At 41.7% G+C, this 144,179-nt stretch overlaps 2 protein-coding genes across 2 annotated transcripts in view; both read left to right on the top strand.

Moving 5' to 3' along the window:
• Positions 1-67,038: 67,038 nt before the first annotated feature.
• On the top strand, positions 67,039-112,047 carry LOC126291488 (uncharacterized). The gene is made up of 7 exons (XM_049984996.1): positions 67,039-67,171; positions 73,151-73,213; positions 86,316-86,384; positions 87,080-87,136; positions 102,277-102,333; positions 111,839-111,895; positions 112,015-112,047. Exons 1-7 carry the CDS (start codon positions 67,130-67,132, stop codon positions 112,045-112,047), a joined length of 378 nt encoding a protein of 125 aa, XP_049840953.1. The 5' UTR covers positions 67,039-67,129.
• Positions 112,048-124,294: 12,247 nt separating this feature from the next.
• LOC126291744 (zinc finger protein 239-like) overlaps positions 124,295-144,179 on the top strand; it is a 25,721-nt gene continuing 5,836 nt past the window's right edge. The window contains exons 1-2 of the mRNA XM_049985421.1: positions 124,295-124,340; positions 143,207-143,884. Coding sequence (XP_049841378.1) covers positions 143,223-143,884 — 662 coding nt within the window. The 5' untranslated portion in view covers positions 124,295-124,340; positions 143,207-143,222. The remainder of the gene's footprint in view (positions 124,341-143,206; positions 143,885-144,179) is intronic.

The following is a 144,179-nucleotide window of genomic DNA, read 5'->3' as shown; positions in this document are numbered from 1 at the left end:
TAATATGCACTATTGGGCAATGGAAAATCCACGATGGCTACGACAAGTGGAACATCAGCGAACTTGGCGTATTAATGTATGGTGCGGCATTATGGGAGGAAGGATAATTGGCACCCATTTTATCGATGGAAATCTAAATGGTGCAATGTATGCTGATGTCTTACGTAATGTTCTACCGATGTTACTACAAGATGTTTCATTTCATGACAGAATGGCGATGTACTTACAACATGATGGATGTCCGGCACATAGCTAGCGTGCGGTTGAAGCGGTATTGAATAGCATATTTCATGACAGGTGGATTGGTCGTCGAAGCACTATACCGTGGCCCGCACGTTCACAGGATCTGACGTCCCCGAATTTCTCTCTGTGCGGAAAGTTGAAGGATATTTGCTATCGTGATCCACCGACAACGCCTGACAACATGCGTCAGCCCATTGTCAATGCATGTGCGAACATTACGGAAGGCGAACTATTCGCTGTAGAAACGAATGTCGTTACACTATTGCCAAATGTATTGAGGTTGACGAACATCATTTTGAGCATTTATTGCATTAATGTGGTATTTACAGGTAATCACGCTGTAACAACATGCATTCTCAGAAATGATAAGCTCACAAATGGTACATGTATCACATTGAGGCAACCGAAATAAAATGTTCAAACTTACCTGCGTTCTGTATTTTAATTTAAAAAAACCTACGTGTTACCAACTGGTCGTCTAAAATTGTGAGCCATATGTTTGTGACTATTACAGCGTCATCTACAACAAAGTGAAAAATGTGGTCCAACTAAAACATTAATATTTCTTTACGTACTACACGAATATGTAATAAAAATGGGAATTCCTATTTAAAAAACGCCGTTGATATCCGCTTGACCTACGGCAGCGTCATCTAGCGGGCCAACCATAGTGCTTTTGGTTTCCCCCTTCAATCGAGAAAAGTTTCGCTCTTTCTAGTTTTTTCGTTTGATGCTTATTTCGTGAGATATTTGGCCCGGTCAGGATCAATGCACCACCCTGTATACTTCCTGTCGATAGTTTTTAGACCACACCCAGCCGGCCGAATGGCCGAGCGGTTCTAGGCCCTACCTGGAACCAGGCGACCGCTACGGTAGCAGGTTCGAATCCTGCTCTGGGCATGGATGTGTGTGATGTCCTTAGGTTAGTTAGGTTTAAGTAGTTCTAAGTTCTAGGGGACTGATGACCTGAGAAGTTAAGTCCAATAGTGGTCAGAGCCATTTGAGCCATTTCACCCAACACAGAACAACACAAAACACAAACAATGACCACACACAAGACACAACAGAGCAACAACATACACAACAACATACTCACCTACAATAACAATATTGTTCACAGAATAGGCAACATTTTAAAGAAATAGGGACTCCATATAGAATACAGGACAGAGAACACAACACAGAAAAAGATCAGAACACAAGAAACACCCACAGATAAATTTAACAGATTAGGAATATATGAACTCACATGTAACACTTTCCAGTCAGTGTACATAGGACAAACATGTAGAAACTTCAAATCCAGATATTCTTTGAGCTTTAAAAACCAACAGCCACGATAGCACATTTGCTGACCACCTTATAGCTCACAATCACCACCCAACTACACTCCTGGAAATTGAAATAAGAACACCGTGAATTCATTGTCCCAGGAAGGAGAAACTTTATTGACACATTCCTGGGGTCAGATACATCACATGATCACACTGACAGAACCACAGGCACATAGACACAGGCAACAGAGCATGCACAATGTCGGCACTAGTACAGTGTATATCCACCTTTCGCAGCAATGCAGGCTGCTATTTTCCCATGGACACGATCGTAGAGATGCTGGATGTAGTCCTGTGGAACGGCTTGCCATGCCATTTCCACCTGGCGCCTCAGTTGGACCAGCGTTCGTGCTGGACGTGCAGACCGCGTGAGACGACGCTTCATCCAGTCCCAAATATGCTCAATGGGGGACAGATCCGGAGATCTTGCTGGCCAGGGTAGTTGACTTACACCTTCTAGAGCACGTTGGGTGTCACGGGATACATGCGGACGTGCATTGTCCTGTTGGAACAGCAAGTTCCCTTGCCGGTCTAGGAAATGTAGAACGATGGGTTCGATGACGGTTTGGATGTACCGTGCACTATTCAGTGTCCCCTCGACGATCACCAGAGGTGTACAGCCAGTGTAGGAGATCGCTCCCCACACCATGATGCCGGGTGTTGGCCCTGTGTGCCTCGGTCGTATGCAGTCCTGATTGTGGCGCTCACCTGCACGGCGCCAAACACGCATACGACCATCATTGGCACCAAGGCAGAAGTGACTCTCATCGCTGAAGACGACATGTCTCCATTCGTCCCTCCACTCACGCCTGTCGCGACACCACTGGAGGCGGGCTGCACGATGTTGGGGCGTGAGCGGAAGACCGCCTAACAGTGTACGGGACCGTAGCCCAGCTTCATGGAGACGGTTGCGAATGGTCCTCGCCGATACCCCAGGAGCAACAGAGTCCCTAATTTGCTGGGAAGTGGCGGTGCGGTCCCCTACGGCACTGCGTAGGATCCTACGGTCTTGGCGTGCATCCGTGCGTCGCTGCGGTCCGGTCCCAGGTCGATGGGCACGTGCACCTTCCGCCGACCACTGGCGACAACATCGATGTACTGTGGAGACCTCACGCCCCACGTGTTGAGCAATTCGGCGGTACGTCTACCCGGCCTCCCGCATGCCCACTATACGCCCTCGCTCAAAGTCCGTCAACTGCACATACGGTTCACGTCCACGCTGTCGCGGCATGCTACCAGTGTTAAAGACTGCGATGGAGCTCCGTATGCCATGGCAAACTGGCTGACACTGACGGCGGCGGTGCACAAATTCTGCGCAGCTAGCGCCATTCGACGGCCAACACCGCGGTTCTTGGTGTGTCCGCTGTGCCGTGCGTGTGATCATTGCTTGTACAGCCCTCTCGCAGTGTCCGGAGCAAGTATGGTGGGTCTGACACACCGGTGTCAATGTTTTCTTTTTTCCATTTCCAGGAGTGTACAATAGAAACAGAGTTAAGAATACTAAAAACCAGCCACGGCCTATTCAGCAAACTGACTATTGAGGTAAGCTTCCACATACAGAATGCAATAGCAGAAGGAAAACAGGTCATTAATAAATACACTACATTCTGCAAGGCCACACTATTTTACACATTAAAGGTGTAAGTAGGCTGTTTAGGTTTTTTTATTGGTAACGCCGCCGCCACGTAGCGCTCTTTATAAAAATCACTGGCTGTGCCGTGTGCAGTCTGTGGCTGGTTTGCATTGTTGTCTGCCATTGTAGTGTTGGGCAGCGGCAGCTGGATGCTAACAGCGCGTAGCGTTGCGCAGTTGGAGGTGAGCCGCCAGCAGTGGTGGACGTGGGGAGAGAGATGGCGGAGTTTTGAAATTTGTAACAATTGGTGTCATGAACTGATATATATATATTATGACTATTAAGGTAAATACCTTGTTTGTTCTCTATTAAAATCTTTCATTTGCTAACTGTGCCTATCAGTAGTTAGTGACTTCCGTAGTTTGAAGCTTTTAGTTAGCTGAAAGTAGTGGCTCTCGCTGTATTGCAGTAGCTTGAGTAACGAAGATTTTTGTGAGGTAAGTGATTTGTAAAACGTATAGGTTAATGTTAGTCAGGGCCATTCTTTCGTAGGGATTTTTGGAAGTTAATTTGCGTTGCGCTAAAAATATTGTGTTTCAGTTTAAGCACAGTCTTGTATAACTGTTCTAAGGGCACGTTTCATATGTCGACCCTTAGCTGAGGATACCTCACTGGAATCTTCTGATTTTTTCTTGTAGTTTGTGTAATTAGTGTAGCTTTTGTTTATTGCTAGCGTGTAACTGTAGAGAGAATCTCCTTTGTAGTTGTAGTCTTTCATTGTTGTACAGTAAAACAGTTGTGGCATGCATGTAGATTTTCACCAAGGATTCGCAGCTGCTCTTGCAATTAACTAGATATTATTTGCTATGTCAATGTGTTCTCTTATTTTTGCTCTTCAAATTGTGTTTTTCTGTGTTGTCGTGTGAAATATTGTGACAATAATGGCGTGTGAAAAACGTAATACTAGGCTACTAAGTAAACTGAGAAATGACAGTGAAGACGAAAGCAGTGTGTTAGCGCCACTGTGTAATGAATTAACTGATGTTCAAAGTAGTAATTTGGTAATTGTGCATAGGGAAATAGAGCGGGCTGCAAATAATGGTGTAGGCAGTGAAACAATTAGTGAACAGGGAAGCATTATCGATCGATCGGTCAGCAACAGCTCGCCTCAGGATTCCGAAATGACAGGACACAATCTTTCAAATACTGTACATTCAAGTTTTGCGTCTTCACCGTTTTCTCAAATAAGTCAAGACACATTTTCTGCTTGTCAAAATGTGAATGTTGCCGGTGCAAATGCACTGCCGAAAAGCATAGTGGACCAGATTCCAGACACTAATACATTATTATTGCAATTAATGCAACAAATGAAACAAAATCAGAGACAAACACAGCAACAGTTAGACACAATGGAACAAAATCTTCAAAAGTTAGACACAATGGAATTAAATCTTCAAAAGTTGGACACAATGGAGCAACACCAGAGACAACCACAGCAACAGTTAGACACAATGGAACAAAATCAGAGACAAACACAGCAAAATCTTCAAAAGTTAGACACAATGGAACAACACCAGAGACAAACACAGCAACAGTTGGACACAATGGAACATAATCTTCAAAGTTAGACACAATGGAACAAAATCTTCGGAAGTTAGACACCATACTTGAACAAACACGTGAATATTTAACTACTGAGTTACATAACATTGAATCGAAATGTCAAAAAATCTGTAATGACGTAAAAACACAAATTTGTGAGCATTTCCAACCTATTTTTTCGCGGCATGAAAATGCATTACAGAATCACGAAGCAGCCATAAAAGAATTGCAAACTATTGTTCGTGAAAATCACGACACCTTGCAAGCTAAAATGGACTCACTCGCATCCACCGATTCAGTTACGCAACTTGCAAGAACTCAGGAAAACTTAAAGGACACAGTAGATTCGATTTCAACACAAATGAACACTCTGAAATTTGGTTCAGATAAACACACTGAGGAAATAAGTACACTATCGGAGAAAGTAACCCAACTTTCGGATCAGTTCATTAACATATCTGCAAAGGTAGATGATGATCTGAATGATACAGAAGTGTATGAACAAATTAAGAAATTCAAACAAAATCAGAATCAAATTAATACGCAATACAAAAGAGAAATCCGGAAAGTACAAGATCAGTTGACGCAGGTAATACAACAATTACGTATTTCAAAGGACACTCGCGCTCCAACACGGGAAGAGGAACTTAGAAATACGGAAAAGCCACAAAATAATAATACAGGGCATTTCGAAAATCATGAAAGAAATTGGCAAGGTGCACCGAATTTTGAGATGGAACCGCCGACACGACGTAACAATGACCGATATGCTACTCGTCGACACGATGATTTTGACTATAAGCTGTTCATTACTGCACGTAAATTCAAAACATTTAAGAATTCTGGCAATGACATTCATCCACAAGTGTGGCTCCATCAATTCTCTCATTGTTTTCCTCCCAACTGGTCATTAGAGCACAGACTAGAATTTATGTGTGGCTACTTGGAGAATGAACCAGCTGTAAGAATGCGATCGGTCATTCACGATTGTCACAGTGAAGGAGAATTTTATCATGCCTTCCTCTCAGCATACTGGTCTCAAGCTACACAAGACCGAGTAAAACATAGCATATTAATGATGAAACACTTTGAACAATGTGAATTTTCCAGTCTTGTCAAATATTTTGAAGACATGTTGCATAAGAATCAATATCTTTCAAACCCATAGAGCCCTTCAGAACTCATCCGCATTTGCTTAATGAAATTGCCGGAACATTTAAGGAATATTATTTTAGCAGGACAATGCAAAGACGACATTGAAGATTTTCAGGGACTGTTACAAGAACTGGAAATTGACACTGACAATTGCGGAACGCGAAAACAGGAGCACAACAATTACAGGTGACACGTGTCACAATTCCGCTATGACAGAAATAATACACGACAAGGCTATTCGTACAACGTAAATCGTGACCAAAACAGACACCACCCATATGACAACCACTGGCAGAGTAATAGTTACAGAGAAAGATCGCATTTCCGTAGTAATGAATATTACACAGACAATCATAGAAACAGACAATATGGAAACCAAAATAATTATTATCAAGGGAGACAGAATAACTTAAGACGCAACGGTCCAACGCGCAGTTACGATTTAGGGAGAAATTCTCCACCACGTGACCGACAAGAAAGAAACTATGGAATCTACCGACATGACGACAGACGATATAATCGTAACGACAGACCTGAATTGCATCAGAACTGGCGAGCTTCAAACAGGGCAGGGCCTTCTCGTCAAGGTGAATTGGTAGAAGTTAGGTCTCCTAATCTCGATAATGACGCGCGTCAACAAAGAAACAGACAATGACTCGCACCGCAGGCAGCCGCGTGCGCCAGTTGGCTCAGCGAAAAATAACATAGACGCTAACCTTGAGAAAAATTTTAGCATTCTTTATCGACGTATACAACATGATAATTGCTTTGAAGTGGAAACTCTGCGCACTGGAAAGAGTAAAGGTTTACACCACATTTCACATGTAAAACCGTTTATTGGAAGATAATCTGCTTTTTAACTTTGTCTTTGCCATAAAACATTTCACTTCACATTTTTAGTATGCTTTGTCACACTGATAAACTGTTAACATGCAACAATGTTTTGAAGTTAACTATCCAGTCTAGAACCTAGGGAACATTTTTAAGCAGAAATTATGAATGCATTGTTATAATGAACACAACACAATGTTATTGTATGTGTATATTCTTGCTTGTTAGTTGCACGATTACGTAACGACCATAAGGCTTACATACTTATAACATATACTGGTACTGCTAATGAGATTTTAATGCAACATTTTGGTTTACTTGAAAATACATTCTGGATTTAAAGTACTTTCTGTGAGATACCAGATGACACAGTGGTTAGTTTATGTGACAACTACACGATTTTATCACGACGCTACTAATGAGTGACAATTTACAATGTTGCTTTTGCGGTGTTTCTGTTTTATATCTGCACAGTTTTTCTGTATTATTCTGGAAAGAAAAACATGTTTTAGTAGTAACTTTTGTGGTATAGCTACAATGAGATAGCCTTTTCTGTAGCACAATAATACGTTACAGCACAGTACTTACTTCATCACGGCAATAAGCGTAGTAACTACGATATCTATACGCAAAGCATTTCACTTTTGTTTATCATGAGGTAAGTACATTGACTTCTGCAGAACTCAGATTTCGGAGGATGATAACTACGACACTTCCACAGAGATTATCTTACAGCAAGACGCACATTTAGCGCTACAGGACACGCATTTGAGTGATTAATTTTGTACTTAAACCATTTATTTTTCAAGATTTTTGAATTACAAAGAAAGTTTTCCGTGATACATTTCTTTCCATTTCTGTAATCTGTAACACCTGAGGGTATAATTACATTATTCCTCAGGGGGGTACACGCTTACTTTGTGTACCATGTGTATGGCAAGCACAAGGAGCCCTACCTAATATGGTATTTGCTTATACAACTTTACACATCGGTACCATATTTATCTAACACATAAATTACACAGCTATCTGATCATTTAAGTGAGAGACAAACATTTTTTTTTTACTACATCAGTGACACATGTTTACGTAATTACACTGTTGGATAACTTCACACTTACGAAATTGTATTTTGTCTGTACTTTGTGAACTGTTCATATTTTTTCGGAACCATTGTGATACTATGAGAGCTTTGAATGATATATTTGGTGTGGGATCATGATTTTTAAAGTACGTTTGAGGCAGATGACACTTTTGACATGAGCAGAGAATTTCTTTTAGGTTTTGAAATTATTGGAGGAAGCTACAACGTTTTTGAGAATTGTCTGAGATGTTATGATATTATTACGACGACGATGTGTATTATGCTGTTGCGGTATGTTTATGATAAATAAACTGATGCTATTTGATTATGCTACGTATCTGTTATGATGAAAAATTGAAGAAGTGTCTACGAATGTGTGTATATGTAATAAGGTAAGGAATAATGAGTAGTGGTTAGGGACTCAGGTTTGTGAAAAAGGATGTTGGAAACCGAGAATCGTACTTTAAGAGTTATAAAATGTGTGTATATGCGTGAATGTATCACTATGCTGTCGAAAATTTTTGAACACTATTATTTTTAAATGATTTTATTTCTACAGATTTGTAACGCAAATTCTTGACCTGAGAATTTTTTTGTATGAGACTGCTACTGTAGCTGAAACTGGTGTCGTAAATATTTCGGTAAGAAACTTAAGTGACCACCTGTACGTAATGCGTCGTGGGCGCCCAGCTGGGCGACAGCCACCAGGAAACAAGCCATTAATGTGTGCCTTTCAGAGGCACAAGAAAAAAAAAGGGAGGCCATTATCCTCGCTATTGACATTCCTTTGCAGAAAGCGTCGCAAAAACGACACGCTCATTACTTGGAAAGATACTTTCTTACATCTGCACACCTGATAATGACAAGCGTCTTTCTACAAGAGTTGAGAGAATTTGTACTAACTTATGAAATGTCACATGACTATTGAATGATATTTTTATGCTTTGCCTTTCATAGTTGCTTATTTCATTTGATATCTGGTTTCCAGCTGTGTTGCAGCATTGGTTTTATAAAATAAAATTAAATGCATTTGCTAATGTGAACACTTTCTGTCAACAGATCTATTAAATAATTATTTCATGACCCACATTCTTCGAAAAAGGAGCTCTTGGAATGGAAAGAGCAATAAGCAGCGACTAATAACAGTAACTGTATATATAATTTTCTTTTCAAGTACTTGGTAATTTGTTATAGCATTAGTTTTTGTGGTGCACCACTTTAATTGCATAGACATTAAGATGTGGATAGACATTGTCCTTATCTGCATTCTTGTCTTTAGTGTACTATTTTTTCTGCTTGTGGGTTTGTCATGTTTAGGTATAAGTTATAGCATTTGCTGCGGCTGTTTGCCATTCATAGTGCTACTGAATGTCACTTTGTATTACTAGGTTAAGCCAATTTTATTACTGATTTATTTTTCTTGTTTGCTGCGCATTGCATTATATTAGTTGTAATATTACTGCCTTTTTTTGCCAATTTCCATTTTTTTATCATTGCTGTTTGTGTAAATTGTTTTGTGCTGCTGCATTGCCTCGTCCCGTAGTTAAGCATCTGAGCTCAGTAGATTTAAGTTAGCTTAAGAGGGGGTAGCCTATATAAGAGAACGAGTTGCGATGGATTTGAAGAAATGCACTGAGAGGTTATATGAGAAAAGTACAGAAAGCAGGTATAGATAGGACTTTTTGGAAATAATGAAGAACGAAGGGAGATCTCTGAGAAGTAAAGAAAGTTTTGTTTGCAAAATACTGCAGTAAAACAAACACAAAAAGATAAAGTCTAGCCACACACATAGACACACATAAACACACACACGAAAAATTGATACACTACACTCTGCAAAGACTCGCCATTTATATTCAAAAGAAACACCATGTAAAAGACAACACCAACAGCTAAGAAGCGTACCGAAAACACACACACACACACACACACACACACACACACACACACACACATACACACAAAGAGAGAAAGATAAAATGTAAACAAAATTCAAATTTGCCGCCAAACTCTCTGGTGAACAAATGAACACTCACTGGACTGGGACACACAACAACCACAATTACACTGTGTTTTGGTGAAGTGCAAAGTCGTTTTACTACCTTACTTGTGAAAACAACTGTTATATTTACGTCTGCATCACGACACCTCCTCATGACGCTGAGAATAAAAGGGTTTGACACAGGAAAACGTAAGTGAAAACGAATATAAGCACGAAATATCTCGACAAACTAAATTACGTTTAGATGATAGGTGAACTCCCAACAAAATTCCTCATCAACATCGTTTGGTTGCAGATGACAAGCTACCTGTAATAAATAATACACAAGTGGTCCTGAAAAATCATGTACACCAAGTGTAAATGTATTAATAAAAAGAAACGAACTATTTTTTAAACTAAATATCCACATAATTTTGAATTCATTTAGTAAAAATCTTCACATTACAAATTAAGTAAAACGGAAACCCACTGATGATGGCACAGTGGTGTTGAAACATGTTTGGGTACTTAAGAAAACGGTGTTTTGCATTACTGGCGGACCTCACATCCTTAAATTTTAACTGCAAACATGGTAAACACAAGGAGATGCAAATCTAAATGATAAATGTTTGTTTTCCCTTTCATTGCGTCAGTTGCTGCATTTTTATATTTTCTCCTTTAATCAACTAAATTCACTGTCTCCTGTGTCATCCAGTAACAGAGTGGACAGAGTCTATAAGAGATGTTATAAGATGAATATATATACAAAAACAAATAACGCCGGAACAGGCCTTGAAGATCCAACAGTACCAATCGGCTGCCATGTCACCCTCAGCCCTGAGCCGTCGCTGGATTCGGATATGGAGGGCCATGTGGTCAGCACACCTCTCTTCCGGCCGTTGTCAGTTTTCGTGACCAGTGTTGCTACTTCTCTATCAAGCAGCTCCTCAGTTGGCCTCGCAAGGGGTGAGTGCTCCCCACTTGCCAATAGCACTCTGCAGACCTGGACGGTCACCCATCCAATTTCTAGCTGAGTCAGACAGCGTTCATCTTCGGTGATTTGTGTCACCGCTGCGGCAAGGCCGTTGGCAATATGAATATCAACAAAAGCAAAACAGCGTAATATAATATAGTTGAGTTTTCAGTTTCTTCCTTCTCCCAGTTCCTCATCACAATTAAATATGCGATCCCCCCTAACGTACTGCATAATTTATTTTGTATTATCAAACTTCTTTTCTTCTTTCTTCAGTTTCTTCAACACCTATGGGGACTAGGTGTCAGATATTAGTCACACCAACATTCAAGAAAGGTAGTAGGAGTAATCCACTAAATTACAGGTCCATATCTTTAACGTCGATATACAGCAGGATTTTGGAACATATATTGTGTTCGAACATTATGAATTGCCTCGAAGATACTGTCTATTGACACACATTCAACATGGATTTAGAAAACATCGTTCTCTGGATTTTCGGAAGGCTTTTGACAGTGACTACACAAGCAGCTTGTAGTGAACTTGCATGCTTATGGAATATTGCCTCAGTCATGCGACTGGATTCGTGATTTCCTGTTAAAGATGTTACAGTCCATAGTAATTGATGGAAAGTCATCGAGTAAAACAGAAGTGATTTCTGGCGTTCCCTAAGGTACTGTAGGCCCTTTGCTGTATTTATTTATATAAACGATTTGGGAGAGAATCTGAGCAGCCGTCTTAGGTTTTTTGCAGAAGACACTGTTATTTATCGATTAGTAAAGTCATCAGAAGATCAAAGCACATTCCAAAACGATTTAGAAAAAAAACATGTATTGTGCAAAAATTCGCACTTGACCATACACATGAGTGCTAAAAGGAGTCTGTAGACGATAAATCAGTCAAATCTAGAGATCATAAATTCAACTAAATACCTGGGAATTACAACTACGAACAACTTAAACTGGAGGGAACAAACACAAAATATTATAGGGAAGGCTAACCAAAAACTGCGTTTTATTGGCAGCACACTTAGAATATGTAACAGATCTACTAAAGAGACTGCCTACACTACGCTTGTCCATCCTCTTTTAGAATACTGCTGAGCTTTGTGGGATCCTTAGCAGATAGTATTGACAAAGTACATCTAAAAAGTTCAAAGAAGGGCAGCACGTTTTGTATTACCGAGAAATAGGGAAGAGAGGGAGAGTGTCGCTGAAATGATACAGGATTTGGAAGGACATCATTAAAAGGAGGGCAGTTTTCGTTGCGGCAGAATCTTCTCATGACATTTAAATCAGGAACATTCTACTCCGAATGCGAAAATATTTTGTTGACGCCTACATACATAGGGAGAAACGATCGCCATAATAAAATAAGTGAAATCAGAGTTCACACAGAAAGATGTAGGTGTCGTTTTTTCTGCGCGTTATACGAGGTAGGAATAATAGAGAATTGTGAAGATGGTTCGATGAACCCTCTGCTAGGCACTTAAATGTGATTTGCAGAGTATCCATGTAGATGGAGATGTAGCTGTAAATCAGGTAAAGCTCGCGGAATTGGAGATACTAAAAGTGTCTTCACCTGAGAAGACGAAGTAAGTACGCCAAAATTCGAATTATGAACATCTGCCAACATGAGTAAGTTAGAAGTAGATATCCTCAGAGTAGTGAAGCAACTTAAATCAATTCATAAAAGCAAGTTGCTGATCCAGACTGTATAGCACTTAGGTTCCTTTCACAGTATTCTGATGTAGTGAGTCCATACTTAACAATCATGTACAAGCGCTCAGCGCTCACTCGACGAAAGACCTGTACACAAAGACTGGAAAGTTGCAGTATTCAAGGAAGTTAGTAGAAGTAATCCACTAAATTACTGGCCCATATAATTAACGTCGGTATGCAGCAGGATTTTAGAACATATATTGTTTTAGAACATTATGAGTTATCTCGAACACAACTCTCTATTGACACACAGTCAACACGGATTTAGAAAATCTTGTTCTTGTGAAACACAACTACATCTTTACACACACGAGGTGATGAACGCTATTAACAATGGGTTTCAAATTGATTCCCTATTCCTAGAATTCCAGAAGTCTTTTGACACTGTACCACACAAGTGGCTTGCAGTGAAATTGCGCGCTTATGGAATATCGTCTCAGTTATGCGACTTTATTCGTGATTTCCTGTCGCACATTGTCACAGTTCGTAGTAACTGACGGAAAGTCATCGAGTAAAATAGAAGTGATTTCACGCGTTCCCCAAATTAGTGTTACAGGCACTTTGTTCCTTACCTATATAAATGGTTTAGGAGACAATCTTAGCAACAGTCTTGTTTGTAGATGATGCTTCGTTTATCGCCTAGTAAAGTCATCAGAACATGAAAACAAATTGCAAAACGATTTAGAGAAGATAACTGTACGTTGCAAAAACTGGAAATTGACCCTAAATAACGAAAAGTGCGAGGCTATCCACATGCGTTCTAAAAGGGAATCGGTTAAACTTCGATTACACGAGAAATTAGTCCAATCTAAAGATCATAGATCCAACGAAATACCTAGGAACTACAATTGTTCAAATATACACTCCTGGAAATTGAAATAAGAACACCGTGAATTCATTGTCCAAGGAAGGGGAAACTTTATTGACACATTCCTGGGGTCAGATACATCACATGATCACACTGACAGAACCACAGGCACATAGACACAGGCAACAGATCATGCACAATGTCGGCACTAGTACAGTGTATATCTACCTTTCGCAGCAATGCAGGCTGCTATTCTCCCATGGAGACGATCGTAGAGATGCTGGATGTAGTCCTGTGGAACGGCTTGCCATGCCATTTCCACCTGGCGCCTCAGTTGGACCAGCGTTCGTGCTGGAAGTGCAGACCGCGTGAGACGACGCTTCATCCAGTCCCAAACATGCTCAATGGAGGACACATCCGGAGATCTTGCTGGCCAGGGTAGTTGACTTACACCTTCTAGAGCACGTTGGGTGTCACGGGATACATGCGGAGGTGCATTGTCCTGTTGGAACAACAAGTTCCCTTGCCGGTCTAGGAATGGTAGAACGGTGGGTTCGATGACGGTTTGGATGTACCGTGCACTATTCAGTGTCCCCTCGACGATCACCAGAGGTGTACGGCCAGTGTAGGAGATCGCTCCCCACACCATGATGCCGGGTGCTGGCCCTGTGTGCCTCGGTCGTATGCAGTCCTGATTGTGGCGCTCACCTGCACGGCGCCAAACACGCATACGACCATCATTGGCACCAAGGCAGAAGCGACTCTCAACGCTGAAGACGACACGTCTCCATTCGTCCCTCCATTCACGCCTGTCGCGACACCACTGGAGGCGGGCTGCACGATGTTGGGGCGTGAGCGGAAGACGGCCTAACGGTATGCGGGACCGTAGCCCAGCTTCATGGAGACGGTTGCGAATGGTCCTCGACGATAGCCCAGGAGCAACAGTGTCCCTAATTTGCTGGGAAGTGGCGGTGCGGTCCCCTACGGCACTGCGTAGGATCCTACGGTCTTGGCGTGCATTCGTGCGTCGCTGCTGTCTGGTCCCAGGTCGACGGGCACGTGCACCTTCCGCCGACCACTGGCGACAACATCGATGTACTGTGGAGACCTCACGCCCCACGTGTTGAGCAATTCGGTGGTACGTCCACCCGGCCTCCCGCATGCCCACTATACACCCTCGCTCAAAGTCCGTCAACTGCACATACGGTTCACGTCCACGCTGTCGCGGCATGCTACCAGTGTTAAAGACTGCGATGGAGCTCCGTATGCCACGGCAAACTGGCTGACACTGACGGCGGCGGTGCACAAATGCTGCGCAGCTAGCGCCATTCGACGGCCAACACCGCGGTTCCTGGTGTGTCCGCTGTGCCGTGCGTGTGATCATTGCTTGTACAGCCCTCTCGCAGTGTCCGGAGCAAGTATGGTGGGTGTGACACACCGGTGTCAATGTGTTCTTTTTTCCATTTCCAGGAGTATATGTGAAATCGTATGGAACTTAATTGCTAAGGTCATCAGCTCCTAAGCTTACGCACGACTTAACCTAAATTATCCTAAGGCCAAACACACACGCCCATGCCTGAGGGAGTACTCGAACCTCCGCCGGGACCAGCCACACAGTCCATGACTGCAGCGCCTAAGACAGCTCGGCTAATCCCGCACGACGAACTAAAATTACAAACAACTTAAATTAGAAAGAACAAATGGATAATGTTGTGGTAAACGTGAAGAAAAGGCTGCGGTTTATTGGCAGAAAACTTAAAAATGTAACAGATCTACTAAAGAGAGTGTCTACAGTACGCTTGTCCGATCTCTTTTTGGCGTACTGCTGCACGTTGTAGGATCCTTATCAGGTAGGATTAACAGAGTGCATCAAGAAAGTTCAAAGAAGAGCAGCACGTTTTGTACTATCGCGAATTAGGTGAAAGAGTGTCCGTGACATGATACAGGATTTGAGGTGGACGTCATTAAAACAACGGCGTTTTTCGTGGGCGGCGGCATCTTCTCACGAAAATTTCAGCCACCAACTTTCTCCTCCGAATCAGAAAATATATTTTTTTTTTTTTTGCGCTGACCCACATAGAGAGAAGCGATCACCGTAATAAAATAAGGGAAATCGGAGCTCGCACGGAAATATGTAGGTGTCGTTTTTTCCGGGCGCTGTTCGAGATTGGAATAATAGAGAAATATTGTGATGGTAGTTCGATGAACCCCCTGCCAGGCATTTAAGTGTGATTTACAGAGTATCCATGTTGATGTAGATGTGCTAGATGAATTAAGTTATTTGGGCAGTAAAATAACTGATGATGGGCAACAAGTAAGGCATTTCGGGAAAAAGAGATTCTGGTGGCACTGAATGTAAGTTTATGATTTACGAAATCTTTGATGAAGGTTGCTTTCTGGAGTGTAGCCTCATGCAGATGTGAAACATGGACGGTAAGCAGTTCATAAAAGAAGAGAATAGAAGTTTTGAAATGCGGTGCTACAAAAAGTGTTGAAGATTAAATGAAGAATTCGAGTAGGTAATAAGAAGGTGTTGGATAGGATTCGGAAGACACAAAATATATAACACAAATTAAGGTTAATAGGACATGAGGCATTAGGAATAACCAATATATTAGTGGAGGCCATGGGACGAACACGATAAACAGGTCAAAATGGACGTAATTGCAGTAATTACGTAAACATGAAGAGGGTTTCAGCTTTCACAGGCAAGACTAAAAGGGAGAGGTGCATCGAATACGTCTTCCTTTCCCAGAGAAACCACCACAAGAATTAAGTGATGCTGAATTTGTTATTCGAAATATCTGCATATAACGAAACTTTCAACGGCGTTTAAGAATTTATAACTCTCGTTTTGTGTATGATACTTAATTTTTTATGCCTGTGAATGAGTGCTGTTTCTCGTATTTTGCTCATAAATGTGCACCAGGTTCTTACTGGAGGGGACACTGTAAGCGCTGAGATTCCAATATTATAAAAGGGAAAGCTGTTTTGTTCTCATTGTTGACAAATGGAAATCTACGGGAAGCAAGCAGGAGTCGCATAGGCGACTGGAGCGAGAAGATCAGTGTGCAAAGATTGAGACAGTAAAGCAGTCACCAAAAGGTGCCAAAACGTTAGCACCACAAACATTAGGTCGTTTGGTCTCGTTGTAGAACATTTAGGGATACTAGGCATATCGTGCCAGCTTATTGCAGACATAAGTTCTGCTCCAATAAACGTGTTGCCTTTTGACTGACCGATATCTCAAATTTATAGTACCACATACAGAAACTGAATAAGGAAAAGAAGTAGATGACTAAAGTAAATCAGTGAATTTTAAATGGAAAGATTAAGAAGATAAGACACAAAGGAATTACAGACACTGGCTGAAACCGGGTATTGATTGAAATCAATGGGGAAAGTTGAAAATTTGTGCATATTAAGAAGATAATTACAGGCGAAGAAGACATAATAGTTATTTACTCCGTTCTATGAGCTCAAACAAGCAGAGATAGTTTTCCGTATGTTTTAGTAGGTGATATTGTAATGTGTTACATCTGCCACCGATATAAGAATAACGTTATTCGATCTCGGCTGTAACAATTTGAGTTCGACTGTTTCAACCGTTAACCAGTGGATCTTGTGTTGACTGATTGAAAACGACGAAATTTCCCAAGACTTACTGAACCTTATCTTCTGAGCGCTACGATATGATCGGAGTGATGACTATGTCATCATTACTGAATTTAATGAAAACGCAGTCCAGTAATCATTAGTTTCAAGGATTTCTGAAGACATTACAAGAAGCAAAGTACTGTCTCATCTTTTATCAACCATCTGAACGATTGGATATGTAATATTATTGGGCTTTCCGTCATATGAAAGCTGTGAGTACCCTTGGAAAGGCATTCACCTAGCTGTGTAATAAATGATCAACTTATGAGATGAGACCTAGTCTTTGAAAGACATTTGTTTTATATAATTTACGTAACCGTAAAGATGCGCATCTAGCGCGAATGCGATTACGCAGTCAAAGAAACATTGTAACAGAATCTGAACTGAGCGTTCCGCTTCGACCTAAATAAAAAATATTATGGTAAAAACCTTTGTAGATCTTCAGATTTTATCGTACTTCTTCTTGTGAAAGCGTAAAAAACGTCGTTTTTTAGCCATAAAAGTGAGCGATCTTGCCAGTGTACAGACAAAGTTATTAATTAATAAAATTCAAGTAATTTATGTTCGATACTGTAAATCGGTAAGTTATTGTTATGAAGATGTTGAACGGTGCAAGAATTGTCTCGAAGGAAGGAGAAAAGTAATGAGTGTAATTTGTGATAAAGACGTGAACCAAGAAGCGAGCACAGGACAGGCTGAAAACTGATCGCACCAAGACATTCAGAAAATTAAGTATCTAAGTTATACTGTTTATAAATAAGCCCTAATTGCTTATGAGAATTATTTGAATATATTTAGTGTTTACCAGATCTCTTATTCTATTCTTTTCTTTTTTTTATCTCCGTGTCATATTTTTATAAATGTCAAACAACCTTTACTACAGCAGAGAATACTGCGGCATCCTGGCCGTAGACAGAAGGCTGCTCCTTGTTTTCTATACAACTCAAAGCCTCCCCATTTATTAATGATTTCATCTGCAAATGAAATTTTTTTACTGTTCTTTGTTAAAAATCCCTTAGGTAATAATAAGTCATACTGATTACGTAAAGGAATCAGGGTTGTTCTTTTCCAAATAATAGAAGCATTTGTGTAACCAAAAACCAGCCTCCGTCTGACAGTGATCAGGAGCCGACCAGAAGACGGACGTCTTCGAGATCTTTCGTGTTTCCTGTGGCAAAGCTGTGCCAAACTGGGAACACGACATTCTAGTATGAAACACAACGCATATATAATTATCAGATTAAAATTGAAAAAATTGAAATACATTTAATTTATTTTTTTCTTTTATCACACTAGATATACTAGACTAAATGAGGACTTTTGAAGTAATTTGCCGGAACAGTTGAATGTGTTACTCAGGAACGGTGTGCTCAAGATGAGTGTTTTCATAGTTAACTCCAACAGCAAGTTTCGAGTTTCAAGTGGCTGAATGCTTTGATGTAATCTGTCGTTCAAGGGGCTAATATCAGCTGATAAGTTCTAGTGATATATACACACAGCAGTGGACTATATAACTACTTCATGGCGCGTGTGTGATTCCCAGCTTGCGTTGAACTGTGAGCAAGTGAGAAGAGACACTAAGAAAAACGTGAAAGATAAGAGCATTTGTATGTAAGAACTACAACAGAGTAATCGATACTGGGGACAACCGTACAGAGTTGTGTGAATATAAAGTTCGAATACTTCTTAAGGCAATCTGTTTAAATTATGGGTCCGGGAACACCGCCGGCTGGTGTTAGTAATCAGCATAATCGGTCCGCAAACGGATAAAGATGAATTAAAGATAACAAAAATAGAATTCTGTACACCATACAAGATTGTGTTCCTGGTGCTTCAATATACTAGAAGGACAACCCACCATAGTGGGTGAAAGAAGGGTCAAAATAAGGGGACACCTATTTTGGGTTAGTTGCCGACTCTCAAGTTTCCGAGAAATTGATGGTCGAAGTTTTCTCGTCCCTTGATCAAGTCATTCGCGCAACGTGAAACCTAGTCAACTGTACGCCCTGGGTCCAAATGCGAAATAAATGGCTCTGAGCACTATGGGACTTAACATCTTAGGTCATCAGTCCCCTAGAACGTAGAACTACTTAAACCTAACTAACCTAAGGACATCACACACACCCATTTTTTTTTCAGTCTTTGACCACAATATGAATTCTTTAGACCATGACCGGTTTCAGTCCATAATGACCATCCTCAGATCTATAATATACAAATATACACTCCTGGAAATTGAAATAAGAACACCGTGAATTCATTGTCCCAGGAAGGGGAAACTTTATTGACACATTCCTGGGGTCAGATACATCACATGACCACACTGACAGAAACACAGGCACATAGACACAGGCAACAGAGCATGCACAATGTCGGCACTAGTACAGTGTATATCCACCTTTCGCAGCAATGCAGGCTGCTATTCTCCCATGGAGAAGATCGTAGAGATGCTGGATGTAGTCCTGTGGCACGGCTTGCCATGCCATTTCCACCTGGCGCCTCAGTTGGACCAGCGTTCGTGCTGGACCTGCAGACCGCGTGAGACGACGCTTCATCCAGTCCCAAACATGCACAATGAGGGACACATCCGGAGATCTTGCTGGCCAGGGTAGTTGACTTACACCTTCTAGAGCACGTTGGGTGTCACGGGATACATACGGACGTGCATTGTCCTGTTGGAACAGCAAGTTACCTTGCCGGTCTAGGAATGGTAGAACGATGGGTTCTATGACGGTTTGGATGTACCGTGCACTATTCAGTGTTCCCTCGACGATCACCAGAGGTGTACGGCCAGTGTAGGAGATCGCTCCCCACACCATGATGCTGGGTGTTGGCCCTGTGTGCCTCGGTCGTATGCAGTCCTGACTGTGGCGCTCACCTGCACGGCGCCAAACACGCATACGACCATCATTGGCACCAAGGCAGAAACGACTCTCATCGCTGAAGACGACACGTCTCCCTCCATTCACGCTTGTCGCGACACCACTGGAGGCGGGCTGCACGATGTTTGGGCGTGGACGGAAGACGGCCTAACGGTGTGCGGGACCGTAGCCCAGCTTCATGGAGACGGTTGCGAATGGTCCTCGCCGATACCCCAGGAGCAACAGTGTCCCTAATTTGCTGGGAAGTGGCGGTGCGGTCCCCTACGGCACTGCGTAGGATCCTACGGTCTTGGCGTGCATTCGTGCGTCGCTGCTGTCCGGTCCCAGGTCGACGGGCACGTGCACCTTCCGCCGACCACTGGCGACAACATCGACAACATCGATGTACTGTGGAGACCTCACGCCCCACGTGTTGAGCAATTCGGTGGTACGTCCACCCGGCCTCCCGCATGCCCACTATACGCCCTCGCTCAAAGTCCATCAACTGCACATACGGTTCACGTCCACGCTGTCACGGCATGCTACCAGTGTTCAAGACTGCGATGGAGCTCCGTATGCCACGGCAAACTGGCTGATACTGACGGCGGCGGTGTACAAATGCTGCGCAGCTAGCGCCATTCGACGGCCAACACCGCGGTTCCTGGTGTGTCCACTGTGCCGTGCGTGTGATCATTGCTTGTACAGCCCTCTCGCAGTGTCCAGAGCAAGTATGGTGGGTCTGACACACCGGTGTCAATGTGTTCTTTTTTCCATTTCCACGAGTGTATACACCTAGTGAGCAGTGTGTCTTTCAACATGATACAGCAATACGTATCACAATATACTATCATACAACCAGGGAGATGCCATTATTGCCTTATCATTTTAGGACATGGTGTAAAAAGGTACGTTTTACCGTAATTTCTGTACATCACCTTGGTTATATGAAAGTATATTGTGATACATATTGCTGTATTGTGTTGAAAGAGACACTGCTCACTAGGTGTTTATACTTGTATATTACAGATCTGACGATGTTCATTATGGACTGAACCCGGTCATCGTCTAAAGAATTCATATTGTGATCAAAGACTGAAATGAAAACCATTTGACAGTATTGGATCACTTTTTGTATACGCGACCATGCTGCAGTTGGCGACACACATCCATGCCCGGGGCAGGATTCGAACCTGCGGCCGTTGCGGTCGCGCGGTTCCAGACTGAAGCGCATAGAACCGCTCTGCCACACCGGCCGGCTGGTCCAAATGCAATTTTATTTTTTTTCTTTATCATTTATTGTCACGGAAGAATGTGATGTAAGCATTTTTGTGAAGAAGAACTGGTTTAATCATCACAAATCTTGTATAATCTTATACAGGGTGATTCAAAAAGAATACCACAACTTTAGGAATTTAAAACTCTGCAACGACAAAAGGCAGAGCTAAGCCCTATCTGTCGGCGAATTAAGGGAGCTATAAAGTTTCATTTAGTTGTACATATGTTCACTTGAGGCGCTGTTGACTAGGCGTTAGCGTCAGTTGATGCTAAGATGGCGACCGCTCAACAGAAAGCTTTTTGTGTTATTGAGTACGGCAGAAGTGAATCGACGACAGTTGTTCAGCGTGCATTTCGATCGAAGTATGGTGTTAAACCTCCTGATAGGTGGTGTATTAAACGTTGGTATAAACAGTTTACAGAGAATGGGTGTTTGTGCAACGGGAAAAGTTCTGGACGGCCGAGAACGAGTGATGAAAATGTAGCACGCATCCGGCAAGCATTTGTTCGCAGCCCAGGAAAATCGACTCGCAGAGCTAGCAGAGACCTGCAAATTCCACAATCAACTGTATGGAGAGTCCTACAAAAAAGGTTAGTTATGAAACCTTATCGTCTGAAATTGGTTCAAGCACTGTCTGCAGCTGATAAGATTAAAAGAATGGATTTCTGTGATTTTATCCTTGCTCAAATGGAAACAGATGAATCTTTCGTTTCAAAGATTGTGTTTAGTGATGAAGCAACTTTCCACACTAACAGGAAAGTCAACCGTCACAATGTCTGTATATGGGGCACTGAGAATCCGCGGGAAACAACTCAGAATGAACGTGACTCGCCTAAAGTGAACGTTTTCTGTGGCATTTCAGCCAAGGTGCTACTGTAACTGGACTACAGTATCTGGAGATGTTAGAGAATTGGCTGTTCCCTGAGCTCGAACAAGAAGCACAACAATTCATATTTCAGCAGGATGGAGCGCCACCACATTGGCACTTATCTGTCCGTAACTACCTGAACGTCAACTACCCTAGGCGATGGATCGGGCGCCAGGCAGCCTGTGATAGAACACTTCATCACTGGCCTCCAAGAAGCCCTGATCTTACCCCCTGCGATTTTTTCTTATGGGGGTATGTTAAGGATATGGTGTTTCAGCCACCTCTCCCAGCCACCATTGATGATTTGAAACGAGAAATAACAGCAGCTATCCAAACTGTTATGCCTGATATGTTACAGAGAGTGTGGAACGAGTTGGAGTATCGGGTTGATATTGCTCGAGTGTCTGGAGGGGGCCATATTGAACATCTCTGAACTTGTTTTTGAGTGAAAAAAACCTTTTTAAATACTCTTTGTAATGATGTATAACAGAAGGTTATATTATGTTTCTTTCATTAAATACACATTTTTAAAGTTGTGGTATTCTTTTTGAATCACCCTGTATAATTACCAGTAAATGAATATGAGAAACATGTACATTCTAATACTTCACTTTTTGCTTTGAGTTTTTCTTTTGTACTTCAGGACACCCAGTGCATTCTCCACGGTGATACCTGTCACAAAATCATTCAATGCATACAAATTCTGAGCACCACGATCAACGTACCAAGACAAACATGCCACAGTGACATTTTTCACTGTGAATATCGTTAGGAAAAGGAAGCTCATCAACGAAGCAAAGTACCTCGAGATCTAGAGATAATTTAGCGGAAAACCACGCATATCGAAGCGTTTTGTCGAAAGCTGACGCCAGCAACTGATGATGGCTCAAGTGGCGTATTTTGAGTGCACAGCTTCCACTTGTGTTTTCCCTCTGTTGTGCAATGAGAGCACGGCGCTTCTGTAATTAGCGAATGTAATTCTTCACCTGTCGGTAAAAGTAAACGCGGGAGAGAAGACAGACTGGCGGAATCACTTACGTTGAACACGTAGGTATTCCGATTTCATCTACAAGGAGTCTACCGTGTAAGGAAGGATCGCTTTGCTCACCACACGAGTTAATAATGTACGCAAATGGATCTGTTTTTACGTAAGGTCGCAAAACGTTGTCCTGAAACTGATGATAGGTTTTGCTTTGTGAACCTTTCATATTTCGTTGCTGTTGCGTAGGTACACATTCAATGTCTAGCTGGTTTACGTCTTGTCGGGCACGAGAATTAAATTTACCCCTGACTACTTGTACACATTCACAAACAGTTGGTAAAAGTCTTCCGGAAAGTGACAGTCCGTAAGGGGCAGTGTGCGAGTGCGGCAGATGATTGATCTGGCGGAAAAATATTTCTGTTACTATCCACCCACCAAACGTTCTGTTACTAGAGATGTGGTACATTCGGTTTGAAGCGTATTTGTAACAAAATCAAGAGCTGGGTTCCACAATTATGATGCGGAGTTGAAACAGCCTTGTCGTTTCCAGTAATTTCTCAAACCTACGCTTGTCTTTGGTGCTGACGTATCCGGTGCCGTGATGCTGCACAGGTCAAGAGTTTCTCCCTGGAAGAATTCGTCCATTGTTTCTGGCCTCTTCAAAGCGATCGAGCTCCCACCAACTGACGAATAGGGTTTAACATACTGTCGACAGCTTAATCATCAGAGACGGAGCATTCGCCCGAACTACAAAAGGACGGGGAAGGAAATCTTCATTTACCAAAGAAAAATCGCCAAACACCCGTATGTTTTGGAAAGTTATTTTATTTAGACGGCCAATTTCGGCATCTCATTAATACCTTCTTCCTGCCCCTGCATGTTAAAAACGAGTATACGTGTAGTGTATGTCAAGGTATACAACAGTTAACATTACAGAAAATGAGTCATAACAATAAAAATCCTTGAAACCTAAAAAATTTAATCTGATACGTTAAGAAGACTCCTTGCGTGCATAAAGCACAACAAAGCAGAATACGTACACATACTGATTAGCATCGAAACTACGAGAGGTATTCGGAAAGTTAGTTCTGATGGGCCGCAAAATGGAAACCACTATGAAAATAAAATGTTTTATTTGTAGCAGTTAGCTACAACTTTCAGCTACCTATCTACATAGCTGCCACTTCGACTCAGATATTTGTCGTACATTGTACCAACTTTCAATGCCCTTGTCATAGAAGGCAGCCGCCAGTGCATACTGCCAATTCTCTACATTTGTCTGCAGCTCGTTGTCTGTGCCAAAATGTTGTCTTCATACCCATCAGTTCTTGTTAGCAGAGATGAAACTCAGAGGGAGCCAATTATGGGCTGTATTGTGAGTGATCTAACACTTCCCACTGAAAACACTGCAGGAGCATCTCCATTGCCCATGCAGAATGTGGCTGATAATTGTCTTGAAGAAGGAAATGCATGACACTTATGTTATGTGGGTTGCATAGCTCCAGGCGAAATTTCTCACCAGGCCCACGTACATGGCGAGAGACACTATTTTCTTGGCATTTTTATGAGTTCACTGTGTGTTGAGAACTGAAAAGAGCGACGTGACGAGGTCGCTGAGCGTACTACAGACACTGCCCAACACATCGGTGCAAACCATCAGATTTTCACAATGGTTTTCATTTCGTGACCCATCTAAACTTACTTTCTGAATAACACTTGTAATTATTTTGACATTACAGAGTTTTAACAGAACATGCCAAATATTATAAAAAACAAAAAATAGACAATACAGAAAATCAGAAGCACAAAAGAATAAAGTTTGTCTAGTTTTTTATATTTTAATTACTTTGGTGTATTTATTTATTTTATATAAAAAACCTACATAATTCTTATAGACGAGAAACATCCTATTTCTGAGGAAAATCTGTCGTCGCTTAAAGTACAATGTCATGACATAACCTGTGAAGTACACTGTAGTGTGCATATCTGTGGCCTAAATATTATTGCTAGCGATGATATATTAGAATTAGTTGTCACAATATCAAAAACACTACCGAAAATTTGACCGGCTGCTGTCTCGTATCCACAATGGATCAACAGAGAGAAACTTTGTGTTCTGCCTCGACACAGAGATCCAACGCTTCAGTGTCTAGGGAACTAATTCCAGAGGTGGTTTCCCATTGCCTTCCACTGATAGATGATGAAATGATAATGCAGACAACACAACACCTAGTCCCTGAGTGGAGAAAATCTCTGAGCCAGTCGGGAATCCAACCTGGGCCCCTTGGCATGACAGACCGCCGCTCTGACCACTCAGTTATCGGGGCAGACAACAGAGAGAGAGAGAGAGAGAGAGAGAGAGAGAGAGAGAGGGGGGGGGGGAGGAAACAGGCCATGCCTTTTCAGTGGTACCATCCCGGCATTCACCTGCAGCGAATGATGGTGGAAGGGGAAGAACAGTCCAATAAAGTATTGCGAGCACCTCTCAAGTGTGCTGCACAACCAACAGAGACGTCCAGTTGAGGAGCGAGGTGTTCGACTGGATCAGTCGGTCGCCTAGAAAGAGAATATCTGCACGTTCCAACACTGCAGGAGTCACAGCTGTGTGAGAGCGGCTGTTAAGCGGGAGATCGGACAGGTTTGAGCGATCTTGTTGCGATGATGACAGGTGCCTCGGCCAATGACTCATCATGCTTTTGTTTACTACCAGGTCTCAGTAGACATACTGCAAGTACCTAGCAATATCCGGGATGCTCTGGTTTTCTGCCAAAAGAAGCTCAATGATACCTCTCTGCTCGGAACGCACCTCTGTTGCAGACGCCAGTTTGAAAGCTTGGTGTAACACAGCCACCTACGGGAACTTCATGTCACTAAAGGGGCTGAAGCGGAAATATTCCACTATGACCCAAAAGAAATTCTGCTTCTTCCAGCCAAAATTGAGAGAGAAAAAAGTTTTCTTGGTAGCATTAGGCCACTCGGGGTTCACGCCTCTATGAGAGGTAGTGAATACCCCATGTTCACCCCTAACACCTAACGGTGAGGTGCGTTCAGTTCTGTTCTGATATCCACCATCCATCAGGAAATGTATGACTTTGTTAGCTGCTGTCTCATTGTTCCCCCTCATCCCCTGGTTGCTCCTCGCCTCTCCAACCACCACCCTCTACCACGCCTTCACCGTTGTGTTCCCCTTACCCTTCACCTTTACACCCTTCATCTCTTTCCCCAAGGTGGCTTTTGTCGACTCCCACTCTCGCGTGATGTCCTCTCTCCCTCCATTTATCCCTACTATCAACTCTGATCCTCACCTCCATCTCCCTTCCCCTGTCCTTCCCTGGGCTCCCTCTTTCCTACCTTCCATCCTGGTTTTCCCCCACCTACCCTCTCTCTGCCTCCCTTCTCTCCCCTGAGTCCTTTTTGCTCTCCCCTTCACTGCCTTTCCTCCTCCTTCTCGCATCCACCCACCCCCCTTTCCTATGTTCCCTCCCTCCATCGGCTCCCCTTTTTTTCTTTTCGTTTCCTCCCCCAATTTCCCCCCCCCCCCCCCCGAGGTCCAGGTCCTCCCCCTCCCCCCAATCTGCTGCCGTGTCACCTGTATAGTGCTGTTATCAGTGAGTGTTCAGTGTTGTGCATCCCCTGTCAGTGTTGCGAACAGCCACCATACTGTCGCTATTTGTGTTTTTATCTCGTGCGAACAGAAACCAGACTGTCGCCGTGTTTTTTTAATTGTGCATGTCTCCTTCCTGTGTGCCTTCATCCGCATCGTCCACGCCGTGTTTGCATTTTAAGTTCCGCAACTGTCTGCCATTCTACTGTTATTAACAAAGTCACCTTTTATCGCCTTTTTATATTGTTTGTTCTCTCACCATTGTTTAACTTTCTCTCGGCTGTAGAGCAGCGTATTAAGCTGCTGTCAGCCCGGCCCTCTCCAGGTGGGGGGAATCGAAAGTCAATAAAGAAAAAAAAATCTCGTTGTTCACAAGTACTGGGCTAATATAAATGATTCACTTATTTTCAAAGTTCTATATTTTCCAAAGTATTACACGAAACAGAATTGATTGATGCATGAATAGAACCGTTCACTCGCCGAGTTCGCATCATACCCATCAGTTAGTGCCTTGACAAAATTATGACAAAGCAAGAGATGAGTTTTTATGTGTTGGAAAATGTGAGACATTTGTCCGTTACAACAATACGGCGTGAATTCACAAGGAATTCTGGAAAAGAACCTCCATGTTAAAACAGCATTGTACGCTAGTACTTAGACAATTGAGGGACACTGGTTGCCTCCGTAAACAGAAAAGTAGCTGTCGACCAAGTGAACCAGATGCAATCGTGGCAAAGATAACGGAAGTATCTGTGAGTAGTCCAAAACAAATCAACGGCCCGCGCAAGGCACAAACTTGAAACACGTAACAAACAGTGTGGAAGATTTTGCGACGGCGGTTACATTTCAAACCTTATCGTCTGCAGCTCGTGCAACAATTATTTTATTTATTTAACCTGATCTGTTTACGGCCATGAAGGCCTCTCTTACATCGGACTAGGCTTTCACACATATAGTACCATTTTACATCATTGACACCTCAAAAATAACATTTTAATTAAAAAAGCATTAAAGTTATCTGTCTGAAGTGGCAATGTGAGTAAATAATATTAGCAATGAACTAGTGAATTTAATACTTGGCAATATTTTACTACTGTAGCAGCTGTCCTAATAGTAATAGATGTGATAATAATGTTGTTGTTGTTGTTGTTGTGGTCTTCAGTCCTGAGACAGGTTTGATGCAGCTCTCCATGCTAATCTATCCTGTGCAAGCCTCTTCATCTCCCAGTACCTACTGCAACCTACATCCTTCTGAATCTGCTTAGTGTATTGATCTCTTGGTCTCCCTCTACGATTTTTACCCTCCACTCTGCCCTCCAATACTAAATTGGTGATCCCTTGATGCCTCAGAACATGTCCTACCAACCGATCCCTTCTCCTGGTCACGTTGTGTCACAAACTTCTCTTTTCCGCAATCCTGTTCAATTCTTCCTCATTAGTAATGCGATCTACCCATCTAATCTTCAGCATTCTTCTGTAGCACCACATTTCGAAAGCTTCTATTCTCTTCTTGTCCAAACTATTTATCGTCCATGTTTCACTTCCATACATGGCTACACTCCATACAAATACTTTCATAAACGACTTCGTGACACTTAAATCTATACTCGATGTTAACAAATTTCTCTTCTTCAGAAATGCTTTCCTTCCCATTGCCAGTCTACATTTTATATCGTCTCTACTTCGACCATCATCAGTTATTTTGCTCCCCAAATAGCAAAACTCCTTTACTACTTTAAGTGTCTCATTTCCTAATGTAACGCCCTCAGTATCACCCGACTTAATTCGACTACATTCCATTATCCTAGTTTTGCTTTTGTTGATGTTCATCTTATATACTCCTCTCAAGACACTATCCATTCCGTTCAACTGCTCTTCCAAGTGCCTTGCTGTCTCTGACAGAATTACAATGTCATCGGCGAACCTCAAAGTTTTTTCTTCTCCATGGATTTTAATACCTACTCCGAATTCTTCTTTTGTTTCCTTTACTGCTTGCTCAATATACAGATTCAATAACATCGGGGAGAGGCTACAACCCTGTCTCACTCCCTTCCCAACCACTGCTTCCCTTTCATGTCTCTCGACTCTTATAACTGCCATCTGGTTTCTGTACAAATTGTAAATAGCCTTTCGCTCCCTGTATTTTACCCCTGCCACCTTCAGAATTTGAGAGAGAGTATTCCAGTCTACCTTGTCAAAAGCTTTCTCTAAATCTACAAATGCTAGAAACGTAGGTTTGCCTTTGCTTAATCTTTCTTCTAAGATAAGTCATAAGATCAGTATCGCCTCACGTGTTCCAGTATTTCTACGGAATCCAAACTGGTCTTCCCCGAGGTTGGCTTCTATTAGTTTTTCCATTCGTCTGTAAAGAATTTGTGTTAGTATTATGCAGCTATGGCTTATTAAACTGATAGTTCGATAATTTTCACATCTGTCAGCACCTTCTTTCTTTGGGATTGGAATTATTATACTCTGAGGGTATTTCCCCTGTCTCATACATCTTGCTCACCAGATGGTAGAGTTTTGTCAGGACTGGCTCCCCCAAGGCCGTCAGTAGTTCCAATGGAATGTTGCTTACTTCGGGGGCCTTGTTTCGACTCAGTTCTTTCAGTGCTCTGTCAAACTCTTCACGCAGTATCGTATCTCCCATTTCATCTTCATCTGCATCCTCTTCCATTTCCATAATATTGTCCTCAAGAACATCGCCCTTGTATAGACCCTCTATATACTCCTTCCACCTTTCTGCTTTCCCTTCTTTGCTTAGAACTGGGTTTCCATCTGAGCTCTTGATGTTCATACAAGTGGTTCTCTTATCTCCAAAGGTCTCTTTAATTTTCCTGTAGGCAGTATCTATCTTACCCCTAGTGAGATAAGCGTCTAAATCCTTACATTTGTCCTGTAGCCATCCCTGTTTAGCCATTTTGCACTTCCTGTCGATCTCATATTTGAGACGTTTGTATTCCTTTTTGCCTGCTTCATTTATTGCATTTTTATATTTTCTCCTTTCATCAATTAAATTCAGTATTTCTTCTGTTACCCAAGGATTTCTACTAGCCCTCGTCTTGTTACCTACTTGATCCTCTGCTGCCTTCACTACTTCATCCCTCAAAGCTACCCTTTCTTCTTCTACTGTATTTATTTCCCCCATTCCTGACAATTGTTCCCTTATGCTCTCACTGAAATCCTGTACCTCTGGTTCTTTCAGTTTATCCAGGTCCCATCTCCTTAAAGTCCCACCTTTTTGCAGTTTCTTCAGTTTTAATCTACAGGTCATAACCAATAGATTGTGGTCAGAGTCCACATCTGCCCCTGGAAATGTCTTACAATTTAAAACCTGGTTCCTGAATCTCTGTCTTACCATTATATAATCTATCTGATACCTTTTAGTATATGCAGGGTTCTTCCATGTATACAACCTTCTTTTATGATTCTTAAACCACGTGTTAGCTATGACTAAGTTGTGCTCTGTCCAAAATTCTACCAGGCGGCTTCCTCTTACATTTCTTAGCCCCAATCCATATGCACCTACTACGTTTCCTTCTCTCCCTTTTCCTACACTCGAATTCCAGTCACACATGACTATTAAATTTCCATCTCCCTTCACTATCTGAATAATTTCTTTTATTTCATCATACATTTCTTCAATGTCTTCGTCATCTGCAGAGCTAGTTGGCATAGAAACTTGTACTACTGTAGTAGGTCTGGGCTTCGTATCTATCATGCCCACAATAATGCGTTCACTATGCTGTTTGTAGTAGCTTACCCGCATTCCGTTTTTCCTATTCATTACTAAACCTACTCCTGCATTACCCCTATTTGATTTTGTGTTGATAACCCTGTAGTCACCTGACCAGAAGTCTTGTTCCTCCTGCCACCGAACTTCACTAATTCCCACTATATCTAACTTTTTAAATTTTCTAACCCACCTGCCCGATTAAGGGATCTGACATTCCACTCTCGGATCCGTAGAACGCCAGCTTTCTTTCTCCTGATAACAATGTCCTTTTGAGTAGTCCCCGCCCGGAGATCCGAATGGGGCACTATTTTACCTCCAAGAGGACGCCATCATCATTTAATTATACAGTAAAGCTGCATGCCCTCAGGAAAAATTACGGCCGTAGTTTCCCCTTGCTTTCAGCCGTTCGCAGTACCAACACAGCAAGGCCGTTTTGGTTATTGTTACAAGGCCAGATCAGTCAATCATCCAGACTGTTGCCCCTGCAACTACTGAAAAGGCTGCTGCCCCTCTTCAGGAACCACACGTTTGTCTGACCTCTCAACAGATACCCCTCCGTTGTGGTTGTACCTACGGTACGGCTATCTGTATCGTTGTGGCACGCAAGCCTCCCCACCAACGGCAAGGTCCATGGTTCATGGGGGGGGGGGGGGGTGATAATAATGGTAATAATAATAATGCCAATAATAATGATAATAGTAGTAGCAGATACAAAAAGAATTTATAGATGTACAAGATAGATGTTTTCTGGTATAGCGAGTTATGGAAAAGGAAATTTAAGCAGTCTACAGCAGCTAAGAATACTTGGAAATGCAGATATTATTGGAAAGCAGGATGTACAAGGATAGCCGAAAGATAATGGCCAGCGCCTTCAGTTTTACATCAAAATGCGAGAGGCACTTTCGGATGAACATTTCGTCTCCGAGCTGTTATTCAAGGACGAAGCAACTTCACATATATCTGGAAAGTTTAATCGACACACTGTGAGAGTGAGAGGCACTGAAAATCCTCACGAAATTCGGACCATGAACAACATTCGCCCGAATGTTAATCTCTTTTGTGCAGTAATACTTGTTTTGGAAACAAAACCGCCCTTTCTTGCTCCAACTTAATTTATTTTCCCCAGACGCCTTTCGCATGTTTATTACTCTAAAGCATGTTCAGGGGGTTCTAAAACGGTACCGTTTTGTTTTCTTTAGATTATCAAACAGTTCACATCACGTCTTTCCATGTAAATAAGTACTTACTTACAGTTTGTTGGCACCTGCGTTTCCTCTCATCTGGTCTCGAGGTCGCACTACCACTTCCTTTCCGAAACATAAGTACATTTATATATTCCGAACTTTTTCTTTCACCCTGTTCACCACGTTTCTCTTTCTTGTTTGTGGTGCAATATTATTCTTTTGCCTCAAGTTGTAGCTATTTGATCAAACACTGTGCTTTTAAAGAAGTAAATATTGTGAGTCCTTTATGTGTTTCCTCCTGTTGGGTTCTTTACCTACATGTCGCCAACATAATGAAGAATATGTTGAAAACTAAAGCCGATTCATGATTTTTACATTTGTGTTTATGTGTTTGTGTGTGTGTGTGTGTGTGTGGGTGGGTGGGTGTGAGAGAGAAAGCGAGTGAGCTGAAGAGTGTATGTATGTTTTCTTTTTTTTTTATTTTAATTGTTTGAATAGTGTGTGTGTGTGTGTGTGTGTGTGTGTGTGTGTGTGTTTGGGTGGGTGGGTGGGTGGGGAGGGAGTGCTGGTTTGAGTTGTAGAGTGCTGAATATGAATGTAATCGCTGTTTGAGAGTGGTTGAAGCTTTGGTGATCAACTGGTTTGACTTTTGGTTTAAATGTTCTGTGGAGGGTTTCATGAACAAGTATGTGAAAAGGTGTCAGGTGGTATTATTATTATTATACTCTTTTGGAGTGTTATTCTATTATTTCATCTATTAGTGTAAATAAATAATAGAATAAATAAACAGTGTAAATAAATAACAGAATAACACTCCAAAAGAATATAATAATATCAATAATACCACTCAACACTTTTTCACCCACATGTCCATGAACCTCTCCACAGAACATTTAAACCAAAACTCAAACCAGATGATCACCAAAGCTTTCAACCACTCTCCAACAGCTATCACATACACACACTCAGGCACACTCTCACACGCGCGCGCACGTGCCCACACACACACACACACACACACACACACACACACACACACACACACACTTCAACATCTACTTCCTTACATTGGCGACATGTAGGTAAACAAACCAGGCAGGAGGAAACACATAATGAACCCATAATATTTACGTCATCAAAAGCACAGTCTTCGAACAAATAGCTATATCAAGTGGCAAAAGAATAATAGTACACCACAAAGAAGAAGTAGAAACGTGATGAACAGCGTGAAAGATAAAGTTAGGAATATAAAACTGTTTATGTTTCGGAAATTAAGTGGTAGTGCGGCATCCGTTTAAGTTCGTTGATGATCGATTAACTCAGTTCTTTTTGTTACAGAGGGCAACTAACCCTCTGACCGAACACGCTGAGCTACCGTGCCGGCATCTAACTGAGCTAACCAAGCACGACTCACGCCCCGTCCTCACAGCTTACTTCTACCAGTACCTCGTCTCTTACCTTCCAAACTTTACAGAAGCTCTCCTGCGAATACTTAGCCGGCCGAAGTGGCCGTGCGGTTCTAGGCACTGCAGTCTGGAACTGCGAGACCACTACGGTCGCAGGTTCGAATCCTGGCTCGGGCATGGATGTGTGTGATGTCCTTAGGTTAGTTAGGTTTAAGTAGTTCTAAGTTCTAGGGGACTAATGACCTCAGAAGTTGAGTCCCATAGTGCTCAGAGCCATTTTTTTGCGAATACTTATTTACATAAAAAGACGCGACATCAACTGTTTGATAATCTAAAAATAACAAAACTGTATGGTTCTAGATTCCCCTAAAGATACCTTAGAGTAAGAAGAAGGCAAAAAGCGTCAGGGGAAAATAAATTCAGTTGCAGCAGGAAAAGGCAGTTTTATTTCCAAATTAAGTATTTCTGTTCTTGCTGCAAAGGGTGGCCACGCAAACAAATTTGTTCTTCTGTCCAGTGTCGCGGACGAAGCTTTATGGACCGGTTTCCTTCTGGGAGAAGACTGTGACGAGTGCGTCTTAACTCGGTATGTTACAGTTGTGATTGTTTCCAGAAGTGACTGGTGATTAGGAGAATTTCATGTTCGTCCCTACCTAAACGACGAACTTCTGCATCGCTGGATTGGACGTATTGGTGAGCATGATGTGCCCTGTTCCACTGGCCTTCAAGGCTGCCTGATCTAAAGCCTTGTGACTTTTTCCTTGGAGGGTGCGTTAAGTATCACGTTTATCTGTCCTCACAGCCAAGGACACTGGAACCACATCAATTGTGCTGTGACGACCATTGACAGTATGTTGTTACATAAGATATGAAACGAACTCGACTACCACTTGGAAGTGTGTTGTGTGACCGGAGGCGCACTCATACAACAATTTTAGAGTACAAAACGCTAAGTTGCTGAGTTTGCAGTTCTGTCCATGTATCAGTCATGTTGTTGTTGTTGTGGTCTTTAGTCCTGAGACTGGTTTGATGCAGCTCTCCATGCTACTCTATCCTGTGCAAGCTTCTTTATCTCCCCATACCTACTGCAACCTACATCCTTCTGAATCTGTTTAGTGTGTTCATCTCTTGGTCTCCCTCTACGATTTTTATCCTCCACGCTGCCCTCCAGTACTAAATTGGTGACCCCTTGATGCCTCAGAACATGTCATACCAACGATCCCTTCTTCTAGTCAAGTTGTGCCACAAACTCCTCTTCTCCCCAATTCTATTCAATACCTCCTCATTGTTGTGTGATCTACCCATCTAATCTTCAGCATTCTTCTGTAGCACCACATTTCGAAAGCTTCTATTCTCAACTTGTCTAAACTATTTATCGTCCATGTTTCACTTCCATACAGGGCTACACGCTACACAAATACTTTCAGAAACGACTTCCTGACACTTAAATCAATGTATCAGTCATATAATAAGGAAAATACTCTGAGAGCAAAAGCCATGTGATACCTCCTAATATCTTATCGAACCTCTTTTTGCCCGGCGTAGAGCAGCAACTGGACGTGGTATTAACTCAACAAGACTTTGGAAGTGTCCTGCAGAAATACTGAGCCATTACTCCTTTATAGACGTCAACAATTGCGAAACTTTCGCAGGTGCGTGATGTTGTGCACCAACTGACCTCCCGATTATCTCTCATAAATCTTCAATAGGGTTCATATCGGGCGACCTGGGTGGGCAAATCATTCGCTCAAATTGTCCAGAATGTTCTTCAAACAAATCGCGAACAATTGTGGCCCGATGACATGACATGTAGTTTTGGAACACGAAGGGCATGCATGAATGGCTGCAAATAGTCTCAAAGTAGCCCAACATAACCATTTCCAGTCAGTCATCAGTTCAGTTGGACCAGAGGGCCCAGTCCATCCCAAGTAATCACAGGTCTTACCATTATCACCCATCACCAGCTTGCACAGTGCCTTGGCGACAACTTGGGTCCATTGGCTTTGCGGGGTCTGCGCTACTTCCCCCTATCTGTACCTATCTCCTCCTTCCCTCGAGCTTTCTGTCCTTCTCCTCCTCCTTCCACTATTTACACTCCTGGAAATTGAAATAAGAACACCGTGAATTCATTGTCCCAGGAAGGGGAAACTTTATTGACACATTCCTGGGGTCAGATACATTAAATGATCACACTGACAGAACCACAGGCACATACACACAGGCAACAGAGCATGCACAATGTCGGCACTAGTACAGTGTATATCCACCTTTCGCAGCAATGCAGGCTATTCTCCCATGGAGACGATCGTAGAGATGCTGGATGTAGTCCTGTGGAACGGCTTGCCATGCCATTTCCACCTGGCGCCTCAGTTGGACCAGCGTTCGTGCTGGACGTGCAGACCGCGTGAGACGACGCTTCAACCAGTCCCAAACATGCTCAATGGGGGACAGATCCGGAGATCTTGCTGGCCAGGGTAGTTGACTTACACCTTCTAGAGCACGTTGGGTGGCACGGGATACATGCGGACGTGCATTGTCCTGTTGGAACAGCAAGTTCCCTTGCCGGTCTAGGAATGGTAGAACGATGGGTTCGATGACGGTTTGGATGTACCGTGCAGTATTCAGTGTCCCCTCGACGATCACCAGAGGTGTACGGCCAGTGTAGGAGATCGCTCCCCACACCATGATGCCGGGTGTTGTCCCTGTGTGCCTCGGTCGTATGCAGTCCTGACTGTGGCGCTCACCTGCACGGCGCCAAACACGCATACGACCATTATTGGCACCAAGGCAGAAGCGACTCTCATCGCTGAAGACGACACGTCTCCATTCGTCCCTCCATTCACGCCTGTCGCGACACCACTGGAGGCGGGCTGCACGATGTTGGGGCGTGAGCGGAAGACGGCCTAACGGTGTGTGCGACCGTAGCCCAGCTTCATGGAGATGGTTGCGAATGGTCCTCGCCGGTACCCCAAGAGCTACAGTGTCCCTAATTTGCTGGGAAGTGGCGGTGCGGTCCCCTACGGCACTGCGTAGGATCCTACGGTCTTGGCGTGCATCCGTGCGTCGCTGCGGTCCGGTCCCAGGTCGACGGGCACGTGCACCTTCCGCCGACCACTGGCGACAACATCGATGTACTGTGGAGACCTCACGCCCCACGTGTTGAGCAATTCTGCGGTACGTCCACCCGGCCTCCCGCATGCCCACTATACGCCCTCGCTCAAAGTCCGTCAACTGCACATACGGTTCACGTCCACACTGTCGCGGCATGCTACCAGTGTTAAAGACTACGATGGAGCTCCGTATGCCACGGCAAACTGGCTGACACTGACGGCGGCGGTGCACAAATGCTGCGCAGCTAGCGCCATTCGACGGCCAACACCGCGGTTCCTGGTGTGTCCGCTGTGCCGTGCGTGTGATCATTGCTTGTACAGCCCTCTCGCAGTGTCCGGAGCAAGTATGGTGGGTCTGACACACCGGTGTGAATGTGTTCTTTTTTCCATTTCCAGGAGTGTATGTCCATCTCCTCCTTTCCCCTTCACTGCCTGCCAATCGCCTCGTCTGCACCCTTTCCTCTCCACGTTATCACGCTCACCCCAACATGAGGCTAGTGATTCTTACACCAACAATATTTCCTGATATGTGATCCATATTTGGGTCAAATCGTTCCAGGATATAGGAATAGCATTTTACCCTTGGCTTCACCTACGTACGACATGTTAAATACAAGGTGGTCCGAAATTCCCGTTACAAACTTCTAGGACTTGTAGAGGTGTGTGAGTACAAGATACAGGGTGTCCCACTCAAACCTCCCTGATTTCAAGGACCCAGGAGAAAATAACCACAGTAGATACGACAGTGAAAAATGCACCACATTGTAGAGCATCTCAAAGAATTTATATTCCCGCATCAGAAGTGCCAAGTATCGTCGCCGGAGTGCAGCAAGGTCGCATGAAGTGAAAATGGCGACTCCACAGCAGCATGGGCAAGCAGTAGTGTGGTTTGCAGAAACAAACTCGCCGATCACTGTGCAAATAAATTATCGTCGTATGTACGAATGTGATCCACCTGACGTGAAAACAATTAAGGAATGCTATATTAAGTTTCTGGCAACAGGAAGTGTTCTGAAACATTCTGGCAGTGTATGTAACGCAGTTTCATAAGAGACAGTGGAAGACATTATACAAACGTTTCTCAGAAGCCCACGTATGTCAGTTCGTCAAGCATCTAGGCAACTTGATGTACCTCAATCAACATTGCATCGTGTAGTTCACCAGCGTCTTCATAAGTGTGCTTACAGAGTGCAAATTCTGCAACATCTGACGCTGAACGACAAACCATGCCGACAACAATTTGCTGCAGATATGCTGCAGCGTATTGATATGAATACCAGCTTCCTGGAAAGATATTTATTCTCAGATGAGGCAACCTTTCATCAATCAGGAAGGGATAATAGACATAATGTTCGCATTTGGGGTTCTCAAAATCCGCACGATGTCATTGAACATGTTCATGATAGCCCTAAAGTAAACGTCTGGTGCGGACTGTTCTTCTTTGCAGAACAAACAGTGAATGGGTTAGTGTATCTGGACATGTTGGAGCAATTTGTGTACCCTCAGATACAAAACTTGCAACTCAACATCATTTTTCAACAAGTTGGAGCTCCGTCGCATTGGTCAACGGCTGTTCGCAAGTTCCATGATAGGAAATTTCCCAATCGTTGGATCGGACTCGGACGACCGATTGCGTGGCCACCACATTCACCCGACATTACGCCGCTTGATTTCTTTAGGACCGCGTGTATGCGACCAAAGTGGACGATAATCCTACGTTGCGACATCGTAACATTAATGTGTTTGCAACAATAACAGAGAAAATGTTACAAAGAACTTGCTAAGAAATTGAATATACACTCCATATGCTTCTTGCTACAAATGGTTCACATGTAGAGGCGTATTGATGATAAATAAATAAATTCTTTGAGATGCTATACAATGTGGAGCATTTCTCATTATCGTATCTATTGTGGTTTCTTTCGCCTGGGTGTTTCAAATCAGGTGGGTTTGAGTGGGACACCCTGTATTTTGAATAGGAACCCATCTTTGGGAATGTACCATTTCCATTCTACAACGGTTTTAATTGAAATATTTAACTCATCCACTTCTGCTTCAAGAATTGAATTAGGCGTGATGCAATACTGTTAATAGGCAACAATTCGAAAGAAAACATAACGTAACTTCCATTTATCACTTAAGCACACTTATTTTAACACTTAAACATTACGTTGTATTCGTACAGCGTGCTAGCGTTCTTTCTTGTTCTGAAATAATGTAAGCATATAAGTTTAAATAGAAACAAATGTGCTTAAGTGATATTTGGATGTATCGTTGTTTTTCCTTTCGAACTATTAAGTAATAACTGTACTGCGTTACGCCTAATTCAATTCTTCAGACAGAAGTGCATGAGTTAAACATCTGAACTCAAACCGTTATAGAAAGGATACGGTATGTCTCCGGACATGGGTTCCCATTTAAAAGATTGTCGGAGCAGCAGCTAAGTAGCACCGTGGTGTAGAAGTTATGATACTAAACTGTTGCGTAGAGGGTCGTGAGTTCAAAGCGCACGTGGACTGTACAGTTTTAATTCTTCTATTCGGTTCGAGTACATTCTAGAAGTATCCACAAAGGTCAAGAATCATTGTACTGGAATGTTCTGTAGCCGTATACAGGGTGTTACAAAAAGGTACGGTCAAACTTTCAGGAAACATTCCTCACACACAAAGAAAGAAAATATGTTATGTGGATATGTGCCCGGAAATTTTACTTTCCATGTTACTCATTTTACTACTTCTCTTCAAATTACATTAATCATGGAATGGAAAAACACAGAAACACAGCGTACCTGCGTGACTTCAAATACTTTGTTACAGGAAATGTACAAAATGTTCTCCGTTAGCGAGGATACATGCATCCACCCTCCGTCGCATGGAATCCCTGATGCGCTTATGCAGCCCTAGAGAACGGCGTATTGCATCACAGCCGTCCACAATATTAGCACGAAGAGTCTCTACATTTGATACTGGGGTTGCGTAGACAAGAGCTTTCAAATGCCCCCATAAATGAAAGTCAAGAGGGTTGAGGTCAGGAGAGCGTGGAGGCCATGGAATTGGTCCGCCTCTACCAATCCTTCGGTCACCGAATCTGTTGTTGAGAAGCGTACGAACACTTCGACTGAAATGTGCAGAATCTCCATCGTGCATGAACCACATGTTGTGTCGAACTTGTAAAGGCACATGTTCTAGCAGCACAGGTAGAATATCCCATATGAAATCATGGCGGTGAATCGAGGAAGTACAGTACATACTGACGAAACTAAAATGAGCTCTAACATGGAAATTAAGCGTTTCCGGACACATGTCCACATAACATCTTTTCTTTATTTGTGTCTGAGGAATGTTTCCTGAAAGTTTGGCCGTACCTTTTTGTAACACCCTGTATATATTGTATGTGTTATGGTCAGAGGCAGTTCGCTCCGCGTTCTTGTATCTGGAGGGCTGAATAAACCTTCATTAAGTAAAGTTAGTGTTCGTCATTCATCTGATTACACCTTCTTCTATGTGACATTATCCTGGTGGAGACGCTGGGTATTGGAACTTTTGATAGCGCACTTTATCGACGACACAGTGGCTCCCATCAGGCCACGACAGAGTCGCCATTTACGTGGCGAGAAACCCTAGTTCGAGCTGTATTCAATAGATCGCAATCTATCGGAGACAGAAGAAGAGGAGACCGTTACGATGACAGCAACTGTGTGCCACCACATGAGACATCTTTCCGGTTTCTCTGGTGACGATAACCAAGATCCAAACATGTGTCTGAAGGTATATGAGCGTATAGCCCAGTTTAACAAATAGATTGACACCGTGTGTTTGGCTAACGTGTTTTTCTACTTGGAGGGCACTGCCAAGCAACGAGTAGAAGTTCACAAGCTGGGAAGTATTCTAGGTGGAACTGCGCAAGTACACTCCAGAAATTGAAATAAGAACACCGTGAATTCATTGTCCCAGGAAGGGGAAACTTTATTGACACATTCCTGGCGTCAGATACATCACATGATCACGCTGACAGAACCACAGGCACATACACACAGGCAACAGAGCATGCACAATGTCGGCACTAGTACAGTGTATATCCACCTTTCGCAGCAATGCAGGCTGCTATTCTCCCATGGAGAAGATCGTAGAGATGCTGGATGTAGTCCTGTGGAACGGCTTGCCATGCCATTTCCACCTGGCGCCTCAGTTGGACCAGCGTTCGTGCTGGACGTGCAGACCGCGTGAGACGACGCTTCATCCAGTCCCAAACATGCTCAATGGGGGACAGATCCGGAGATCTTGCTGGCCAGGGTAGTTGACTTACACCTTCTAGAGCACGTTGGGTGGCACGGGATACATGCGGACGTGCATTGTCCTGTTGGAACAGCAAGTTCCCTTGCCGGTCTAGGAATGGTAGAACGATGGGTTCGATGACGGTTTGCATGTACCGTGCAGTATTCAGTGTCCCCTCGACGATCATCAGAGGTGTACGGCCAGTGTAGGAGATCGCTCCCCACACCATGATGCCGGGTGTTGTCCCTGTGTGCCTCGGTCGTATGCAGTCCTGATTGTGGCGCTCACCTGCACGGCGCCAAACACGCATACGACCATTATTGGCACCAAGGCAGAAGCGACTCTCATCGCTGAAGACGACACGTCTCCATTCGTCCCTCCATTCACGCCTGTCGCGACACCACTGGAGGCGGGCTGCACGATGTTGGGGCGTGAGCGGAAGACGGCCTAACGGTGTGCGGGACCGTAGCCCAGCTTCATGGAGATGGTTGCGAATGGTCCTCGCCGGTACCCCAGGAGCAACAGTGTCCCTAATTTGCTGGGAAGTGGCGGTGCGGTCTCCTACGGCACTGCGTAGGATCCTACGGTCTTGGCGTGCATCCGTGCGTCGCTGCGGTCCGGTCCCAGGTCGACGGGCACGTGCACCTTCCGCCGACCACTGGCGACAACATCGATGTACTGTGGAGACCTCACGCCCCACGTGTTGAGCAATTCTGCGGTACGTCCACCCGGCCTCCCGCATGCCCACTATACGCCCTCGCTCAAAGTCCGTCAACTGCACATACGGTTCACGTCCACGCTGTCGCGGCATGCTACCAGTGTTAAAGACTGCGATGGAGCTCCTTATACCACGACAAACTGGCTGACACTGACGGCGGCGGTGCACAAATGCTGCGCAGCTAGCGCCATTCGACGACCAACACCGTGGTTCCTGGTGTGTCCGCTGTGCCGTGCGTGTGATCATTGCTTGTACAGCCCTCTCGCAGTGTCCGGAGCAAGTATGGTGGGTCTGACACACCGGTGTCAATGTGTTCTTTTTTCCATTTCCAGGAGTGTATTTCGGCGGCACACAACGACACAAGCGCAAGGCTGAAGATAAATTAAAGTGCAGGGCACAGCGTACAGGAGAAACTACAGCATACTACATTCAAGACGTCTTGGAGCTGTGTAAACTACTGGATCCTAGAATGAAGGAGGAAGATACGGTTGCGCATCTCATGAAGTGTGTTGCTGAGGACATGTATCAAGCACTACTCCTGAATGAGGTTTCGACAGCAGACGACTTCATAAAATGGTGCCAGTATATCGAGAAAATGCATCAAAAAAGAATTACAAGCAAGAAGTTTGAACGGCTTCCAAACGTCGTATCGATGTCTGTAATGGAGGAACTGATTTCATAAGTGTTCTTTTTCAGATAGTGAGAGAGGAAGCCAGCCACGGTGGTCTAGCGGTTCAGGCACTCAGTCCGGAACCGCGCGACTGCTACGGTCGCAGGTTCGAATCCTGCCTCGGGCATGGATGTGTGTGATATCCTTAGGTTAGTTAGGTTTAAGTAGTTCTAAGTTCTAGGGGACTGATGACCTCAGATGTTAAGTCCCATAGTGCTCAGAGCCATTTGAACCATTTTGAGAGAGGAAGTTCAGAAGGCACTTGGATTGCACAGCGAGCAAAAAACTGAGTCACTTCAAGACGTTATAAGGGAGGAACAGACATTGAACCCAATCTCTCGTCCTTCATTTCCCTTTAAAATGGTGTAAAAGTCGAGACCCAGGCGAAGTTACGTTCCTACAATGCCGCATGTGGAATCTGTTTGGCATCAAGGCAGACTGACGTCTGAAGGATCCCGGATAACCAACCAGTATGTTTCCACGTTGGACGACCGGGACGAGTCGTGCGCTATTGTCGAAAAAGGCGGCGGATATTTGATGACGCCCTTGCCGGAAGACAGCAGACCGATCTTAGCCAACGCCAACTCCGGGACGACGAAGATGAGCATGAAGATGTGGGTGCAGGACGACGTAGGTCACCATCGCCGCAAGCTAGCCGCTGGAGAGGACGCTCCCCAACGGGCCGATCAAGGTCTCCATCGCCGTTTAGAAGCTCCAGTCAATCACCTAGCCGCCGCAACCTGGAAAACTAAAGGATGCAACCTTCCTTGGAGATGAGGCTTCCGAAGAGAAAAATCCTCCGCCGTCGATCACTACAAAAATGATAGAAAACTACGTCGATACCCTCATGGATCGCCGATCAACCCAAGCTCTTGTAGACTCTAGAGCATAATATTCAGTCATTTCGGGGAACTACCGTCGCCAGTTGCAGCAAACCGTATTCGTCGACAGCAAAGCATCCCTGCTGAAGGTGGCTAATGGGAAATATGTAAAACCTACAGGAAGATGTACCATTCGTGTGGCCATACACAGCCCTTAGAATTCGTCGTCTTACAAGAGTGTAGTAATGACGCCATTGCCGGATGGGACTTTTTGAAAGCTTCTCAGGCAATTATAGATTGTGGTCACTCGCAGATTATGCTAGACGAGATGAGATTCTGTGGACAGGAAGATGTCCATCCGAGTGTGTGGTGTCTATGTGTGCTGGATGAAGTGATCATTCCTGCAGTCAGCGCTAGAAAGGTAACTGTCACGCGCCATGCCGTGCAGCAACCCATCGATCTTGTAGTGCAATATAAGAGAAGCATACCACAGAAAAATAACTTGGTCATCCCAGCCTCCGTCGTCTCATTTAAGAACGGATTCGGCGAATTGTGGATAGTTCACTGTCGCCGAGAACTGCAGATCCTTCCAAGACACATGTACCTAGCAAACGCTGAGCCATTAATTGAAGAACAGCTGAGCATCATCGAAACCTCCCATGCCAAGTCTGTGGGCGAAATTAGCGCTGCCACTACGAGACAAGATCTTCTAGCTCGACTATCACCAGGTCTCACTAAGGAACAACAGAAGAAGCTACTTGCCATTCTTCAAGAGTTCTCTGAATGCTTCAATCCACAGGTAAAGAGCAAATTAGACAAATCGACGATGAAGCACTGGATTAGCACTGAAAACCGTCAACCAATAAGCCAGAGAGTATACCTTGTGTCAGCAACGGAACATCGAATAATTCGCGACGAGGTAGAGAAAATGATGAAGAATGACATCATTCAGCGTTCGCAGAGCCCATGGTCGTCACCAGTGGTCCTCGTCAGGAAGAAGGATGGCAGTTGGCGCTTTTGTGTTGATTACAGGAAGCTTAATAAGATAACTAAACAGGATGTTTACCCTCTTCTACGAATTGACGATACACTAGATTGTCTGAAGTGGGCCAAGTTTTTCTCAGCCATGAACATGTACTAGGGATACTGACAATTCGAATTAGATGACACTGATCGTGAGAAAACTACATTCATCACCCCTGAGAGCCTGTATGAGTTTAAGGCAATGTAGTTTGGTTTCTGTAATGCACCGGCAACTTTTGAACAGATGATGGATAATCTTCTAAGGCACCTGAAGTGGACGATGTGTCTGTTATTTAGATAACATTATAGTGTTCTCAGAGACATTTGATGAACATATAAAAAGACTGAGGGCAATTCTTAAGTGTCTCCAACAAGACGCACTAAAACTTAATCCAAGAAAGTGTCTCTTTGGAGTAAAAGAAATCAAAATACTTGGACACCTTGTGTCAAACGAAAATGAGAGACCAAACCCAGAAAAGTGAGATCTACAATGGAATTTCCTATTCCTAAAAGTATTACAGATGTAAGAATGTTCCACAGATTATGTTCTTATTACCCTCGTTTAATCAAAGACTTTTGTATCAAAGACAGGCCACTGCAAGAGTTGTCTAAAGCTGATGGTAAATTTATCTGGGATTGTGCTCAACAAGATTCTTTCATTGTGCTGCGACAAGCTCTGACGACTGACCCTGTACTTAGTCTGTATGATGAGAGAGCAGCAGAACTACACACAGATGTCAGTGGGTATGAGATCGGTGCTGTTCTGGTGCAAATTTCGGATGGAAAAGAGAAGGTTATAGCCTATGCTTCTAGGACACAACAGTCGAGAGAAAATACTCAACTACAGAAGGAGAATGTCTTGCTGTGATCTGGGCCATGTGCATATTACTACAGTATCTCTATAGAAGGCCATTCACAGTTGTTACTGACCATCATTCACTTTGTTGGTTGACAGGTCATAAGGATCCAACAGGACGACTCACGCCAGGTGGGCACTGCGTCTTTAAGAGTATGACGTTAGCATAGTGTACAAAAGTGGAAGAAAACGCCAAGATGCCGACTGTATCTCAAGAAACCCTGTGCAAGACCATCAAGACTGTTATGAAGATAGTGACTGTCTCGCTGCACTCCAGGGTCTCCCTGCTCAGCAGAAGAAGGACGCCATCTCAAATTATGCTTGCCTTAAATCGGTCCGAGGAAGTGAAAGGACAATTTAAGGTAATTAATGGATTACTTTGCAAGTAAAACCTTGCTTCGTTTGGAGAGAGGTGGCTACCAGTGATTCCTGAACACATGCGCTTAGATGTTCTACAGAAATTCCATGACGCACCTGAGGCTGGACATTCAGGATTTACTAAGACATATGATAGAATCCGCAAGAGATTTTTCTGGCCAGGTTTATTTAGGAGTGTCCGGCACTGTGTTGCACTGTTGAGAGTGTCAGAGGAAAAAGACAGTTCCTCAGAAACCACCTGGCCAACTCATACTAATTCCACCAGCCAAAATGCATTTCCAACGTGTTGGGATTGACCTCCTTGGACGATTTCCAACGTCTGCTAGTGGCAGTAGATACGTTATTATTTGCACTGATTAACTGACACGCTATTACAAAAGCCGTGAAAACAGCTGAGGCATTTGAGGTAGTCAAATTCATCATTGAAGACTTTTTATAAAAAAAAAAACTTTGCCCAAAGGTCTTCAATTACGGATTGGAGAAAGTTTTTCAATCGAATCTTGTGTCAGAGATAAACCATCGCTGCATCATTACCCATCACATGACGACTGCCTACCATCCGCAAACTAACAGGCTTACTGAACGCCTTAATAAAACCTTGGCCGTCATGCTGTCAATATTGAACAGAGCAACTGGGTAAGGTGTTACCTTTAGTGACGTTTGCCTACAACACCATCAAACAAGACGCCATAGGATTTACGCCATTTTTCCTGGGGCATGGGCGTGAGGTGACTAAGACGAAGGACACTGCGTTTCCGTTATATCATGATGACGTGAACGACGACAACATCGGCCAGGCGTTAACCAGAGCTGAGGAAACTCGGCAGTTAGCACAACCCCGCACGCTGCAGGCTCAAGAAAACGATTGCCGAATGTATGAAGCGGGCCACCGCCCTGTTGTCAACCAGCCCGGTGACCTCGTCTGGATCTTCACTCCTGTTGGGAAGGTTGGTCTCTCTGAGAAGCTCCTCAGGCGCTACTTTGGGACCTTATAAGGTTGTAAGACAGTTGTCTGATGTTTCTTCTGAAGTTGAAGATTTAGATCCCGACACAAGACGGCGAAAGATCAGAGATACGGTCCACGTTCTTCTAATGAAGCCCTATAAGGATTCTGCAATCCAGGCTAAATTCGAAGCTCCAGAGACAGGCAACAAGCGGAAAGGTGACGAAGAGCGTAGCGGCAAAAGAAGTTCTAAGAAGATCACCGCCAGGGCGAGAATCCATCATCAGGAGTCGGAATATGCAGGACCGATGACTCGTTCCTGGACTAGGAGGATGTAACACCGAGATGCTGTTGTCTTAAGGAGGGAGCAATGTCAGCAGAAGAAGCTCAGTGGTGCTGTCACCGTGGTGTAGTGGTTATGATACTACACTGTTGCGTAGCGTATTATGAGTTCAAAACTAACCTGGACTGTACAATTTTAATTTCGATATTCGGTTCGAGGAAATTCTAGAAGTATCTACAAATGTCAAGAATCATTGTACAAGAATGTTCTGTAGCCATATATATACTGTATGTGTTATGGCCTGAGGCTCTGCGCTCTGGTATGTGCAAGTGCTGAATAAACCTGTGATAAGTGAAGTTAGCGTTCGTCATTCATCTAATTAGACCTTCTTCTACGTGACAATATAATCTACTAACTATCCTCTACAAGTCCTAGAAGTGTGTAATGGGAATTTCCAAACTGTCCCTCAGTATATTTCACACTTATGTCACCTATAGCTATAGGAAATTTCACACCTTAGTTTCATTTTGCCCAGCTCGGCGTTTATGACGTTGTATCTTCTGAATGATATGGTGTACAATGATCTAATTTTTCAGGTACATTCAGTGGTACACGTGGCTACTCTCTGTAAAATGTGTTCTGAGTAGAGTAATAAATTAAAACGTCGTGTTTCATGGGGCAAATTTACACCACGAACATCGAAAATTTGGTAAGTGATAAACTTTTTACATCGTTTTGTGGGGATATATGTATGGATACAGCTGCAAGAGCTTGTATGCTAATATATTATGCAAGTAATCTGAACTATTTTCTGTGTGTCTCAAGTTAACCACACGAGTGATGAGCGAGGGACTCCATGGATGAATTAAGGACATAGGACGTGAGAGAGACATGCTGTACAAGAAATTAAGTGGGTGGGTACAAGATATGTACTTTGCCAACGAGCAGATAGCGAACTACAGGATAGTAAAACTCAAGTGCGGCACTTTGAAGTATATACTTAGGTATGAGAGAATGAAAACTCAAACCTTTGTGGAACTCACTATGATTTGTGACTATTTATTTCGCTTTTGTCCGTTTGATGTGTTCTTTGTTGTTATACAGGGTGTTCAAAAAGTCTCTCTGCAGTGCCATATGATTGTTAGCAGCGCGTGCCGTATGCCGCAGTGAATAATGAAACTCGGTGAAATACAAGTTATTAATTTATTGAATATTCATTTTTACTTACAAATTTTCACATTAGATGTTGAAAGTGTCCCCTCTCGTGTTGAGTACACAATTCAGTTCGTCTAATCATGTTTCCAAACACAAGCTATAACATTTCTTCTGCAACAGAAGCAGTGAAAGTGGATATTGCAGTTTTCAGTTCATCGATGGATTTTGGACGGTTAACCACTTGCTTTCGCTGCACCCCAGAAGGAGAAGTCAGGTGGTGTAAGGCCAGGCGATCGTGGAGTCCAAAGCCCCTGTGAAATTATGCGATCACCAAAAACATCAGCAAGCAGTGACATTCAAACGCAAGCTGTATGCGAGGTCGCATCATCTTGTTGAAAATAACCGTTCAGTATTTCACTTAACACAAGTTGTCCTATCACTGCAGTATCGTTGTATCATGTACCCGGATAAATGAAACCATGCCTCATCAGTGAAAAAATCCCTTCCATTTTGTTGAGCGAAATTTTTGAACCATTGACAATAATGCAGTCTCTTGCCATGATAAGTATTTTTTCACTTCTTGCACGACTGTCACTTTGTATGGGAAAAGTTTTAATTTTTTCCTAACAGGTGTGTGGGCCCTTCCGACACTAACATCGATTTCCTGGGCGAGTTTTCTTACTGACTTGTTCGGACTCATGGACATTTTATCGGAAATATCGAGTAGTTTATCCTCAGACAAAACGCTAGGACGACCACTTCTCGGTGCATCTGTCACTGAGGCTCCGGGAAAACTGAACTAAATGTTAGACGAACTGAAACTATGTATTTACCGCCAGCTTTGAATACTTGTTCGACTGAAAACAAACGTTCTTCAATGGTTAGCAATTTAACAGTGACAAAAACGAAACAAAGGAACTAAAGTTAAACGTTCACGTCAACACGTAACGACACACACCAACGATACTACTGACGCTGGCTGAGATAAACGAAACAGCGGAATGTTGGGAGAGTCCACTTGAAGGGAAGTAACCCAGGCAGGCGAACAGCCATATGGCATGCGCGGCTAACAATCATACACCACTGCGGAGATACTTTTTGAACACTTTGTACAAATTACTGAGAACGTTTAATTCGGGATAAAGAAAAAAAAAGGAAAAAAAAGAAAAAAAAGACTGACTGATAATAGTGAAGGAGTTGCTTGCTGCAACTAGTCATTTACGAAGTTTTTGGATTCTGCTCAGTCTTCAACTTTTAGATCTGACTTCTATCTTAAACTGCGCCACATATTACACAACAGATGAGCAGATGAATAGTGGCATATAGATGTGCGAGCAAATAATGGAAACTGATCAATAATTGCTGCTTGAACAATTAAAAAATGTATAAATCTGAACACGTATCCTGGGTGAACTTTCACTGGTACTGATATCAGCAGACCATCAACGTCAATACATTTAAGATTATTATTCATATTTTGAGTTAGGTACTGCTTCACGTTAGTTCCACTGTGCATAGTGTTGATTACGACAACGCCGATACAGGATAGCCCCTTCGCTGCTCGCGCAAATTCTTCTTGTCTGCTTCGAAACTCCTGATGCAGGATTCTCAGTGCGAGCAAAATGATGAAAGGTTAGATGCGATTGATGTAAATATATGAATAAACTTGGCCTTCTTAATATCTTTTGTAACACTTTTTAATATACAGTTGGAATGCACATTTTTAAACAGAAGTGGTATGACGGTGCTAGTCATACGTCTGACCACTACCACTTACAGAAACAAGCAGGTGAAGATACTGAAATTCATCAACTGAAGAGCGTATCTCTTCTCTTTTTTCTATCAAAACACTATCTTTGCCACAAAACAACTCGTTACTTTACCTTTGGCTATATATGTGGTCCTGATGAAGCAACCGTTGGTTGCAAAAGCTTGAATTTTGTGTGTATGTTTGTGTGTCTATCAACCTGCCAGTGCTTTCGTTTGGTAAGTCACATCATCTTTGTGTGTGTCTATATAAAGCGATTGAACTTGAGTAGTCATGATTTCCTCTTCTTTCTTCCTTCTTCCCAAATTCAAAGGCAGGAGTTCTGACACCAGTTCACCACAGTCACTGGGCTACACCCATTGTCATTGTCGGAAAACCGAATGAGTCCCTCCAGGTGTGTGGTGATTTTAAGGCCACCGTCAATGCCCAGTCTGTCATTGACTCTTATCAAATCCTGAAGGTTAATGATATTCTAGCCAAGTTGGCGGTTGAAAAGATCTTTGCCAAGATTGATCTTCAGGAAGCATACCTGCAGCTGCCGGTTGATGCTCTCCCTCAAGAGATCCTTGTCATCTATACTCCCTTTGGGCTCTTCCAGCACAACCACCTGCCCTTTGGGATCGCCAGCAGTCCAGTCATCTTTTAATGCTTTCTGGAGTCTGTGACTAAGGAGGACCCCAGTACCGCCAATTACTTAGATGACATCTTAGTAACAGGGACCTCGGCCCAAGACTTAGTATGGAATCTCCGCCAACTTATTGAGGTTCTGCAGGCTGCGAGGCTGTGGTACAACAGGGTCAAATGTCAATAATTTGTGCCACTAGTGACCTATCTCGGCCATGTCTTGAGCATTGCATGTGTTTGTCCAACACTGCAACACCTCGAGGCCATTCAGCGGCTCTTGATGCCGACTAATGTCTCCCAATTCAAATCCATCTTGGGTCACCTCAACTATTATCGGTGTTTCTTACCACATGCTGAGGCTCTGGCGGAGCTTTTGCGTTGACTGCTTTGCAAGAATGTTCCCCAGGCCTGGTCGTCGGAATGTGATCGAGTTTTCCAGCATCTCAAACCTGTTCTTCTCGCTCCACCGTGCCTTGTCTCATACAACCTTACCAAACCTCTTATTTTGACTGCTGATCCGTCGGATTATGGGCTGGACACTGTGTTGTCTCTTATCATCAATGGTGTTGAGCGCCCAGTGGCTTTCACCTCAAAAACCCAATCACATGCACAACGCAACTATAGCCACATCAAGAAGGAGACCTTGGCCACTATCTTTGGATTCAAGAAGTTCTACGATTTCATCTACTGCCCCTGGTTTGTGCTCTACACGGACCACAAGCCCTTGGCCTCTGTGTTCGGTGCCACATCCGCCATTGCTACCCAGACCGCACGTCGCCTGCAGTGTTGGGCATTGTCATACACCTATGTCATCCATTACCAGGCCATGACCTTCCATGCCAATGACAGTCTTCTTTCTCGACTTTCTGTGGGGGCCGATACTGACTTCGATACTGATCAGGTTGCTTGTTTTCATCTGGATGCCGCAGCCTCCTCTGCTGTTGTCGCATTGCGCCTGGAAGCCCGGCTTGTTGCTCAGTACACGGCCTTGGATCTGGTTCTCTGTACGATTCTGCGCCATGTTCAACTCGAGTGACCCTCTGATAGTCGTCTAGTATTGGACCAGGAGGTTCGGGATTATTGGCCTCACCACAATGATTTCTCCATTCACAACAGTGTTCTCCTTATCTTAGGGGATGCTGATCGTTGGCGTGTCGTAATACTGTCCTCCCTCTGTTAGTGGGTCCTCATATTCGTGCATGTCAGGCACTGGCGGATCGTCCTGATGAAGCGCCTCGCCCACTAACATGTCTATTGGCACGGCATGGACAGCGACGTAACCCACATGGTGGGTTCTGGCTCCTCCTATCAGCTTCAGCAGTCGGCGCCGCCATGACGTCTGCTGCCATGGCCTGCGACCACTGCTCCATTGTGCCGGCTCCATCTGGAGTTTGCAAGTCGATTCCTAGGGTCCTACTGGCTCATTTTGGTGGATGCCGGCAATTTTTTTCCGTACGTTGCACACATGTCCTCAATGACTGTCACTCACACCATTCAAGCCCTCTCTCGTATTTTCGCCATTGAGGGTCTACCGGAGGGGATTGTGATAGATAATGAACCGCAGTTCACGTCAGCAGAGTTTACTTCCTTCTGTGAGACGGCGGGCATACAGCTGTTCCATACAGCACCATCCCATCCTGCATCCAATGGGTTGGCTGAAAGGTTTGTGTGTACGTTTAAGTCACAGATGGCCAAACTGTGTCAGCATAGCTCCTAGGCAGCTACCATCGACCTCTTCCTGTATACTTGTCCTTCTGATCCCGTGGGGTTCTGTCAGGTGGAGAAGCTGCACGGCCACCCTCATCGGACACCCTTGTTGCTCCTGTTTCCTGCTTCCCATCGTCCGGCTGCTCCTGTCTTGGTGCAGCTGCGATTTTCTCTGCAGGGTTCAGTCTGGAGTGTCAGTATTTCCCAAGGCTAGCCTCCCACTGCGTTCCCACCAAGATCTCCACCCTTCTCGGCTGCACCATGGCAACTGTTGTCCTCAACGATGGTTCCCTCTGTCGGAAGCACTTCAACCACCACTGTCGTGGGCTGGACCCAGCGCTGCCATTGTCTCCAGCACTGTGTCTTCAGTCTGATGTCTTCCAAGCTGCAGGCTCCTCGGACATCCCTTCACTGCCATTGCTGCAGTCACAGCTGCTGACCTTCCCACAGTCGCTGTCCACCAGCACCTCTGCTGCCACCCGTGGTCTCGTTCCACTGGCAGAAACTGGGACCAATGTCGAGATGTGCCTTCGCCTCACCCCTGGGAGGGGTGGAGGGAAGGACTGCTGCAGTCACCACAAACGCCTACTGCAGTGGCAACTCCACAGACAGACCAGTGATATGGGTTGCTAACTCTGCTGTGAAGTCTGGCCAATGCAAAAGTGTTTATCAGCAAGTTTCACAGTTGACAACAAACCCACAGGTTTGGCCAACGTCCATAAGAGGGCGTCAACCAACAGCAGAAGAAGGGGGTGCGATGATAGATGAACTATTTCCCAGCTATCACATGTGTGCAAATAGTCCCGGAAATTTCCGCCCAGTGGCCAGTTAAGCTAGCACCCAGCCATTCAGCGGGCAGTTCTTGAACTGCCGAGTGCGGAGAAGATTGGCCGTTACAGCGGTGTGCCCCCTTGACCATCCTCTCTTTCACAGCAATTATGACATGTCATTTACTTTACGTTACACTATCTGCCAGCTCCTAACAGCTGACTTTGATATGGAACAGTTGTACGGGTATAGAGTTGAAGGGAACTCTGATTGTAGGAATTATTAGTTATTTGATTTATCTGCAGAAGAGGACCATATTGTTTTGTTTGATTTGAAGAGTGTGTTACTGTTGGTGCTGTATTGTATTTTCCATAATAAAGAAGTTGGCAAAACTAGTTGGTTTTTGCTCTGTAGATTTAGCATAGAGAAACAGGATGTAATACTTAGGAACTGTGCTTAACAACAGACTAACCTGTAACAGTGATGATGAATACATAGCAGTTACATATTCAATGGTGATACAGCTTTGGAGGACACTGAGAGCCTGTATGACTTCAAAATATGCAAGAAAGGCATATTTTGACTTTATTTCAGTCTGTGTTAAGGTATGGATTTGTACTTGGGGAAACAGTGAAAATGGAAGCTATGTTATGGCAGAAACAACTTACAGCAGTACAGCTGGTGATGTCACTGAAATTTTATGCACCCTGAGAAACTCAGGTTTCACGTTACATTTAGAAGGCAATGGGTAGATAGCAGTTGATTGGAAGTCTTTATTCATTAAATATAAGTTCTTAACACTAATTAATTTATATGTTTCCACCATTTTAACGCACACACATGTAACTACTGTATATAATTGTAATCAAACAAAAACACAAGGGTAATATCAGAATCTGTACATCTCTTGTGTCACCACACAACACTGTAGCAAAAAATTGCAATAGCTATGTTTATATAACAGTTCAAGTTTTTAACAGATTTTAAAATTACACCAAGTGTAACCTTGTCAAATTGTTTAACGAAAAACTGGACAGTTTCTTATTACAAAATCATTTTTGCTCATGGGTAGATGAATTAGAAAATTTCCTTCATATTCCCAATTTTAGTTTCACTTTGCAGTAATATATTTATAACTAATATGGAAATTCTTGAATGGAATACTTATACATAAAATAAAGGAAACACATTCACTCACCTATAGCTGACTGATGTTTGGCGCATAGAAACAGATATCAGAAAACGGTATTACATGGACTTTTGAGCTCTTGCCCTTTCTCTAGTAAAAGTGCACACACACACACACACACACACACACACACACACACACACACACACACACACACAAGTGCACACACCCATGATTGTGGTGGGACCAACTGTTGATAATCAGTTATTGAGAGCAGTTATTGGGTAGATGGAGATGGAAAGGAGGATAGGAAAAGATCACAAGATGAGGAGGGGTAGTGGCATATATGTGAGGCAGGAATTTTGACAGATGACTCAGTGGCTGCAAAACAAGACAGAAGGAATAGAGAGTGTATAAGGAATAGAGAAAGGGAAGCACGGAGGGAGGAGAAGAAAGGAGAGGAAGATTGAGATGAAGGTAGAGACAGGGATGTGGGGGAGAGAGGTGGAAAAGTAAGGGAGGAAGGGGAGAGAGAGAGAGAGAGAGAGAGAGAGAGAGAGAGAGAGAGAGAGAGAGAGAGAGAGAGAGAGGGAGAGAGAGAGAGGGAGAGAGAGAGAAAATGGTTCCAATGGCTCTAAGCACTATGGGACTTAACATCTGAGGTCATCAGTCCCCCAGATTTAGAACTACTTAAACCTAACTAACCTAAGGACATCACACACATCATTGCCTGAGGCAGGATTCAAACCTGTGACCGTAGCAGCAGCCCAGTTCTGGATTGAAGTGCCTAGAACTGCTGGGCCACAGTGGCTGACAGAGAGAGAGAGAGAGAGAGAGAGAGAGAGAGAGAGAGAGAGAGAGAGAGAGAGAGAGAGAGAAACTTATGACTTCAACAGTTGCATCACTTTGTGAGTCATCTGGATGCTCCCTTCCAGCACAAATTTCTCAGAACAATGCAGATGGGAATTCTCTCTCCAGCATGTCCTGCAATCTCGCAATCACACAGTCACCTTCACTAAATTAATTCCCACTGCCTCACCTTACTTTTGCCCTTCTCTCTTTTGTCCACACCACTCCTTCCTCTCCAGAACATGAACTGTCTCCTCTTACGTCCTCCTACCACTCTCCAACTGTCCTCATGTTGAATTTTTCTCTCTTTCTCCTTTTCCACCCCTCTCCATTTCTCCCCTTCATCTCTACCTTCTATTCTTTCCCTCCTGCCCCCTTTCCCTCTCTCTAACTCCTATATCCTCTATTCTCTGAACTACTCTCATCTCATTGTGCAGTTGCTGAGTCATCTATCAATAGACCTGCCTCAAACTGCTTTCTCACCTTGCACTTCCCACCCTATCTCCTCCCCATCTTCTTCTACCTAGACAATTGGTCTCAAAATAAGCAATAAACAGTCAGTCTCACTGTGGCAATGTATGTGTGTGTCTTACTTTGATAGAGAAGGCTAGTTTAAATACTGTTTTCTGCTGCGTGTTGCTAAGGTGACACTCATCAGTCAGGTACTCGTGTAAGGTTGCCTTTCTTTTATCTTGTATATTAATGTATTTACATATAATAGAGGGAAACATTCCTTGTGGGAAAAATATATCTAAAAACAAAGATTCTGTAACTTACCAAACAGAAGCGTTGGTTCGCTGATAGACACAATAACAAACACAAACACACACACAAATTTCAAGCTTTCGCAACCCACGGTTGCTTTGTCAGGAAAGAGGGAAGGCGAGGATTTTGCCTTTATAGATGTCTGCTTGTGTCTGTATATGTGCGAATAGATATGTGTATGTGTGCGAGTGTATACCCTTCCCTTTTTACCCCCAAGGTAAGTCTTTCCGCTCCCAGGATTGGAATGACTCCTTACCCTCTCCCTTAAAACCCACATCATTTCATCTTTCCCTCTCCTTCCCTCTTTCCTGATGAAGCAACCGTGGGTTGCGAAAGCTTGAAATTTGTGTGTGTGTGTGTTTTTTTTATTGTATCTATCAACGTACCAACACTTTCATTTGATAATATTACATATTCATTCAGTCATTGTGTTTCGTAGATCTCATCAAGGAACCTTTAGGGACATGAAATGAGGGAAGGTATGCATTAGCAAAAGTCTAAGGAATCATAGAAACTTAAGTGTACTGTTGTTGTTGTTGTTGTGGTCTTCAGTCCTGAGACTGGTTTGATGCAGCTCACCAAGCTACCCAATCCTGTGCAAGTTTATTCATCTCCCAGAACGTACTGCAACCTACATCCTTCTGAATCTGCTTAGTGTATTCATCTCTTGGTCTCCATCTACGATTTATACCCTCCACACTACCCTCCAATGCTAAATTTGTGATCCCTTGATGCCTCTGAACATGTCCTACCAACCGGTCCCTCCTTCTCGTCAAGTTATGCCTCTTCTCCCCAATTCTATTCAATACTTCCTCATTAGTAATGTGATCTATCCATCTAATCTTCAGAAATCTTCTGTAGTACCACATTTCGAAAGCTTATATTCTCTTTCTGCCCAAACCATTTATCGTCCATGTTTCACTTCCATACATGGCTACACTCCACACAAATACTTTCAGAAACGACTTCCTGATACTTAAATCTATACTCGATGTTAACAAATTTCTCTTCTTCAGAAACGCTTTCCTTGCCATTACCAGTCTACATTTTATATCTTCTTTACTTCGACCATAATCAGTTATTTTGCTCCCCAAATAACAAAAATCCTTTACTACTTTAAGTGTCTCATTTCCTAATCTAATTCCCTCAGCATCACCTGACTTAATTTGACTACATTCCATAATCCTCGTTTTGCTTTTGTTGATGCTCATCTTATATCCTCCTTTCAAGACAATGTCCATTCTGTTCAACTGCTCTTCCAAGTCCTTTGCTGTCTGTGCCAGAGTTACAATGTCACTGGCGAACCTCAAAGTTTTTATTTCTTCTCCATGGATTTTAATACCTACACTGAATTTTTCCTTTGTTTCCTTTACTGCTTGATCAATATACAGATTGAATAACATCAGGGATAGGCTACAACCCTGTCTCACTCCCTTCCCAACCACTGCTTCCCTTTCATGTCTCTCAACTCTTATAACTGCCATCTGGTTTCTGTACAAATTGTAAATAGCCTTTTGCTCCCTGTGTTATACCCCTGCCACCTTTAGAATTTGGAAGAGAGTATTCCAGTCAACATTGTCAAAAACTTTCTCTAAGTCTACAAATGCTAGAAACGTAGGTTTGCCTTTCCTTAATCTTTCTTCTAAGATAAGTCACAAAGTCAGTATTGCCTCACGTGTTCCAATATTTCTACGAAATCCAAACTGATCTTCCCCAATGTTGGCTTATACCAGTTTTTCCATTCGTCTGTAAAGAATTTGTGTTAGTATTTCGCAGCTGTGACTTACTAAACTGATAGTTCGAGAATTTTCACATCTGTCAACACCTGCTTTCTTTGGGATTGGAATTATTACATTTTTCTTGAAGTCTGAGGGTACTTCACCTGTCTCATACATCTCCCCTACCAGATGGTAGAGTTTTGTCAGGACTGGCTCTCCTAAGGCCGTCAGTAGTTCTAATGGACTTCTTCACGCAGTATTGTATCTCCCATTTCATCTTCATCTACATTCTCTTCCATTTCTATAATATTGTCCTCAAGTACATCGTCCTTGTATAGACCCTCTATATACTCCTTCCATCTTTCTGCTTTCCCTTCTTTGGTTAGAACTTGGTTTCCATCTGAGCTCTTGATATTCATACAAGTGGTTCTCTTTTCTCCAAAGGTCTCTTTAATTTTCCTGTAGGCAGTATCTATCTTACCCCTAGTGAGATAAGCCTCTATATCCTTACATTTGTCCTCTAGCCATCCCTGCTTAGTCATTTTGCACTTCCTGTCGATCTCATTTTTGAGACGTTTTTATTCCTTTTGGCCTGCTTCATTTACTGCATTTTTATATTTTCTCCTTTCATCAATTAAATTAAATATGTCTTCTGTTACCCAAGGATTTCTACTAGCCCTCGTCTGTTTACCTACTTGATCCTCTGCTGCCTTCACTACTTCATCCCTCAGAGCTACCCATTCTTCTTCTACTGTACTTCTTTCCCCCACTGCTGTCCATTGTTCCCTGAAACTCTGACCAAAAGTCTTGTTCCTCCTGCCACCGAACTTCACTAATTCCCACTATATCTAACTTTAACCTACCCATTTCCCTTGTTAAATTTTCTAACCTACCTACTCGATTAAGGGATCTGACATTCCACGCTCGGATCTGTAGAACACCAGCTCTCTTTCTCCTGATAACAATGTCTTTTTGAGTAGTCCCCGCCCAGAGATCCAAATGGGGGACTATTTTACCTCCAGAATATTTTACCCAAGAGGACGCCATCATAATTTAATCATACAGTAAAGCTGCATGCCCTCGGGAAAAATTACGTCTGTAGTTTCCCCTTGCTTTCAGCCATTTGCAGTACCAGCACAGCAAGGCCGTTCTGGTATACTGTATACTGTATTGACAATAAACTATCACTATTTTGCTTAGTCCTAGTCTTGATTATGCCTTTTAAATTTAATCGAGTAGAAGGCTGTTTCTTTGGAAAAGTTGATGGCTCCTCAGTTTTACTGTACAGCTACTGTTTATTGCCTATTAGTAGCTTTATTTTTATTTGATTAAATTGGTATTTTTCAGAGAAAAGAGTTTTCCAAATGTGAGTTAGACTTATGATCCACATAAAATAAAGTACACAGAATTTAAGTGCCTAGTAACAATTTTTATTTTAAGTAACATAATCATAAATGACAACAGATAAATAGGGTACTGGGAATCACCTGCTGCTTTGGCTTATGAAGGGGGGTGGGAACTGAAGATGAAGTCTGCACCCGGAGTCTCTGGATGTGGTGAGGACTGTGACATTGGTGGGGTGCCTTATGAAGGAGGGACCCACACCAGTTGGCCTCACTTAATAGGTACCTTTGCAGCTTTTGACATTTTGCATGATCTTCACAGTGTGGTCTCCTTGTCACAACACCAGAAAGGGATTGTGTATGGTGGCTGGAGTGGTAACTTGGTGATATCTGTGCAGAGAATTATGTGAATACACTTTTTGACACCTTAGTGGAGAAAACTGGGGCAAAACTAGCCGGTGTCAGATCTCGGCTATGTAGTCTCATGGCTATTGTGCAGCTGTAAGATGCCTTGCTTCCCACAGAGCATTTGTGCTAGTGGTGCTCCCATTTATGACTGGTACATTGTGTGTAGGCCTGAAAGGGCAATTTATAGCAGTACCACATGAGAGCCATCTTTACAGTTTGATGCCATCTTGCTTTCATCCCACTGTTGGCAAGATGGTAGCTCATAGTACAACACTGAATAATGCATGGGTTATACAATTTTCATAAGAAAACAGATTTTAATTAGCGTTGGTAATCTATGCTATCCAGGTGGTGGCCCAGAATAGTTCACCAGAACCATTAACATTTTCAAATTGGGTTTACCACCACCTCCTGGTTTAGTAGGAAGATCAATTGCATGATAGTGTGTAGGTGGCAGTGTTGTTTGTGATTGTTGAACTGACACAGAAATGATCACTGTATTAGTGTTTGTTTCTTTTCATTGCTCTGTGTTCACTTTTTGGATTGCAGAAAGGGACCAAAATCCTAATTTCTTGAAATCTCAACACTAATGACAAGGAACTATTTGTGCCTGTCTTCCAATGTTATTGTGCCATATTTTACTCGTTTCTTCATTGTCAGTATCTCCGAATGTGTGGGTAGTGCTTAGACTCCAAATGATATCACATACTGATTACCCCACAGGTGTCACAGTTGGCAACAGAATTGCAAGTTTCTGTCAAATACCAACAGCAGTCATGCAGGATCCAGTAGAACCAATGGAGTGTTCCCTCTGGGCCATGTCTCCAGAGGCTCTAGACTACAATAGACCTCTGCCACCACAATATAGGATGGCAGGCAGCAGCCACAGTCCACTTGCACTCAGAGCCACATTAATACATGACATTATGCAGGCACCACCTAGTCACAGCTCCAAAACCATCATTTGTGATTAGTTCAGACATCCTGAACCTTGTTGCTGTTGTATGAGCTAGACTCTTATTTCTTGCCACATTATTTGTAATGAGTGTTTGTACACTTCAAGAAGTATAAATTAAGCAAATTGTCTGTTCATGGTGTTTGTTGTTCATTAATCATTTCTGCTCCTGTCCAGCTTTCCTATTGATGATGGTTGCTGCACCACTCTGTAGACCATCTCTCCTTACCACTGTGTAAGAACACTCCACATAAAATAAGGACATGGAACTTTTTTATTTTGAGTAACACTCATATATAAATACAGAGTCATATTTATAGCAAATTATTATTTGTCGTACAGCTTCATAACAAACACAGTGCATGCCACACAGCTCCCTGACTAGATATTCAGATAACTTGTAGAAAGAGTGGCTGTTGCGTAAGTTTTTAATTTTATTTTGAGATGGAAGTAAAAATTGTTTTTGTGTGTCCTTTGATGTGACTGTGTATATCATAGTTCACTTGAAACAGATTTTTAATATTGGCAGCAAAAACCATTAAGTAGTAAATTTATTGGGAAGTGAGAGTAAGAATTCCAAGATCTTTGAAAACTCTTCTGCAAGATGTACAGTTAACCACTTTACACTGTATGCTTACTGTTCACTTCTGTGCAATAAACACATTGTTTATTTTGTGTAGCCTGTTCCAGAAAATAATTTCAGAAGACAATAGGCATGTCCATCTATGGAAATGAAAATGTATAATTAATTAAAATGGAACCCGCTAATGCAGATAAATTTAGGCTCTCAGTTAGTTAGTTACATGTTCCATGGATCATTTTGCATTACAAATAGTAATGATGTGGAATGAGTCATTTTACACTCACACCACAAATTAATTTGTGTGTGTAGTTACATTCTGAACATTTATAAGGGCTATTTTCTTTTGATGAAGCTACATTAGTCACTGATACTGAAATGCTGTAACTTTGTGAATGAATTCACGCAGGATGAACTGGTTATTTGAGCTGGATACAAACTGTTGTGTCTAGGAATCCTGCCTACACGGTTCACTAGACAAACAATCAAACAACTCGCATTAATGAGTTTTATTACAACAAAACAATATAATACTTAACTTTGATGGATGTGTCACAAGCAAGGGGCAACATACAAAATAATTCCGTCTTCTTTAGAATAGTCCAATACAACTCTGTGCTACAAAGAGATTCAAAACGAAGTGGCTAAGGTTGATGCTGCTATCGAAGTGGCTATCGAAGTGGCTATCCAAGTGGACTACCACCAGTCAGGCCTGGAAGTGAGGTCGGTTAGCGTGCTATTGGCTGAATTCTTCTCATAGCCTTCTCGTTCCTTTCATTTCTGACTGGCATGCTGGCACTGACTTTATGCCATAACACAAACTGTTAAACATTCCACTAAATATACAGTGTGTTTCAAAGTTGTTGTGAAAAATGTCTGGGTATGATAGCTCATGTCATGGTGAATGACTTTTCTTAGAGACAAAATGTTCACTGAGTCGTCCAGACAGTCATCCAGTCACCTGCTCCACACGAAGGGCAGTATGCCCAGAAAAATAAAACCCCTGATTCATTTCTAAAATATCTTTCTTCACATTCATTCTCATGGTTTTGTTATTGAAAATCACTGTCAAATTACTGAGGTAGTACACTGCACACCTGGTTGGTAGACCTAGTTAGTTCTGGGAAATATCATAGTCCCAGGGGCAGCAGGTACCAGAGAATGCCCAGTGGGAAACGTCAGCGAACATTTTGCCTCTAACAAAAGCTATTCCCCACGACACGATCTACCAATTTGAAACACACTGCTTTGTCTTTGCGTCAACACAGTGCATGATGTTTTCTAAGGCTGTAAGACACTGAACTCATCTTATGAAAAATTTCCATATTAAGAAATATTGATTCCTTAGTTCAAGTGTACTGACAAAGCCTACTGCATATAGTTATGACACGTGACAAATAAGAAATCTGAATCGTGAGTAAAAAAATTAGATGTTTACCATGTGAAACAACATCCTTTATGGTACAAGTCAAGTAGTGAAAATGCTGTTTCTCTGATAATATACACAAATAAAATAAATAAATAAGTGTGTACTGTACTGATCTTAGAAAAATATGTAGGGCTATCAAGTGGAATATGACATAGGCTCAGTTGTAGTGAATGCAGGTGACAAACTTAAATTGGTTGGTAGGGTACTGGGAAAATACAATCAATAGCTATGCAAAAGTGATTGTTTACAAATCTTTCATGTGACACACTATAGAATACTGCTCAATTGTGTCACACCCAGGGGATATTGATCATGTATGAAGAAGTGTAGTAAAAGTGGTCACAGGTCTGTTTGACTCACAGGACAGCATGTTGAGAAATCAAGTTTTTTTCTGTATTGTGATTTCATTCCCCTGCCCCATATGGGCTCAATCCGCTGCTCTTCAGCCGAGTGATATGACAAACAATACAAGAATAAAATGTTACATATAAGGCGATAAAAAAAGGGGGGGCATAGAACAGAGTAAGGGGAGATAATGGAGGTAAAAATACACTGACATGGAGATGTTCATGGGGGGACAATTAAATAAGTCGACATAAAGTTAAAAAACACAGTTGGTGATTCGTAGAACACAAAAAAAGACACTGAAGTCACATGTACAGGTTAAAAGTTGGCCACAGTTTAAAAACATTCCAGAACAACACACTTTAAACCCACTTGGAGCACACATGATGGAGAATAAACCTGCCAGGTGGGACCTGCAGGGGGAGAGGCCTGAGAGGATGGAAAAGGAGGGGAGAGTAAGGTGCAGCAGAGGAGGGGGTGGGATGAAAAGAGTAGGTGGCGTCAGTGTGTGCACCAAGAGGCAGGAGACAGGTGGGGCCGGAGAGGAAGAGGGAAGATAAGGCAGGAAGGAGTGCAGAGACATTGAAGGGAAGCACAAGAGAGGGAGGGAGAGTAGGAGAGAAAAGCTGCTCAGGAGAAGGGAGGGAGAGGAGAGAGACCCCTGAGGAGGAGGCAGGAGGAAGATGGGGTTAGAGTTGGCAGGAAGGGTAGATGTCAGGGCGAAGCTCATCATCTGGGAGGGGTAGATGGAGGAAGTTGTGTTGGAAAAGGAGGCGGAGGATGTGGAGATGGAGAGAGTGGGATACAATGGTAAAGGTGCGGCATCGGGCTGGGGGTGGAGAGGAAGAGAGACACCAGAGTGTGAGAGGGATCAAGGTGATGGACAATATATAGTGTGCGGATGTGTTCTGTGTTCAAAGAAAAGGAGAAGGTGGGGGAAGGAGATGAGGTTGTAGAGGCTGCGCATGGAGGATGGAAGGCAGATGCGGAAGACGAGGCGGAGTGCATGGCATTTGAGAATTTCGAGTGATTTATAGAACCGAGAGGGATGGAAATCCAAGAAATGCTGGCATAACAGAGGATGGGACGGATCAAGGATTTGTAGGTGAGAAGGAAGATTGAATAATCAACGAAAGGATAACGTTCTACGAGTCGGGGCGTGGAATGTTAGAAGCTTGAATGTGGTAGGAAAACTAGAAAATCTGAAAAGGGACATTCAAAGGCTCAATCTAGATATAGTATGAGTCAGTGAAGTGAAGTGGAAGGAAGACAAGGATTTCTGGTCAGATGAGTATCGGGTAATATCAGCAGCAGCAGAAAATGGTATAACAGGTGTAGGATTCATCATGAATAGGAAGGTAGGGCAGAGGGTGTGTTACTGTGAACAGTTCAGTGACTGGGTTGTTCTAATCAGAATCGACAGCAGACCAACACCGACAATGATAGTTCAAGTGTACATGCCGCCGTCGCAAGCTGAAGATGAACAGATAGAGAAAGTGTATGAGGATATTGAAAGGGTAATGCAGTATTTAAAGGGGGACGAAAATCTAATAGTCATGGGCGACTGGAATGCAGTTGTAGGGGAAGGAGTAGAAGACAAGGCTACAAGAGAATATGGGCTTGAGACAAGGAATGAAAGAGGAGAAAGACTAACTGAGTTCTGTAACAAGTTTCAGCTAGTAATAGCGAATACCCTGTTCAAGAATCGCAAGAGGAGGAGGTATACTTGGAAAAGGCCGGGAGATACGGGAAGATTTCAATTAGATTACATCATGGTCAGACAGAGATTCCGAAATCAGATACTGGATTGTAAGGCGTACCCAGGAGCAGATATAGACTCAGATCACAATATAGTAGTGATGAAGAGTAGGCTGAAGTTCAAGACATTAGTCAGGAAGAATCAATACGCAAAGAAGTGGGATATGGAAATTCTAAGGAATGACGAGATACGTTTGAAGTTCTCTAACACTATAGATACAGCAATAAGGAATAGCGCAGTAGGCAGTACAGTTGAAGAGGAATGGACATCTCTAAAAAGGGCCATCACAGAAGTTAGGAAGGAAAACATAGGTACAAAGAAGGTAGCTGCGAAGAAACCATGGGTAACAGAAGAAATACTTCAGTTGATTGATGAAAGGAGGAAGTACAAACATGTTCCGGGAAAATCAGGAATACAGAAATACAAGTCACTGAGGAATGAAATAAATAGGAAGTGCAGGGAAGCTAAGACAAAATGGCTGCAGGAAAAATGTGAAGACATCAAAAAAGATATGATTGTCGGTAGGACAGACTCAGCATACAGGAAAGTCAAAACAACCTTTGGTGACATTAAAAGCAGCGGTGGTAACATTAAGAGTGCAACGGGAATTCCACTGTTAAATTCAGAGGAGAGAGCAGATAGGTGGAAAGAATGCATTGAAAGCCTCTATGCGGGTGAAGATTTGTCTAATGTGATAGAAGAAGAAACAGGAGTAGATTTAGAAGAGATAGGGGATCCAGTATTAGAATCGGAATTTAAAAGAGCTTTGGAGGACTTACGGTCAAATAAGGCAGAAGGGATAGATAACATTCCATCAGAATTTCTAAAATCATTAGGGGAAGTGGCAACAAAACGACAATTCATGTTGGTGTGTAGAATATATGAGTCTGGCGACATACCATCTGACTTTCGGAAAAGCATCATCCACACAATTCCGAAGACGGCAAGAGCTGACAAGTGCAAGAATTATCGCAGAATCAGCTTAACAGCTCATGCATCGAAGCTGCTTACAAGAACAATATACAGAAGAATGGAAAAGGAAATTGAGAATGCACTAGGTGACGATCAGTTTGGCTTTAGGAAAAGTAAAGGCACGAGAGGCAATTCTGACGTTACGGCTAATAATGGAAGCAAGGCTAAAGAAAAATCAAGACACATTCATAGGATTTGTCGACCTGGAAAAAGCGTTCGACAATATAAAACGCTGCAAGCTGTTGGAGATACTGAAAAAAGTAGGGGTAAGACGGGTCATAAACAATATGTACAACAACCAAGAGGGAATAATAAGAGTGGACGATCAAGAACGAAGTGCTCGTATTAAGAAGGGTGTAAGACAAGGCTGTAGCCTTTCGCCCCTACTCTTCAATCTGTACATCGAGGAAGCAATGATGGAAATAAAAGGAAGGTTCAGGAGTGGAATTAAAATACAAGGTGAAAGGATATCAATGATACGATTCGCTGATGACATTGCTATCCTGAGTGAAAGTGAAGAAGAATTAAATGATCTGCTGAACGGAATGAACAGTCTAATGAGTACACAGTATGGTTTGAGAGTAAATCGGAGAAAGACGAAGGTAATGAGAAGTAGTAGAAATGAAAATAGCGAGAAACTTAACATCAGGATTGATGGTGACGAAGTCAATGAAGTTAAGGGATTCTGCTTCCTAGGCAGTTAAATAACCAATGATGGACGGAGCAAGGAAGACTCGCTATGGCAAAAAAGGCATTTCTGGCCAAGAGAAGTCTACTAATATCAAATACCGGCCTTAATTTGAGGAAGAAATTTCTGAGGATGTACGTCTGGAGTACAGCATTGTATGGTAGTGAAACATGGACTGTGGAAAAACCGGAACAGAAGAGAATCGAAGCATTTGAGATGTGGTGCTATAGACGAATGTTGAAAATTAGGTGGACTGATAAGGTAAGGAATGAGGAGGTTCCACGCAGAATCGGAGAGGAAAGGAATCTGTGGAAAACACTGATAAGGAGAAAGGACAGGATGATAGGACATCTGCTAAGACATGAGGGAATGACTTCCATGGTACTAGAGAGAACTGTAGAGGGTAAAAACTGTAGAGGAAAACAGAGATTGGAATACGTCAAGCAAATAATTGAGGACGTAGGTTGCAAGTGCTACTCTGAGATGAAGAGGTTAGCACAGGAAAGGAATTCGTGGCGGGCCGCATCAAACCAGTCAGTAGACTGATGACCAAAGAAAAGGTGAGAAGGATGGTGGAATGATGCAGACCCCATATCCAGTCAGATAGGAGTTTCGGGAGGCAGAGTCTGTTGTGAGCTTTGTGTTGGATGGTAAGGAGATGGGAAGACCAGGTAAGGTGGCGGTCGAGAGAGAGGCCAAGGTATTTGAGGGTAGGAGTGAGGTGGATAGGACGGCCATAAATGGTGAAGTAGAAATCATGGAGACGGAAAGAGCGGGTGGTGCAGCCTATGACGGTCGCCTGGGTCTTGGACGGGTTGATACGGAGGAACCACTGGCTGCACCAATGAGGGTTTGGAGAGTACGTTGGGACCATTGGAGGGTAGGATATAAGGCTAGCAAGGCGGTGTCATCAGAAAATTGGACGAGATTAGCAAGCGGGGGAGATTTGGGCATATCAGCAGTATACAAGAGGTAGAGGAGAGGGGAAAGGACGGAGTCTTGGGGCACGCCAGCAGAGGAATATAAAGTACGGGATTTGGAATTGTGGATAGTCACATAGGAGGGACGACGGGAGAAATCAGGATTGGCCGACGCCATTTACAGCACGGAAGTCTACTTAAAAAGATTCAGGAACCTGTATTAATTGAAGAATCCAGAGATATATACAACAGCAAACGAAGTTGACACTCGGCGCAGCGGCTTAAGGGCACTCTCCGTTTGCAGTCGCTCCCATAAGCTACGTATTACGTCGAGTGTGAACTGAGTTTGCGCGAATATTACATTAGCTTCGTAAGTACCGATGCCGACGGGACCCCACAAAGGCAAGATTAGTCTAATAACAGTGCGCATCGAGTCATTTACGCAATCATTCTTTCCATGCCCCACATACGGAAAAGAAGCGAAAAAGCGTTTCACATTTCTTGTAACTCCCGTCAGCCATTGTGCCCAGTGTCAATTTACCTTGCACGTACAAGAAGGGCAGTGAGATGTATCCTCTGCCATGCACTTCACCATGGTTAGCAGAGTATCGGTGTGGATTTATGTCGTGTTATATCCTGAAGAGAAGCAACAATTTAGTCCCCTGACGTGATAAAACTACAGTACTCAAAGAGACGTAAAACATTCTCTGCCTTTTTGATAGATCTATAACAAACGTGTGAAAACCGCCCCAATAACAAAATTAGGCACACAGCGTCTCCAGTAAGTAGTATAATAAACACATCCCCCCGTCGGCTTCGTGTGAGTATGCTTGTTAACTTTCTTTCCTACTATTATATGACTTCGTTTTTCTTTCAAAATTGATTAGTTCAAACTTTGGCGCACATGGCCATCGATATGTGTCTGTTTTCCATCCTGCAGTTATACCATCTTGTCATCAAAGCGACCTTCAATTGTGGAAACTAATGCGAATTTTATTGTTTCAGTCTTGTGTAGTAACAGCATATAAACACATTACTCATTTCTTAACAAATTATTAGTGACACTGTAAAAGAACAGCATCACTGCACCAAATATTCCAATTTCACTGACTTTGACGGTTGGCACTACCCTCGTCTTAAACGCAAATAAAACATGAAGTCTGTCTGCTGTTGTTGATGTTTACACGGACAGGCTAAGAAAGTTAGAAAATAATAATACATTTTTTGGTTAAGTGCTCCAGATGTGCGCTTTAAAATAGTTACCAATGAATATTTTGACTCTACGATAGTAAATGTGGAATGAGTCGTTGGAAGTTGCGTTCTTCGATACGATGGTACGAAAATATCAAACTAGACTAACGGATGTCGGTTAGAGATAAATTAAATTTTTAGTGAACGAAGGAAACAGTATTTTCAGCTTTGACCCAATATAAATAAATACCGCAAAGTGATATCCGCTCGCGTAGACTTAAAAAAAAATCTGACAAATTTATGTTCACTTCCTATCATTCTGATGTAAGCTGGCAGTATGCTGGAAAGTTTAATATAAAACTGGCCATCATGCCTTTATAAGTGTACATACCAAGCAGTACTCTGATCATGTTAGTTACTATTTACCCGAAGGTTGGTCCAGATATTTGAAACAGTCGTTTTTGCGTATATTGTACATAATTTGCGTTATTTACATTGCCAACTTACTAACACAGAACGAAAAATGGACGTATTTGCTCACTTGATCAGTAGTTGCATATAAGAATACACAAGTGTCAACTGCATATATCTTTTTTGTTTGCATAATTTGAGGTATTTACATCATTTGTATAAAACAGTATGAGACCTTTCTTTGTATGTGATACTAAAGCGATTTTGGAATTGGAGTCTGCTGACATCAGTCTTCCAGTCTATGTTCCATTCCGTAGGTGTGACCCAAACCACTTGTTTGTGAATCACTTACGTATCAAATGCATTCAGCTCTAGCAATGGCATTCTTTTATGGGGATCAAAGGCACAAAACATGAACACAGTTTTCAAACTGCAGAAAAAGCCATAGGCATAATGACTAATCATAGTATTTGGGCTCATTTTAGAGAACTATTTAAAAAACAATTACTGCTCCAAGTGATTACATCTACCATTCCCTTGTGCATATCTGGGAAAACATTTGCAAGTATTTCGCTAATAGCATTGTACATAATCATGGCATAAGGTCCAGTTTGGTCTTGCATTTACTACGGAAAACCGAACAGAAACCAAAAACAGTAAAATTTGTCATAGATAAAGTTGTAGCCTATAATAAACTGTCCAAAGACAGAAAAAAATTAACAAAAAACATCTATTGAAAAAGGCAACTAAAACATACTTCATAAGTATTGCCTAGGCCCTACGACACAATCAGAGATCATTTCGAGGACTAAGAGTAGGAGTTTATAATGGGACAACAACAACCACCTGTTACATTACAATATATGTTCACAATGTAATGCTCTTATGAGAAAATCACTCATTAGAGGAGGGAGGGGATTGCAGTAGTGGTGGTGGATGCTGACTCAGTTTTCCAGAGGGACTGAAGGCAGGACATGAAGGTGTGCAAATTCATGGTCCTGGCATAACTAGTGGACGGCCATAGAATGTGCAGCAATGTATGGCAAAAGTGCATTTTATATTATAAGTTATGTAGAGTAACTGTTTACAATCAAAATAACATTGTGCAGTAGATAACAACTGAATGAGGTAGTACAGTTATTGAGACACAGATTTCCTAGTCTGGAGGGTAAGGTTTGCTCTGTCTGGCCATCCTGATTTATGTTTGCTGTGGATTCCTTAAATCATTTCAGGCAAATGGTGGAATGGATCCTTCAGCAAGACCATGGCTGACCACCAGCCCTATCCTCGTTCAAAGATACTTATATATTCTATGTGCATGTATAGTCAAGTTATTTATTTTCATTGCATTGTTATGACAAATCATTTTATCATTGTGAGATGGACTCTGAATGAATGAATAAATAAATAAAATGAGACCACAGTTAAGAGAGAAAGCTGTTGCATTAATATCTTGTCATTTTGTAGATTTCTAATTATACGTTCAGTGTAGCGCATTGTTGCTGTTTCTGTGCTTTTACCTGCTTCAGAGCCATGTTGACTACTGTTCAGTGGCTTGCAGTCCTTTAGATATCATTGATTGGGTGCTTTATTAGTTTCTTTAATACTTATTTATTTTTGTTTTATTTATTTATTCATCTTGAGTTTATCTCGCAATGATACAGAATTCATCATCATAATACAACAAAAATAAGTAGCTCAAATATACATACACATAAAATATACAGGCTAAGTATGTTTGATTATAACAGGACAGGTGGTCAGTCTGGCCTTGCTGAGAGGTATCATCCTGTAATTTGTCTGAAATGATTTAAGAAAACAACAGAAAACCTAAATCTTGATGGCTGGGCAGAGTGAAATCCATTCTCTCAAACATGAGGTCAGTGTCTTTAACAGCTATTTATTTTCATTGCTGCAATCCCTCGTTTCATTGGTCCCATGTTTACAATGTTTTTTCGGCTATACACGATTTACATGAAATAACTTGTAATGTGAAACATATTTTTGCACTGCACACTCCATGGACATCTGCTGCTGACTCGTGCACCATGAATCTTGGTGCTATGCTTCTTGCACACCCTTCAGTCTGTTTGGGAACTGACTTGAGGACCTTAACCATAATGCTATGCCCCATGCATGCTTCCATGTCTTTCCTTCAGTCCATATGGAAAACTGAGTCAACATCCTCCCATGATAAGTGAGAAATTGAGCTTGGGAGAATGACAAGACCAAACATTATTGGCACGCACTATAGATCTTGACACATGATTTTCTTGCAAAAGCGCCACATTATGATCATCAGGGTGGTCCATTGATCGTGACTGGGCCAAATATCTCACGAAATGAGCTTCAAATGAAAAAAACTACAAAGAAAGAAACTTGTCTGGCTTGAAGTGGGAAACATGATGGTGCTGTGGTTGGCCTGCTAGATGGTGCTGCCATAGGTCAAATGGATATCAAGTGTTTTTTTTTTTTTTTTTTTTTTTTTTTTTTAAATAGGAACCCTCATTTTTTGTCACATATTCATGTGGTACGTAAAGAAATATGAATTTTATAGTTGGACCACTTTTTTTTTTGCTTTGTGCTAGATGGCACTGTAATAGTCACAAACATATAAGTATGTGGTATTACGTAACATTCTTGTCTTCACGTAACATTCTTGTCTTGATATTTGCCTTGTGAGTGTTCTTTAGCACCACCCAGAGGACATGTGTGACTTATGGAACGTCATGAACATGAACAGCCAGTGCTCCCATTTTTTTCTTTTCCTTTTTAGTAAATTCATAATATTTACTGATGACATAATTTGTGGATAGAGGCCCCAAACACATCCATGCTGTATACAGCCATAGAATAGTGGAATGGGGTTGCAACAGATTCATGAGTAGCAGCTTAACATTTAATCTTACAAAAACTCTTTTTGTGCAGTATTTTAAAAAAAAAAAACTAGATGTGACAACCGGGTATACACTAGATGAGGTGCAATGTGTGTGAAGTTTCTAGGCATCCAGGTGGATAATACATTGAGGTGGCACCAGCACAATGATAAAGGCTCAGTTCTGCCTCAGAAATCCCCCCAATGTGCTGACTTGCAGGCATTCTTACTAGCATGCATTCACTCAGTACTGTCCCACAGTGTAATGTCTCCGGTGAAAGAGCGAAGTTCAAAGAAATACTTACTATGGGCAAATGAGCAGCAGGAATATCATGTAAAATTAATAATCAAACACAAAGCAGACCTATCTTCAGGGCCTAGTGATTATTATATTTGTTTGGTAATACATTACAAGATGTAAGATACATGCAAAATACCCTCAGACTTCAAGAAGAATATGATAATTCCAAATGCGAAGAAAGCAGATGTGAATATTGCTAAACTATCAGTTTAATAAGACCTGGTTTCAAACCACAAACAAAAATTCTTTACAGAAGAATGGAAAAACTGGTAGAAGCTGACCTTGGAGAAGATCAGTTTGGATTCTGTAGAAATGTAGAAACACGGGAGGCAATGCTCACTCTATGAATTCTTTTAGAAGATGGGATAAGGAAAGGATTATGTTTATAGCATTTGTAGACTTGGAAAATCTTTTGAAAGTGTTGATTGGAATACCCTCTTTGACATTCTGAAGGTAATAGGGGTAAAATCCAGGTAGCAAAAGGCTATTTACAACTTGTACAGACACCAGATGGCAGTTATGAGTCAAGGAGCATGAAAGGGAAGCAGTGGTTGAGAAGGGAGTGAGACACAGTTGTAGCCTATCGTCAATGTTATTCAGTCTGTACATTGAGCAAGTAGTAAAGGAAACTGGTAAAAAAAATGGAGTAGGAATTAAAGTCCAAGGAGAAGAAAAAAAATTGAGCTTTGCTGAGGACATGGTAATTCTGTCAGAGAAAATAAAGGACTTGAAAGAGCATTTGAACAGAATGGACAGGGTCTTGAAAGGTAGATATAGGATGAACATAAACAAAAGCAAAACAAGGATAATGGAATGTTGTTGAATTAAATCAGAAGATGCTAAGGAAATTATATTAGGAAACAAGACTCTGAAAGTAGTAGATGAGTTTTGCTATTTGAGCAGCAAAAATAACTGATGAGCGTTGAAGTAGGGAGGATATAAAATGTAGACTGGCAATGGCAAGAAAAGCGTTTCTGAAGAAGAGAGATTTTTTAACATTGAGTACAGATTTGAAGTCAGGAAGTCTTTTGTGAGAGTAATTGTACAGAGTGTAGCCCTATATGGAAGTAAGGGGGGGGGAGGAGTAAAAATTATAGACAGAGACCAAGTTTGAATGCAGTAAGCAGAATCAGTAGAATGTAGGTTATAGTAGTTATTCAGAGATGAAGAAGTTTGTATAGTGCAGAGTAGAAGAAGAAGAAGAAGAAGAACAACAACAACAACAACAATAAAACCACATTGGTATTTGTTGCTAATAATAATGCTTTTTTTAAGGATAAACTGTGATTCTCTACAATGATAGTGCAGGTAAAACAATTATTTACCAATACACTATGCATCCCTCTTCAGGGTGCAGAATGGAGTTTTATACTTTGGTGTAACAGTCTGTAGCAGTTTGCTGGTAGATAGGCCTGGTAATGGAAGTCCCAGAAGTTCAAAAACTGAGTACAAGAATACATTATTAGCCATCCCTCCTACAATTTAACAGAATGCTTGTACTCAGGAATGTAAATTGCATGCAACTGTAATATTTGTATTACATAGACCGTGACTGTGCCAGAATATAGACAATATAGACAACTGATTTTGATCTGTGTAAAGTAAATGCCTTGTTTGAAATATTACATGAAACCAGCAGCTGCATGGTGTAATTGGAGGAGCAGACATTGTTTTCAAAATAGCCATTTTTTTCTCCTAATATATAGTTAATTCTCACAGCTGTCACTGTGAGTAGATTAGAGCTAACCATAATTTGTTATTAGTATGTTTTATAGAAGTGAACTGCAGTTGTTGCTTGTACCTGTTGATGTGTAAATTGAGTCATTACACATCCTTGAAGCCCCTGTTTTTCTTCCTTCCTTTCTTTCTTTCTTTTTGTGAAAACAATGTGTGAAGTTTAGCAAGCTCAGCCATTGCCTGCAGGGGAAACAACTATTAAAAATACCTTTTTGAAAACAGCCACAAGTTGCATTTAGCTCTTTTCTTTTTTATTTTATTTATTTATTTATTTACTTATTTTTTACCAGTTTTGTTCTGCAAATGAACAAGAGCATCATCAGAACACATAGCTTAAAGTTGGCTGACAGGACTGAAGATTAAACTGGCTATACTGCAGTACTTAAACTTCTGTTATAGTAGAGTAGTGAATGATGTCATTGACAATGCCAAAGATTAAATTTATGATTAAATTAATTTAATGTTTGGTGCTGGGAATGTCATACATACATACATACGTACCAATGTACTTTAAATGCAAATTTAATTATTATACACATCCAATTTAATCTTTAGTGCTGTTATCCAAACTTTAATGTAATATTCAGTGCTGTCAGCAAACCATAAACTGTGCATTCTGATGATTCCCTTGTTCATTTGAAGAGTGAAACTGGTAAATACAAAATAGTAATTGAAACTAATGGCTGTTTTCAAAATCTTAATGTGTGAAGTGAATGAATAAGTAACACTTCTTGCTGCTGAGCTTCAGTCTTACCTCTCATGTTGTGCAATCGGGTCTGACATGTTGTCTCCCTACAGGAGTCAACAGTGGAGGAAGTGATGCACATGCTGTCTGGTGAAATAGACATCAAAGAGGAGGCAGTAAGTACTATTAATGGAAACACTTATTGTGACTTTTTATTTATGCATTCATTTTTGTGCATCTATCATGAAAACAAAGTTGTGTGTGTGTGTGTGTGTGTGTGTGTGGGGGGGGGGGGGGGGGGGAGAGAGAGAGAGAGAGAGAGAGAGAGAGAGAGAGAGAGAGAGAGAGAGAGAGAGAGAGAGAGAGAGGGAGAGAGGGAGGGGGGGGGGGGGAGCATCATGTCGTCAAAACTGACTCTGAACACCAGCCCTTTTAGGCACTACAGAGAAACGGAGCTCTGGCAAGAAAAATTGTATCTGATGTCCTGGTTGTGCAGTTAAGGTATAGGGCCCAGTGGTGAAAGCTAGGAGAAACAGTTAACCTAGCAGAAACAGTTAACCATTGTGGAGTACGTGCCTCTGCCAGCCGAGACAAAGACTGTTGCTTTTTTTTAATGTAAGATAAAACAGAATTCAACATTTTACTTTTTCCTTTGTGCCGTTCTTAAAAAAAACATGTTATGAGCCCTCACTAGTGAAGTTACACAGGACTTACACTAGCCTGTTGCCACTGCTTCGATTGCGGTACATATTATCCATTTACCTATTCAACTCCTAGATTTTCAATTTAACTTTTTTTAGTTATCAGATTAACTCATTTTGTTCCCTAATTTATCCACCTCTCTTCTGAAGATTTTTCCTGACAGTATGCCTTGTGATAATGTGTGACCAATAACACCTAAAAATTGCTGGTGTGTATCCAGGGTTAGATTCTGCAAAGGGCAGATCAGATTTTGTTACTTTCACTCACCACTCCCCCCCTCCCCAGCAATATAAATTTCTGCCACCCTGCTTTTAATGTACTTCACATATGTAGGATTTTAATAATAACAGCAATAAAATATGTTAAATGTTTTAATATAGTTATAATAGCCATGACTTTCTATATCACTGCCTGGTACATCATTTTATTTTAACTTGCAAGAAATTACAACACAGAAAAATATGTTTTAAAGGCACTTCCTTGAAAATTTGAGAAGTACATGTATCATGCAATTAATTTAACAAATATAATAGCAAGAAATCTCACAACTTTGACATCCTTGTAATTTATGCAGTATAAAGCTGAAGTGTGCCCTCACCAATATCACCATTCTATTGAACACTACAATTATGAATACAGATTTGTAGACTATGGCTTTACAGGCCTGTCTTCCAGTCATTTTTGCTTCTGTTCAGAAAATCCAGTCCTTGTGTAACTTTTTGTTAGAGCAGGGCATGGTGTTCTCCCTTCTGTCTTGTCTTTCTAAGCTGCCTGTTCATTGCTGCATCCACATCTGCATCTGTACTCTGCAAATAACCATGAGTGCTTGGTAGAGGGTGCATTCCATTGTATCAGTTATTAGGGATTCTTCCCATTCCAAATGTGTATGGAATATGGGAAGGATGATTGCTTAAATGCTTCTGTGCAAAATGCAACTAATCTTGTCTTTGGGGCTCCTGTGGGAGCGATTTGTAGAGGATTGTAGCTTATTCTTAAATTCCTCAGTTAAAACTGGTTCTTGAAACTTTTCCAGATAGTGCATTGTTATAAGTAATTGCAAAAGATCTGAGGTTGCTATTAATGTTTTCTGTCAGATGTTTAATATACGACACAAACAGCATGGGTTCCACAACCTTCATTTACTTCTACATCTGTCAGTGACTCTCCCCTACAAGTAACATACTGCGTTCTACATCTACATATGTTCTCTGCAAACCATCATATGGTGCATGGCGCAGGGTACTTCACACCACACTACTAACTAGTCATTTCCTCTTGTATTCCCACTCGCAAATAGAGCAAGGAAAAAACAACTGTCTAAAGGCCTCCGTATGAGCCCTAATTTCTCACGTGTTATCGTCATGGACCTGAATCAGCAGCTAATAGTAACTTTGATCTTAGAAATACACACAGATGCAAAAAGATTTATAAATCTGTCACTCATGAATAGGGTGTCTGTTCAGAAGATTTTGAGTCCTGACTTCTATGAAAGTCTGTAAATATTATGCAAGTGGCAAATGCAAAAATTGGTCTCAATGCATGAATGTTCGAACTTAGGCACCCCAACTGCTGGAGCTCTGGAGAGGAGATGCTTGCAACTCATTGGCGGCGATGTAATTGTTTGTGGCAGAGCCTTTGTTCTGCAGTGACAGATGCAGGAAATGCAGTGGCCTAATTGGTGGTGTGCATATTTGAAAGTGCAGCCAACCAGCTAGTGACTGATACTGCACCTATAACAAATGTAGCAGCCCACCTCTGAATTGCTTCAGTGTCTTTCTTTAATCTGACCTGGTAGGGATCCCAACCACTCAAACATTACTCAGAGTAGGTCATTCTAGTGTTGTATACACTTTCTTCTTTATGGATGAGCTACAGTTTCCCAAAATTTTCCCAATAAAATGAAGTTGAGCATTCACGTATCCTACTATCAACCTGATGTTCTCATTTCATTTCATATTGTTTTGCAAAATTATGCCTAGATGTTTAATTGGAATGATTGTGTCAAGCTACATCCTACTAATGCTATATTCCTACTCATCCGCATTAACATACATTTTACTATGTTCAGAGCAAGCTGCCATTCATCATACCAACTAGAAATTTTGTCCGAGTCATCTTGTATTTTGTCTAAGTCATCTTGTATATTCGTACAATCACTCAATGATGACGCCTTCCTCTACATGACAGCATCATCAGTGAGCAGCCATAAATTGTTCCTCACCCTGTGTGTCAGGTCATAAATAAAAGCAGTCCACTCACACTTCCTTGGGGCACTCCTGGCAATACCCCTGTCTACGATGAACACTCACGTCCAAGGACCACTTACCAGGTTCTATTACTTAGAAAGTCTTTGATCCACTCATATATCTGGGAACCTAAATCGTATGTTCTAACCTTCATCCACAATCTCCATTGGGGTACTGTGGCAAATGGTTTCTGGAAATCTAGGAGCATGGAATCTGCCTGTTGGCCTCCATTTGTGGTTTGTAGGATATCATTTCAGAAAAGAGCAAGCTAATTTTTGCATGAGTACATGAGCAGCCTAACAAGAAATCCTCTATCCCGTCACAAATTTCATTTGATACCCCATGTGTTCATACTTTTGTTTGTAATCATTGCTGTGGTACTGAGTCAAGTGCAACCTGAGGACTCACAAGCATGTCTTATTTGTTTTTGGCAGCGGGCATGAAATGCCTGAGAATATCGACATCCTACCTGGCCGGAAGCATTTCTAAAGCTGGGCAGGCCTTAAGTAATCTTTGGCCAAGGGGTGTACCGAGGTAGTAATTGATATGCTGCATTGAAATAACAACTGCTTGTTTTTTGACCACGAATTAAGCTCAGTGCAGCTTTTAAGAATGAAGGTCCACCCACCAAACATGACAAATGTCCTTCTGAGGTGATACTTGGCACGAGCCCACTGTGATTATGTTTACGTTGTCATAGTGGTGATGTGCAGGGAGTTGCTATCGATGCAAAGCAACACAGTCCCACGAGGCCGCTAGCTTGTGAGCAGTTGAGGTGCGAGGTCAATGACTGGAACCATCTGGACCAGATGGCTGGTGATTAGTGGCTGTGATCCAGATGAAGGTGGAGCGGGGCTTCCAGAACAGCTGATGGGCATCTAGTGGCTGTGATCCTGGTGATGGCATGAGATGGCATTCTCTGATAGTTTGCAGTGCTGGTAAGTGTTGTGGTGCGAAGTGTAGGTTCAAGGATGGCCCGTCATCAGTCTGTAGTCTGTAGCTGAACTGGTCACTGAGAGGCTGAACGGCAACTGAAGTACCCATCAGCAGAGAAGTGCAGGCACAGCAGCGTGTGAATACGTGACCACATGGATGCAAATAGGTGCCTGTGACTGCAGTACTGTTTACCGTGACCTGCACCACAGTTACTGCACAGCTCGTGCCTCCAGAATGTGTGGTGGTAGCTGGAGGCTCAGCAGTAAATAGCTCGGAGACTCTTCTGTTGACAAGTGATCTCCTTAGGAAAGGCACGACTCATATCTGGCCTGCAACACATGTCCATGAGTGTGGTGGGCAGGTGTGCAGGTGCCCAGCCCTACATACACTACACATCTGCCCCCCGAAGGAGGATGCTGCAACCATCTCAGAGACGTGCAGCATGCTGGGGAGGAGGCAACAAGATGCCATCAGGACATTTAGTCAGTGAACATGGAACATGCCAGAATAAAGAAGCATGCTGCATTCATGAAGGTGATGGCAACTGGCCACCGTAGATTGCATAGGCAGTGTAGGCAGCAGAGATTCCAAAAAGGTGCAACCCAGGACCAGAGAACCCACGACAAGATTGGTGATTTCAGAGTGGCAGATAGATGTGGGGATGGATAGCTGGACATGGAGGAGGCAGCACTGGCAGCAGTTGTGGTGACTTGACTGCCAGGAATGGTAGACCAGTTGCAATGGGTGTTGGTGACAGTTGTGGAGCAGGCCGCACAGTCAGCCAAGGTGGTAGCCGTGACAATGGCGGCAGTGGTGGCGACAGCCAAAGGCGGAACTGTAAGGTCCGACCACGACTAAAGCTGGTGATGACAGCAGCTGGTCGCGGTGACAGTGACAGTCGTTCATGGTATCGTAGGGGTCAGATGTGTAACAATCGGAGAGCCAATCTTGACAGCTGGTAGCAACCTGATCAGTGCCGAAATGCACCAACGATGTATGGTTCAGAGTCTGTTGGTGTCATGTGCAGCGACTGCACCAACACAAGAGGGACGTCTCACATAAAATTCTTTGAACAAGAATGGATTGCCATGTGGCATAATGTGGAAAACGAATTTGATGATAGGAGACCCAGCTTGCCACATGTACAACTCTTGGATACCCAGTCCAAATGCTGGGGAGGGGAGTGAACTGGAGAACCTGAGCAGGCCAAATTATGCTCTCCGGCAGGTCCTAAATTGCCTGACGTTGAATGAAAGAGCTGGAGGCAACAGAGAATTGCCCATCCCCAGAAATGCTGGACTACAGGTAACAATAGCTTCATCAATCGAGAATGCACTGCAAGTGAATTAGAACCCAAACAAACACAAGAAATTTGCAGACCAACAGTAGTGAGTTAGCCAATGTACATAGGGACACAAATGAACAGACCACCCGAAGCACGCAGAAGAGAGAACATTGCCAAATAAAGATTACCACAACACAATAACACTAAAAGCTTCCCCATCAAGCCCAACTAGCATGCAAGTAAAAATGCATTGTGATGGCAAACATATGAACAATTGAGAAAGAATGAAATGCCATTACTGGAAATAAATGAAGACACATCGAGAAGCCTCAAAATACATGAAAAAGTGGCCTCGTTGTCCTCGTCCTCTCCAGGCACCACCACCCACAAGGGGGGAAGCGGGGGGTGGGGGGTCAACTGTGGCTGCACTGTCTGGGCGAAATGTGATACAGCGTGGTAGCATCAGACTGGGTGTGACAAAGGGGAGGCAGCCAGGTGACAGGCAAGAGCAGGAACTGCCACTGCAGTTGGTAAACCTTGACCAGGTGCTAAAGTGTGTGTGTCGTAAGCTGACACTGCAGTATTGGCACTGCTGTCCTCATTGCCAACTGAAGTATGGCAGATGAGGGAAGTTTACTGTAAATCCACATGAACCATAAGCGTCCCATGTATCAGGAAACCATTACTCTTGTTGCCACTTGAAGTAGTGTTTAATCAAATGGTGTCAAAAGTTGCTGATCGCTAAATTCTTCTAACATGAGTTGTAAATAATGTGAGACTTTGTACGGTTTCTTGTATACAGGTGGCTCCTTCCCAGTCGGAATTCTGTGCCACACCAAAAGTGTACCTGGCAATTGTCCAGGCAGATTAAATAATCCTGCATATTCCTCCTATAACTTCTCCAAATCTACTCTATCATTGCCTTTGATATGTGACACCTTTTCCCTTAGTGCAGTTAAATCAACAGGCTGTCCTGGCTGCTGGCACTCTACATTGAAACCCTTTCTAGTTCATCTTCTAACATTTCTGAGTTAGCTATCAGTGTACCTTTTGACTGCCTCACCTCCTCTGAACCAAAATTATCAATACTGATGGGCACTACCCAGTCACCGTCAATCTGTTGCACACAGAATGAACTATGTCATACAAAATGTTGCACCTGGTCCAGTTCTTTGTTTTCTGGCAAGGGCTCTACCACACAAACAGTATTAATTGGCAGATCACCTCATATGTTCATTCAGATCAGCTTTCCTGCACCTTTCGATATTGGATGCTATGAGTTGAGTCTAAGAGACTGTGTACACAGTTTAATTGGTTTACCTGACATCCGAGGTGTTCCTTGCGAGTTTGGTTCTTCCAGCAGTAAAACTGAGTTGGAACAATATCCCAACAGTGCTGTTTGTGATGTTTGATCAGGGAACCCACACTCAGAATGACAGCTTAGCTAATGCCCACAGAAGACAGAAATTCCACACAAATTTGGAAGTTTCTCTCTTCCACTCAGTAGCCCAGCAATGTGGAACAGAGGGATTGCATGCTATTCACACACACACACACACACACACACACACACACACACACACCACTTAACCTACTGTGTGCTGACTCAAATTCACTGTATCCAATATACTCTGGCTAGCTACAGATAGTATCCAACAACAACTAATGTGACCTCCCCTTTATATAGCCAAATAGATAGATGTCTGCCACTGATTTTGCATGATGGTGTCTCGTAGTTGAACTTACTGGAAGCATTGCACAGTGGTCTCACAGGCCGCTGTTCTGTTTAACCTGTGCATCTGACATTGTGGCTTCCCATAAAACTACTGAACATGGCATAGAGAGCCACACCTAATATACAATCTCTCAATTTAACACTAATCAATCCTTCCTAGTCACTGAATCAATCTCAGTCAAAGCTACTGCAGTTGCCACTGCTTCATCCAACGTCTTCTGGACTTCATGCACACTTTTCGGACATTTCAGATGACATACCCTGCAAAAACGCATCAGTGTGCCTCCAGCAAAATGCTATTATTGACATGATGATCCTTAGTTAACTCATAGTATTAATATTGATTCCTCTGAAATGATCCACAGAAGCGTCTATTGATTATTGAGCTTTTAGACTATACCTTTAAGTTGTTCACAATGATACCTTGAGGTATTCTTCCTCCTGAACAACACACAAAACCTTCCTGAAAATCTAAGGAGGACAGAACATTTTGAAATTTCTCGTTGGACATTACACATGTTTTATCATCCATTACCAATTTTAATGAAGTGCTCTTAACAACTATTCTTCACTCCAGTTATCTAATTTTGTGGCCATTTGTGAACCATCAATAAAGAAAATAACATTTGCCCCCAGATGTATTTGAAAATGGTGTCACCAGGGAGGCAGTACTAGCATCAAGGGTGGGGAGATACATACCCGAAGCTGGCCCTTACCTTCTGTCACACTTCAAACATTTTACTTCTCTACTCAAAGCTCCATTATCAACTCTGATCTTTGCTACTTCATCCAGCAAATCTTGAATTACTCTTCAGGTTGTTAGTTTCTCACCAACAGACATTTTGTTCATCACTACCACCACGAGTGTATCATATACTCACATATAAAAGAAAGGAAAGGAAAAAACACAATCTGACAGGACCAAATGAAATTTGAAGTTGGCACTCACTTGGAAACTTGCACTGCTTGCCACTGTTGCTGCATTTTCTTCCCTTCTGTACAGGTTTGTGTGTGGCACAGACTCCATGAAGCCATGGACCCAGGTTGTCATTGGTGTGGACTGTGTTTAGATGGAATGGACTGAGTCATTGACTGGCATCAGTTATATCCAGCTAGTTGGAGACCATTTGCAGCCATTCATAGATTTCATGTTCCCAAATGACATGGAATTTTTATGGATGACAATGTGCCATGTCATCAGGCCACTGCAATTTGTATGAAGAACATTTTGGACAATTTGAGCAAATGATTTGACCACCCAGATCACTAGATGAGGATCCCATTGAACATTAATGGAACATAATTGAGAGGTCAGTTCATGCACAAAATCCCAATTAATGATAGCTATAGAAACACGGCTCAATATTTCTACAGGGGACTTCCAACGACTTGTTGAGTCCATGCCATGCTGAGTTGCTACACTGCCCCAGGCAAAAGGAGGTCCAATGCAATATTGAGAGGTACCCCATGAGTTTTGTTCCCACAGTGTAATCTCCATTTACTGACCATTTCTAGCTCTGCAGGTGCTCTGACACCAATATTGTAACAAGTGTTGTTGTAAGGTGTGGGTGAGTGGCTCTCTGCAGTAGGTGGGTGGAGAAACGGGTGACACAGCCATTCAGTTAATAGAACTCTTAATTGACAACCTCAGTTACTCAAAGTTCAGCATGTCTAAAACACACAGACTGTGGATGACAGGACATGGTCCTTGACCTGAGCGAACTGGAACCCTCTTGAGGGGGAGGGGGGGGCACTGCCTTCTCATAGGCACATTTAGTGTCAGTCATGAGGTTTTGCATGCCTTTGTAATACCAAGGGCTATGCAGGTGGTAACATAGCCACTGGCAGGCTCACCAGAGCTGGACAGGCCCCAGTAGAGAGGTCTGACGAGTGTCCCACAGCTTAGGAAAGGCAAGGCTGTGTTTTTCCCAGGGACTTATACCAGCAGTGGCCGGGTATGGGTATGGCAACCCCAGGTTTCCTGAGCTGGAGCTGGCCAGTGCCGCCAGACCTCTTCTACTGTAAACTCTGGGAATACCTCAGGTACCATCATTAGGTATGACAGTGTCTCAGAGAATGAGGGCCTCAGTGCCACCGCCTGGACCAAGAGGAAGGTACGCACCTCAATAAAAAGCCTGTCAGCCTCGAGCTGTCCTACTTGCTGATGAGGTGAATGGCTGTTGACATAAAACAGTGTCGAATGGACAAACTCGGGCACCCTCACTGCCGCAACCCCCTCCCCCCCCCCCCCCCTCCCCTCCATGCCCCACCTCTCCCCAGTTGCATAAGGTTTTTCTGGCATTCAGGGCTTTGTCTCGTTGACATTTGTTTCCCTAGCAGCTCGTGGGATCCCTATGGGGCAATGTAAATTAACATCAGCTCCTAATGGGGCAGTTGTAGCATCAGGTAATACATACGCCTGTTCAACAAAGAGAGGTCAGTTGGTCAGTCCATCTGCTGTCTCAGGATTGTAGGATCAAGGCACTAGTGTGCAATAAAACTTTCATCATAATCAAGAGAGCTCAGGAAACCTTTGAGAAGGTCACCCCTTTCCATATTTACAATGCATTGTAGGATATTACTGGGTCTTTAAAAAGTGTTAAAGAGCTACATAATCGAACACTTCTAGTTGATATTGCCACATCAAACGAAGTATCTAAACTTCTGGAATGCAAGGCCTTAGGTGAATATCGTGTTGTGTCTGACTTGCGTAATACTCTTAATTTCTATATAGCCACATGCTCAAGCAAAGTGAGATGGACCCTGAGTAGTTATATGAAGAATTTAAAAATATGTACGTCACGGAAAAAACTACAACATTTATTCTAATGTTGAACACTCCAGAATTACCTGAACACATTCTTGCAGGTTATAGCCATCTTAAAATTTGACCATTGCTCCCAACCAAATGTTATGCTTCAGATGTCACAGATTTGGTTATACCACAGTGGCAAGTAACAGGAGAGCTACGTGTGGAAATTATGGGGGGCTCAGCTAAGTGTATAAAGTGCTCCAGGGATCACTCTGTATGGCCAGGAAGTATGGGGTTTATAATGAGGAAAGAAAGATTCAGGAGTTGAAAATTATGAGATATGTACCCTATAGTGAAGCTAAAAAAGCTTTCAAAGCTATGCAACCTCCAGTCTTTGCCATTTCTTTTGCACAGGACCTCAAGAAGTCACCCAACAAGTGACACTGGAGATGAGGAAGCTCTGCTTTTTCTTGTCTAATGAAAAGGTCTACAATTTTTCATCCTCCATGTGGCAATTGTGATCAGCTCTTTCTATGGCCAGAGACACTGCTCCAGGACATAATCAGATTCATCATACCATACTCCATCATCTTTGTCCTGAAGCTGAAGGCAGACTCCTATCTTGTTTCAGTCAGACCTTGTTTGATGAGTAGTCCCCCACAACTTGGAAGGAGGCAGTATTAATTCCATTATGGAAACCAGGCAAGAATCATACAAATCCTTACAGGTATTGTAGTTTAGCCCTTATCAGTTGCGCGAGTAAGACTCTAGACCACATTGTCAGCTGCCACCACGTCTGGCTTCTCAAATGCTCATGCCATCTGTGCTGTTACCAGAGTAGTTTTCAGCTGTTCCGTTCTGCCCATGACAACTTAATCCTGCTGAAGATTGCAGTACTGGATTCCTTTTTACACATAAACCATTTGGTTGGTGTGTTTTCTGGCCTTGAGAAAGCATACAACAGCATTTGGAAGTACAACATTCTACATCAACTTCCCGAATGGGGACTGCATGCACATCTGCTGCTTCTTGTCCAACCCTTCCATGAGAACTAATGCTTTCGATACTGCATTGGTGATGCCTTGTCTGATTGCTGTGTTCAGGAGAACATGATTCCACAAGAGAGTGTGCGCAGTGTCATATTGTTGAAGTCACTGTCAGTGACATCTCCTACACAGTCATGAGTCCTGTTAAATGCTCTTTCACTATTTGTTTGTGGATGACTTCACAATCTTCAACTCTTCATTTATTGTTACGATGACAACAAGGCAACTGCAGCTGACCATCTTGAGGCTGGGAGCTTGGGCCAATGGAACTGGTTTTAAGTTCTCTCCAGAGGAAACTACATCTGTCAGTTTTACTTGTATCTGTACTTGTTGAAGTTTTAACCAACCAGAGCCCACAATGGGAGACAATATTTTACGTTTTAAGGATGTTGTGCACTTTAGTTGTACTATTTGCCTAAAAATTAACCTGGCTTCTGCTGTTGAAAGACCTTTGAACAGAGGGCTTCAAATCATTAAATATTTTCAAATGTCTCAATGCAAAGGCATGGATAGCCATCACATCTCGCCTCTGGCAGTTTTATAGGGCATTTGTTGGATCACAGTTTAACACTTCTACTCAATTATTATCTACTCATTGTTAAGGTAATCCTCAAAACTTTGAAGACAGATGAACTGACTTATCAAAAGTGCATCTCATCTGATGTTGTCTAGAGTCATACGTAGAAGGTTAAAATGAAATTTTTCTGCACATAACTGAAATATTCGTAGATTGCCTGGATTTTCATGAAGTGTATGGTTTACAGTGAAAGTGATCGGTTCCAGTTTTTAGACATGTATTCTTCCATTCGTATCAGCTGATCAAATCCATCGTGACACATTGCCAAGAGACTGAGTTGTACAGTATGTCCTCACAAAACAACTGACTGGTTCACAAATCAAGAAACATACTTTTTCACAACTTTAAATCTTAGTGAAATAATATTCAAGTAACTAACACAGGTTACACTTCGAGATATCAGCTCAAATTGCCCGTCCAAGCAGCCTTGCTGCTTCTCTATTTATATATTCTAAATAATGGATGGTCACTTGGATCATTATTGCTTAATAATGAGAACATATTTTTAGTCGTATTTACAATTAAAAGTTCCAAAGCTAAGATGTTCTGATTACACAGACTAATATGTATAAAATTACAGAATTGAATAATATGTTAAATTTATAATGTAAAAATGTTTTTAAATGTGAAAATTCCATCTAAATATGAGTACAATAATGAACTTCACAAAATTAATTAATACGCTCTAATTACACGATGACGCACATTCGTAAAAATAATTGAAGCGAAGAGGGTAAAACGAAACAGGTTTTGATTGACAGAATTTGTAACAAACACCTAGAATTTTATAATCAAGCATGTATCTGGTTACAACAATAAGAGTTTAATTAATAAAATCATTAAGATGGAATGTTCTTTACAGCTTTCATCCTAAATTTACATTTTTACAATATATGCCTACATTTACAAGCAACGGAATAACTTCTTGAATGAGTAAACTACATTCGAAAAATTTCAATTATTTGAATAATTACAGTTGGTGGTATTTTATTCCTACCATTTTCACTAATTCAAGTCTTTTCCCATTACTACAATGAATGCCACAGTTTGTTAAAATACATCGTCGTTTGTTTTATTTTGTAATAGTGTCTGCTAATTAGTCTCCAATTTAGTATCATTTTTATGAAATTCACGAATCACCACAATACCAATCATTTTAAAATGAGGTGTTGTACTACATGATGTCAGGGAATCGAAGTTTTCATTAAGTCTTTGTATATTAGGTATATTACAACAGTTAGATTATGCAGTGTGGCTCATGGATGAACCAATATTTCCTACCTCTGGATGTTAGATGCTGACTACCATGACGGATATCAAGTGAAGCATGTCAAACCAGCCTAGTTCAGTCTTTATGTGCAGAGGCAGGTGCACCAACACTCTGGATTTGGCAGTGCCTCCTCCTGGCTCCACAGGCCATGAAAATCTGAGCATTTTTTCAGTATTTGGCGTTTAGTGGAGCAATCCTCCCCAATTTTGAGTGGCTGTTCAGGAATCAGCCCCATGTGACTGAGCCATCTGTGATACCTGCTACTGACTACCTCAAGAATCTGGATATGTGAGGTCTCTGAATACACAGCTATGGGTGGTACAAATTGCCATTTTGGCATCTTCAGAGACAAACTTGGCACAGTACAGGAATGGCTTGATCACCATTTGGTGAGATACATTGCCAGATCTGTGAGACATTCCTGGCTGCTGGTATCCAGGAGGATCAATGTCAGAACCACCACCTCTGCTGACATTGTTGTGATAGGAGGAGTGATGGCTGGTGGTGTGGTTCCAACCCTTGTGACACGAGAGCTGATTGTGCAGTTCAGTGACCAGTGCCTGCTGTTTGGCAGTGGTCTCATTAATGTTCTGGGCCCTGTCTTCTATTCCAAGTTCTCTTATAACTTTGTCCCATTGTATTATGTACTGAATGGTATAATTAACTACTTTCATGTATGTATTTTACATGGCACGCCTGTATGATCTCCTATTGTTTTCTTACTTGTAGATATTGACTGACACCTACTGGCGACCACTTGAAGAATTTGAACATAATGACATTAAAGAAGACCATGTTGTAAGTATATGTGTATGCACAGACTTAATGTGTTATTGATTATGCTAAATTAAGTTATTAATGAAAGACTGCTCCATTTGATGATGTATTCCTTATTTAGGTCTTTGACTTTTTTCAGACTTCATATCCGAACCATTTTCAAGTGGATCTGAAATGCGTGCACTCTCTTTGTGGCAGTACTGCAAGATACAAGTCGCTCAAAGTTTCTCCATTGGTGTGTATTCTCTCTGGTGTTCTCTGATGTAATTTCATTGATTTACCTCTAGAACAATGCAACAAGTTGACAGGAAAACTTTGAGTGACTTAAATGTTGCAGTACTGCCACACAGAGAGTGCTTGCATTTCAGATGCACTGATATCCTGCACATGTAGGGAGAAAAACTGGTTGAAGGCCTAAATGAAGAATCCATCAGCTGCTGGAATTATTTTTCATTAATCGAATCTACAACAAATGTCCTTTACCTTATGTCTATGGCAAAAGAAGAAGAAGAAGAAGAAGAAGAAGAAGAAGAAGAAGAAGAAGAAGAATTGTGACCACAGACGTAAAGTAAAGGAAATGTATTGCATATATGTGTCACTGTTTTATTCGCGACAGTGTCGCAGCTTGTGGAATTGAATCTTAAAGTTGCGAAACAACAGAAATTTCTAAACATGGAAAACTGGTAAATTAATGAAATACATGTTATCTTTTAAAGGAATGGCAAACTCCTGATGGTTTTGATGTGTGTGACCCACTACGTGTTCAGAAAGAGGTAAGTAAAGTCTTATTTAAATTATTCCCTTCTGTGTAATGTCAATATAATTCTCATTATTAATAACGTAAACAGTTAACACTAGTCATAATTGGCTGTTTGTATATGCTTTACAGAAATAGCCTGCAGTGGTTGCTTTTGCCTGTTAATGTATAAATTGTCTTGGTTCACATCTCTGAAGGCCCTCTTTAGTTGATGAAAGGACTAACAGAACATGATGTTTGAATAGCTGGATGAGTATGTTGCTGTACTCCATTTTGTAATGCCTCGTGATCCGACAACAACCTTTTCACTTTGTGCAGGAGCAACACCTTGAATGATTGACTGATTTGGCCTCGTAACTGTAACCAGTATGGCCTTTCTCTGGTGGTACTGTGCTGAAAGCAAGGTGAAACAATGGCCATTATTTTTCCAAACTGTGTACAGTTCTTCTATAGTGTTAACCCTCAAGCGAACACATCTATGTATAAAGTGCGCCAACCACAAATGACATTGTCTTGTAACATTCCATTATTGTTTTATGGTTTTAAGCCACTACATATTCCTTCATTATTTCTTCAGCTAACATAGTGATAAGTTGTATTGTCATATTTCCAAATGTGCAGCAGTATTACAAAAAAAGAAGCAGCGAGCTAGATGACAAAAAATTTACGATCCATGCAAGAAAATGCCCCAGATTCTGACCTAACAGCACAATCCCACTCAGATAATTAATAATCAAACAAGTGTTTGGCAGGGGTCTGATGCAACTCCACTGTTTAACACTCTGAGTGAGTAATTTCTATGGTGTAACACTTGTGTGCAGCAACACAATAGTACAATGGAAGTTTATTTTATTTTTGTGTAATTAAACAGATTTAGTTTATGTAAGTTTATTTTATCATTGTTTAGTTAAGCTAAGATTAAGCTGTGCATATGCTCATACACTATGTGATCAAAAGTATCCGAACACCCCCCAAAACATACATTTTTCAAATTAGGTGCATTGTGCTGCCACCTACTGCCTGGTTCTCTATATCAATGACCTCAGTAGTCATTAGACATCATGAGAGAGCAGAATGGGGCACTCTGCAGAACTCATGGACTTCGAACGTGGTCAGGTGATTGGGTGTCACTTGCGTCACACATCCGTATGTGAGATTTCCACACTCCTAAATATACCTAGATCGCCTGTTTCCGATGTGGTAGTGAAGTGGAAATGTGAAGGGACATACGCAGTACAAAAGCGTACAGGCCGACCTTGTCTGTTGACTGACAGAGACCACCGACAGCTGAAGAGGGTCGTAATGTGTTATAGGCAGATATCTATCCAGACCATCACAAAGAAATTCCAAACTGCATCAGGATCCACTGCAGGTACTATGACATTTAGGTGGGAGATGACAAAACTTGTATTTCATGGCCGGGCTGCTGCTCATAAGCCACACATCATACCAGTAAATGACAAACAACGCCTTGCTTGGTGTAAGGAGAATAAACATTGGATGAGTGAACAGTAGAAAAACATTGTGTCGAATGATAAATCACAGTACACAGTGTGGCGACCTGAAGGCAGTGTGTGGGTATGGCAAATGCCCAATGAACATCATCTGCCAGTGTGTGTAGTGCCAACAGTAAAATTAGAGGGCGCTGGTATTATGTTGTGGTCGTGTTTTTCATGGAGGGGGTTTGCGCCTCTTGTTGTTTTGCATGGCACTATCACATCACAGGCCTACATTGATGTTTTAAACACCTTCGTGCTTCCCACTGTTGAAGAGCAATTCAGGGATGGCAATTGCATCTTTCAACACGATTGAGCACATGTTCATAATGTACAGCCTGTGGCGGAGTGCTTGCATGACAATAAAATCCCTGTAATGGTCTGACCTGCGCAGAGTTCTGACCTGAATCATGTAGAACACTTTTGGGATATTTTGGAACGCCGACTTTGTGCCAGGCCTCACTGACTGATATTGATACCTCTCCTCAGTGCAGCAGTCTGTGAAGAATGGGTTGCCATTCCCCAAGTAACCTTCCAGCACCTGATTGAACGTATGCCTGCGAGAGTGGAGGCTGTCATCAAGACTAAGGGTGGACCAACACCATATTGAACTCCAGCATTGCCAATGGAGGGCACCACAAACTTGTAAGTCATTTTCAGCCAGATGTCTGGATACTTTTGATCACATAGTGTACATGTTTTCCTTGGTAACATAAAAACAGTTATCCTTTTCATGTGTACAAAGTATGTTGCATGCCAGTTGATGTTATGAAAATCGGTGCACCTACTTGAGGGTTAAACGATGATGTCATCCTCTTGGGTAATATAGTCCAGAGATGTGGGAACCGTGCAGAGGTGTAATGTTACTAGTGAAAAGCAAATATGGTATCCTGTGGGATGGAATGTGGAGTGTTAACCCTTAACTGGGTAGATAGGTTATACAAATTAAAAAGGGAAATGGATAGGGTGACTATAAATATATTGGGTTTCATAAAATTTGGTGGCAGGAGGAACATGACTCCTGGTCGGATGCATACAGATTCATAAATAAAAAATAAAATATGGGTAATGCAGGATTAGAGCTAATAATGAATAAGAAAATAGGAATGAGTAAGCTTCTGATAGTAAGAAAAAGAAGAGAAGGAAAATTGTTAGAGAGTGTGGACTGCAGTAAAGGAATGAAAGAGGATCTTGCTTGGTAGCATTTATGCACAGAACATAATTTAATAATTGCTAACACTTGGTTTAAGCATCATGTAAGAAGGTTTTATATATGGAAGAGACCTGAATACTGGGAAGTTTTGGACTGATTATATAACTGTAAGACAGAGATTCCAGGACTAGATTTTAAACTGTAAGGCATGTCTAGTGCCATATGTGGTCTATGAAATTACAGAGGTGGGACTTGGGTAATGCAGTATCTGTGGCTGTCAGGTTGGGTGCACTTTAAAACACACATGACACCATTCATGCTGCCGCATTTGCCACAGCCACCAACACGGCATGAGGGCAGTGCCACAAATGCTTATGCTGCTGCCAATGATACGCAAGTATCTCCCTTCTAGAGCTCCAGTGGCAGGTTAACTGAAGTTCAAACATCGATGCACAGAACCTATTTTGTGTGTTTGCCATTTCATAACATTTACAGACTTTCATAGCGATTAGATTTCGTCATCTATGGACATTAACAGATTGTAAATCTTTGTATCTGTACATATGTCAACATTCAAATCTACTGTTAGCAACAGACACTGCAACTACAGCAAACAAAAATATGTATTTCTTTTATTTTTTGATGTTAGATGTAAAATAAATTAATGTCTGAATTCTAAGTCCACTAACAGCATCTGATCCTTGTTCCTGTATCCACTAAAGAACTATAAAGCAAGTGAAGAGAGTTACAACAGGTAAATTGAAAGCACTAGAAATTATTGAATGTTTCATGGGAGAATTCGACAAAGTTTGGCTGAAACAGAAGAAGACAGTGCAATAGAAGATAAATGGGTATCTTCAAGAGATGAAGTAATGAAGGGTGCTGAGAATCAAATCAAAAAGGAAAGGGTCCATTATAAATCCTTGGATAAGAAGGAGACACTGAATTTATTTGTTGAAATGAGAAAATATAAAAATGCAGCACATGAAGTAGAGATCTCTAAAACATGAGCTTGCCCAAAGTGCAAAGAGGCTAAACAGAACTTGCTAGAAGATAAATGCAAGTCAGTAGAAGCATGCAAAACTAGAGAAAAGTTAGGTAACTGGCAATAGGAAAATTAGTGAGACCTTTGAAGGAAAGGGCAGCAACTATGTGATGATGTTGATGATGATGAGCTCAGGTGGGAAGTCATTGTTAAGTAAAGAAAGGAGAGGTGTAAGGTGGATGGAATATATAGAGGGCTGTAAAAAGAAATTTGCAGGCAATATTATAGAAAAAAAGAAGTAGATGACAATAAGATGAGAGAAGAAGTTGATAAAGCACTGAAAGATCTAAGCCCAAACAAAGTGCTGAGAGTAGATGATGTTCTCTCAGAATTATTGAGAGCCTTGCTAGAGCCAGCTATAACGAAAGTATTCCACATGGCGTGCAAGATACATGAGACTTGCAAAACACCCTCACACTTCAGGAAGTATATAATAATTTGAATTCCAGAGAAGGCATATACTGACAGATATATTACTAAAACAATGAGTTTAATAACTTGCAGTGGCAGAATATTGACATGAATTATTTAGAGAAGAATGGAGAAACTTGTAGAGGCAAGCTCGGGAAAGATCAGTTTGGAATTCTGGAGAACTGTTGGAATACAGAAATCAGTGCTGACCCTACTTTAGCAAAGGATCTTGCCTGGAACATGAGTAAATTCTAATCACATGTAAAAAACTTTTCACCTGTAACTGGTCTATTTCTTGAGGTACTTATCGGAAAAGACCTAAATTGGGCTTCACACTCCCATCTCATGGTATTTAGTTCCTTGATGGCAAGAACCCACAAAGCTGAAAGCCTGTAGTCATCGTCTGTTGAAAATACGTTTGTTCTTAGAGATCTCAACTGCTTTGTAGTCTTTCCATTTATAAATAACTAGACATTTATCTACAGCTACACCATGTATGTGTTTGACACATATATTGAACACACCTCCTACTCATCATCTCTTCTTCCCACCTCAATCTTTCTGTCTCCTCCTCCCCGCTATGTCTCTTCATGTCCTTCTTCCGATCTCTTTGTCAATTTCCTCCACACCCTCTCTCTGACCATAACTTCCTTCTCCTTCCCTCTGACCATATTCTCCTCTCCTCTCTCTTTCTCTCTTTGCCGCCCCCTCTTTATTTTCCACTTATCCACTATGGCTTCCACCTGCCTCATGTGCCTCCCATCACTCTGTCCATCCCCTCCTCCATCCTACTTAACCTGTCTGCAGCCTTGTGTATTGACACATGTAGCCTCTGCAGCACCATTCAATAAAGCAGACTGTTACTACTACTGCAACACACTTGTCATGCAGAACAGCCTTTGTGTGGGGGCTGAAAGTCATTTCTTGCCCCCGATATGCTGTCTGACAAAACAGGCTTATTTGCCAGGATGATACTGTTCCCATACAAGATGCCCATTGTACAGGGTGGCCTATACATCAAGGGCTTGCTAGGAGGCTATTAACCCCACAGTGATGATACTCCTGGGGGTTGCTGCTCCTGTACTAAATTCCATTGAAATCAATCCAGGAGTTGGGGAAGAGATCCTGTGCATACATGCAAGTCATATACTCTGCTTTATATAACTAGCTTTTTTCTCACAGCTTCTTCCATGTATACGTTCCACACAATACTGCCCACATCTCCCTTCTCTGCTTCCGCCTCTTCCTCTGTCACTTGTTCCACCCCATCCTTCTACCTCTATCTATCTCCTCCCCCCCTCTCTCTCTGTCTCTCTCTCTGTCTCTCTCTCTGTTCATCTGCTCCTCCTCCTCCTCTGCCCCCCTCATCCCCCTCTCTCTTACCATCCTGTCCTCCTCCCCCTCTCTGTGTACACTGCCTCCTCCCCCTCTCTGTCCATACCCTCCTCACCCCTCATACTATCTCCTCCTCTGTCTCACTCTGAGCATCACCTCCCACTCTCTCTGTACATATCCCCCTCTCTCTTTGAGTGCCCACCAGACTCCTCTCTCTGTTTATCTCCAGCCCCTCTCCATGGTATCCATCTTCTCCTCCCCACACTCTGTTTTTATCCTCCTCTCTCACTGTATTCTTCTCCTCATCCCCCTGTCTCTGTCCCTACACTTCCTCCCTCTTCTCTTGACTCTCTATTCGCCTGTCAGTCCCTCCATCCAGGCTGATGCTATTGCAACATAACATGCCTGTCATACAGGGTACCCTATATGTTGGGGGCTGGTTAATTGCTTATTGCCCCTGACATATAGGCTGCCATGCAGATCACGTCAATAAGGCAGGCCCGTACAACTTCAACACAGCATGTCTGTTGTGTGGGGCTGCATACATATTGGGGGCTATAACACAGTTTCTTTCCCCTGGAATGTAGGCTGTCCTACAAAACAGATTGATCAGGCAGCTGATAGACTTCCTAAACAACATGTCACTCATGAAGAGACAGCCTACACACCAGGGACTGGAGAAACACGTTTCATGTTTATGTCTGATCTGTGCTCCTGTTGGAGCTAAGAGGTTGTAAACCCCACAGCACTGATACTAGTGAAGTTTGCTGTTCTGGTGTCACATTTGGTTGAATTTATCCAGGAATATCGGAAGAGATTTTGGGCGCGTGTGCGCACACACACACACACACACACACACACACACACACACACACACACACACACACTTGCACTTTCTCTCTCTGCTTTATGAGAATGTAATAACAACTAGCCTTTCCCCAGCAGCTTTGCATGCATACATGTATATTACATATAATGCACACATCACTTCCTCCGCCACACTCTTGGTTGATTTTCTCCTGTCCCCTATCTGCTAACTCCTCGTAACTTTACTTACTGCCCATCGGTTCCCCCTCCTATGCTCATTTTGTTGTCCGCCGTCCACCTCTTCTCTTCTCCTTCTCCTTCTCCTTCTCCTTCTCCTTCTCCTTCTCCTTCTCCTTCTCCTTCTCCTTCTCCTTCTCCTTCTCCTCTCGTCGTCCATTTACTCCTCACTCCGCCCCCCCCCCCCCTCCAGTTCGTTCCCCTCTCTTCCCAGCCTATATGGTAGGGGCTGGGAAACTCTTGTGTCCTTCTGATGTGTAGACTGCATTGCAAAGCAAGTTAGTAAGGGGAGCCGATACTATTCCCACACCATCTGCCAGTCATGAAAAGCAGCCAATATTCCTGGGGCTGGAAAAAAACACTTTTTGCTTTGCTCCTATTGGATCTAGGAGGCTATAAACCACACAGAGCTGATACTCATAAGGCCTGCTGTTTCTTTGACATACTTCATTGAAGTTGATCTAGGGATTTGGGAGGAGATCCTAGACATGCACACCTCTGCCGACTTTACCCGTGTGTGTGTTCGCCAAGTGCCAGCCTGCTGTCCCTTTCTGTCCATCTCTTGTTTGTACGGTGTATATGCATAGGCCACCTTCAGAGCTTACTTATTCCAACATGTATTTGGTCAGAAAATCATTTTACCTGTGCTCTCTGCATTGCAACCACTGGACTGTAGACTGCAGTGCAGACAGTAGGAATTAATGAAAGATTTAATTGCCACAGAGATAGCATATGTGGAGGTACAACATCAGTAATGCAGGCATTAAAATGCAGTACAAGTAATTGTAAGGGTTCATTTACTTACAGTAAGATTTCCTTGTGTACAGTATTTTTCATTATCCCTCTTGGTGCAAAGATGAATACATTGCACAGTGAGCTCACTCTACATCATGTGGCATATAGTGTACATGTGAGAAACACTGTGGTGATAGCTCATCTCCACAGTAATGAATCATCTGTCCTTGAGCCTTGTGTATCATTATTGCAAATGTTAGTCATACTATAAATTGAAGTTTGTGATATGTGAAGTTGGCGTTAGGGTATTGTTGGTATGAAAACAGTTTTTTCCTCCCCCTTTCCATTGAGAAGATAGCAGCCTCAATCACACCAGCCAGCATTTGCCACACACACATAGCTGTGTTCCATTGCAAAGGTGTGGGGCATCAAGGTTTCTAAGTAATGTTATTGATGCACTGACTTTCAGTGCAAGGTAGTATGGCAGCACACCAGCAGGATCAAGGAAACTCGGAAACTCTGTGGGAAACTTTACAGCATCCTTGGCTTCAGCCACTGTATCAGTAGACATACATTCAGTAACCTCTCCCACTAATAGAAGTAGTACTGTTCTGGTGATATCATACATAGTGTCATTTCCAGGCTCAAGAATGGCCTGTTTTTTTAACCTCGCCATACTGTAACAGTTATTTGCTTTATCTGGACAGACAAATGCAGTTTATGAGCTCCACAATGAAAGATATCACAGTGCGAAATTCATATGTCAGGTGTACATTGTCAGTTATGTCGACAGGAACTTGTCCTTCACCAATAGCTAATAATTGTTCTGAGAACACTTGTGCGCAATAATACATTACATATAATCCCATGTTTAGTTTCATCAATAATTTCTGCACCTGGCTCTATAAATATGAAAGTCTTACACATGCATCATTTATAGGAGTAGAGTTTTCGATGATGAGCAACATCTGATGAAAGTCTCCACACAGGAACACCACACATCATTTTGTGGTTACACCTAACATCTCTCAAAGTCCAGCACTCATTAGCACTCTTGTGTGTCATTGAGTGCTCATCCCACTATTACTTTGTATATCTGCAATAATGCCACATGACAGCTGGTGTTACTTACATTGCACGATGGACATTCTTGTAGTGCTGTGTCAGGCGGTAAATTGGGTGTGGAGTGGATTGTCTTTCCTCCTCCTCTTAAGGTTGATGTTGGCAGTGGCAATGGCAAGTGAAACCTCTCTGTAGCCCATACTTCAGCCAGAATTAAAATTAGTAGGAATGTTTTTGGTGTGCCTCCTGGTGCATTGACGAAATAATGCCACGCAATCCGTAATAATGCCATAGACCTGCTTCTGGCCATTATTAAATTGTGGTCTCTTGGCTACAACAAAAGCCTGCAAATTGTTGATGTCATAATGTGTAATGTGTATGCATTCTGCCTTCATCAAATGTTGGTGGCATTATGGAGCTGGCAGGCCAAGTTAATGTTTCATTGCATGTGGCCAGATATTCGTCCTCTATGATAATAGCATTTTTTTTTTTTCAAAAAAGTATGGTGCAAGCATAACAGTGTCTGCATGACTGTCTCTGAGAAAAGCTGCAAGTATGTCCTCACTCATCACCTCTTTATATTTCTGCCATAGTACAATTGGACTGCTTGGTGCTGGTCATTAGTATTATAGCAGATAGAGTCCTTATGTGATGTGGCATGGAGACCAACTTGGACAGTGCATTGTCTCCTTCAGTTAATCCCAACTTATGACATGCCTCTCGATATGTTGAACACATTCTGTCATTGACTGTTCGCAAGTCCATGAAACTATTTGGTCTGCAAAGAATGTGAAGAAACAGTCTGAGGAACTAACATTTGACATTATTTAGGTGCACCGTGTACACTCTTGCTATTGCATCTCTTGACATCATTATTTTCTGGCACATGTGTACCAAATTTTTCCTGTGGAAAAATTTCTCTGATGTGTGACACTTGTAATACTGACATTGTGTCAAGAACAATGTTAATGTTTCGTGTGGAGGGTTATTGGCATTGTGGAAACAGTTTCTTTCTTGTCCATTTTCCAAATGTATGGGGAGATGTACGGCCAAAGGATGACGTTCATCAGTGGGAATCCTAAGATGCGCAAAAGTGCCTCGTTGCTTCTGATGTCATACCCGACTAGTACTGCATCATTTCATCAGTGTTACACTCATCGCAAACATCAAATACAGCCATGTTATTCTCATTATTAATATATTTACTTACGTATTTTATTGACTTAACCCTGCTGCAGTGCTCGACATTGATGTGTGCACTGCACATTTTAGAGAATGTGGCACAATGCTGATTGTTAATTTCCACTTGTATGTGGCCGCATGTGTACATAGTCGTTGTGAACCTTCTGTCGTCTCGTAATTGGCATATGTATGGTGGATACCCATCACATCCATTTATCGCTTCCTTTATCAATGGTTGCAGATATGTTTTGGTGCACTGTTCATCCATCAACTCAGATGAATAAGGTTTGATGTGTCATGTGAACTGTGGATCCTATACTTTGTTAACAAATCAAATAGGTCATGATCCTGTGTGGGTTCCAGTAGCTCGGAGCATATGACGTTATAGGTTTATGTTGAATTTTGCTCATCAACCACAGGGTATCATGTGAGCAAGGTAGTCCTCACTTGTGCCACTTGACTTTGTGCATCCAAAATCAGACCAATCCAAAGATATGGCCCTTTTGCTAAAACTCCAAAAAGTCTCACCTGTTTCTGCCTAAATACTCTCACAAGTATATCTTAATGCTCACTTGGAATTTGCCCATTGGCGAGTACGTTCCTGACCTCTAGCCATTGTTCCTGACCTCTAGCCATTGCGGACTGCAAGCGAATGTTGTGAATAAATCCAGTCTCCTGTATTTCCTCATTTAACTCATCACATCCTGCATGTATTTATGTATTTGTCTAAGGTTGACTGTGAATGTCGAAGGAAGTATCAGTAAGGCACCACTGTTTTTTACATTTCTGTCATTTGTGACAGCATCTTTAAAGTGTACATATTCCTCAACATCTAATTGCTGTTGATTGAGATGGATGTATAGAAGGTGCCCATTCTCGCTTTTTCTATATATGTCAACCAGGAATGTATGGAACAGTTGCCAACAATTTAGTGTGCAGTTGTGCCTGTTCTTTCATACCATTATACAGTATGTGTAAAACTGTGTAGCTGACACTGTTTTATTTGTTGATTGACCAGTTGATATAACCTGCATAATATTGAAGTGGTACCTGCCCATGAGGGAAAATCATGGATATTGCTGGCTGTCATACAATCTATGAGTTTCCCATATGTGACATAGAACAGTCCTGTGGTGCTATAGAATGATGTTACTGTGCTCAACACTGTTATTTGCGATTATCTTTGTTGTCTCAACTTCTTGAGGTGCATGTTCGCCGGAATTCATGTTCACCTTGTGGCTGTTGATCTGCATGTATCACAACTTTGTAACCATCCAATGGTATTTGAGAGTGATCATAAACTGTTTGGTGTGATTGTTGTGCTGATGGATTGTGTTTTGCAACACTGGCACTTCTTGTTCATGGAACGTATGCAAGGGTGACCAGACGTCCTGATTAATCTGGACATGTCCTCCTGTTTAGCTCTTTGTCCGGGGTCCAGGCGGATTTTTACAGTGTCCGGCTTTTTCACAAAGTTGAGCGTAATACAGTTAAATTTACAATTTGTCCTGTTCTATTGCTCTTTTCTTAAATACTTTAACTATTGGCACAGCCTTCATGATAAACTCACACGATGATGGTGTTAGTAGGTGGCACCAGGATCGTCGCTGTTATCGTTGATCTACCTGTAAGCGAATGAAAATATAGATTATTTAAAATTTTCATTTCGAATCTTCACTTTGTAGTGGCTTGGCTTCCTGTAGTGCACGTGTGTTTTGTGAGTGTAATTTTTAACTGAGTGAGTTACGTAAAATATTTGGCTATGCCTAAACAAAAGTGTACATTTTCTGATGTCCTTTCCTGCAGATATCCAGCTTTAAGAAAGGGAGAAATGAATTTGTAATGGAATGTAAGATATGTGAAGCTGGAATGTACATGTCAGTGGTCAATAAAGGTAAGAAATAACTCGACAGCTTAAGTGTCAGGGTTTTATTTCATCATTTCATAGTCATTCAATTTATTTGTATTCAGAAGGTTAAAGTGCAGTTCACATGTCGTCAGCTGCTGCTTGAATTGTAGATGTAGCGGTGCGTCGAATGAAAGGAGGTGAATGGTCTTACGTTTTGCGCTTTGTAAACAATTCTGTGTTGTTGACATAAAAAAGCAATTGATGCCACACTGTCACCACAATCAATGTTTTTAATTTTTTTTATATTGTTCAGTTAACCACCACCTGACCATCAGTAGCAATTAACTTCTAGTTTTACCGGTAATTCCCGGCAGTCACATGACTTGCCCAAAGCTGATGGGTGGTATCCTCATCTGCAGTTGACCTGATTGATGTGTCCTCTTTTTTCTTCTTTTGTCCTCCTTTATGAGGCTATTTGTCCTCCATTTTAAACAGTTGCATTTGGTCACCCTATGTATGCACACCTTGTGTTTGTTTCCAGTTCATCGTTGCCTGTGAAGTATAATTGCAGGTAGTTTGGTTGATGGTTGTGTGATGGCAGTGGAGAACCAGCCTTAGTAGTAGATCTGCCCCTGTACAGGAATTGTTGTTGGAAAATTAGATTGGTTACAACCTGATATGCCAAAAGACTTCATCTGAAAGTAAGTGCTGTACTTTCTAATGCTGTGCAGCAAATCTTTCAATTTTCATGTAGTTCCTAATGTGTAATTACAAAGCTCTGTCGGTAATTGTATCATCCTGTCTAGTTTTATTTTCCTATTCTTGCAACATAGGCCAGGAATTTCTGCCGGAAACTTCTTTCTCTGGCAATCTATACACAGTGCATTTAGTTTTCCAATTTTAATGGACTAATACTTCGAGTAATTTTTATGGGAATTGTAGTCGAAGCCTTCCATTGATAAGGTGTGATGTGAATTGCACACTTGTGTATGTGGAAGGGGTTGGGAAACTGTTGTGTGCCACGAATGTGTAGGCTGCACTGCAAAACAGGGTGCTAAAGTAGGCTGATGCTGTTCACCTACAGTCGACCTGTCGTGAAGGGCAGCCTATCGCCAAGGGCTGGATAATATACTTTTTTGCCCATATCTCTGCTGTTATTGAAGCTAGGAGGTTATGAACTCCGTAGTGCTGATACTGGTGATGCCAGCTGTTTCTGTGCCATATTTGAGGGAAATCGACCCAGAAGTTTGGGAGAAGATCACAGACCTACTCACATACTCTCTGCTTTATATATATAAAAGGCAGATGTATTCTTTGGCTTGAACTTGTAAGTTCTGGAGATCTATTCCCAATGCTGTAGTCATTCTGATGTTCCTCTAATGTGGATGCCACACATTGTTTTAAACATTGTGCAACTTCAGCTATTTAATAAGTTTTTCACTGTCCTTATAGTTTTGCAGATATGAAGTGCTATCCAAAATTTGTGGTGCTACCGTCTGTTGAAAACCTTATCTTTAGACTAACAGTCACCATCACCCTCAAAGTAGTTCCCATCTGGTACACACCTGTCCCAATGCTTCTGCCACTGGTCAAACGTTTTCTGGAAGTCCTGTTCTTTGAGGGTGTTCATCACCACCAGAAATGCTTCTTGAATCCTCTCTAAAGTGTTGAACTGATGGCCTTTCAACTTGAGTTTCAGTTTTGGGAATAGCGTGAAGCCTCACAGTGCCAAATCTGGCGAGTACAGTGGGTGGGGTACGACCACCATGTTGTTTTTTACCAAAAAGGTCCTGGTGAGGAAGGACATGTGACAGGGTGCATTTTCATGATGCAGCAGCCAGTTCTCTTGACGCCAAAGTTCGGACCGTTGTCGCTGCACATTTTCACGTAGCTGTCGCAAAACGACACAGTCGGTCGTGGAATTCACTGTTTGATTGGGTGGAACGAAATCTTTGTGCACAATTCCCTTGGTATCAAAGAAAATTATGATCATGTTCTTCACTTTGCTCTTCACCCGTCTCGCTGGGATGATTTTTGCTTTGTGTCTGGGTCATAACTGTAAATCTGGCTCTCGTCCCTGGGTATAACCCATGACAAGAAGGTTAGATCATCAGATGCAGTCTGATGAATGTCCGTGCACACTTCAACTTGCTGTGTCTTCTGATCGGCAGTCAAGATCCTAGGCACAAATTTGGTGGCAACACGATGCAGACCCAATTCATCAGTCAGCATTCGTTGACTTGTCCCATAACCAATATCCACTTCATCCACAAGGTCTCAAATGGTTCGACATCGTTCCACATGAACCAATTGTTGAAGTTTGGCAACAATGTCTGCCATTGTGCGGCTAATGGGTATTCCAGTGTGAGCATCACCTACGACGTCTGTACGGCCGGCTCTGAAGCGAGCGTGCCACTCAAGCACACGTGTACAGCTCATGCTCTGTCCCCCAAGCACTTGCTGAATCATTGCAAGGGTCTCCGTAGCACTTTTCCCGAGATTCTCATGGAATTTGATACACACGTGGTGTTCTGTTCGTGGATCCATCGTAAAATTGCCACACGCCAAACACAGAGTATAATGGAAATCACTGTGGACACGCAACACATCCTCCCAGCTGAATGCCACTCCATACACTGACTCACCTGATATGCAGCTGTCGCCACCTAGTGGTGCAAAGATCTACTACTCCTATTTTCCAGATGGCAGCACCAGTTCTGAAAATTTTGGATCCCCCCTCATACATACTTAGCTGCAGCCTAATGTCAATGATTAACACACCCGCACATGCTCAGAGAAAATGTTTCTGGCTCATTGGTGTAGTAAAAACTTATATGGGTGGCAATCACAACAATCTGCCTTGTATCTGCAAAGTTTCAAGAAGCATAGTCTTTCTGCTGTCATCTCTTGGTGTGTCAGAGCCTGTACTCTCACACAGGCATTGGCGGCAGCAGGCACCACTGGTATAAAAAGAGTTAATGGCTGCACCACTTTCTTGCTCACCAGCCATCACTGATCAGTGAGGTAGAGGAAACAGGAGAGAATACACTAGCATCTTGCAACAGTTCAGGTATTAAACCCAATGTATGTCCCCTAGACAGTGGATAGTCGGTAAACACAATAATATGGAGGACACATATTCTTCTGCTCTTAGGACAACACTTCATGTGTGTAGTGTTGGTGAGCTTGAGACCAAACTAGCAACAGATGTTATAATGAGAGCTGTCAGTCTCTCCTATGACCTTGGAACTAATAGAATATACATTCATAGTGATTGAATTGTCTCAGCCTTGTATTGACTATAAATAAGAAATTTGTTTTGCCAAGAACTTAAATTTCATTCTGTATGTACAAATTTAATGTGTTATTGATGAATTTATATTTACTTATTAATAAAAGGCTGCTCCAGTTGCTGATGTCTATCTTATTTAGGTCCTTGACCTGAGTCAGAATCCACATCGAGGCCATTTACAAGTGCATCTGCAATGCATTGGCTCTGCATGTGACAGTAGTGCAATATTTAAGTTGTTCAGAGTGCCTCCATCAGCATTTACCTTCTCTGGTGTAGCTTCGTTGATTTGCCTCTAGAAGAGGATAACGCACTAACATAGAAACCTCGATTGGCTTAAATCTTGCAGTGCTGCCGCACAGAGAATGCATGTATCTCCGATCCTCTTTGATAATGTCATGGATGTGAAGGCCAAAACTGGTTGAAGACCTAAATGAAGACTACAACAGTGTCTGGAGTGGCTTTTCATTAAATGACTGTACAGTTGTGGAATAACAACATTCTCCAAACATGGAGAAATTGATGAAGTAATTAAATACACATTATTTTTTATAGGAATGGGGAATTTTTGAAGATCTTGATGCATGTGACTCATTACAGCTTAAGGAGGAGGTAAGGAAAGTCTTATTTAAATCATTACCTTCTGTGTAATCTAAATGTAATTCTCATTACAGGAGAGTGTCGATTATCCAAATGTTGGTCAACCGAACGACTGCTTAACCGAACTGTGTACTCTCTCTCATCTGTTACTCTCCCACCCTACCATCCATCGTCCCCCTCACTCTCAAACCAAGTTTCCCACAGTAGTCGCCACACTGGGCCACCGCTGGCGGAACATTGCTTCTAATGGGGCCTTCAGAAGGCGCTGCTGACCGGCCAAGCTGCCAGTCGCTGTGTTTCAACAATCAGCACACTTCTGTCAGCTTGGCACTGGCAGTAGAAGTAGCAGCAGTATCAAAGAAGTAGCAGCAGTATCAAAGCTGTCCACAGCAACAGCTGCGCCAGCTTAGAGTTGAGGCGTGCCATTCTGTGCAGTTTAAAGGATTGCCCACCCCCAAGAAGAGCTTCTCACGGTGCAAACAGTCACCTTCTGTTCTCTGTTACGATCACTTGTGTGCTTCTGCATGAAGAAGTGAACTTGACGATACAAAATGCTTAGACGTAAACGTCTTGTCCTTTCTATGAGGAACAAGTACGAGATTATTAAAAGGTTAGAAGAAGTTGAATCTGCAACTCCTTTATCCAATGAGTACAAGGTGGGGAGGCTGACAATTAAAACAAAAGATGAGCATAGCAAATTTTATAGCTAGGCTCGATTCTACTGATGGATCAATAAGCCATAAAACTATGAAGCTTGCCACTAACACAGATCTAGATGATGCTGTTCACAAGTGGTTTACACAAAAGAGATCAGAAGGAGAACCTATCTCAGGTCCCATTCTGTGTGAGAAGGCAATGCAGTTCAATGAAAAACTTGGAGGGCTTTCAAACTTTAAGGCGAGCACGGGCTGGTTAAAATGCTTCTAGTCAAGACACGGCATTCGTGAGCTTACAATACAGGAAGAAAAACTGTCGGCTGGTTCTTCAGCAGCTGATTCTTTCAAAGTCAGACTAAGGGACGTATTAAGGGAGGAAGATTATGCTCTCGAAAACATTTACAATGCTGAAAAAACTGGACTTAACTGAAAAGCTTTACCGAGAAAAACTCTTGTTTCACGTCATGAATTAGCAGCACCTGGTCCTTAAACAAGCAAGGACCGTATTACAGCTTTCGCTTGTGCTAATGCTACTGGAAGTCACCGACTGCCTATGTTCGTCGTTGGTAAAAGTAAAAAACCTCGTTGTTTCAAGCACGTTAATATGTCAGCCTTGCCTGTTGTGTACACCTCACAAAAGAGTGCCTGGATGGATAGTACGATTTTTATGAAGTGGTTTCTGGACGTTTTCATACCCTCTGTAAAAGCTCATCAGCTAAAGAATGGGAAGAGGGAGAAAACACTACTTCTCCTTGACAATGCACCAACTCATCCGTCATGTGATATTTTAAATGAAAAAGACGAGTTCATAAAGGTAGTATTTCTTCCACCTAATGTAACCTCTTTATTACAGCCCATGGATCAAGGCGTTATTGAGACTTTCAAACGATATTACAAGAAAAAATTGTTGCGTAGGTTATTGTTAGAAAGAGAAGAGGATGGAGAAGAAAGTCTCTTAAGAAATCATAAGAATATTGACTTGAAAGACACATCCTACATGATCAGCGCAGCATGGAATAGTGTAAAGGAAGAGAATTTGAAGAAAGCCTGGAATAAAATTTTGGACACAGAAGAAAATTCACAAGATATGATTGAAAATGATGAATAGAATAATATGTCTGAAATTCTCGGTAAGCTAAAAGAAATAGGTTGCCACAAATGTGATGAATAAGATGTTCATGAATGGATGAATATCGATGATGCAGATCCAGGACACCATATCATGCAGGACAGTGAGATTGTAAATGTCGTCACTGATAAAGATGACGCCTCCAGCATCTCATCAATCAGTGTTCCAGAAAGTGAAGATGAAAGTATACCAACAGCTTCTGAGCCGTTCATTTGTTTAGATACTGCCTTGCGATGGTTTGAAGCCCAAGATGAAAGTGACACAGTTTCCGATATCTGCAATGAAAAAAGTACGTGGCTTAGTTGCTCGTAAGTGTGTAGGCTTACTTAGCCAGACCAAAATAATGCTTAGACAGACCAAAATAAAGGATTTATTTAAACGTTAATTTTTTATACTGTGTATTGTTCATGCAAAATGCGTATGTAATATGTATATATTTTTGTTTAATAAATTGTACCACATACTATATATTCCTATTGAAGTTGCCTTTGTATGTTACTTTGTAATACTAAAAGAGATGCCTGTTTTTATGAATAAATTTACTGTACAGTACTTGTTTTTGGCAAATAAACATGAACAGTTCGATTATCCGAACAAACCAGTTTTCCCAACACCCATGTCCCCCAATTACTTCGGATAATCGATGCTCTACTGTATTAGTATTGTAACCAGATTAAGGGGAGACATATATGAAGTTGCAATGCTTTGGGGGGAAAAAAGAACCAAAGTTTTCAAGGCAATATAACTAAATTTGGCATAGTTGTTAAGGAATATTATGTGGAAAGACACATGCGTTTCCATGCTTATTGAAGTTATACATTTTTAATTACAAACAGTTGAAACTTATTCAACAAGGAGAGTGCAAATGTTTCTTTTTAAAACAATGTGTCAGAAAGAAATTAATATACTTTTGTACAATATTTTATATACCATTATTACAAATACCTGTGGAACAAAATATTGATATCTTCTTTTGCTAGATTTTGAAAGCTCTCCAAATTTCAGTGAGGAAAAAAATGTACCAAATCTTAGGGCTTCTCTCTTACATAAATGTCTTACTACTGTAGTAAATGAAAATTCCTTTGAGAGTATGTTTTACTATAGTATGGACCAATTGCACGCCAAATTTAAGTACTATAATTACAGTAGTTTGTGAGGAGAAGGTACATACAATTGCCAAAATGTGAGCTAGAGGAAACCTGAATCAAAGATTTTACGGTGTTTGTAGTAGGCCTTACCTTGTCTAGGTGAATCTGTGCTAACCATACACATCCTCCTCTTCATCCTGAAGCAGTCTTTCCTTTGCTTGTCCTCTTATGTTGTCTTGATTTTCAGATTAAGTAACAATAATGTCAGTTGCATCAATTCTTCTGTAATCGATTTCCTTCAGTATTGACACTTTGAAAGTTCCGGGATGAAATCCTAGCCTCTGTAAAGTCCATAGCTTAATACAGTGAAAAACTAAACAAGCATCATATGCTGCAATTTCAAAAGCAGTTGGGGAAACAAATGTTGTCTTTGGGCATGGTTTTCATGTCAGAGAGTTGTAAGTTTCATTAGAATTTTGAATTTTTCCATGTACACACTTTAGTAGAAGTTCTGGATATGCTAAACACCAAAATATTCCCTACTTTGTGACTGTGTAAAACCAGAAGAAAACACGGCAGGAATAAATAATACGAGAAAATACAGAACAAAAAAGGGATGTGGCCTTGTGCAAGCTTTTGTTAATTTCATTTTGATCACACTTATTAGTGGAATTGGAACATAATATTCAGGAACTGAAATTTCAGTACCATGTTGTGATGCAGATCCAATAAATTTTTTTTTCGCTTTCAGTTGCTTTCACATATTTACCCCCTTAACACTAGTGATAATTGGCTGTTTGTGTATGCTTTAAGAAAGTAGCCTGCAGTGGTAGCTTTGGTCTGTTAATGTGTTCACATCACTGAAGTCTCTCCTCCATTATAATACAAGCAGGACCTGATGTGTGAGTGGATGAATATCTTGCTGTACTCTGTTTTACAGTCCCTCATGAACCATATACCTAACCAAGGTGAGGTGGCACTGCTGTACTATATGTGCAACATCAACAGAGGGGTCTCTGTGGAGTGGTTCCTGTAGAGGGCAGCAGCATTTTCAGTGGTTGCGAGGTCAGTAGTCTGGATTATTGATCTGTGTTGTGACTTGCCGATCATTCAAAGTGCTGCTGCCCAATCACGCGTGTCCTCTACATGCGGCGCTGTCTGCCAGCCATGCAGTAGCCGCGCCACCTAAGTGGGCAGCCAGCGAGCGGCTGCTAGACTTGGACTCAGTGCTGATATAAATGTTACGGTGTTCACATGTCTTGCTTTGTCAACTTTCTCTGTTACTTACATGTGTTGTGTCGTCTGTGAAATATATGACGTAAAAACACTTGGCGACGAGGTAGTGGATTTTTCTTTTTCATCGTTGACCCACAGGTTTCCATGGCTACTTTAGAGCAACTATTGCAAGGTCTCATTGAACAACAAATGCTGAGACAGAAAAGCAACTGTCCACAAATCAGTGTGGATTTAGAAAGTATTGCTTGTGTGAAACTCGAGATGTCATGCAAACATGGATGAAGGGCAATAACTGGACTCCATATCCCTAGATTTCTGGAAAGCATTTCGTACGATGCCCCATTGCAAACTGTTAATGAAGGTCCAAGCATACAGGATAGGTTTGCAGATATGTGTGAGGCTTGTTGGTAGAGCCACATGGAAGTGTGATAAAACCTCTCTTGTTCTCCTGATACAAAAATGATCTGACAGATGGGGTGAGCAGAATTTCGATTTGGTGTGAGGGATTGTAGCTTCCGCTAAATGTAGAAAAATGTAAATTAATGCAGGGGAATAGAAAAAACAATCCTGTAATATTTGAATACAGTATAGCGATGTGCTGCTTGTGACAGCAATGTCAATTAAATTTCTAGGCATAACCTCGCATAGCGATACGAAATGGAACTAGCATGTAAGGATGGTAGCACAGAAGGTGTGTGGTCAACTTTGATTTATTGGGAGAGTTTTAGGAAAGTGTAGCTCATATATAAAAGACAACAATGGTTCAAACCCACATCCAGCTACCCTGGTTTAGGTTTTCATGATTTCCCTAAATTGCTTCTGGCAAATGCTAGGATGATTCCGTTTAGAGGGCACAGTTGATTTCCTTCCCTAATCTGATGGGACTGATGACCTTGCTGTTTGGTCCCCTTCCCCAAATCAACCAATAAACCAATCTATAAAGAAGGCTGCATACAGACCACTTGCGCTAACTGTTCCTATGTATTGCTTGAGCATTTCAGATCATCACCGGGTCAAATTAAATGAAGACTTTGAAGCAATTCAGATGTGTTACACTAGATTTGTTACTGGTAGGTTCAGCCAACATATGTCTTATGGACTTGAAATTAAATAGGAATGGCTGGAGGGAAGACAACATTTTTTTGCTGAAACATTATTTGGAAAATTTAGAGAATAGGCAGTTGCAGCTGACTGCTGAACAATTGTACTGCGGCAAGTGTACTTTTTGCATAAGGACGAAGATGATAGGATAAGAGAAATTAGGGCTTGTTTGGATGCATGTAGTGGTTTTTCCCTTTCCTCCATTTGTGAGTGGAATGGGAAGGGCAAAGTGTAATGGTGGTACATGTTCCTACATTGCTTCAGAATCCACAAGTTTTTCCATTCTTCTGTAAAGAATTCATGTTAGTGTTTTACAACCATGACTTATTAAACTGACAGTTCAGTAATTTTCACACCTGTACGCAGCTGCTTTCTTTGGAATTGGAATTACCACATTCTTCTTTAAGTCTGAGGTTATTTAATCTGTCTCATACATCTTGAACACCAGATGGAAGAGTTTTGCCATGGCTGGCTCTCCCAAGGCTATCAGGAGTTCTGATAGAATATCATCTACCTCGGGGTCATGTTTTGACTTAGATCTTGCAGAGCTCTGTCAAATTCTTCTTCCAATATCATCTCCTCTTCATCTCAGCCCACTTCCTTTTCCATATTATTATCTTCAAGTTAATCCCCCTTGTATAGACCCCACTATATACTCCTTCCAGCTTTCAGCTTTCCTTCTTTGCTTAGCACTGGTTTTCCTTCTGAGTCTTAGATATTCATTCAGCTGCTTCTCTTTACCCCCACGGGCTTTTATATTTTCCTGTAGGCAGTATCTATCTTTCCCTCTAGTGAAATTTGTTTCTAAATCCTTACATGAGTCCTCTAGCCATTTCTGCTTAGCCATTTTCACTTCCTGTCAATCTCATTTTTTAAATGTTTGCATTCCATTTCATCTGCTCCATTTGCTGCATTTTTAAATATTCTCCTTTCATCTATTTAATTCAATATCTCTTGTGTTATCCAAGGATTTGTACTAGACATTGTCTTTTTACCTATTTGATCCTTTGCTGCCTTCACTATTTTATCTCACAAAGCTACCCATTCGTCTTTTATGGTATTCCTTTCCTCTGTTCTAGTCAGCTATTGACCAATGCTCATTCTGAAAGTCTTAGCAATCTCTGGTTCTTTCAATGTCTTCAGAGTCTATCTCCTTAATTTTATGCCTTTTTCCAATTTCTTCAGTTTTAATCTACATTTCATAATCTACATTTTCCCCTGGAAATGCTTTACAATTTAAAATGTGCATTCTAAATCTCTGTCTAACCATTATATAATCAATCTGAAACCTTTGAGTGTCCCCAAGTCTCTTCCATGTGCACAACCTTCTTTCATGGTTCTTAAAGCAAGTATTAGCAATGATTAAATTATGCTCTGAGCAAAATTCTACTAGGCAGCTTCCAGCTTCCTGTTTCATTCATTTTTTGTATTCACCCACTATTTTTCCTTCTCTTCCTTTCCTACTACCGAATTCCAGCCCCCCATCACAATTAAATACTTGTCTCCTTTAACTGTCTGAATAATGTCTTTTATCTCATCATACATTTCTCCAATCTTATCATCATCTACATATCTAGTTGGCACATAAACTTGTACTTCGGTGGCAGGCATGGGCTTTGTGCCTATCTTCACTATGAAAATGCATTCATTTTGCTGTTCGTAGTAGCTTACCCACATTCCTATTTTCTTATTCATTATGAAGCCCACTCCTTCATTACCCTGTTTGACTCCATATTTATAACTCTGTATTCACCTGACCAGAAGTCCTGTTCCTCTTGCCACTGAGATTCACTGATTACAAGGCCAGATCAGTAAGTAATCCAGGCAACAGTCTGCAACTATTGAAAAGGCTGCTGCCCCTCTTCAGGAACTACACATTTGTCTGGCCTCACAATAGAACTTCCTTTGTGGTTGCACCTACAGTATAGCTATCTGTATCACTGAGGCACACACCACACCACCCCACTGACGGCAAGGTCCATGGTTCATGGCTCCTGCAGAGTCTTTATATAATTGTAAGACAGATTTTGAAACTAGATGTTAAACTGTAAGACATTTCCAGGGGCAGATGTGGGCTCTGACAATATTTTTTTGGTTATGAACTTCTATGTTTTAGGTAAGTTTAAAGAACCATATTGAGGTTTCAGGGGTTGCTATAGGCAATGTTTGACTGAAACTGGAAAGATTTGAAAGATGAAATAGTGAAAACAATGGATCATCAAATAGTCAAAAAGACATGGAGCAGCAGAAATCTTTGGATAACACAGGAGATATTGTATTTATTTGAAAAAAAGAGAAAATATAAAATTGCTGCAAACAAAGTATGTGGAAGTGGATACAGACATCAAAAAAGTAAGAATGCAGGACAAATGTAAGTCTGTAGTAGCATGTGTATGTAGGGGAAAGATAGAGAACTGCCTGTAGGGAGATTAAAGACAGCTTTGGAGAAAAGAGATGCAACAATATGAATATCAGTAGCTCAGATGACAAACCTGTATTAACTGAATAAAGGAGAGCTGAAAGGTGAAGGGAACATATAGAGGACTCTACAAGCGAAATCAACTTGAAGAAAATTTTGTGAAAGAGGAGAGGAAGTAGATGAAAACTAGATGACAAATATGTTACTGAAGAAGAATTGAATGACCAAAGTCAAAAGAAGGCCTGTGCGGTAGATGATATTCCGTCAAAATTATTGAGATTCGTGATAGAGCCAGCCCGAGGAAACTTACCCATGTGATGTGCAAAATATATTAGACAGGTGAAATACCCACCCATTTCAAGAAGAATGTAATTATTCAAATTGCAAAGAATGCAAGAGTACTGTCAGTTTAATAACACACAGTTGCAGAATACTGACATGAATTATTTATTGAAGAATAGTTGTAGAGGTCAACCTTAGGGAAGTTCTTTTTGGAATCCCAGGGAATTATAGGAACACAGAACACAATACTGGCTCTACATTACAAGAAGATCTTGCCAAGAACACAAAAAAATTCAGTCCATACATATAACAAGTTTTTTTCCGTAGTGGTATATAGTTTGATAAACTTATCTTTGAAAGTTAAATTGACAGTTTCCACTTCCATGTCCTGGCAGTTACTTCCCTGTGGCAGGAATCCACGAAGGTGGAAGAATACAAACATCACCTGTATTGAAACTACTCTCATTCTTAGATATTTCAACTGCTTCTCGAACTTTACATTTATATATAATGTGTTCTTTGGACAGCGCTTGTAAGTTATTAAAATCTATACTCTGGTTACAGTCATGCTGGTATTCCTATACCACAGATTTCACATTTGCTTTTAAACACATGTAACGTTCATGCTGTTTAACCTGTTCTTTCACTGATATCCAATTTTTGCTTATCTGCACCATGCTACAGGCATATGTCACTTCATACACTCCTGAGAGGTGGAGGAAATGAAGCATGCCTATTCAAACTCAAAAAAATATTTTCTGTTTGTTGGTACAACAAAATCTTCTCAGCTTACTGACCACAGCAATATGCACTGTGGCCATTAAGTCTTGGGAGACATGTTCTCTGTGTTCCCATCTCCTGATGAAGAGCGTGTGTCATAGTCTGTGCCCTTTTATGGGAGTCAGTGGTTGCAGGCACCTGCTTCAGAATGGTTTAAAGGCTCTATCACTTCCTTGATCACTGGCCATCTTGGATTCATGATGTTGCTCCTAACTTATTGTTTCTGACGTGAGCCGCCAAAAAGCTAACACGAGAATATACATGCTTGCGTCTTGCAGAGGACTGGGTATTAAAAAAGCATTTTGCTTGTAACACAGCACTTCATACATCCATTGTCATTGAGCTTGAGATACACCTTGTGGTTGATATTATAATGAGAGCTGTCAGTTTGTCCTGTCATCGAAAAACTAATAGGATATTCATTCATTGTGGTTGCATCTTCTCTGCCATTTATTGAGTTGGAATAATAATTCTGTTTTACAAAAGGCCTTAAATTTCTTTGTGTTTATACATTTCATTTGGTTCTCCATCAGCATGTTATTTTCTTCTGGGGGCAAATCAACAAAGTTATATTGGAGAACACTGAAAGCTGATGGAGAAACTTTGAATGACTTAATTCTTGCAGAGTCGCCACGTTGAGAGAGCACGCATTTCAGATCTGCTTGAAAATTACCTGGATGCTAAAGATGAAACTGCTTGTGAACCTAAATGAAGAATACTTCAGCAGCTGGAGTGATCTTTTATTAAGTATACAGTTCCAAAACACCAGCACTCTGTAAACATGGATAAACTAATAAACTAATCAAATGCATATCATCTTTTACAGCAGTTGGAGATTCCAGAAGATATCGATGCCTGTGACTTACTAAAGGTGACGAAAGAGGCAAGTGAAGTCTCATTTATAGTATTCCCTTCTATTTCATCTAGATTTAAGTCCTGTTAGTAATAATGTAAGTAAGCAGATTAGCACTAGCCCTAATTGGCTGTTTGTATTGTGTACAGAAGGTGCTTGCAGTGTTAGTTTCCACCTGTTAATGCAGGACTTAATTTGTTTCACATTTGTGAATGCTATGCTTAATGACTGGACAAACAGAACGTGATGTGTGAGTGACTGGATGAATATCTTAATCTTCCTGTACTTGTAAGTTGTGTAGGGTAATGCAAAAGTTGTCATGGAAGATAAATAATAGCCTTACAGGCCATTGTTTATGACAAAGAGGAAGAAAGGTGATAGGCCCATATGAAAACTTTGTTAGAAGGATAATGAAAACAAGTTTCAGCCCAATGTTAGTTAGTATTTTTCATTGAATTGTAAATATGCTAAAAAGTGTGGGTCCCCATTTTAAGAAAACTCCACTTTACAATGCCAGTGTCAGGATAAAACTAACACAGAACCCAAATAGCCTTCAGGGCCACAACTGCAAAGTGCAGATTATAAGCTGCTGTTGCCTGCGGACACTTGATTATGTCAACATACCTTAATTGCACAGACATTTGCTTTTCAGAAAAATTCTGACGAGATTTATACCCTATAATAGTATCTCCAGTACTGAGACCAATCATTCCAGGCAAGTTCCTTGCCATATCTGCAGCAATAAGGGTCAGGCTTATGAATCTAAGGCTTTGAAGTCCAATTTGTATGAATCTGTGGCCATGAAAGTTGATTACTTCATCCAAAGATGTAACGCAGTGCACTTTAGCGCCTCCTCAACTTCTGCGTGAAGCTGTTGTCTCATCAACTTAAAAGAAAGTCTTATATGCATCACCTAAAAAAAAAAAAAAAAAAAAAAAAAATTGGGGGGGGGGGGGGGGGGGGCAGAAGAGAAAGAACTTTTGCAACTGTGGTCTTTTCCTTCAGAAATTGCAAATATAAATGTTTCCTCTTCCTGGTATACTTATGGTAGTCTTAAATTTAGTAAGTTCCTTTGCAAAAACATTCTCAGTTGGATTCGGTTTATGTGCCCAGCACTGAACATGATGTATGCGATCACGAAAGACTATATTCAAAGAGTTCAACTCATTTGTTCATGCATCTGTACAGTGTCACTCAGTATTGGATTTGCATTATTATCCAGCGTAGTGTATTTCTGAATAGTTCTCAAAATTGCACAAGCACATTGCATTGAGTATGCTGTCTTGAAAACCTGTCTACCTGCAACAAAAAATTTCTGCTTGTTCCATACTTCTCAACAACACAGCAAAAATATAACTGCCTCTTTTGTCAGTGGTCTTGTTGGCTACTTTGGAAACATTTTTTCCTGCTAGTGGTTCCATTAAATAACTTTTCCCTCATTGTATTAAAGGCACGATAGTCTCCCCATTGTTTCTACAAGTGGACCATCACCCGCACCTAAAAAGGGACAGTTCTTCTACTATTTATCCAATTTTTTTAAATAATGGGAATGTGTATTAGATCAAACTATGTTAATTTATTAATTATTATTAATTATAATTAATTAGTTAATTTATTGAATAGACAGGCAGACTTAAAGACACTTACATATGGCTTTTAGCCACAGCCTTTGTCAGTAAACACACACACACACACACACACACACACACACACACACACACACACACACACAAGCAAGCAGATGTTACGCATACATGACTGCCAACTCTAGCATCCGTCCCAAGATGCTGGAGTTGATGGTCGTGTGTGTGTGTGTGTGTGTGTGTGTGTGTGTGTGTGTGTGTGTGTGTGTGTGTGTGTGACCTGCTTGCTTGTGTGTGTGTTTTTTTTTAATTTGTGGAGTGGGTTGTTGGCCTTAAAAAAAAAAAAAGTGTTTCGACAGTCCCTTGGCACAGATATTTCCAGTCACATCGTCATATTTCTTCATTTTTACAGCTTCAAATCTGCTGCTAGTTGAAGACTGCCAGTTTATTGGAAAACTGGACTGCTTCACTTTGAATAAAATATTCTCAGATTTCAAGCTGCATCAATGTGAATAAAATTCTTGAGCTTTCAGTGGCCATTTTCACCATCATCGTCAGGAGTAAAACTACTGACTGCTGAGGCCAAAACAGTTTTCTGCTTATATAGCCATGATTCACCCTCTGGCACCAATCAGAGAGGTCCCGAAAACAGCTCCAGCCTGCCATGGGATTGAGTGACATCAGGTGGTGCAAGAGGACTTCATGCTTTGCACTCTGCACATGTTTCAAAACATTGTCTTCATGCTCCCATGTAATTCTGGATTCATTGGAACCATAAAACCTTTCAGTTTCAAAATTCTATGTTATCTCTTGTACAGTCACTTCAGGCCTCGGCATATTCACAGTCACGAGTTACTTTACCATGCTGCTACTCCCCCCCCACCCGTCTAGTAGGCTCACATATCGTTTGTGAGTATGCGCTTGGTTAGCACGGGGCCCCAGCCTTTGCATTGCTGCTTCCCCCTCCGTGCTTCAAGTCTGTTCTTCTAGTATACTTTTTTCCTCTCTGCCTTTCTGTTGGAGGGCCTCCTTGGTGAGAGTTGCACTTGGATCTGGTTTGTTATTTTGGACACTCAGTTTCTTTTTTCCCAGCATTTAAAACTTCTCATTCTTTACTAGATGGTCTCTTTGTTGGGGATTTGAGTTGCTACTACTTTGTCAAATTTTACAGACGTCAGGATTGTGAAGCTCCCTGACAGTGCAGGGATCATACTGTTGGTGCCTGAGATGGAAATTCCCTACACAAGCCGAGTGGGATGTGCTTTTCATGGCTGGGGCATGGGAACTCCAGGCACTAGTGTACTTGCGAATAACCTATGCTGTGGCTAGGTGACACCATTCGGGAGAGCCATCATTCAGAGTGGGTGGTACCATGGTGGAAGAGTTGCAGATGAATAGAATTTAATGCTCTTCTGCTTGTGACCACAAGGCCCAATCAGTCTCTTTGGCAGGGAAAGATTATTTCAATGCAGAGAGATACGGCTCCCTGCTATACCATGGGAAGAGGGATAACCCAGACATTTGGGAGCGAAACACTTCACCTAATACACAGCATGTATTGGGACTGATGAGGATACTTTTACTACAATGAAACCCTTATTTTTTGCCAAAAACATTGAAAATAAATTTAGATAAGTTGAGTCTCTGGGGAAAATGTGAAATGGTTTGTTACTAATCAAAACTTCCTCTGCTACCCAATCTGCACGTCTTCAGGCATATAATCATCTAGGTGGCATTCCTGTGACCATTTCCCGACATAGAATTTTGAACCTGGTCCAAGGAATCATATTCCACAAGGATCTTATGCTCCAAACAGATGAAGAGCTCTGGACTGATCTCCAGCAGTGAGGTGTACATTTTACCAGAAGTGTACAAAAAGGGCCGAAGGGTAATTATACAGATAACAGCACTTTTATCTTAGCCTTTGAAGGGAATGTCCTCCTGGATAAAGTTAAGATTATGATGTACAGGTGTGATGTGAAACCATATGGCTCACTGTCTGCAGCTCGTGGTCTAGTGGCTAGTGTTGCTGCCTCTGAATCATAGGGTCCCAGCTTCATTTCCCAGGGGAATTTACCTACCTGGGGACTGGGTGTTTGTGTTGTCTTCATCATTTCATTCTCATCATCATCATTCATGCCAGTATCTCAATTGGACTGTGGAAAAAAGATAGGACTGTGGAAAAATTGGGACTGTGTATGGGTCCTGATGACCAGGCAGTTGAGCACTCCACAAACTAATCATCATCATCATCATCATCATCATCATCATCATCATCATCATCATCATATGCCCCACTGCCTTTGAGGTGCTTCAGATCTTTATGCTTTGGGCATATGTAACCTTGCTGCATGATGGACTCAAAATGTGCCTACTGTGGACGATCACTCCACAAAGGTAGCCCTTGTGAACACCACCTTTGTGTGTCATCAACACTGAAATTGATCCTCCACATTCACCAGATTGTCCAGTTTTCAAGAAAGAACAGAAGAATACAAATCTATTGATCACTTGTCATATACTGAGGCAGTGAAGAAATATGAATGCTGACATTGTGTATATATGATGATCAATTACGCTAACATCACAACCATGCCTCCCCCCTCCTCCCCCTCCCCACTCCAGCCTTCCCCAGACTAGATCTCCTACCACCCTCCTCTTGCGTAGTTCCCATAGTACTGTCTTCAGGAAGCAAAGCTGGAGAAACATTCCCCTTCTTTGGTGTCTACCAGTGACAGGCTCCCTCTCAGAACCCCTGTCCCCAGCAACCTCTGGACTGGAGGCCTGATGCCAAACAATGGCTGAAGGAGCCATGGCCTGTGAGCCCCATGGCTGTCCACTCTTCATCTGTCTCCACACTCAATGCGGATAGCCCCATGGACGAACCTCGCCTACCACACTTTATGCAGAGATGCCAAATCATCCCATGCAACTGGATTCAGTGCCGATGTTTGTGGATGTGCTTCCGTCTCCACTGGTGACAGGTAGTGATCCTACAGTGTAATCAGCCCTCTTGGCCACTTCTTGCCTATTGTGGTCACAGGTCAAGTGATCATTCAGTGTAATTAAAATGAGCACTATTTTCACCTACCAAAACTACAACACCTCATTTCCTTTTCTTCTACAGTTTGCATTGCTCTCCAAGAAAAGCGCTTCACTCATGTCCATTCTCCAATTCTCCAAGGGTATTGTGCATTCTGTCAGAACCATGCTGGTGCCAAGATGGCATCGGGAGAGGTCTGTATGCTGGTTCATCAGTGAATGGATTTCCTTTCATACCCTGTTGGAGGCAGTGGTGGTACGGGTGCAAATGACCTCAGCAATTACCATTTGCAATATTTATGTACCTTCAGGCAGGCCACTTACTTATGTTGAATTGACCACATTAATCCAACAACTCCCCCCCCCCCCCTTTTTTTTCTGGCTTGGGAACTTTAACACGCACCACCTTGTCTGGTAGGGTACTTCTAATTGCCCAGCTTCTCACAGACCATGATCTGTGCTTCCTCAATGATGGTTCTTCCACCCACGTCGTGCTGCCCAGCTATCAGTCCAGTGATCTCTTCCCCTCATCTTGTGGCTTCACTATATTGGTCACCACATTATGATCTTTGTGACAGTGACCATTTTCCAGTAATCCTGTTTCCCTGCCAGTGCCAAATGGTCCGACAACCACGTTGGTCACTTCAGAGCCAACTGACCTTTATAAGCACCTGCTGCTACATTCAGTGCCTCTCTGTCAGATTGTATTCATGAGATTATGCAAGTCATCTCAGATGCAATCATCCACATCGCTGTAACTACTATTCTGCTTTCTGTACGTGCCTACCCACAGTTGGCTGGTGCCCTGGTGGAGCAAAGACATTGCAATAGCTATTCAGCATTGCCGACGAGCCTGGCAATGATTCAAATGACATCTTTTACTGATCAATCTAATCACTTTCAAGTGACTTCATACTAAGACTCACTATCTCATCAAACCAAGTAAGAAGGAATGCTGGGAGCACTATGCCTCCTCCATGGGGACGTAGCCTCTTCATCTCAGGTGTGGGCCAAGCTCCGTGATCTTATGGGCTGCCAGTGACCAGCAGCTGTTCCACATCTTGTCCTACAGGGTGGTCTTTGTACTGATTCATTATTCATTGGTTCTTGCAGAACAGCTTGTAACCCACTTTGTGACAGCATTGATGTCCTCTTTCTATCCGGCTACCTTTCTGCTGCAGAAGCAACAACTTGGGGATATCACTTTATGTTTCATTCCCCACCAAGCTGAATCCTACAAGAACCTTTCACTGATTGGATCCACTTCAAGCTCTTGTCTTGTCCCACAAAATAGCTCCAGGCCATGATAAATTCCACAATCAGATGATCCAACACCTCAATGTTTCCCGGAGGCAATATTTCCTCAGGGTCTTTAACTGCCTTTTTGCTCCAAGGTACCTTTCTCTTGCAGTGGTGAGATATCATAGTTGTTCCTAAGCCAGGCAAGAACCCACTGTCTCTTGACAATTAACAGCCAATTAATCTGATCGATGTTCTCTGTAAGCAGCTTGAAAGGATGGTTACCCTTACACTATGCAGGGTTCTCTAGTCTTAGGGATCTTTTGTCACCCTATCATTGTTGTTTCTGGAAGGGATGAGACATAACTGACTATTTATTTGGATTGGAAACAGCTATCTGACAGGCTTTTTCTACTCACCACCACCTTGTTGCAATCTTTTTTGATCTGCATAAGGCACACGACACCGCTTGGTGTCATCATCTTTTAGTCATCCACCGTTACTGGAGCCTTTGATATCCCCCACTGATTTTTATTCATCAGATTTTACCCCACCAGTTGTTCTGGGTTAGAGTCAGCAATCCCTCAGCTGCACACAGATTGCCTCTTCAGTTCTCTTTGTTAGTCTACTAGGAAAGAGATAGAGGGGCTGGCCAGTACTTACCTCAGCTCAGTACAGCCGATAGAAACACAAAAAACAACCGAAAATTTAAGTTCCTAGCTTTCGGAATAAATGTTCCTTCATCAGGGAGGGGAGAGGGGAAAGAAAGGGAAGAAGGGAAAGTGGATTTAGTTACTCACAACCCAGGTTATGAAGCAACAGGGAAAGGAAAACAGGGAGGGTAGCAAGCATGGAGGCATGGTTGTCAGAGGGAAGCCAAAGATATTCTACTGTAGGTACTGTGCCAGCTTCAAACCAAAGAGGATGCATACAGAAGTAAAGAGGTGTATAGTATAAAGATGTAGGATGAAAAGATGCATGAATGGCTAAAGAGGAAAGGGAAAGAGGAGAAGACTGAAAAGTAAATGGGAGTGAGGTTGTTTAACGTAGGTTCAGTCCAGGGGGATGGCGGGATGAAAGGATGTGCTGGAGTGCAAGTTCCCATCTCCGCAGTTCAGAGGGACTGGTGTTGGGTGGGAGAAGCCAAATGGCACATACAGTGTAGCAGGTTCCTAGGTCCCTAGAATTATGCTGGAGGGCATGCTCCGCTACTGGGTATTGGACATCTCCTAGGTGGACAGCTTGTCTGTGTCCGTCCATGCGCTCAGCCAGTTTAGTTGTTGTCATACCAATGTAAAAGGCTGTGCAGTGCAGGCATGTCAGCTGATAAATGACATGTGTAGTTTCACACGTGGCCCTGCCTTGAATTGTGTATGTTTTACCAGTAGCCGGGCTGGAGTAGGTGGTTGTGGGGGGATGCATGGGGCAGGTTTTGCAGCGGGGTCAGTTACAGGGGTAGGAACTGCTGGGTAGAGAAGGTAGTCTGGGAATATTGTAGGGTTTAACAAGGATGTTACGGAGGTTAGGGGGACGACGAAGGGCAACTCTGGGTGGTGTGGGGAGAATTTTGTCAAGGGATGATCTCATTTCAGGGGTTGACTTGAGAAAGTCATATCCCTGGCGGAGTAATTTATTGATGTATTCGAGGCCAGGATAATATTGGGTGACAAGGGGGATGCTTCTGTGTGGTCTGAGAGTAGGAATATTGTTGTTGGACGGGGAGGAATGTATTGCTCGGGAGATCTGTTTGTGGACAAGGTCTGCAGGATAGTTGCGGGAGAGGAAAGCACTGGTCAGGTTATTGGTGTAATTGTTGAGGGATTCATCACTGGAGCAGATACGTTTGCCACGAATACCTAGGCTGTAGGGAAGGGAGCGTTTGATGTGGAATGGATGGCAGCTATCAAAGTGAAGGTACTGTTGTTTGTTGGTGGGTTTGATATGGACAGGGGTGTGGATGTGAGCTTCAACAAGATGAAGGTCAACATCCAGGAAGGTGGCTTGGGTTTTGGAGAAGGACCAAGTGAAATTCAGATTCGAAAAGGAGTTGAGGTTATGGAGGAAATTAAGGAGTGTTTCTTCACCATGAGTCCAGACCACAAAGATGTCATCTATAAACCTATACCAGGCCAGGGGAAGCAGCTGTTGGGTCTTCAGGAAAGCCTCCTCCATGCGGCCCATGAAGAGGTTGGCATAGGACGGAGCCATCCTGGTTCCCATGGCAGTTCCCCTGATTTGTTTGTAGGTCTGGCCTTCAAAAGTGAAGTAATTATGGGTGAGGATGAAGTTGGTAAGTGTGATAAGGAACAAGGTTTTTGGAAGATCTTTGGGTGGGCGTTGGGAGAGGTAGTGCTCAATGGCAGAGAGACCATGGGTGTGTGGGATGTTTGTGTAAAGGGATGTAGCATCTATGGTGACAAGAAAGGTTTCAAGTGGGAGAGGAGTGGGAATGGATTTGAGGCGCTCTAGGAAGTGGTTTGTGTCCTTGATGTAGGATGGGAGTCTGCGGGTGATAGGTTGGAGGTGTTGGTCTACCAGAGCTGAGATACGTTCTGTTGGGGCTTTGAAGCATGCTACAATGGTCTCTCTGCCATTGAGCACTACCTCTCCCAACGCCCACCCAAAGATCTTCCAAAAACCTTGTTCCTTATCACACTTACCAACTTCATCCTCACCCATAATTACTTCACTTTTGAAGGCCAGACCTACAAACAAATCAGGGGAACTGCCATGGGAACCAGGATGGCTCCGTCCTATGCCAACCTCTTCATGGGCCGCATGGAGGAGGCTTTCCTGAAGACCCAACAGCTGCTTCCCCTGGCCTGGTATAGGTTTATAGATGACATCTTTGTGGTCTGGACTCATGGTGAAGAAACACTCCTTAATTTCCTCCATAACCTCAACTCCTTTTCGAATCTGAATTTCACTTGGTCCTTCTCCAAAACCCAAGCCACCTTCCTGGATGTTGACCTTCATCTTGTTGAAGCTCACATCCACACCCCTGTCCATATCAAACCCACCAACAAACAACAGTACCTTCACTTTGATAGCTGCCATCCATTCCACATCAAACGCTCCCTTCCCTACAGCCTAGGTATTCGTGGCAAACGTATCTGCTCCAGTGATGAATCCCTCAACAATTACACCAATAACCTGACCAGTGCTTTCCTCTCCCGCAACTATCCTGCAGACCTTGTCCACAAACAGATCTCCCGAGCAATACATTCCTCCCCGTCCAACAACAATATTCCTACTCTCAGACCACACAGAAGCATCCCCCTTGTCACCCAATATTATCCTGGCCTCGAATACATCAATAAATTACTCCGCCAGGGATATGACTTTCTCAAGTCAACCCCTGAAATGAGATCATCCCTTGACAAAATTCTCCCCACACCACCCAGAGTTGCCCTTCGTCGTCCCCCTAACCTCCGTAACATCCTTGTTAAACCCTACAATATTCCCAGACTACCTTCTCTACCCAGCAGTTCCTACCCCTGTAACTGACCCCGCTGCAAAACCTGCCCCATGCATCCCCCCACAACCACCTACTCCAGCCCGGCTACTGGTAAAACATACACAATTCAAGGCAGGGCCACGTGTGAAACTACACATGTCATTTATCAGCTGACATGCCTGCACTGCACAGCCTTTTACATTGGTATGACAACAACTAAACTGGCTGAGCGCATGGACGGACACAGACAAGCTGTCCACCTAGGAGATGTCCAATACCCAGTAGCGGAGCATGCCCTCCAGCATAATTCTAGGGACCTAGGAACCTGCTACACCGTATGTGCCATTTGGCTTCTCCCACCCAACACCAGTCCCTCTGAACTGCGGAGATGGGAACTTGCACTCCAGCACATCCTTTCATCCCGCCATCCCCCTGGACTGAACCTACGTTAAACAACCTCACTCCCATTTACTTTTCAGTCTTCTCCTCTTTCCCTTTCCTCTTTAGCCATTCATGCATCTTTTCATCCTACATCTTTATACTATACACCTCTTTACTTCTGTATGCATCCTCTTTGGTTTGAAGCTGGCACAGTACCTACAGTAGAATATCTTTGGCTTCCCTCTGACAACCATGCCTCCATGCTTGCTACCCTCCCTGTTTTCCTTTCCCTGTTGCTTCATAACCTGGGTTGTGAGTAACTAAATCCACTTTCCCTTCTTCCCTTTCTTTCCCCTCTCCCCTCCCTGATGAAGGAACATTTATTCCGAAAGCTAGGAACTTAAATTTTCGGTTGTTTTTTGTGTTTCTATCGGCTGTACTGAGCTGAGGTAAGTACTGGCCAGCCCCTCTATCTCTTTGTTAGTAATTGTTTCACATCTTTATATGAGATTTTCCATTAATTAGTTAGTCTACTGGGACTCATTCTTTGGATGTGGTTGGAGAGCATTTGTCTTCTGTTTCTAATCTCACCTGTAATGTTTTTCTAAATGATTGTGTACTTTTTTGTTACTACTTAAATTAAATGTTTCACCTGCTGTTCTGGTTCGTAATATCTTCCTCATAATCTTTCTTTCCATATTCCTGTGTTTCTCATTTTAATTTATTGGTCCTAAAATTAGTGTTTGTCATGCTTATGTCTATTCTGGCTGAATTAATGCTGTCTGATGATAATTGTTTTGCTCTCTAAACAATGTTTTTTATGTTATAAAAACCTTGATTGTTTCATTTTGTTCGCTATTAGGCTGAGTGACTTTGAGATATTTCAGTTTGCTAGTTTGGGTTTAATATTTGCTCGTATGTGTTAATTTACAATGGATGTCTTGAAATTTCAAACAGTGGTATGCAGATTTCAAGTACATTATACTGGTTTGGTGTGTGTTTTCTTCTGTTTAGTTAGTGACAGTTCTTATGAATTACTACTGCTTCCACAATGGAAAGTCCAGGAAGGAATAACATAATATGAAAATGATAGATTATTACTCACCACACAGAGAAGGCACTGAGTTGCACATGGAGACAATGGAAAAAATGGAAAGATTGCAAAACTTTTAGCATCTGGAATCCACTACCAGATGACATCGCTTCCCCTGCCCCCTAGTGGCTGCAGTGAGTGCAGTCCTCTGTTGGGAGGGTTTCGTGGTCTTGCTCCTCAGAGTTTGTAACAGCAAAAGTCAGCTATCAGTTTGAGATGTAGCCCTCTGCTGGATTTTGTGCTGTGTGAACCTATAGTTACGGATGATTCATGTTATTTCCCATGCTTGTTTTGGTGAATTCAAGTGAGGTGTCGACATCTTCATCTTAGTCAACATGGTATACAAACAGCTAATAAGCGATATCACATAGATCAGAGCTTCTGTAGTTTGCAGATAGATGGTGCAAACAGCTTTGCTCCCGTAGGTAAGCTATGTCACTGATGGTATGAAAGGTATGAGACCCAAAAAATTTTAGAAATTGTTTAATCCTGAAATAGCACATCCTAACAGAGATAGAATAAATACCGTAGACATAAACAATCCACTGTCTGCTGGACAGTCACTAGAATGAAGAAGAAAATAAGGTGTGGCCACATTTATGATAGCAGGCAAATCTCTCGGTATGAACCCATGTTTTATGAGGAGAAAAAGGTGTCCCTTTATAGGAGGTGAAAACCTGAATCCTGGTTACTGCTAACCCCCCCCCCCTCCCCTCCAGACTGTATTTCTGCTGTCATATCTTATTTATGCCCTGAAAAGGAACATGTGATTCCAAAATCTGTAGTCTATTAATAAGTATTTTATGAGCAGTATGGGAGTTTGGCAGCAAGTACTGGCCAGCCCATATTTTTGAGTATGTTTTAACATATGGCTGATATGTTCAAATGATGCAAGTGGATAGTAGTGGTATTGGTTTCTGGGGCAACTGATGCAGCCCTACTGGGATACATACGCTCTCAATTGCTAGGGTCATTTGTAGAGTTTCTGGAGTTACAATAATATTTTTTTAGAATCTATTGATCTTTTGGAAGTTGAGGCTTATTTAGTGGCTTTCATTGTGTAGCCACAAAAAAATTCTTAAATTATTATTTGAACATCCTATATGCGCTGTTAGAATTAACTCCCTTCTTCCTCTTAAACAAATTCCTCATGCATCTGGATTTCACGGGTTGGAATGAAAGCTGTTCAATATTTATTCCTTGTCCCAGACCCCGATTTCATAGCGTCTTTGTGGAAGGCAGACATTTCCATATATCATAGTGTACAACAAGCAGAAATTTATTAAGCCTGCTCGTACTGTCACCTCTGAACTGATTTTCCCAAGGAGATGCCTGGCTTCTTTCTTCTGTACTTGTTAAAATCAACATACACATAATCTTCTGAGACTGGGTCAACCAGCAGTTTCACTTCTAATTTTACCCATATGTAGTTCTTTGGAACATGAAGAAAGAAATGACATAATTCAACATTTCTTTTAAATGTCATTTCAACTATTTGAACATTGTTTTCATCTTTTTTGCAAATGGTCCATGTTTGATCACCTTACAGCGACAATGAAAGTATTATTATTATTATTATTATTAGTAGTAGTAGTAGTAGTAGTAGCAGTAATGATGTTGATTGTTTCAGGAGCTCAGAAATGCAGCAGGGTTGGAAAGTTGCAGCAATGACCTAGAAAGGTATTGTACATTTTTTGTAGTTTCTTGTTTTTTAAGTTTGAGCTTTCACAGCCATTTTCTTGTCCAGGCATATGTGTAGATAATCTTTGCAACATTTTACATCACTGACCTCTTGGGATGTGTCTCTTGTGACTTATATTGTCATTGCTACTAGAATTCCACCCTCTTCTTGCTTGCTTGTCTTCACTCATTCTTCTTTAACTTGGCCCATATTTATCTGAATGTACACTACTGTTTCAGTGGATAACAATGTATTACTTGCAGATTTTTTGTAAAATTGAGTCCAAAACTATCTTTACAGACGGGATGTAATTTTTGTAAATATCTTATGGAAGTGAGGGAAATCCAAAAAGCTATCACTTTTTGGCTACAAATAAAGTAATGAGATAGTTCATGGAAATTGTAAAAACCTTAAAACTACCCATCCTTATTATTTCTCTGCATTGACAAGACTCTGATTTAAGCATTTAAGATAATATTTTTGTAAGTTGACAAATTCATGCCGGATACAGTTCTGCTGATTAAGACTTCAGCTTACGCATGACAGTATCTTTAGGTTCTACACCTGAATCTATATTATGCAAATCATGGAAAATTCAGGGCAGAAGGTATTCCCCATTATATACCACTATTAGGATTTCTCCTAGTTCTGTTTGTGTGCAGCCAGCCGGTGTGGCCAAGCGGTTCTAGGCTCTATAGTCTGGAACTGCTCGACCACTACAGTCGCAGGTTCGAATCCTGCCTTGGGCATGGATGTGTGTGATGACCTTAGGTTAATTAGATTTAAGTTCTAGGGGACTGATGACCTCAGAAGTTAAGTCTCATAGTGCTCAGAGCCATTTGTTTGTGTGCAGAGTTGGTATCGTGACCTGGTGATTCATCCTGCGGACATAAATTCATGCTAAACACACTAGCATGCTGATAAGGCAGATGCCGAACATCAAGTAATAAATGACATCATTAATGAGTGCAGTGTTTTTGTTGGCAATAAGGCAGGGCAAGCTCCGATTTACTGTGGAAATGCCAGATATGTCAGTAATGTAGATATTTCATTAGCAAAAAGAACATCTGTAACACATATCGTGGATTGTCAAGTACATGACACAGCAACACAAAGTGATCACAATTGAAAAGAAACATAAGGTTTTGTGAGAGTTTACGTGCATTTTATATTTATATCCTTTCATCACGTAAGGGTGTCTTCCAAAGACATGTGTATCTGACTATCAGCTCCTGAAGCCACTCTTTTTGGTCTTCAATCAGACACACAAATTCACTTATGTGGTTGTGTATGGTGTTAGTTAGGCTCCACATCTTCTTCTGTTCAACCCATTGTATACTTAAAAATATGACAGGTGGATAAAATAATTGTATGTGGGTATTTGAGATTTACTCTTGTTTATTTTATTGGTGTTTGTTTTAACCAAATGTGCTGAGAATTGTTGGCTGTTTATAGTAAAATGACATTTCCCTTTTCCTATATCAATTTGTGCATGATATGTTCTAAAATTGCCCATACCAATATGGAAATTTACTATTAATTTCTCAATCTTAGTAAAATACATTGTAAAGAAAAATTATCAGTTTTAACAGTTTGACTTCCTTAGACTTGCTTCCTACTGTTATCTGTATTTTGCTGTTCTGACCTGGAAGTGTTGGTATGTAGCCTGGTTTTTGCAATTTATCAAATAGTCCCTGAGATATCACATTAGCTGTGGCACTTGTATGTAATACCATAGGTACATTTAAGTTGAATGTTTGGGTGTTATCTATCACTTTCAGTGTTTCTTCACCTTCTGTTTAATGGTTAGTGGTATCTTCCTGGCATAATATCTCTGCCCCAATGATATCTAATAAAACAGTTTTTAATCAATTTTATGGCCCTGCCCTCTTCTTTGGTTATCGAATGTGGTCTATCAAGACCTGTGTAAGGTTTCTTGGCTGGCCAGGGTATTGACCTCATTTGAGGTGATATCAACCAAGTGTACGCTGTGGGTTTGGTTTCTCCAGTTGGTGTCTTGAGCAGCTCTTGATTCAATATCTCGATGGCGTTGCTCACTATTTGAAACATAATTGTGGTTATGTTGACCATAATCAGTTGTTTGTGGATTGTTTGTCTGTTTGTGTTTTGTTCTTGCCAACTTCCACACTGGGGCCCTATTCTGTATCTTTCAGCTGCTCTGCCAATGGGATCAGTAGGCAAGCTCACAGAGCAGCCTTATTTTCAAAGGAGAGCCTCCACCTTATTCTGTAAACATTTGAGAAATGATGTCACGTGATTCTAGCAAATCAAGGTGCTGTTGTCTGTTCTCCTCGCACCATATAATCAAAAGCAAGCGGCTGTAGATTTGTGCTTGTGCACTACAGCCCACACGCTAGCACAAACCCGAAGCGGCTAGTAGGTAACACAGCCACCCTATCCTTCACAGTACTGAAAAGTGTGTGAAGTACATAGTACTGCTCAAATTTCACTGATCATATATTTCCACGCATGCATAATAGAGATATGTTATTTGACTGTGTTCTGGAAATAGTCATAAATGACATATTATTTCATTTTATTCACATTGACATCTTGTTTTGGATTTTGTGTTTCAGAATAAAAGTTGGGTACAGTGTGTAGTATCACACTGTACAAATACATGTATAAAAACACCCAAATTATGACATATTGTGTGCCCACAATGTTTCATTCAATTATATTCTCATTAAGTCTCTGTGTGACAGGAAAAGTATAATTTAATGAATCTGTGGTATTGCGCCTTTCATTCCCAGTGAAAATGAGAAGCCATTTCACCTACTGTAATCATGGTAGCATCACGGATTCCAACATTCCTGTCATCTGTGTCCCTAGCATTTAAAGGGTATAGTTGACCATCATCACGGTGACTGACATTTTCAACTTCACTGTCTGCTTCGTTGATATCTTGTGATGCATATTTGCTAATGGACTATTAAAAATGGATCTATCTGGTGTACTCATTTTTGCTACTTTCAAGAAAATAATTAAGCAACTGAAAATTGTGAAATAAAATGTCCTTATCATAATTGTGATGATACCACTTCACAACCTAATCTATAGTGTGGCACTGGCATACACTGCAACTCATTGTTAATGTGACCTAACTCAACATCAAAATAATGTCTTAACATAGATATTTACATTTTTGAAAAAAATGCTTCAAATCAGATATAAGCTTGAAAAGGTGCTATGACTACCCTTGGAAGAGGTGCTACTAAGCGCAGTCACGTAAGCAATATGTAGTACATGTTCCTGCCTTCAAGTCCCTCTTTTTGGTCGCCTCGATATTAGTTCTCCAGTTAATCCTCTCTGGTTTATGCATACCAGGCACAGCCACAGCGGAACACATTTGTCCCAGCAGCCAATAGCGGCGCCCCCGAGAACGCACTTAAGCGCTGGCCACTCGCTCATCCAGTCAGTCTTATCTCGCTTACGTCGGTTTGCACCTCGCTTGCGTTAGACTGCTTTCTTCCTGGTTCGTGTACGAGTTTGCTTCTTTGTGACTCTGTTGTTTGGTTTTGTCATATTCGTTCTGTCCTATGTTGGTCGTGTCCGTCCTTTTCCATTGTGTTGTTGTTCGGGTCCCACCACGCCTTTCGTCAGTGCTACTCCGCAACTGTCCTGGTCGCAGTTACAGCACCATATCACTCCAATTGCACACGCTCCACATCATTCAGAGCCTACACCAGCTTGAACAGCTGACATGCAGGGTCCATGGATTTATGAGGTTGTCTCCATACCCATACATGTGCATCCACTCAATACAATTTGAAATAAGACTCGTCTGACCAGGAAACATTATTTCCAGTCATCAACAGTCCAATGTCGGCGTTAATGGGTCCAGATGAGGCATAAAGCTTTGTGTCATGCACTCATCAGCGGTACATGAGTGGGCCTTTGATTCTAAAAGCCCATATCTATGGTGTTTCATTGAATGGTTTGCATGCTGACACTTGTTGATGGCCCAGCTTTTGAAATCTGCTGGAATTTGCTGAAGGATTGCACTTCTGTCACATTGAACAATTCTCTTCAGGCACTGTTGGTCCTGTTTTTGCAAGATCTTTTTCCAGCCTTAGTGATGTCAGAGATTTGATGTTTTACCAGATTCCTGATATTCTCGGTACACTTGTGAAATGGTCGTATGGGAAAATCTCTACTTCATCACTACTTTGGAAATGCTGTGTCCTGTTGCTCATTTGCTGACTGTAACACCACATTCAAATTCACATAAATATTGATAAGCCACCATTGTAGCAACAGTAACTGATCTAATAACTACAGCAGACACTTGTTCTCTTATATAGGCATTGCCGACTGCTGCCCTGTATTCTGCCTGTTTACTTATTTCTGTATTTGAATAGGCATGCCTATACCAGTTTCTTTGGAGCTTATGTGTCTCTTTCGCATGTTCATTGGCGCCTGTATGAATAATATATCTTGTTTGCCTATGTAGATAAACGTTATAGGTACTTAGACATTCGTTAAGCAAGATAAATGACTGTTTTGCATAAGGTGCATGAATTTTGACTTCTTCAAGGGTACTTAACATGAAAAATTTGCAACTCTCTTGGAATGACCCTTCAGAATGGTTGTTTCTTCAGAATGGTTGTTTAGCATTGGATGCTGGCCAGACTATTTGTTAAAGCAGCACTAGTTGTATGCTCTTTGAAATGGATAAGAAAACTTACAATCTGTTGATTTAAAAAGAGAGATATTACAGGAGATATGTAGACAATAAACTATTGCTCTACAAGGATGCTATAGATGAAATAGACACTTATCTGAAGTTTTCAGTAATGTTCATCTCAAATTGTCATTTACCGTAGAACGTGAAAATGATGCAAGAATGAATTTCTGTGATCTACCAAGACGGCAAACATCGTTTTATTATTTACAGAAAACATGCTGTAACAGGTGCTATGATTAATGGTAGATCACATCATCCACAGAGATATAAAAGAGCATTCTTTTTCTCAGTGATTTGTAGAATATTAAAGTTCCCACTAGATTTAGATGAAAGTCAAAAAGAAATTGCTATCCTCAAATAAATAGCTAATGTTAATGATTCTAATTCAAAAGAGATTGATGTTTTATTCTACAAGGTAAAACAAAAATCTTCAGATTCTCCTGTCACAAGTACTGCATTTAGAAATTTCTTACGACCTATATGAGTAATCTGTCTGATAAGATAAATTATTATAAATAAAGGCATAACTTTAGTATTTACCACCAATTATCTCCTCCAATAGAAGCTCATGCATGCAGTTGGTAGTCAAAGCAGCAAATGTTTCATTTCTGATGTCAACAAGGTTCTTTCTAATGGATTAAGAAACTTCTTATAAACAGTCATACAACTTACTAAATGAATGGCTGGACTTCAAAGAGGAACATTTCTATGACCTATTTGTCAACTTTCTATAGTACTGCTCTTTTGTCCTCTTATTTGTGTTTTAAATATTTTTATACTCTATTTTATTCTTCTTCTATTCTTGTACATTTCTCAGGCTTTAGCCCTGTTTTTTTCCCCCCTCGTCTAGTATTGTGACAAATTTGTGTCGTTTCAGTATGCACCATTAAGACTTTAATTCCCATAATGGGCTATATGATCAAATATTTTGCTAAATACTGTGTTATACAATGTTCATCACCCTAATAATGATGATTATGTTATTTTAATAGATAATTTTTCATCACTGATACACTTATCATGGAGTTCTATGCCAACTACTTCTGAAGCAACAGACACACATCGGCTCATTGATATTGCTGTCTCCATGGTGACTGATGACATCCTTCAACAGTATGTCCATGGCTCATCGATGTTCTTGTCTCCATCGTGACCAACATTATCCATCACTTATATATGTTTGGCTAGCCATCTGCCTTACCACAAATGCACTTTGCAATATATTCCAAGCAGTTCGTCTCCATGACAACTGATGGGGTTCTCTGCATTTAACTTCATATCAGTGGCACTTACCAAATTTTATTTATGCTTCGACGCACTGCCCATATGTGGCAGTTATGGTCTTTATTACTGAGTTTCATTTGTTGACTGTGTTATTTTAATTATTTTCTTTTAGAAATGTGACTAATGTTTACAGCAACAAATTTTTATGTATTTTAACTTGCTGTTTTGCTCTTTCTCTTATATAATACACCCAGACAGAGTATTATGAATCTTTTCACATATTATCATCATATGACTAGCCTTATTACCTCCTTCTGTCGTCATGCAATAGGTGATGCACAGAGATAACTTTTTTAACACATAGCATTCCTGTGCTATTTAGCATTCAACGAATGTGTTTCTTGACATATTCTTGCTCCACCTGGCATTTTGACACACCACCTAAACGTATAAATCTTTCTATATGTTACAACTTTTATTGTATATGTTATTATCACTCATTTCCTTTTTTGTTACTGATGTCCTCTAAGGAAAACATCATTTACAGTTTAGAGATACATAATACATGATGATCATCAAGACTGAAACTGATTATCATTATAATTAAATATTAAAAAAAACGTTTTTGCCATTAAGACTGATTATTTCTCATAAATTTCAATACATATTTCCAGAATGAGATTTTCACTCTGCAGCGGAGTGTGTGCTGATATGAAACTTCCTGGCAGATTAAAACTGTGTGCCCGACCGAGACTCGAACTCAGGACCTTTACCTTTCGTGGGCAAGTGCTCTACCATCACTGGCAGAAGTAAAGCTGTGAGTACCGGGCGTGAGTCGTGCTTCGGTAGCTCAGATGGTAGAGCACTTGCCCGCGAAAGGCAAAGGTCCCGAGTTCGAATCTCGGTCGGGCACACAGTTTTAATCTGCCAGGAAGTTTCAATACATATTGCTGTGTTTCCAATAATATTACCAAAAATCTTACATTCTTTCTTCGTTTGGAATCTGCCTGTGTTGCCTATATCTTGTAGCTGAGTGCCAACCAGGACTATTCCTAGGTTAGTAACACATCAGCTCGTGTCACCAATTTGACAACGTTTCAGGTTAGTGCTGATGAAAGCTAGAAATTGCAGTTTGCTTTTGGCTCTGAAACTGGAATTTTTCTGTCTTGATTTTGTTCACAGGGGTCTGCTTTATTCAATGTGAACGAAGTGACCACGATGAATAGTTCTGCTGCAGGTGATTGAACACCATTCTCTTGGATACATTTCACATCACAAGGTTGTGGTTACAGTTGGACATTAGTTCAAATTCAGGGCTGAAAAGTGCATTGTCTGCCACAATTCAGCCATTGATCACTCAAAATATCCGCCTCTGGTAGCTGAGTGGTGAGCTCTACAGAATGTCAATCCTAAGGGCCCGGGTTCGATTCCCGGCTGGGTCAGAGGTTTTGTCCACTCAGGTACTGGGTGTTGTGTTATTCTAATCATTTTAATTTCATCCCCATCAACGCGCATGTCACCGAAGTGGTGTCAAATCGAAAGACTTGCACTCGGCAAATGATCTACCGATGGGAGGCCCTAGTCACACGACACTCATTCATTCATCAGTCAAAATCAGCTGTCTACAGAGCATCTCGCTTTCCCGCCATGCCTCATGGTGGCCACTTCCAGCATTGCTCGACATTGAACATAACAGCACTTGTGAAGTGGTTCATTGTGTTTGTGTGTCGCCTTTAACTGAGAAATGATCAGTGTGGCAACACATGTAAAATAAGAAGTAATTTTAGTCAGACTATTGTCCCAGTGGCATTGAGGAAAATCTGAAGTTCCATAAATTAAAAAAGTCTCCAAGATGTGTTGGAACTCATGTCAGATTCTATACAGAATTTGGAGGTAAGTTAGTCCTTATTTTGACTGGAAATACTTTGAATGAAAACAGTCCCCAGTATCTGGAAGAAACCACAAGTAATTTAAGCAAGGGTAGCAGAGATGTCCATAATACTATCATGTGGTACCATTTACATCCACATGTTTTAAACTCTTAGAACATTCTTTCAGTTTAATCATTGCCTCAGCATGCTAACCAACATGATTTCTGAAAACACTGATCACCCAGAACCCAATTCATGCTACTCCTTTGGGTCATAGCGAAAGTAATGACGCAGTGCAGTCTGATAGTTGTAGTATCTCTTAACATTACGGTATCTCTCATCTGCTGAGAACCATTTGTCTTAGTGCCACACCAACAAATGTTGGTGCAAAGAATGGGTAAACCAGACTTTGGTTCATTAGTAAGGTACTGGGAAAAGCCAGTCAGTCTACAAAATGGATAGCTTACAAAATGCTCATGCAACTCATCCTAGAATAGAATGAGATTTTCACTCTGCAGTGGAGTGTGCACTGATATGAAACTTCCTGGCAGATAAAAACTGTATGCCGGACTGAGGCTCGAACTCGGGATCTTTGCCTTTCACGGGCAAGTGCTCTACCAGTTGAGCTGCCCAAGTACGACTCACACCCTGTCCTCACAGCTTCACTTCTGCCAGAACCTCGTCTCCTACCGTCCAAACTTTACAGAAGCTCTTCTGCGAACCTTGAGCACTTGCCCGCAAAAGGCAAAGGTCCTCGGTTTGAGTCTTGGTTCAGCACACAGTATTAATCTGCCAGGAAGTTTCATCCTAGAATAGTTTTCATTGGTGTGAAACCCATGCTAAATAGATACTGTGGATACTAAATGTGTATACAGAAGGGCAGCGCCAGTGTACATGTGATTGATGCGTGGTAATGTATCAGTTGAATGCTTAAGAATGTGAACTGGTAGATACTTGAAGACAGATGCTAACTATTCCATGATAGCCTGTTTCCAAAGTTTGCTGAGCTATTGTTAAATGAGGAATCTATTAATGTACTACAGCCTCATAAATGTTGCATCCATACCTGATGAAAAAAATTAGACTAATAACAGTGTGTACAGATGCATTTAACATGCATTATCTCGAGCTCCATATGAGACTGGAACAAGAGGTAACCATAGTAGGTGGCACAGTGTGAAGTCATTGAGCCACACATTTCACTGTAGATTGTGGAGAGTGGACTTACACGTGAACCTACACCCGGAAACGAGAATCATGGTTTATCTAATTTAAGCACCGTATTGTTAGTTAGATATAGTGGGAATTAGGGAAGTTCGGTGGCAGGAGGAACAGGACTTTTGGTGAGAATGCAAGATGCTCTGTCGAGAGCTGATTTAGAGTGATCAATGGCTGAATTGTGGCAGACAATGCATTTTGTAGCCCTGAATTTGAACTCGTGTCCTACTGTAATCAAAACCTTTTTTTTTTTTTAGAAGCTGTTGCAATGATAACCACCAGTTTTCCAGGTCTGAAAAAAATTAGTTGTACTGGGGATTTTCTCTTTTTTTCTATCTCCTCGCCCAGGACTCGTCTTTTCTATTTAAAAAATTTTAGAATTCAAATTTACCAGGAGAAACTTTCCACTACAATCTCAGATCACTATACCACCCTTTCCCTTTGGGTTCCAGTCTACATAAGGGTTGATACTATGGAAACTTCTTCCTCATCCTTGGGTAGATATGCCCCTTCCCTTTATACTAAACTATGGTACAGGTCAATCCCTTTTTTGGTGCCCCTGCCTGCACAGTATCGGTCAGCGTCCTCTGGGTCTGCCTACCCGCCTCTCTTTCTCTCATTTCATCTGTATCGGATGCACCCTCCCTATCTTCTCTAACAATGATTCATAGTCTCGCCTCTTTCGTACTCCTCTGCACACTATTTTATTTAAAATTTCCTGGTGAAATTTCTGTCTACCTCTCCTTTTCTCCTCCTGAGTCCTTCAGCCTACCTGCTTAAATTCTTTGCTTGTTCATTGCTTACAGCTCACTTATATAGCCTTAATAACTAAATATGTTTCGTCCATGGTTATAACTTTATTTCTTTTCATCGGGCTATTCAGTCTGTACAATCCTATTATCCATAAGAAACTTATTTGACTGGATACCTCTAGCTTAATATCTATTTCTTTTTATCTCCATTCATATTACTTTGTACTACTATAGCTATGAACACAGGTGAATATACTGTCATTACTTAGAACATGTGCTCGAGCCCCTGCTTGAGCACTACCTCCCCCCTTATCTGTTACGGTTGTTACATCTCCCTGTGTATTGTGTATTATTTATCTGCGTCTTTGTATTTAATTATTTGAGTGTGGAAGTGTGATTGTGCGTCCTGATTCTTTGGGCCACTAAGGGTCTTAGTTGAAGATTTTTAGAAATCACGGAAAAGAGGAGGACTTCAGCCATAGAAGTATATGAATGTGGACAGAGGGAAAGATAGATTGGTACTCTTAAGAGAAGTAAGAAAGGAAATAAAAGAATTGGTTGCTAAGATCGAAGAAAGAAAGAAGACAGCCCCAAAGACAGGAAACCCTTCCCACCCCCGTTCCCCAGGATCCCCACTTCGCTGGTACTTAACTGAGAAGCCGGAGGAGGTATGATGTTCGCCATCTCCTGCAGAATGGACATTCTCACCGTCACCTTTGAAGTCCCCAAAGAAAATATCTTAGCAACTCCTATGGAACGGCAAATGATGAAGAACCAGTCACACTTGTTTGCGAGGGTTGTATGAAGGGCATGGTGTGTAGGTCGTGTCTGTGCCTATGTTACCCACCCCTTTCAAAATTAGATATAAACCCTCCCCAATTACATCACACTGTACAAAAAAATAAATAAAACATTCTATAAAAATAGAAATTTTATACACTCTAATCAAATAGTTATTCAGTTAGCCACTTCACTCTATATTTCATACACATTTTCAGTTGATGTCATCTAGGTATCATTCTTGCTAAACAGTACCATCATATTATATCTCCTGTTAGAATGTTACCCTGTTAGTTTTATCTCATGCTTGGAGGTTAGTGTTTATAGTGATTCCTTAAATTAGTCATAATCGTGTACTTATAATTGGTACTTTTAATACTAATATGATAGGATAGCTTAAGGGCTATAAATAGATTACAGGATAGTCGAAGATTTGAACGGAGTTCGGTCTAGGAAAACTAATGTGGAAGTAACACCGAACTCAACTTGGGAACCGGCAGACGTCACTCTGCCCGTTGACACAGAACGTCAACGTCCCTGAGGGTTTTTTACATATCGTTTTATATCCTTAACATTATACATTCCCTTTTTCTCTCCCGTCACAGGATCTACTAAATATAGGGTTGTTTGGTGTACTATTGATTGAATAAGATAAGGTCCTACATATTTCAGAAAAAATTTGTGTGTTTTAGGTATGGCTTGGTTAAACCGTTTTAAGAAATGGGTGGGGTGTACCTCCCCTTCTCGTCTGAATTTAGGAAACTGTCTCGACAAGCCTGAATTTGAGCCCGATTGCAAATCAGTTATCATGTCCTTATTTAATATAATATTTTGGGAAACTGTGTCTTTCTCTAGTTTCTCCTGCATAAGCTTGAATTCTTTCTTCAACGTTTTTAAGACTTTCTTGGTGTTATCTAAATCTGAAGTTATTATAGGCAAAGAGATATCAACACTTAATTTATTTTCAACCTTTCATCCTACTAATTCTTCTACTTGTTCTTCTAAGCCATTCAAATTTATGAGCTCTGCAGTCATTAACTTTTCTTTGAATTTCTGTTCTACAGTTTCCACCCGTGATTTGACACCTGAAATTTGCGCCTGTGCTAGGGGGAGCAACTTATCTTGTTTCTGGACATTGGTTTTTAGTGTAGTTAATTCTTGTTCGACCACATCAAATGTAACATTACAAACATTTTTCAAAGAGTCGTATTTTTCGTAAAATTGTGTTTCCAAATTACTTACAGCCCACATCATATTCTAATTTTTTAACTAAACCTTTTAGATCAATTTCATTTCTTTGTTTTAAATCCTTAAATAAAATATTTGTCTGTTCACTCAGGGAATCGGACAATTATTTTTTCAATTTTTTTCCATTCTTGCATCTGATTACTTAGATATTAACTTGAGCCTCTAGTTTTGTGTTTTGCAAATCTAACTTAGAGTTGAATTCTGCCTTCAGTTTGTCCTGTTTTGTGTTCTGCGATTCAAACTGTGCTTTGATAAACCTCATTAATTCGCCTAAATCTGGCCCCTATTTTTCAATTCCCATAGCCCCAACAGACTCCATGGATTGCTGTTTCTTTTCCGTTGTGTTTTGTTTTGCCTTTAATCTAGTTATCATTAAAAGTACACTCGCTTATTTCCACAACCCCCCACACTTCACAAACTATCAAAGGTCAGTAGTAGCTCACTCGACGTCGGTGGTGGCCCCGGTGTACGGCGGCGTCAGCGTCGATGGTCAGCGGCGTCGGCATAGGTGGATGATGGCGTCGGCTTTTGTGGACGGCTGCGTTGGTATTGGTGTGATGTGACGTCGGCGTTGATGTATGGCGGCATTGGCATTGGCATTGGTGTACGGTGGTGTTGGCGTTGGTGTGTGGCAGCATCAGCGTTTGTAGATGATGGTGTCGGCGATTTGAGACTAACCGCAGCATTGTGCGATTTTCTTGATTCCCTTAATCATTTCACCATTTATCAACACATTTCTGGATAAGTATCATGGAATCGCTCTTCAGCCTCACTGTTATCAGTTGCTATGGCAACTCCCAACTGTTTTTTTTTTTTTTTTTTTTTTTTTATAACTTCTTTAATATTTTCCCTTCTTTCTCAGGTCCTTTCTTCACGGTCGCCACGTTCTTGCAGTGGCCTGGTGTAATGTTAAATGTTTTCATGGACTTACTTGTTGAAGAATGCTGGTTCTGCTTTCTTACAGCGCCGATGTCTTCTGGTAGCACCGAACACTTCTCCAAAGATTTCACTGCTAGGAAGGGGAAATTTTCACTCTCTCGCTCTCTCTCTTCTTTTTTAAAAAATACGCTGCTCTTGGAATATCATTCCATGCACCAGACCATATTTATTTCCACTTTGTACCAAAAAAAAAAAAAAAAAAAAACTAGATTTTATAACGTAAGCTCACACATTACTGGGCACCGAGAATCGGTTTATTGCACATTTTTGAACACAATTAATACATAAGCTTTTATCATGGCTGACTATCCACATCCAGTCCACGTACTCTCAACAGCAGTTCAACATCTACTAAACAGTCACTATTTCGAGTCTCTCCATTTGTTTCTCAACAATACAAAGCTACATTACTCTTTGCAGCTGGCCACTGAGCTTCTGGGCGCTATTTGATTATTCTTGGCAGGTCTTACTGAACACTTGCCAGCACCGACGAATTATCTCCTTTCCAGTTTTGCCTGCACAAACAATAAATGGGTGCAGTATCCCATGCTCATCCTTACACCCTACTTTAAAATAACGCATGTTCAAAATGGCTGGAACACAAGTGTCTCCAGACTTTCGAAAAATTCTGGGGGCACTACAATATCCAATCTGTTGCTTCACATGTGATGATATCATTTTGACAAGTCTGCAGTTCCACTTATAGAGAAACATTCATTTACAGATTATAGTGGCTGTTGCTTGTGCACACAGTCTAGCTCTGAAATCCTCAATGACAATATTAGAACAACAGGTTGTGTGTGGTTGAACATCTTCGAGGCTACTGTGGGAAAACTGTCCAGTGTCTTGCTTAGGTGACAGTTTAGAATATCATTGCTGGCCTTATTTTGTGTGTCATAGTGTATATACTCCGCAAGCCACCATACAGTACTTGACAAAGGTTACTACAGTAATTGGCAAATGTTACTGTCTATCACTGCTAGTCATTTCGTATCCTGTCCCACTCGCATAAGGAGCGAGTGAGAAATGACTGTCTATATAGCTACATATGAGTCCTAATTTATCTTGTCTTCCTTATTCAAAATGCACATTGGTGGTAGTACAATCTTTTTACAGGGGATGGAAGTGATTTATGTTATCATTTCATCCACTACTATCATAAGTGACGAGTGTAATTGATTTGAGTGGCCAACAGTCATTTCTCATCAGCATTATGCGTGTAGATGGACTGTCTTTTGGTAAAGACCGAAGTTTGTGAACTAATTATATACATGCACTGACAATTATATGAGTGATAGGATAATTATAAAACTACAAATAACTATTGTAGATAGATGAGAGAATTGTAACTGTGGGCCACAAATACTAATACCAACCTGGGAGCATCCAGACTCTTAGCCACTTCGACAGTGTATCAATTTGCTGAAGAAGTTTGTGGGGTGTTCAAGGAATTGGAGATTCAATTGGAGAAGCAGAATTTACTTCCCTGTTCAGTCATTCATATTAACCTTTTTCAGAGGTTCCTTTGAACATGACATGGCTGTTTCCTTCTCCATCCTTTTGTATTTCAGCTTTTGCTCCACATGTAATGAGACCGTCAACAATAGGTTGTCAAATCGTAATCTCCCATCCTTTATTTCATTCTTCCTTCCAATCATTGAACAAGTTCTACTGTTTGTATGCTTCTGAAGCAGAAGTGTTGTATTTGGAAACTTACTAGTGAAGGGCCACTGGTGAAAGGCCTTAAGTCTCAGCACAATTTTACTGTCGTTCTTTGGAGATGTACTGTCTTCTTTAATGAGACACATTTTTTATTTGGCAGACGGTAAGAAGTCAATGTGTAAATGCATTTCATTAACTACCGTACAGTCAATCTAGTTGGAAAAAAAAAAAAAAAAAACAGATGCAGTGAGGTAATATTTTGGTATGAATAATGTTTTGTATCATTCTCAATATGTGATAAGGATTTTTGGTGGCTGTTTTGTTATGCACTCATTGCTGGAGCCCAGGTTTACTATTGTGTTGTGTACATCTTCTGTGAGAGGCTAAGGTCTTTTAGATGTACAAGCACTTTGCATTGTGGCTAGAGGTGCCCAAAATGAGTGGGAGAGCCTGTTCTTGACTTAAAATGAGTCCCTGTCTTGAAACATTGCTGGGTCTTTGCTGGGTCAGTAACTGTGGGGTGCTGCTGATCCCACTTTTGAGCACCTATAAGACCCCCCTCCCCCTACACACACACACACACACACACACACACACACACACACACACACACACACACACACACAAACCAACCCTGACAATGATCCAATTCCCACAAATATGGCTACCATGTGTACTTGCAACGGAAAGTAGCTGGTCTTATGCTTGGCTTATCCTGAAGAGACGTCACAATGATGTGTCACTCGATGGGACCACCAAACTCGATAGTAGTTGACAAGTGAACAGCTGTGGAGATGCTATATTGAATCAAATGTCAGTTACTGACACATCAGAGGTAAAAGCCTTCAAGAGATACTAAGGTGAACAACACTTTGTTGGAAAAAGGTATGTGATCATCATGGTATAATGGTTGAAGATGGAGAGTTACACAGTTGAAAGAGGTAGGTTCATGTCCTGTTATTTCTTTTGTAAACATTGTGACATTTCTGGGACTTCCTTATTATGTACAGAAGGTTTTGCAATATACAATGTTATTTACATTTTCCACAAACATTTCAGTCTTTGCATGATTTATAATAATTAAATATCAGTTAGTGACACATCAGCAGCAAAAGCCTGCAAGAGAAAAAACGATTTTGTTTTAATGATTGCCACCCAAATTCACATAACATGTCCATGGCACCCTCTCCCCTATTTCGCAGTAACACAAAATGAACTGCCCTTGTTTGGACTTTTACTATGTCCTCTGTCAGACCCATCTGACGTGGCTCCCACACTGTGCAGCATCCTCCAGAAGAGGGCAGTGTGATGTAAGCTGTCTCTTTTGTAGACCTTTTGCATTTTCATAGTGTTTTGCATTTTCATAGTGTTCTCCCAGTAAACCACAGTCTTTGGTTTGCTTTCCCCACAACATTATCTATGTGATATTTCCAGTTTAAGTTTCTTTTAATTGTAATTCCTAAGAAATTGTAGCTTGTTACAAGGCAGTATGTAATGTAACTATGCCAGTGCATGAGAAACAGCATACTTTAATCAAGTTTCTAACTGTCCACACATGGGCAGCCTCTCCTTCAGCATAACAATGCTAGACCACACACGAGTGCAGCAACATCTGCAGTGATCCAAAGCCGCAGGTTCACCATCCACCATACAGTCCCGACTTGGCCCTATCTAATTTTTGTCTGTTTCCAAAACTTTGCAAACACCTCCGAGGACTTTATTTTGATAGTGATGATGCAGTGCAGGCAGAGGTGAGCTTGTGGCTCTGTCAACAGAGTCAGACATTCTACAGTGACAGTACCGATAAACTAATCTCTGGTTGGGAGAAAAGTATTCCTCACCTGGGTGACTAAGTTGATAAATAAATTAGTAGACATAAAGAATAAAGATTTAGAATGCTAATAACGTTTGTTTTATTTTTTAAAAATTCAGAAGCATTTCTTTTTAGCATGTCCTCATAACTTGTATTACGTAAAAATGTCTCTTCTGTTATATTTGGTCTAATACAAAAATCTGATTGCAAAAGGTATGCTGCAGCCACATGGTATTGTTTCAAGTGCCCAGAAGATATGTCCAGAAATCAAAACTACAAACATGGGATCCTGTTGTAATGGCACAAGTCACATTACCCTCTCACGTGAGGAATAGTGGTCCCTATTTAAGCCTTCAGGGAATGCATAAACTTCATATGTATTATTTTCTTTCGCACTTGTAGATATTTCAGGTGATACCTTATTATCTGTACATTCAAAATGTTTAAGCAAAAAGCTGCTCTCAGTGTCTATGGTTTGACAAAAATTACATGTCCCTTAGAGTAGCCACTTTACCCCATATTTTCCTAATGCAAGGCTGTTGTCTCTGTGCACAACTGTTTCAAGAGCTGTCTACAAAAAGTTCTAGGGTGGATTCTCCTTATTACATGCATCCGTGCAATGAACTCTTTTTTCCTCAGCGATGAGTCACGCCAGGATATGATGCCATAAGAGATTTGTGAATGAAATGTTCAGTGGTCTGTAAAAAGACTTGATTAATTGTCTGTTTTCTAGTTTTAGTTGGTAAATACAGGAATTTACATGCAGCAATACAGCACCAGTCATTGAGTCATCAGTTGGTAGAGTCCTTTATGAAACTTTCTTGGCAGGTCAGTGTATGGAAACTGAAAATATTGGAAAGTCTATAACAATCATCTGCACTTGAAAAAAGTTCAAAGTAATGGTCCTTTCACCAGTGAATACAATTACAAAATCAACAGTGACTACTCCAAAGTAATAAAAATACTAGTGACAGCACTGATAGCAGAAAGGCAGTAATTGCTAAATAATGTTCATGCTGTTTGTAATCGGAGAAGACGAATTATAGAGTACAGAGAGGCATTTAGCAGTCATTCTTTCCACACTCCTTACTAACTGGAACAGTGAAACTTCAGAATGTGATACAGTGGGAAATACTCTTTGCCTCATATGTGTTGTGATTTTGGGAATGTGAATGTAAGTGTAAGCTCCAGCTCCCTCGCAGGAGCCCATACTACAATTTATCAAATCTTAGCAACAATCTATTCTGTTTTAACTACATTAGTTGTATTTCCCCTTAGCTCTTCCTGGACAGCTACAAGTGTTTCCACACTGCTTCTGTGATTCAGTAAGGTAGACCAACACCAGATTGAATCCACCCTGGCAGATTTACAATGAGGGCCAGTCTGCTGACGAGCCTATATGTGATTTTTAGGCATTTTCTCACATCTGACTAGGTGAATACTGGGCTGTTACCTACACCCTGCCTCATTTAAATGCTTAACAAACAGTTGGAAAACATTGTCACACTTTCAATGGATAACGAATAAAATAGAAAGAAACATTCCACATGGGAAAAATATATTAAAAACAAAGATTCCATGCCTTACCAAACGGGAAAGCGCTGGTAGATAGACACAATAAAAAAAAAAACACAAACACACACACAAAATTTCAAGCTTTCGCAACCAACGGTTGCTTCGTCAGGAAAGAGAGATGGAGAGGGAAAGATGAAAGGACGTGGGTTTTAAGGGAGAGGGTAAGGAGTCATTCCAATCCCGGGAGCGGGAAGACTTACCTTAGGGGGAAAAAAGGACAGGTTTACACTCACAAACACACACATATCCATCCACACATATACAGACACAAGCAGATATCAATGGATAACACTAGACATAGTAAACTAGAATACATAAATACCATCTGGGGTAGGGGGGGGGGGGGGGGGGAGGTGAAGGGGAAGCCACAGGAAGGGCATCCTGCCACCCTCTACCATTAAAACATTGCCACATACAGAACAACATGCTGACCCATTAAGGCATGGGATAAAGCAAGGAAACAGAAGAAGGAACCAATAAGAATCACATTTCTAAAGACAAATCCAATCCAGTTAGCAGAAAACTAAATCTACAGGAAAAGTACATAATGTTTGAATTCTGATTATGTATGTACATCTCAGGCAACAGTCTGAACACATATCACTGATCACTTCATGCTAACATGTCCCAAAATTACTAGCGAGTTACAACAAAAACATATCAAAGATAACTTCATACAGTGTTCGTTAGACTTCCATCACCTCCTATCAGAAAATTAGTTAAGCACAGTTGACAAATGTTTGTGGTTCATCTTTTCTTAGTATTTGACACTGCAGTAGCACTGCAACCAGTGAGTGCATGTAGCACCTGTGAATAATTGCTGTCAAATTTCCAAACTTATTAAGACTGAAAAGAGGCAAGTATCGATGATGTTCATGGATTATGTTCCTCATTTATAAACTGATTTTCAGACTTTGCAGTAAGCAGTGCATCGATAATGCTGGAAAGGGGGAGTGCAGGGTGTGTCCTATAAACCATCTGTGGATCTTGTGAATGTTAATATTTTTTTTTTTCATATCTGATGTTTACTGCAGCAACAAAGCTTTCTGACATAGCTTTTTGTGTAATTCTGCAGTATTTTCCTTGCTGGCATGGAGGAAGGCAACAGAACTGGTGATAGTGGCAGCGGCAGTCTGGGCACCATCAAGGAGGAAGCATTACATCTCGAGCACAGCTGCGACATCTCCAAAAGCACATTTGCACATCTTCAGGACCTGAAGGAGCAGAAACACACGGGAAGTCCTGATTTTCTGCATTCTTGCAGTGTGTGTCGTAAAATATCTAAAAATAATGGTGGCTTGGAGAAGCATTTGTGTGTTCACACAGAATGTCCCTGTAAATGTGAATTGTATCACAAGGTACACACAGCTTGTAGCAAACTGAGGAGACACTCACAGGTGCACACAGGTGAACGTCCGTACACTTGTCGTGTGTGTCTCAAGACATTCACAGAAAGAGGCCACCTCAAGAGACACTCACAACAGCACAAGGGGGAAAGACCCTATTCTTGCAACATATGTCAAAAGAAATTTGCATATAGCTACAGCTTCAAGGTCCATGTATGTTTTCAAACAGGTGAACGCCACGAACGCCCATACAGTTGTGATGTCTGTCAGAAGAGGTTCACGAGGAGCGGCAACTTAATGAATCACTTGGCAGTGCACGTTGGTGAGCGTCCGTACAGCTGTGATGTCTGCCACAAGACATTCAAGCAAAATGTGAGCCTGATGCGACACCAGCAAGTGCATGCAAGGTAATCCCCTTTTGGCTGTAACATATGTCATTGGAGATTAAAGACCAAACATTGTATTAAGGTCCACTTGGAATCCCACATCTAGTCTACCAGAAGAGATTATTAAGTATGTTAAATTACTGTACAACTTTATCCTTTTTCTTCCAAAAATGGCTGTGTCTTTCTGATTGAGTAACAAAAGAGTGACTGTGTTAATGGTGCAGTAATTGCCTTAAACAGAAATATAACAATCTGTTGCTACCATTCATGTGTCAGTGCAGTGGCAAACTTTTTATTGCATGTTCCTCTGATAAGT

The sequence above is a fragment of the Schistocerca gregaria genome, chromosome 9 (genome assembly GCF_023897955.1).
Source record: "Schistocerca gregaria isolate iqSchGreg1 chromosome 9, iqSchGreg1.2, whole genome shotgun sequence".
Taxonomy (NCBI): Eukaryota; Metazoa; Arthropoda; class Insecta; order Orthoptera; family Acrididae; genus Schistocerca; species Schistocerca gregaria.
Note: the sequence above shows the minus strand (reverse complement) of the source record. Positions and strands in the feature narration are given on the sequence as shown.

What these genes read in the sequence shown, in the direction of transcription:
- LOC126291488 (XM_049984996.1), top strand. Translation starts at nt 67,130, where the DNA reads ATGTGGAATGAGTCGTTGGAAGTTGCGTTCTTCGATACGATG. An exon ending in TTGCGTTCTTCGATACGATG is followed by an intron (nt 67,172 to 73,150) that starts GTACGAAAATAT and finishes GTCTCCCTACAG; the next exon opens with GAGTCAACAGTGGAGGAAGT. An exon ending in CATTACAGCTTAAGGAGGAG is followed by an intron (nt 102,334 to 111,838) that starts GTAAGGAAAGTC and finishes CATCTTTTACAG; the next exon opens with CAGTTGGAGATTCCAGAAGA.